The sequence below is a fragment of the Schistocerca serialis genome, chromosome 2, assembly GCF_023864345.2.
Source record: "Schistocerca serialis cubense isolate TAMUIC-IGC-003099 chromosome 2, iqSchSeri2.2, whole genome shotgun sequence".
Lineage (NCBI taxonomy): Eukaryota > Metazoa > Arthropoda > Insecta > Orthoptera > Acrididae > Schistocerca > Schistocerca serialis.
This window is the reverse complement of record NC_064639.1, coordinates 203,883,709-204,027,887: the sequence shown is the minus strand read 5'-3', so window position 1 is coordinate 204,027,887 and position 144,179 is coordinate 203,883,709. Positions and strand designations below refer to the sequence as shown.

The window sequence follows — 144,179 nt, the reverse complement described above, 5'->3', positions numbered from 1 at the left end:
GTGCGCCTAACGACCCATAGAAGGGATATATATATATATATATATATATATATATATATATATATATATATATATATATATATATATATATATACTCCTGGAAATGGAAAAAAGAACACATTGACACCGGTGTGTCAGACCCACCATACTTGCTCCGGACACTGCGAGAGGGCTGTACAAGCAATGATCACACGCACGGCACAGCGGACACACCAGGAACCGCGGTGTTGGCCGTCGAATGGCGCTAGCTGCGCAGCATTTGTGCACCGCCGCCGTCAGTGTCAGCCAGTTTGCCGTGGCATACGGAGCTCCATCGCAGTCTTTAACACTGGTAGCATGCCGCGACAGCGTGGACGTGAACCGTATGTGCAGTTGACGGACTTTGAGCGAGGGCGTATAGTGGGCATGCGGGAGGCCGGGTGGACGTACCGCCGAATTGCTCAACACGTGGGGCGTGAGGTCTCCACAGTACATCGATGTTGTTGCCAGTGGTCGGCGGAAGGTGCACGTGCCCGTCGACCTGGGATCGGACCGCAGCGACGCACGGCTGCACGCCAAGACCGTAGGATCCTACGCAGTGCCGTAGGGGACCCCACCGCCACTTCCCAGCAAATTAGGGACACTGTTGCTCCTGGGGTATCGGCGAGGACCATTCGCAACCGTCTCCATGAAGCTGGCCTTCGGTCCCGCACACCGTTAGGCCGTCTTCTGCTCACGCCCCAACATCGTGCAGCCCGCCTCCAGTGGTGTCGCGACAGGCGTGAATGGAGGGACGAATGGAGACGTGTCGTCTTCAGCGATGAGAGTCGCTTCTGCCTTGGTGCCAATGATGGTCGTATGCGTGTTTGGCGCCGTGCAGGTGAGCGCCGCAATCAGGACTGCATACGACCGAGGCACACAGGGCCAACACCCGGCTTCATGGTGTGGGGAGCAATCTCCTACACTGGCCGTACACCACTGGTGATCGTCGAGGGGACACTGAATAGTGCACGGTACATCCAAACCGTCATCGAACCCATCGTTCTACCATTCCTAGACCGGCAAGGGAACTTGCTGTTCCAACAGGACAATGCACGTCCGCATGTATCCCGTGCCACCCAACGTGCTCTAGAAGGTGTAAGTCAACTACCCTGGCCAGCAAGATCTCCGGATCTGTCCCCCATTGAGCATGTTTGGGACTGGATGAAGCGTCGTCTCACGCGGTCTGCACGTCCAGCACGAACGCTGGTCCAACTGAGGCGCCAGGTGGAAATGGCATGGCAAGCCGTTCCACAGGACTACATCCAGCATCTCTACGATCGTCTCCATGGGAGAATAGCAGCCTGCATTGCTACGAAAGGTGGATATACACTGTACTAGTGCCAACATTGTGCATGCTCTGTTGCCTGTGTCTATGTGCCTGTGGTTCTGTCAGTGTGATCATGTGATGTATCTGACCCCAGGAATGTGTCAATAAAGTTTTCCCTTCCTGGGACAATGAATTCACGGTGTTCTTATTTCAATTTCCAGGAGTGTATATATATATATGGAAATGCTGGAATTCAATATGGTATTGGCCCATCCTTAGCCCTGATGACAGCTTCCAATCTCGCAGGCATACGTTCAATCAGGAGCCGGAGGGATTCTTGGGGAACGGCACCCCATCCTTCACGGAGTGCTGAACTGAGGAGACGTTTCGATGTCGGTCGGTGAGGCCTGGCACGAAGACGGCGCTCCAAAATATCCCAAAGGTGTTCTATAGGATTCGAGTCAGGACTCTGTGCAGGCCAGTCCATTACAGGGATGTTATTGTCGTGTAACCCCTCCGCCACAAGTCGTGTATTATGAACAGGTACTCGATAGTGTTGAAAGATGCAAACGCCATTCCCGAATTGCTCTTCGACAGTGGGAAGCAAGAAGGTGCTTAAAACAACAATGTAGGCCTGTGCTGTGCCAGTGCCACGCAAAACAACAAGGGATGTAATTCCTCTCCATGAACTACACGACCACACCGTAACACCACCGCCTCCCCATTTTACTGTTGGCATCACACACGCTGGCAGATGACGTTCATTGGGCATTCACCATACCCCCACCCTGCCGTCGGATCGCCACATGTACCGCGATGCGTCACTCCACACAACGTTTTTCCACTGTTCAATCGTTAAATGTTCACGCTCCTTACACCAAGCGAGGCGTCGTTTGGCATTTACCGGCGTGATGTGTGGCTTATTAGCAGTCGCTCGACCACGAAATCCAAGTTTTCTCACCTCCCGCATAACCATAGTGCTCTCAGTGGACCCTGATGCAGTTTGGAATTCCTGTGTGATGGTCTGGATAGATGTCTGCTTATTACACGCTACGACCCTCTTCAAGTGTCGGCGGTCTCTGTCAGTCAACAGACGAGGTCGGCCTGTACGCTTTAGTACTGTACGTGTCCCTTCACGTTCCCACTTCACTATCACATCGGAAACAGTGGACCTATGGATGTTTAGGAGTGAGGAAATCTCGTGTACAGACGTATGATACAAGTGACACCCAATCACCTGACCATGTTCGAAGTTTGTGAGTTCCGCGGAGCGTCCCATTCTTCTCTCTCACGATGTCTAATGACTACTGAGGTCGCTGATATGGAGTACCGGGCAGTAGGTGGCAGCACAATGCACCTGATACGAAAAACGTATGTTCTTGGGGGTGTCCGGATACTTTTGTGTGTGTGTGTGTGTGTGTGTGTGTGTGTGTGTGATACAGAAAGAGAAAGAGAGAGAGCAACTACTCTGAATTCTGTTTTATATGTAATGTAAACAATATCACAATTTTAACAGAGAACGATATTAACCTGCAAAAAGAGATTTACATTCTAAACGAAATACACGAATACCATAATCCACTAAGAAAACTAAAACACTAGCTTTTATAGCAAGAGACTCAACATGAACTATCTGAAATGCGGTATTATATCGAGTATGACAACGATGTAGACATGACGTTGCAAAATCTGGAGACATGTGTGGAACAATAAACAAGTATTTTAGGAACGAGGCACCAAAATAACTGGAATGAGTTTTTATTAAGCACTGACCGCCCCCACACATCGCTCCGGCAGCGTGCCGCTGGTCATTTACAAGCGATAAAATAATATGTTCCAGGCAGTTGGATTTCTTAGGGCTGTGAGTAGAAAGATTAAGAAACAGCAATGTTATAAAGAAAGTAAACATTTTTAACGCAAGTAACAAAACTGAAGGTAGCAGAGAAAATTGAAAGAACATCTCGACATATTGAAATTGCCATACTCTACCTTCAAAATGCAAAACTTATATTCGAGTTTGACTGCATGACTTAAATAATTTTATGTTTAGTACGAGTATAGGCTGAAAGCCTATTTTCTGTATAGAATGCGGATTCTATGTGCACGCAGATAATGTTTATAAGATTTTTATTGAGCCAGGTTGACATTAAGAAGATAGTCCTAGCAATATAAAAATATTACCAGAATACTGCCAAACTCAAGACTGATCGTCATATACGTCAAACGACAGCATTTGATGAATCGCATCAGGAATCAGATATTTCTCTAGCCGACGTGTATGAAAGTAATCGATGTTTCCATGATGGTCTTTTAATTAATTTATATTAATTAAGATATGGTACGGTGTGCGAAACTGCAGCCTGAATCGAGGTATGACCTCTTTCCTCGACTGAGATAAAATGGTTCTACTACTTCAATGGGCTGTTTGTAAGAAGTGATTAAAATCAAGTGATGCAGTGTTTTTGTACCAGGTTTAATGGAGTTGGATGAGGGAAGCTATACCCCACAAAACCTTTTACCTCATTGTGAATTAATGGCGAATCTGATATCAATGAATGTTAGCAACGATGGACGCAATGTCTGCAGAGAAAATCAAAGGCGACAAATTGAATCAGATACTGGCAAATGACTGAATAAATAAATCTGAAATGATTGATACGAAAAAACAGTACATTTTAAGTAATCTCATATTGTTGTTAAAGTGTATGCGCTGGTACTTCATTAACAACTTTTAATGTGTGAAAATTTAGGTTAGAGAACCAAACAATTCTTAATAAGAAGCAATAGATATGGTATCCATTGACTGTTTTCTATCTGTCTTGCCAAGCTGAAACACAATTTCATATTGCTGACATAACAACTGAAACTATAGAATTTGGCCGGCCGGAGTGGCCGAGCGGTTCTAGGCGCTACAGTCTGGAACCGCGCGACCGCTACGGTCGCAGGTTCGAATCCTGCCTCGGGCATGGATGTTTGTGATGTCCCTAGGCTAGTTAGATTTAAGTAGTTCTAGGGGACTGATGACCTCAGAAGTTAAGTCCCATAGTGCTCAGAACCATTTGAACCATAGAATTTAATGTTTTTGTGGTGTTCTCCATTACTGTCAAGGAGACCTCAGCCGTACACAAAAGGCCATGCCTCTTGGGACGTGAAGACAAATAGCGCTGCTTTGCCACAAACAAGCAGCTCATCTCGCTCCATGGATACCAGCATGACTATGCTTACGGGTGGATTCATGCGAAATATGTCATCAGCCAGATAGCGGGCAATTCGAACCGCTGTGGAACTTCACTGTTTCACATGTGCGTTAAACGTAGCCATTAATTTGCTGTACCTTATTTGAATTGCGCTATCCGGTCTTTAATCGAACTTCGAGAAGAAAATTATACAGTCTACTCCGAAGAATACTTACGGCACGTGTTAAAGAACTTGGCTGTGGTCCTGGGCGACAAGAGGTTTCGGCAGACGTGAGAATTGGTGCCAAACCAAACAAAATCTGGTTGTTTGTCTGTTGTTCGCGCTCCTCGTCTTGGGATCCCTTTTCTCCTCTGTTCTTCAGGGGTACAGCAACATTAGGCGTCATCTGTTTTCTTCAGTTTTCGTGCACAATTCGAGAAGTTTGTCTGTAGTTTGGAACGGGGCAATTTTAGGTTGTCCCATAGGACCGTAAGCACGGTAATATAAGTACTGTAATACATAGATACGTTATGTAGGACTTATCCTCACAGATCATCCCATTAGTTGCTGCAACTACACCGCCAGACTCAACGAAAGGGCGATATAACCCCGTCCTGCCCCTTTCCCCCGCTGATATTTAAACAATGCGGCGGGCTCCAGAAATTTGTAATTAACGCTATAATGTCATGCTATCTCGTTCTTTTTCTTTTTTGTGGTCATTACCTTGAATTCACATTTTCACGTAATTTGGGTGCATAGGTCCTGAGAAATCAGTACCCAGAACAACCACGTCTGGCCGTAATAACGGCCTTGATACGCCTGGGCATTGAGTCAAACAGAGCTTGGAAGGCCTGTACAGGTACGGCTGCCCATGCAGCTTCAACACGATATCACAGTTCATCATGAGTAGTGACTGATGTATTGTGACGAGCCAGTTGCTCGGCCACTATTGACCAGACGTTTTCAATTGGTGTGAAATCTGGAGAATGTGCTGGCCAGGGCAGCAGTCGAACATTTTCTGTATCCAGAAAGGCACGTACACGACCTGCGACATGCGGTCGTGCATTATCCTGTAGGGTTTCGCAGGGATCGAATGAAGGGCAGAGCCACGGGTCGTAACACATGTGAAATGTAACGTCCACTGTTCAAAGTGCCGTCAATGCGAATAAGAGGTGACCGGGTGATACGCCATTATGGCGGTGACGAATACACACAATATGCGTTCACCGCGATGTCGCCAAACACGGATGCGACCATCATGATGCTGTAAATATAACCTCGACTCATCCGAAAGCATGACGATATGCCATTCGTGCACCCAGGTTCGTCGTTCAGTACACCATAGCAGGCGCTCCTGTCTGTGATGCAGCGTCAAGGATAACCGCAGCCATGGTCTCCGAAGTGATAGTCCATGCTGCTGCAAACGTTGTCGAACTGTTCGTGCAGATGGTTGTTGTCTTGCAAACTTCCCCATATGTTGACTCAGGGATCGAGACGTGGCTGTACGATCCGTTACAGCCATGCGGATAAGATGCTTGTCATCTCGACTGCTAGAGATACGAGGCCGTTGTGATCTAGCACGGCGTTCCGTATTACCCTCCTGAACCGACCAATTGCATATTCTGCTAACAATCATTGGATCTCGACCAACGACAGCAGCAATGTCGCGATACGATAAACCGCAATAGGCTACAATCCGACCTTTATCAAAGTCGGAAACGTGATGGTACGCATTTCTTCTCCTTACACGAGGCATCACAACGTTTCACCAGGCAAAGCCGGTCAACTGCTGTTTGTGTATGAGAAATCGGTTGGAAACTTTCCTCATGTCAGCACGTTGTAGGTGTCACCACCGCTGCCAACCTTGTGTGAATGCTCTGAAAAGCTAATCATTTGCATATCACAGCCTCTTCTTCCTGTCGGTTAAATTTCGAGTCTGTAGCACGTCATCTTCGTGGTGTAGCAGTTTTAATGGCAAGTAGTGTGTGTTACGATCTTGTATTTTTTTACCTCAGAGTACTGCAAAGGAAATGAAATTACTCTCGTCGCTCGACAAGTAACTTTCTGGGTCAGAGCTAGGACAAAGTTCTTCCGCTGCTAGCACCTAGTCGCGTAGCCTGTATGGCGTGGAGTTCTCAGGTTGCCGGCAGCGAGAAGTGGGCAGCTTTGCAGAATGGGAACTCGCGACAACGGCGGTGACTACGTGACCGCCTCGCCAACGAGGTGGGGCGTGTGTGGCACTGTGCCCAGCCTCGCCTGGCACTGCACGGTACGGGCCCACTGTCTGGGTCTGGCCCCCGGGTCTCATGTCCGGCATGCCTGCCGAGGACAAAAACTTGAAACTCCGCGCGGGTATCATCGCAAGACCTCCCAGATGGTGCTTCGTACGACTACTGCTGACTGTAGCAAAACTCAGAGAACTTTGCCGGCCACACGCTGCATGGTATTGTATACAGGGCGAGTTTCTGCAAGCAGTAAAGGAAACAAAAGAAAAATTCGGAGTATGTATTAAAATCCATGGAGAAGAAATAAAAACTTTGAGGTTCGCCGATAACATTGTAATTCTGTCAGAGACAGCAAAGGACTTGGAAGAGCAGTTGAACGGAATGGACAGTGTCTTGAAAGGAGGATATAAGATGAACACCAACAACAGCAAAACGAGGATAATGGAATGTAGTCGAATTAAGTCGGGTGATGCTGAGGGAATTAGATTAGGAAATGAGGCACTTAAAGTAGTAAAGGAGTTTTGCTATTTGGGGAGCAGAGTAACTGATGATGGTCGAAGTAGAGAGGATATAAAATGTAGACTGGCAATGACAAGGAAAGCGTTTCTGAAGAAGAGAAATTTGTTAACTTCGAGTATAGATTTAAGTGTCAGGAAGTCGTTTCTGAAAGTATTTGTATGGAGTGTAGCCATGTATGGGAGTGAAACATGGACGATAAATAGTTTGGACAAGAAGAGAATAGAAGCTTTCGAAATGTGGTGCTTCAGAAGAATGCTGAAGATTAGATGGGTAGATCACATAGCTAATGAGGAGGTATTGAATAGAATTGGGGAGAAGAGCAATTTGTGGCACAACTTGACAAGAAGAAGGGACCAGTTGGTAGGACATGTTCTGAGGCATCAGGGGATCACAAATTTAGCACTGGAGGGCAGCGTGGAGGGTAAAAATCGTAGAGGGAGAACAAGAGATGAGAATACACTAAGCACATTCATAAGGATGTAGGTTGCAGTAAGTACTGGGAGATGAAGAAACTTGCACAGGATAGAGTTGCATGGAGAGCTGCATCAAACCAGTCTCAGAACTGAAGACCACAATAACAGCAACAAACTCTAGGGATTGATTGGTGAGATACAGAACATTAAACGTCTAATGAACTTATGCCCGTAAATGCATTGTTTCCATGCTAGAGACCATTTATTCAGCCATATATTGTTACTGAAACAGGTCTAATATGCGCTGTATCATGCAGCCGCAGTTCCAGTATCCGTAGTTTCCTCCTAGAGGTGGTACTGTTCCTCATACGTCATGCCCTAGCGCCCTCTCCTGCCACAGTAATTGGTACTGTAGTGAAACTTCCTGGCAGATTAAAACTGTATGCCGGACCGACACTCGAACTCGGGACCTTTGCCTTTCGCGGGCAAGTGCTCTAGCAACTGAGCTACCCAAGCACGACTCACGCCCCGGCCTCACAGCTTTAATTCCGCCAGTACCTCGCCTCCTACCTTCCAAACTTCACAGAAGCTCTCCTGCGAACCTTGCAGAACTAGCACTCCTGGAAGAAAGGATATTGCAGAGACATGGCTTAGCCACAGCCTGGGGGATGTTTCTAGAATGTACATACAGTTTTAATATGCCACGAAGTTTCATATCAGCGCACACTCCGCTGTAGACTGAAAATTTCATTCTGGTACTGTTGTGTGAATTTCATTCTGGTACTGTTGTGTGCGATTCACTTCTGATGCTGACTCACCTTGTAGTGGGTGTGATACAGCGTTGTACACAATGGTTCCATATTTGAATCGAGAGCTAGCCCACATGGTGTTTTCTTACGAAAAGGCAAATAGCAACGGGCGGCGGGCAGTAAGGTCGTATCAGGAGACCCGTCCCCGCGACAACAACCACAGCGTTCAATGTTTGCAACAGTGTTTCGCCGTATGTCTGAGAAAGGGTCGTTTCAGGAACCAGGAAATCACGAAGGACGTACCCGAAATGTTCGGACACCAGACTTGGAGGAAAATGTTATGTCGAAGACCACCCCCGTGTCAATACCAGGCAGTTGGCCCGCCAGTACAGGGCAAGCCAGACAATCGTGTGGAATGTTCTGCACAACAACTGTTACTACTATTATCACTTACAGCATGTGCAGGGCTTATTAGCGACATACTTTCCAAAAATGGTTCAAATGGCTCTGAGCACTATGGGACTTAACATCTACGGTCATCAGTCCCCTAGAACTTGGAACTACTTAAACCTAACTAACCTAAGGACAGCACACAACACCCAGTCATCACGAGGCAGGGAAAATCCCTGACCCCGCCGGGAATAGAACCCGGGCGTCGGAAGCGAGAACGCTACCGCACGACCACGGACAGACTTTCCACATCGGCAGCAGTTCTGTCACTGGTTTCTTCGCCAGGAACCAACGATTCCGGGATTTGTGATTCAAATGGCTCTGAGCACTAAACATCTGAGGTCATCAGAACTGCTTAAACCTAACTAACCTAAGGACATCACACACATCCATGCCCGGGGCAGGATACGAACCGTAGCGGTTGCACGGTTCCAGACTGAAGCGCCTAGAACAGCTCGGCCACACCGGCCGGCGGGATTTGTGTCATCCATCCCGTTCACAGATGAGACCACCTTTACGCAGAGTGATATCTTCAGCTTTCATAACAGTCATATGTGGGATAGTATGCAGAACCCCCATAGTATGGTGACAGCGGATCATTGGCATCGATGCAGCCGAAATGTGTGGGCCGGGATAATAGACGACCGTATTTTGTGACTAGTCTCCCTCCCGCGTCACCCGAAAGGCCGGAACTACAGGCGTTTCTTGCGGGTAACCTTGCCTCTCCTGGTGGAAAAAGTGCCATTGACGATTCGAAGGGTTATGTGGCTGCTACATGATGGTGTTACGACCAATTTCGCCGTCAACGTCCGGACGCATCTCATTCGTGTCTTTCCTGGTCGATGGGTCGGACGAGTGCGTCCAGTTGCATGGCCTGCTCGTTCACTAGATATCAACCAGTGCGATTTCCGGTTTTGGCGATATCTCAAAAGTATCGCGTATGCAAAGCCCATTCGAGATGGGGAGACACAGGAGCAACGTATTCATGCTGCCTTTGACACTGTTCGGATGCACCCTGGCCGACGTGTACGTTCGAGACAAAACATACTACGGCGCGTACACGCATGAGTTGAGGCACATGGAAACCATTTTCAGCACATACTGTAACCGTGGCTGCATGGTACAGCGCATATTAGACTGCAGTCTCTGTAACAATGTATGATTGAATATATGGTATCTAGCATGCAAACCATGCAATTCCGGACTTAAGTTCATTAGACCTTTATTGTTCCTTATCCTCTCATCAATCAGTCCCTAGAGTTCGTACACTGTGGAAGAAATCACCCTGTATAACTGGGGCGCTAAGAACCATAAGGGCCTAAAGTACACCGTCATAGACTTTGAGATCGTAGCTTCTAACCAAGATGGTGACATTTCATCATGAAGCAGTTTTATGTATGTCTGTGGGCCTACATATTTACATGAACATTCGCGAAAGCCTGCCTCACCAGTTTCTACGATATTCGTTTCCATACGAGCCTAAAGCACAAAGCGTACTTTCGATACTTTGCGCTGCTCAGTTGTTATCAACGCTTGACTACATAGTTTAATGTGTACACTATTTACGTAATAGTACTACCTCGTAATCGGATGTATACCGGCAGTCCTATTTGAACCTCAAAATGGTTCAAATGGCTCTGAGCACTATGGGACTTAACACCTGAGGTCGTCAGTTCCCTAGAACTTAGAACTACTTAAACCTATCTAACCTAAGGACGTCACACACATCCATGCCCGAGGCAGGATTCGAACCTGCGACCGTAGCGGTCGCGCTGTTCCAGACTGACGCGCCTGGAACCTTAATGAAAATGACCAGGAAGTATTGGAATAGGTCATACTTCTGTATGTGGTGCATTTAATACCTGTTCTTTATTTACCGATCCTAGTTCAACTCCAGAATCAAGTTCGAAGACATTTTATTATGTAGCCTACCACTGTATATCGTTGGCGAAAATAGATCCGGTTAAAGTATTAATGAAAAATAGCTAACATTCATTGATCGATGCATATTACTATATGCACTGTCTGACAAATAACTTAAGCACCTAAAAGATATGGTCAGATGCCTATGAGCCGGCCGTTGTGGCCGAGCGGTTCTAGGCGCTTCATTCCGGAACCGCGCTGCTGCTACGGTCGCAAATTCGAATCCTGCCTCGGGGATGGATGTGTGTTATGCCTTTAGGTTATTTAGGTTTAAGTAGTTCTAAGTCTAGGGGACTACTGACTTCGGATGTTAAGTCCCATAGTGCTTAGAGCCATCAGATGTCTGTGTACCTTCGTGTACGTAAAGTTTTTGATAGGTAGAGCTGCCACCAGAGTGCATTAGGAATGTTCGTGTTTACTGTTGTTACCAGACCTGGTAGTGTGTACAACGAGCGTGAACAGTGTCAGATACTGCATGATCATACAAATATATACATTGATAAGCCAAAACATTATGACCTCTGCCCACCGCGACGTTGGATGCCATCTGGTGGCGTTGCGAGCACGTGACACGGTAACGAAAGTATGTAAGCGGAGCAGAAGTGGTCGGGGGATCACCTGAGATATGGGCTGCAAATGGAGAAATCCACTGAGATAAGCGACGTTGACAAAGAGGACGTTATTATTACGCGGAGCCTGTAAACGGGTATCTCGAAAACAGCGAAGCCGGTCGAATGTTCACGTGCTACTACCGTATTACCGGAAAGAGGTAGGAGGACAGAGAAACTAACACTAGGCGCTAATTGGTTAGACGTCCACGACTCTTCACAGGACAAGGGGTCCAGTGGCTTGTCTGCTTTGTAAAGTAGGATAGCCGATGATCTGTGGCGCCTCCGCCGAAAGAGCACAATGCTGGTGCACTCACAAGTGTTTCGGAGCACACCGTACGTCGTAAGTTGTCGATCATGGGAGCTCCGCAGGAGACAACACCTCCGTGTTAACATGTTGACCCAACGACACTGTCAGTTACGACTGCATTGGGCACGTGACAAACGAAAGTCAGTTCTTCGGGTGGTTCACATTTTTGCTACGCTTGGTCGATGGTCGTCCCCACAAACGCTATCATTGAGGCGAATGGCGGCTCGAAACGTGCAGCGTGCCACTATTCAGCCTGGTGGGAGCAGTATTATGATGATGTTATTGTTGTTGTTGCTGTTGTGGTCTTCAGTCCTGAGACTGGTTTGATGCAGCTCTCCATGATAATCTATCCTGTGCAAGCGTCTTCATCTCCCAGTACCTACTGAAACCTACGTCCTTCTGAATCTGCTTAGTGTACTCATCTCTTGGTCTCCCTCTATGATTTTTACCTTCCACGCTGCCCTCCAATACTAAATTGGTGATCCCTTGATGCCTCAGAATATGTCCTACCATCCGATCCCTTCTTCTAGTCAAGTTGTGCCACAAATTTCTCTTCTCCCCAATTCTGTTCAATAACTCCTCATTAGTTATGTGGTCTACACATATAATCTTCAGCATTCTTCTGTAGCACCACATTTCGAAAGCTTCAATTCTCTTCTTGTCTAAACTAATTATCGTCCATGTTTCACTTCCGTACATGGCTACACTCCATACAAATACTTTCAGAAACGACTTCCTGACACTTAAATCTATACTCGATGTTAACAAATTTCTCTTCTTCAGAAACGCTTTCGTTCCCATTGCCAGTCTACAATTTATATCCACTCTGCTTCGACCATCATCAGTTATTTTGATCCCCAAATAGCAAACTCCTTTACTACTTTAAGTGTCTCATTTCCTAATCTGATTCCCTCAGCATCACCCGACTTAATTCGACTACATTCCATTATCCTCGTTTTGCTTTTGTTGATGTTCATCTTACATCCTCCTTTCAAGACACTGTCCATTCCTTTCAGCTGCTCTTCCAGGTCCTCTGCTGTCTGTGACAGAATTACAATGTCATCGGCGAACCTCTAAGTTTTTATTTCTTCTCCATGGATTTTAATACCTACTCCGAATTTTTCTTTTGTTTCCTTTACTGCTTGCTCAATATACATACTGAATAACATTTGGGATAGGCTACAATCCTGTCTCGCTCCCTTCACAACCACTGCTTCCCTTTCATGTCCCTCGACTCTTATAGCTGCCATTGGTTTCTGTACCAATTGTAAATAGCCTTTCCCTTCTCTAAGTCTACAAATGCTAGAAACGTAGGTTTGTCTTTCTTTAATCTTTCTTCTAAGATAAATCGTAGGGTCTGTATTGCCTCACGAGTTCCGACATTTCTACGGAATCGAAACTGATCTTCCCCGAGGTCGGCTTCTACCAGTTTTTCCATTCGTCTGTAAAGAATTTGTTTTAGTATTTTGCAGCCGTGGCTTGTTAAACTGATAGTTCGGTAATTTTCACATATGTCAACACCTACTTTCTTTGGGATTGGAATTATTATATTCTTCTTGAAGTCTGAGGGTATTTCGCCTGTCTCATACATCTTGCTCACTAGACGGTAGAGTTTTGTCAGGGCTGGCTCTCCCGAGGTTATCAGTAGTTCTAATGGAATGTTGTCTACTCCCGGGGCCTTGTTTCGACTTAAGTCTTTCAGTGCTCTGTCAAACTCTTCACGTAGTATCCTATCTCCCATTTCATCTTCATCTACGTCCTCTTCCATTTCCATAATATTGTCCTCAAGAACATCGCCCTTGTATAGACCCTCTATATACTACTTCCACCTTTCTGCTTTCCCTTCTTTGCTTAGAACTCGGTTTCCATCTGAGCTCTTGATATTCATGCAAGTTATTTTCTTTTCTCCGAAGGTATCTCTAATTTTCCTGTAGGCAGTATCTATCTTATCCCTAGTGATATATGTCTCTACATCCGTACATTTGTCCTCTAGCCATCCCTGCTTAGCCATTTTGCGCTTCCTGCCAATCTCATTTTTGAGACGTTTGTATTCCTTTTTTGCCTGTTTCATTTACTTCATTTTTGTATTTTCTCCTTTCATCAATTAAATTCAGTACCTCTTCTGTTACCCAATGATTTCTACTAGCCCTCGTGTTTTTACCTACTTTATCCTCTGCTGCCTTCACTATTTCATCTCTCAAAGCTACTCATTCTTCTTCTACTGTATTTCTTTCCCCCATTCTTGTCAATCGTTCCCTAATGCTCTCCCTGAAACTCTCTACAACCTCTGGTTTTGTCAGTTTTTCCAGGTCCCATCTCCTTAAATTCCCACCTTTTTGAAGTTTCTTTAGTTTTAATCTACAGCTCATAACAATAGATTGTGGCCAGAGTCCATATCTGCCCCTGGAAATGTTTTACAATTTAAAACCTGGTTCCTAAATCTCTGTCTTACCATTATATAATCTATCTGAAATCTGTCAGTATCTCCAGGCTTCTTCCACGTATACAGCCTTCTTTTATGATTCTTGAACCAAGTGTTAGCTATGATTAAGTTATGCTCTGTGCAGAATTCTACCAGGCGGCTTCCTCTTTCATTCCTTACCCCCATTCCATATTCACGTACTACGTTTCCTTCTCTTCCTTTTCCTACTATCGAATTCCAGGCACCAATGACTATTAAATTGTTTTCTGACTGGCATATACTTGCAGGTCAATCAAGAAATATTAGTCAGTACTAACTTTAGCGTTTACCTGCTCAATGTGTTTGTTCCACTTCAGATTATCTTGAGGCCATAGAACCAGGAATTTGAATTCTGTGTTAGTTTCAGTTGGCTGCTTATCACCCGTTATACGTCATTGGGGTGAGTTTATGTTTTGTATGGTGCGCAAGTTCTTGGAGACAGTCTTTTTGCTGTTTATGGGTAGCCTGTTGTTTATAGCCCAGCTGCTGAGTTGTTCAGTAGCCAAGTTCACTACTTGTGTAACGTACAACATACACAGTTAAACAGTATTTTTTTGTTTAACACGTCCATACAAAATCAGATAAACTTTTAAATTTCCACTTAACTTTTTGCGATGGAAAGAGAAATAATTTGTAAATTACAGAATTAAAAAGTTCCATTACAAACAAAAAAAAAAAAAAAAAGAAAAATGGGCAATTGCGAATAGGACTCGCGTTCTGAGTGTTCTGCACAACTTAACATAGATAGTTCATTCATCCCTGGAATCGAGAATCTCGCAATTTTTGCCTGTTATCGATATCGTTACTGGCAAAATATCGATCCATGGAACTTCAAGATTTTTCAGAATGTTTTAATTTTAAGTTTTAAATTCAAATGCTTTGTTTAATTTCGCATTTGCTATTGCAATTCCTGAGAACAAGTGGTCATAACAGATGAACTGACAGACAGTCGGATAACGAAAGAATTTTTTTCGTGTGATACAATTAAAAATTAAAAATTTTCGGATTTTTTTCTTTTACGTGTACTCTGAAACCTTGGTTCTCGCCAGATTTCGTGATTCTAGGGCAACAGGAAGTACCCTACAGCATTTTATGAGTGAGTTTGTGATTATCAAAATATGTGACATAAATATCTGTTGATTGCAGTGAGTTGGATGCTTAAATCTTTTGCGCCACCAAGGGAGCGTAGACCACATTGTGACGTAAGTTTCAACTTGGTACGTCTGCCCACTCATTCAGTTTAACAGCCAACACATTTTTATGATTGATGCTTTCACTAAAAGTTTTTAAAGAGCTCAGAAATTAACTTAAACGGAAATGAAATGTTTCTTATTTTAATTTTTACAGCTGGAATAAGCTTTAAAAAAATTTTCCTTCTTTTACAGGAATTTCTATGTAGTGCTTATTTATAATACGACCATTGGATCTATATTTAATTTTATAGGAAAAGCAACTAATGCATGAGAGAGAGGGGGATTGGGGGAGGGGGATTGAAATTATATGTCGCTTGTGTTGAGTAATGTCGTCGAACCAGTTCTGCCTACAGCGGTGTCGCTAGGTCGGGACTGGATTAATTCAGCGCGTCCATGCGTAGAACGAGCTGTGTAACAGAGCGTAGTCACATGTCTCATTGTTTCCTGGGAGACGTTTCAATTGTATCTCTTACAGATCAGTGAATTGAATAGACCATTTGTTCTGCGGTAATTTAATCTAGAATCGCTCACGCCAGATGGAAAAGCATTTGGCGCAGCTGCTAGCGTTGCGTTACTCACAAACACCCGTTCAACAATAGTTTCATTTTTATCTCTCAATTGAAAACAACGAACAAGTGAGATCTTCAGAATATAGCGAGGGAAAGAAACATGTCACGTGATTACATTCGTTACTTCATATATGAGACATAAAACATTCTGAGAAATTTAAAGTTACGAGTGGTTTACTCTATTACAACGAATGTAAATGAATTTAATATTGTGTATTTCAAACATAAGCCGAAAGACGTTGGACTAATGAAATGAGTGAACAAAATAGATAGGTCTAAGAGGGAAGACGTGTAATTACCTTCGAAGCCCAACGTTACAAAGTGTAATGAAGTTACACATGCATTTACAGACTAAAGCGTTGAGCTAATTTAGAAATTCACAAACTGACAAGCAATTAATAATTCACAGGGCTTCATATAGACCTTTCGCTCTTTGTGTGTTGTATCCCACACCCTCCAATAAAACATCCGAGACGTTAGATGAAGTGTTAGAGTGATGCTTAGAACTCTTAATGAGAATCCTTGGAACAAAGAAGCTAAACGCTTTCCAGCCTAATTGCAAAGAGATTCTGCTGCATCAAATGAATTTCTCGTGGGAAAAACAATAGCAAAAGACGAGAGAGATTTGGGCGCGAACTGTGGCGTCATTGATGTATGTCTTCATGTTTACGCGGCGCAATGACTGCTCCATTAAATATCGGGTGCGCAGGCGCATAAATTCAGCTTCTGCTAATATTTGAGCTGTATATCGACCAGTCGTATTCAGAGTACAGCGCTATGAATGAAACCAAAGATGACCATAAGCAGTGCACCCGAAGACATACAATGATTTAAATTCATGGCTTCCCTGACATATATGGGAAGCCTTTCGTGAAAAACTGGACGGACCATCAGCAAGCACAAACTAAAAGTGATTTTTCGTACTCGACCGAAGACAGCAGCAGTCTTGGATTCCACTGAAAATGATCTGATGCCCCGCGAGGTTAGGTTTTACAACATCCACTGTGAATGTGGCCTTCCATACAACGGACAAACGATTTGTACTGTCCATGAAAGATGTACGGTAACGGCGCTCGTTCTCAACGTTTGTACCGGGAGAGATTTCCAGGAAGAAGGTATCCCAACAGGAAATCATCTGAAGCCGTTGATCGTCTTCGTAGGGAACAAGAGTAAAGCTTGATATTCGCGACCGGCGGAAGCCTAGAAAGACGACAACACTGCAACGGGAGGCGGCAGTTATTCATGCAGTTCACGACGACCCTAGTGTCAATACAAGACATGTAGCTGCAACACTAATAATAATGTCGTGTGACGAGGGCTTCCCGTCGGGCAGACCGCTCGCCTAGTGCAAGTCTTTCGATTTGGCGCCACTTCGGCGACTTGCGCGTCGATGGGGATGAAATGACGATGATTAGGACAACACAACACCCAGTCCCTGAGCCGAGAAAATCTCCGACCTGACCACTGAGCTACCGGGAGCGGACGCTGCAACACTGAATGTTGACCATATGAGTGTCTGGCGAGTGTTACGCGAGGACCATCTGTATCCATACCATTTACAGCGTGTGCAGGCAGTATCTGGAGCTGATTGTCCTGCACGGGTACTCTTCTGCGAAAGGTTTATTCAACAAAGCATCAACCCTAATTTTGGTGCGATGATGCTGTTCACAGATGAGGCATCGTTTCAACGAAATCAGATTGTAAATTTTTACAATCAGTGTGAATGGCCAGACTTCAATCCTCACGCAACTGTTGAATCAAGTCGTCAACAAAGATTTTCTGTCAATGTTTGGGCCGGCATTGTTGTCGCTGTTTTTTGGAGCCTCACTTTCTTCCATCCAGCTTCAACGGACAAAGTTATCATAATTTCGTAGAGAATTATCTGTTTGCAAATGTGCCTTTATCTGTGCGATAAAACATGTACTTCATGCACGATGGAGCACCTCCTCATTGTATTGTTATTGTCCATCGGCTTCTAAATAACAGATTCGGCGACAGATAGATAGGTAGAGATGGACCAATTGTCTGGTCTCCACGCGCTCTCCGGACCTAAACCCACTGGACTTTTACTTGTGGCGGCATTTGAAAGCTTTTGTGTATGGAACCCCAATACAAGAAGTTCAGAGTCTGCGCGCCCATATTATGGAAGGCTACGGAACCATACGCAATACTCCAGGGATACATCAGCGCATCCGAGATTAACTACGGCGGTGGGTTGATGTATTTATCAGTGCCCACGGAGAGCATGTTAAACATCTCCTATGAGAAAAAGGTGCATGTGGTATACGGTGCGTTCTGTTCTTGTGTCTTTCAGATGATTAATGAGTTATGAGATTAGTGTTTAACGTCCTGTCGACAACGAGGTCATTAGAGACGGAGCGCAAGCTCGGGTGAAGGAAGGATGGGGGAGGAAATCGGCCGTGCCCTTTCAAAGGAACCATCCCGGCATTTGCCTGAAACGATTTAGGGAAATCACGGAAAAACTAAATCACGATGGCCGGAGACGGGATTGAACCGTCGTCCTCCCGAATGCGAGTCCAGTGTGCTAACCACTGCGCCACCTCGCTCGGTAATTAATGAGTTAGAGGAAATGAGTTGTAACATGGAAACAAAGCGTTTCCAGACCCTTATCCTTGTAACATAATTTTTTTTGTGTACGTGTGAGAAATGTGTCCTGCAGTTTGTGCCGTGCATTTTTGATGCACTCTGAATTGTGAACCACGCAGAAACAAAATGGCGACAATTCTTTTAAATCCTTTATATATTATTAATGCGAACTTTGTGTGTGAGAATGTTTGTGACCCCTTCAAGCTGAAACAGCTGGATGGTTTCGGAAGAAACTTGGAATGGGATTACCTTAGACCCTGAATTAACAATTAGGCTACTTTTAAAAGTGTGTAGTACAACACGAAATGTGGAACCATAGTTACACTTACAACGAAGTATTCACTGTTGGACTTTTGAACTGTATCGAATTTGTGTAAATGCTTTTATTTTTTTATACAGTATGTCCTACATACACTGCTGGCCACCGTAAATGCAACACCAAGAAAGACAAGAGGTAGCACAACAAAATTTATTTTGTAGATAACATGTTGACCAAGTATCAAATGATTACGTTTACAGACGTCTGTGACATGTGGTTCCTGCCAGAATCAGTAGCCAGAGTAGCCGCCATTGTTGGAGATCACCGCTGCCACACGTCTCGGCATTGAGTCAAAGAGACGTTGGATGTGTTCCTGGGGTTACAGCAGCCCAAGCAGCTTCCACACGTTGCCAAAGATCATCTGGTGTGGCAGCTGGGGATGTAATCTGGGTCACTCGTTGAGCAACCATGGACCACATGTTTTCTATCGGCGAAAGATCCGGAGAGCGAGCCGGCCAGGGAAGCAATTCAATCTGGTTATTGACGAAGAACCTTTGGACAATGCGTGCCCCGTGTGGTCGCGCATTATCCTGTTGAAATTTGGCTGTGGCCGAGCCCTGAAGGTAAGGAAGGACAACTGGCTCCAGCACCTCGGATATGTAGCGCCGGCTGTTTAAAGTACCGGCAATGCGTACTAGAGGCGTGCGAGAGTAATATCCAATACCGCTCCATACCATAATACCCGGTGCAAGACCAGTGTGGCGGTGCATAATGCAGCTGTCCAGCATCCTCTCTCCACGGTGTCTCCACACTCGAATCCGACCATCGTGGTGCTGCAGACAGAAGCGTGCCTCGTCGTAAAGACAACGTCATTCCATTCTACCGTCCACATCCGTCTCTCATCACACCATTGGCAACGGAGACGTCTGTGGTTCTGCGTGAATGGTAGACGAAGCAATGGACGTCTTGCGGACAGACCACTCTGCTGTAAACGGCGTCGAATGGTACGCGCAGACACTGGATGATGCGTTACAGACGCAATGTGCTGTGCTATGGTTCGGGATGTCACTGAGCGATCCGTCACTGCCATGCGCACAATTTGCCTATCAGCACGTGCAGTGGTGCACCGAGGTGAATGCGATCGACCACGTCGGTCCGTCGTACCCTCCTGCATCCAACGGTCACATATCCGCATTACGGTTGTTTGGTTTCGTCCAACACGACTAGCGATTTCTCTGTATGATAATCCACAATCTCGGTAAGCCACTATCCTTCCTCTGTCGAACTCGGATACCTGATCAAAAGATGTTCGCTGTTGTCTACGAGGCATAACTGATCGTCTTGTGAAACAACCACAAGGTAAACACAGGTGCCGAACGTACACTCGTCGAAATCGCCAAGCCTTAAATGGCGCTATGAGGTGGCGCCACAGGCGCGCGTGATGTGCGTCTGCGCTGAAATTCTAATCAGTTGCATATCTCATCGCTGTAAACTCATGGTGTAAATTTCACTTGATTCGGATGCTTCCTTCAGGGTGTTGCATTTACGGTGGCCAGCAGTGTAATACCATTCAACGTAGTAAGTACAATGGTTAGACAATCCTCAAACTGCTTCATTCATACTTCCACACAAGCCCGTCGCATTTTAGCGATACCGAACGAGGTGGCGCAGGTTCAGCACACAGCACTCCCATTCGCGAGGACGACGGTTCAGACCCGCGTCCGGCCATCCTGATTTTGGTTTCCCGAGATTTCCCTAAATCGCCTCAGAAAAATGCCGGAATGGTTCATTTGAAAGAGCACAGTCGATTTCCTTCCCCATCCGTTCCTAACCTCGCTTTTCGGTCCCCTCTCCATTCCCCCCCCCCCCCCCCCCCACCCTCATTTTAGCGGGTGAGCGTCAGGGGCATCTTATAGCTTATGGGATGCTTGATGACTCACAACTACATGTCATTTACATGCTGTACGAAAGAGAGACGTCGTGTCTTTTCATGTAGAACATGGTGGGCTTTTAGTGATTTGATTATGATATGCGAGCAGACCGCGGGTAACAGGCGTACACGTGAGGGCAGATGACATTGCTACAAGTATAAATATCATAAAACTTGCGTTCCAACGTACTGTTTACTGCTTTCTTTTATTTCTTTGTCGAGTTAGTATGTTTGTTCCTCTGAAGCGGCTGGATGAACTCTGAAATGGAGATAGCCTACATCATGTATTGACACATGAGCTACCTTTTATTCCGCAAAAAATTCGATCTTCTCATGGGATGATCAACGTGATTCCCATGGGATGGGCAACGTGATTAAAATGTCATCCGCTAAAATTAACTATCAAATGAATGTGTTAAGTTTAGCGTAGAGATTAGTTCCCCCCCCCCCCCCCCCCCCTTACATAAATGAGTGAGCCGTGAGTGACATGTATTCATGTATTCTGTCGGATTCTCTCATCGTCACAATTCTTTTTATTATTATTTTTTTCTCACGGTTTGCAGGACCGCAAGTGGCTCGCACCTCGTTGGCTCCCACAAATGACTTTTTGTAGTTGCGTATATGCGTGGATAGTGAGTTTTGGCCTTAAAATTTCTTTATAAATAACTGTTTAACCGCGCTTAACACTGCGGGGCGCAGCTAGTAAAAACTAAAAATTGCAACATTGGATCACGAAAAACACTCAGAAATGCACTCACTGAGGGGATATAAAGTTATCACCATTTCCAGAACAGGCAAAAAATCAACAACTGTCTTTGCGAGAACCTAAAATCAGAATTTTACTACTGAAAATAATAGATTAGATTAGATTAGTTTTTCGTTCCATAGATCCATGCTGAGGAGATCCTCGTGGATGAGGAACAAGTCAATTTTTTTTATTTTTTAAATTTTTTTAAGCTGAAATAACAATACTAATAATATAAGTATATACAATATATCATTTTTTAGCTGAAATAACAATACTAATAGTATGAGTACATACAATACATCATTTGTTTCTATTAAAAAATTCGTCAATGGAATAGAAGGAGATGGCCACTAGTAAGTCTTTCAGGCTCCTTTTAAACTGATCTTTATTTGTAACTAAATTTTTTATGATTACTGGTAAATTATTGAAGATGAGTGTTCCTGAGTAGAGGACCCCTTTTTGAACTAAAGTAAGTGTTTTTAAGTCCTTGTGCAGATCATTTTTGTTCCTGGTATTGTATGTATGAACTGAGCTGTTTGTTGTAAAAAGAAATATATTATTTATGACAAACTTCATTAAGGAGTAAGTATACTGAGAGGCAGTAGTTAGTATACCCAGTTCTTTGAAGAGGTTTCTACAGGACGTCCGTGAATTTACTCCACAGATAATATATATTACACGCTTTTGGACTCAAAACTTTGGTTTGACTTGAAGAGTTACCCCAAAATATTATACCATATGACATTATGGAATGAAAGTAGGCAAAGAATGCAAACTTTTTCATTTTGATGTCGCCTAGCCGGCCGGAGTGGCCGTGCGGTTCTAGGCGCTGCAGTCTGGAACCGAGCGACCGCTACGGTCGCAGGTTCGAATCCTACCTCGGGCATGGATGTGTTTGATGTCCTTAGGTTAGTTAGGTTTAATTAGTTCTAAGTTCTAGGCGACTGATGACCTTAGAAGTTAAGTCGCATAGTGCTCAGAGCCATTTGAACCATTTGATGTCGCCACCGTCTGCTAACACTCGAATTGCAAATACAGATTTGTTAAGGCGTTTCTGCAGTTCTGTGGTGTGCTCCTCCCAACTGAATTTATTACAATATGATTCACAACCGACTACTTAGGAAATTAGGGAGTTTTCGTTTTAATGCATTCGTCGGCACTTTTTCCTGGCAAAACCCTATCGTAAAATTAATTTCCTCCTAGCTCCTTCTTAACAGAAGCCCACAGACCACGAACTTCCTTTTTCAATGTTTTCATATGAAATTCATAATTCTTTGCAACATGGATGTAGTGTTTAGAGACTGGCACGCCATGCGGTTCCTTACAGAAACAAACACTGGTGAAGCGAGGATAGCTCGTAAACAGCGGGAGGAACACAGGAGCAGAGAAACCTATCCGACCAACAGAATTACCCCACACAGCGCGGCGTCCGTCAACACATCGTAAACAGGCGGGCACCCAGCCTTCCAGGCAAACACGGTGGCGTAATGGAGTCTGCCGACGTGATGCCACTTCACCGAGAAACAGCTGAACATCGCGAGCAGTATGACAGTCGCCCAGTAAAAGCAATGCTCCTCGGCATTTCGGCCCAGACAATTTCCAAAGTGTTGAAAACTGGGAAAATTTTTCACAACGACGGAAAAAACATCGCAATACCGAGAAGCAGTTGCGTGACATATACGAAAGTTGATAGGCGTGTTCCTACATCTGAAAGATGACGTCTATTCAGGAATGCCTTTAAGGAGACTGAGCCGTGGTAAAAATTGCTGTTTTGAAGACCGAGCCGCAGCGCGTAGTATGAAGCAGTCGCCCTCCGTTTCTGGCGGTGGCGCCGCTGTGGAAATCGTAGCTTTGGTGTCTTCCTCTGGTGCGAAAGGGGAAAGGTTGCCTGTTCACGTGCATTTAAGGGGCGCTATGAGTTCGCCAGTCGGTCAGTCCGGGTCAATCTCTCATCCCCAGCTTGCTAGCCTGTCTCTCGTCCGCATTTGTTAGACAGTTAGTGTCCGTCTGTCGTTCGGAGCTGCCTCTGTCATGTTTGTCGGATTCGGTGTGTTAACGAATTTATTGCTTGGAGTGTAACGGCCTAATTCCTGAAATATGTTTTGATCTTGCCTGTCATCTTGAGAGGCGGTATCTGTGTACTGTAGAGCATGTTAACTTGTTTGGCCAACCTTGTATAATTTTATAGAAGATTGCATGTCATGGGCTTTTATTTAAATGGTCATTTTAGTATATAAAGTTGCCACCCTTCCACCGTAAGACTTTTCTTAGAAGTTAAAATCAGGCTGCACCTTGGGTGGCAAAGTTAATATTTTAATTTGGTGTTTTGTACCATTTCCATCCCTCCTATGGGGTGCATAGTTTGTGTGCCTGTGTGAATTGTTAAAACTTTTAGTTTAAAGTAATCTGGTGTGTTGCAGATTTGCACCAGTGTAGTCTTTCAGAGGTTGTTGTGCGCGGTCGTAACTACGGCCGTGTCAAAAGGAAGCGGCAAGGTTCTCAGCCCGGAAGCTCATACACTCAAAATTTTGTTTCTTTCTGCCTCTGAATAAATTGTAGCTTGATATTTAGAGAGTGCTTTCTGATTATAATTTTAAATCTGTGTCTTTAAAAAAAACGCTTTTAGGAATAACCCATTTGTTAAAAGCAATTTGATTTTGATTTCATTAGTTACTCCATGGCAACTACTTCCACGCTCACATAGTGTGATTAAATATGTTAATGTTCTTGATGAATGGGTAGTGAGTAAAGTAAATTCTTAAGAATATTTTTTTAATAAATCCACGGTTCATCACTGGTAGCAGAGCGTGGTTAGCGTTCTTGCTACTACTCTTCGAGTAACTGATGGAATTGTAGTTGTACGCCATTATTAATACCTCACTGAGTTCCAACGAGATCGTATAATAGGGTTGTGAGAAGCCGGATTTTCCTTCTGCGATACTGCAGAAAGACTTCACAGGAATGTAACCGCTGTGCGCTATTGCTCGCAGCAGTGATCACGAGAATGTACGGTCGCCTGAAGACCGGGCTCGAGACGGCCACGTGGAACTACTGAGAAGTAAGACCGTCATGTTCGGCGTATGGCTCTGTCGCATCGTACAGCATCTGCAGCAGCAATTTTAGGAGAAGTTGGCACCACAGTAATACACTGAACTGTCACAAATCGGTTACTTCAAGGACAGCGCCGAGCCAGATGGCCTGTCGCGTGCATTTCACTGACCCCAATCCACTTCAGTGGTGTCAGGCGAGAGCTCATTGGAGGGTAGGGTGGAGGTACGATGAAAGCTAGTTCTGCCTTGGTGCCAGTGACGGCCGTTTGTCGTTTAGAAGGAGGCCAGTTGAAGACCTGCTACCGCGTGCTAGACACATTGGACCTAGATATGGAGTTACGGTCTGTGGCGAGATTTCGTATTACAGCAGGAGCACTCTCGTGGTTATACCACGCACCCTGACTGCAAATCTGTACGTCAGTCTGATGATTCCAACTGTTCTGCTGCCAATCGTGAACAGCATTCCAGGGGGAATTTTCCAACACGATAACGCTCGCCCACATACCGCTTTTGTAACCTGTGGTGTGCGTAGTGTAAGACCTTCAGTACACACACCATCAGATTATTTGACTTGTCGCTCTAACGAAGTAGGCAAGTGTCAGCAATATGTCTCATGGTCTTATCGTGGTGTGTTTATCTTGTGCCGTTAGGTCAGACAATAGAAATCCCACTGGCACGCTTAGAGTAGCAGATTGACGGTGACCAACTTTAAACAGAACTTGATTAATTTTCACGCACATTTATTAAAATAATAACAAGCATAAAAATTACTTAACTTGGTTCTGGGTGCTATTTACAATTGACAATCTGAAGTTCCTTTGGTATTGGTACGTTAATCTTATTCTCACATATATCTCTGATACTTGACAAAAGTTTCTATACATTTATCTTCATGGCTATGTACAGGAATATGGTAATCTTATTAGGCGCAGACTGAAACTTGACTATAGACTGGTACAGGCAAATGAAGAACTCGTACAGACTGGTACAGACAAATGCAGACTGGTACAGACTGATGCAGACCAATGCAGACTGACTAATCGGAAGTCTGTACACTCGTTATAATACCTCGCGCATTCATGTATCACTGCGCGAGTGTGATCCGCGAGGAGAAAAGGTTCCACATTAGCACCAATCTCATTGGCTGCGTTACATATTAATACGCAGATCGGCGGAAGCAGAATTTGGTCCGTCTCTATGGCAGCGCCATCTCATAGTGTGGGACGAGTGCTGCGCCTGCGCTGTTGTGCTTAGCAGGGCGCGCTCTAGTGGGAAAGTTGTGTACGCGCTGACTACGCGGAACTATGTACACAACATAACCCAACACGCTGTACAGAGTGTCGACGTGTTGCCGTGGCCTGTTCGATCATCAGATCTGTCTGCAATCTAGCACATATGGCACATAATCAGACAACAACTCCAGCATCATCCACAAACATCATTAACCGTCCCTATATCGACCGACCAAGTACAACAGCCATGCAACACCATTCCACAAACTGACATCCGGCACCTGCCCAAAAAAAATGCATACGCGTTTGCATGTGTGGATTCAGTAGTCTGGTGGTTACACCGGTTACTAATGTGCCAGCATTTCACATTTGCTATGGCTTATCCCGCGCTTTCATTAACCTGGGATATTGCTAAGTAAGTCACTTAAATATGTTACCGCGACGAACATACTCGCGAAATTTCATTACTCTACGTTATTTATAGTGGAGCGACTTTTTTCAGTCAATGTACAATAAAACGTGGTTCAAAGCCCCTCCGCTGAACGAGACATTAGCATTTTGTTTGCTCCACCTGTCGGCAGCCTTGAATAAGTGCTTCTGATATTTAAGGCTATACACTATGTGATAAAAAGTACCCAGACACCTGGCTGAAAATGACTTACAAGTTCGTGGTGCCCTCCATCGATAATGTTGGAATTCAATATGGTGTTGGCCCACCCGTAGCCTCGATGACAGCTTCCACTCTCACAGACATACGTTCAATCAGGTGCTGAAGGGTTTCTTAAGGAATGGCAGCCCTTTCTTCACGGAGTGCTGCACTGAGGAGAGGTATCGATGTCGGTCGGTGAGACCTGGCACGAACTCAGCGTTCCAAAACATCCCAAAGGTGTTCTACAGGATTAAGGTCAGGACTCTGTGCTGGCCAGTCCATTACAGGGATGTTATTATCGTGTAACCACTCCGCCACCGGCCGTGCGTTATGAACAGGTGCTCGATCTTGCTGGAAGATGCAATTGCAATCCCCGAACTGCTCTTCAACAATGGGAAGCAAGAAGGTGCTTCAAACATCAATGTAGGTCTGTGTTGTGATATTTCGACGCAAAACAACAAGGGGTGCAAGCCCTATCCATGAAAAACACTTCCACACCATAACACCACCGCCTCCAAATTTTACTATTGGCATTACACACGCTGGCGGATGACGTTCACCTGACATTCGCCATACCCACAGCACACCATTGGATCACCACATTGTGTACTGTGATTTTTCACTCCACACAACGTTTTCCCACAGTTCAATCGTCCAATGTTTACGCTCCTTACACCAAGCAAGGCGTCGTTTGGCATTCACCAGGGTGTTATTTGGCTTATGAGCAGCCACTCGACCATGAAATCCAAATTTTTTCACCAACCGCCGAACTGTCATAGTACTTTCAATGGATCTTGATGCAGTCTGGAATTCATGTGTGATGGGTCTGGATAGATGTCTGCCTATTACACATTGCGACCCTCTTCAACTGTCGGCGGTCTCTGTCAGTCAACAGACGAGGTCGGCCTGTACATTTTTGGGCTGTAGTGTCCCTTCACGTTTCCACTTCACTATCACATCGGAAACAGTGGATGTAGGGATGTTTAGAAGTGTGGTAATCTGACGTATGACACAAGTATGACGTATGACAATCACCTAACCACGTTCGAAGTCCGTGAGTTCCGCGGATCACCCCATTCTGCTCTCTCACGATGTCTAATGGCTACTGAGGTCGCTGATATGGAGTACCCGGCAGTAGGTGGCAGCACAATGCACTTAATATGAAGAACATATGTTTCTGGGCGTGCCTGGATACTTTTGATCACATTGTGTATGTTGTCACGGGCAAAACTACAAAGAAAGTATTAGACCTAAGTCTCGTCAACGTAATGAGTGAATTAATACTGAGTGTAATTTAAATTAGTTGGTTTCCGGAAGGTGAAAATTCGCGTTTGGTACCGTCAGCAGGCACCCATCACAGCGCTCTTCTCTCTAGGGAGATAGGAAATCAAGTAAAAAAAATCTTAAACTTACGTGTAGTACAGAATTCTTACAGTGCCTCTAAGGCAGCGGACACAATGTCACCGACGTCTGCGTATTCCGGCGACGACGGACATCGGCCGAAGACCGACGAGCTTTCCTAATCCATACGTCAGTACGTGCACGATCTCAGTGCAACCAATCTCAACGACCGAAAGTTGTGACTTCGGACGACGGTCGGTAGAGTCGCATCGGTGTTCTTCGGTCGGACTGGGCGACGTCCCCACGGACAAAAAATGGATTTAGAGAGACTTGTGACTATAGGACAAGAAAGAAGAGTCTGTGGCATCCTGAGGATAAGAAATATCATAAACAGTGGTATACCTTGGAATATACGGTCTGAAACTTGGGCCACAGTAATATTTTTGAGGTCAGCAAAAATTCAGAACCATACTGGTAATACATGAAGTTGAAAATTCTGACTAACACGTATAAGACGTTTCTCTGATTTGCTCGAATGAGGAATAGCTTTTTCCTACATTGTGAAGTCACTTGCAAAATGTACTTCGAAGTTTCTGCTATAAAATTGATTTCATTCAACTCTCCAGCATTATTTGTTTGTTAACTGTGAATTATAATTTAACCATAAAAAATTAAACTAAACTCTTCCCGAACTGGCCATGAAGCCTCAGCGGTACCGACCGGCTGCCGTGTCATCCTCAGACCACAGGTGTCACTGGATGCGGATATGGAGGGGCATGTGGTCAGCACACCGCTCTCCCGGTCGTATATCAGTTTCTGAGACCGAAGCCGCTACTTCTCAATCAAGTAGCTCCTCAGTTTGCCTCACAAGGGCTGAGTGCAACGCGATATTTTAACCATAGGTAAATCAAAATTATTCGATAAGATTAAGTGACTGCATAAATTCAAAGATGCAGATGATTCGCGAGCAAACTCACTAAAAATTGTTGGACATAAATAAGAAAATACCGCGAGAAATGGGTGCTTCAACATAAAAGCAGATACTATCCAAGCCTGCAGGTTGCGCTGTTGCATTTGGCAACGATCGGCACCTGTCCAATGTCCTCAGTACGTTGCAGGTGACAGCCGTGATCAGAGCAGTGCTTTGTGTAGTTGTGAGTGGATTATGTCGGAGTTGAGTGAATTTGAATCTGGTTGGTCCAAATGGCTTTGAGCACTATGGGACTTAACATCTAAGGTCATCACTCCCCTAGAACTTAGAACTACTTAAACCTAACTAACCTATAAGGACATCACACACATCCATACCAGAGGCACGATTCGAACCTGCGACCGTAGGGGTCGCGCGGTTCCAGACTGAAGCGCCTAGAACCGCTCGGCCACACCGGCCAGCTTGAATCTGGTCAAACTGTTGGTTCTTGTCTGCTATCCGGTTTGGTGTTTCTAGAGGCACCGTATTGAAGATTTATACCGCATATACGGAAAGCGTAACAACATCATCCGCTAAGCCAATAGGCGGAAGAAATTGTGTGTTGAGTGATTGTGACGGACAGTCATTGAAAAGGGCTGTGACGAAAAATAACAGGACGACAGATGCAAAAGTCACTAAATGCCACACGAGTGAATCCTGTCAGCACCAAGCACCGCAAAGGAAGCTCCACAAGCAGAGTATTAGAGAGCGAGCTGGAATTCCAAATCCATTCATCAGTGATTCAAATGCCGGTAATAGGCCAACATTTCCGAAGCTGTAAGACCTTGGACTGTGCAGCGATGGAAGGAAGTCATCTGCTCGGATGAGTTTTGTTTCACATTGTTTCCAGCTTCAGGACGAGTTTACGTCCCTGGAGTAAAATATGACAGGGGTTTGGTGACGATGTGTGTAACCATATCGCGGTTCTAAACGGAGCCCATGGTTACTCTGCAAAGTTGCATCGCTGGCACGAGTTACGTGAAAATTTTGGCTGATAAGGTCCATCCAATGGTACAAAGTTTGTTCGCCAACGGTAAAGCTGTGTTCGTAGACGACAGGCCCCTGTTCACACAGCTGGCATTGTCCAGAACTGGTTTTGTGAACACGAGGATGAATTGTCGGATCTCCCTTGGCCACCATGGTCCCAAGGTCACAATGTTGTTCATCCTTAGTAGTTTACTTTGGAGAGAGGGGTGTTCGATCGCTATCCAGCTTCATCATCGTTACCTGAACTTGCCGCTATTTTGCAGGAAGACTGGTGTAAGATTCCCTTGAAAAACGTGGACTAGGACCTGTATTCATCCGTTCCGGGAGGACGAAAGCTGCCGGCCGCTGTGGCCGAGCAGTTCTAGGCGCTTCAGTTTGGAACCGCGCTGCTGCTACGGTCGCAGGTTCGAATCCTGCCTCGGGCATCGATGTGTGTGATGTCCTTAGGTTAGTTAGGTTTAAGTAGTTCTAAGTTCTAGGGGACTGATGACCTCAGATGTTAAGTCCCACAGTGGTTAGAGCTATTTGAACCTTTTGAATGACGACGGGTTTCCTTCATCGTATTAAGCTTGGTAATTTGTTTGCGTTTGATGTTTCCGTATTTTTCCCACGCTTGTACGTATATACACTACTGGCCATTAAAATTGCTACATAAAGAAGAAATGCAGGTGATAAACGGGTATTCATTGGACAAATATATATTACTAGAACTGACATGTGATTACATTTTCATGCAATTTTGGTGCATAGATCCTGAGAAATCAGTACCCAGAACAACCACCTCTGACCGTAATAACGGCCTTGATACGCCTGGTCATTGGGTCAAACAGAGCTTGGATGACGTATACAGGTACGGCTGCCCATGCAGCTTCAACATGATACCACAGTTCATCAAGAGTAGTGACTGGCGTATTGTGACGAGCCAGTTGCTCGGTCACCATTGACCAGACGTTTTCAGTTGGTGAGAAATCTGGAGAATGTGCTGGCCAGGGCAGCAGTCGAACATTTTCTGTATCCAGAAAGGCCCGTGCAGGACCTGCAACATGCGGTCGTGCATTATCCTCCTGAAATGTAGGGTTTCGCAGGGACCGAATGAAGGGTAGAGCCACGGGTCGTAAAACATCTCAAATGTAACGTCCACTATTCAGAGTGCCGTCAATGCGAACAAGACGTGACCGAGACGTTTAACGAATGGCACCCCATACCATCACGCCGGATGATACGCCAGTATAGCGATGACGAATACACGCTTCCAATGTGCGTTCACCGCGATGTCGCCAAACACGGATGTGACCATCATGATGCTGTAACCAGTACCTGGATTCATCCGAAAAAATGAAGTTTTGCCTTTCGTGCACCCAGGTTCGTCGTTGAGTACACCATCGCAGACGCTCCTGTCTGTGATGCAGCGTCAAGGGTAACCGCAGCCATGGTCTCCGAGCTTATAGTCCATGCTGCTGCAAACGTGTCGAGCTGTTCGTGCAGATGGTTGTCGTCTTGCAAACGTCCCCATCTGTTGACTCAGGGATCTAGACGTGGCTGCACGATCCGTTACAGCCATGCGGATAAGATGCCTGTCATCTCGACTGCTAGTGATGCGAGGCCGTTGGGATCCAGCACGGCGTTCCGTATTACCCTCTTGAACCCACCGATTCCACATTCTGCTAACAGTCACTGGATCTCGACCAACGCGAGCAGCAATGTCGCGATACGATAAACCGCAATCGCGATAAGCTACAATCCAACCTTTATCAAAGTCGAAAACGTGATGGTACGCATTCCTCCTCCTTACACGAGGCATCACAACAACGTTTTACCAGGCAACGCCGGCCAACTGCTGTTTGAGTATGAGAAATCGGTTGGAAACGTTCCTCATGTCAGCACATTGTAGGTGTCGCCACCGGCGCCAACCTTGTGTGAATGCTCTGAAAAGCTAGTCATTTGCATATCACAGCTCTTATTCCTGTCGGTTAAATTTCGCGTCTGTAGCACGTCATATTCGTGGTGTAGCAATTTTAATGGCCAGTAGTGTACATATTACTAAACGCCAAAAACGTTCCCACGATCACAGTTGCCTGCCCTGCGGCATCCACAAGCAACAAAAATTTCCTTTAAGTTTTTCTTGTAATTACTGACCGAATTTAAAATGCTTCCACATTGTACCAATTAAGAGGTAAGCCTATAATCATATGTTAAAGATTTAACACAATAAGTCAACTAAATGTACGTCTTAAGGCAGCCTAAGATGCAGCATGGAAATTATCCAGACTATATTAATCCAGTATTTGATAATGTACATCTACGTGATTACTCTGCTATTCACAATAAAGGGCCTTTCAGAGGGTTCAGTAAACCACCTTCAAGCTGTCTCTCTACCGTTCCGCTCTCGAACGGCGCGCGGGAAAAACGAGCACTTAAATTTCTCTGTGCGAGCCCTGATTCCTCTTATTATATCGTGGTGGTCATTTTTCCCTATGTAGGTGGGTGCCAACAGAATGTTTTCGCAATCGGAGGAGAAAACTGGTGATTGAAATGCCATGAGAAGATCCCGTCGCAACGAAAAACGCCTTTGTTTTAATGATTGTCACTCCAATTCACGTATCATGTCTGTGGCACTATCTCCCGTATTTCACGATAATACAATACGAGCTGCTCTTCTTTGTACTTTTACAATATCATCCGTCAGTCCCACCTAATGCGGATCCCACACCACACAGCAATACTCCAGAATACAGCGGACAAGCGTGGTGTAAGTAGAATGAGATTTACACTCTGCAGCGGCGTGTGCGCAGATATGAAACTTCCTGGAAGATTAAAACTGTGTGCCGGACCGAGATTCGAACTCGGGACCTTTGCCTTTCGCGAGTAAGTGCTCTACCATCTGAGATACCCAAGCACGTCTCACGCCCCATCCTTACAGCTCCACTTATGCCACAGCTTTACTCCGCCAGTACCTTGTCTCCTACCTTCCAAACTTTACAGAAGCTCTCCTGCGAACCTTGCAGAACTAGCACTCCTGAAAGAAAGGATATTGTGGAGACATGGCTTAGCCACAGCCTGGAGGATGTTTCCAGAATGAGATTTTCAAGTGTTCTAGAGCACTTGCCCGCGAAAGGCAAACGTCCCGAGTTCGAGTCTCGGTCCGACACACAGTTTTAATCTGCCAGGAAGTTTCGTGATGTAAGTAGTCTCTTTAGTACACCTGTTGCACCTTCTGTGCACTTCGCGACTTCCAGCAAACTTTAAAGGCAATTTCACATCTTTTATAAATATTTTTTGTTCATAGGCTTAACGTCAAATATTTAACACATTCACTCATTTTCAAAGTTAGAATTTGGCCGGCCGGGGTGGCCGAGCGGCTCTAGGCGCTACAGTCTGGAACCGCGCGACCGCTATGGTCGCAGGTTCGAATCCTGCCTCGGGCATGGATGTGTGTTTTCCTTAGGTTAGTTAGGTTTAAGTAAGTCTACGTTCTAGGGGACTGATGACCTCAGAAGTTAAGTCCCATAGTGCTCAGAGCCATCTGAACCATTGTGAATTTGAAGGTGTTTCATGCATGGGAGTTGGATTCTTTACAGAACTGTGGTTCAAATGGTTCTAAGCAATATGGGACTTAACATCTGAGGTCATCAGTTCCCTAGGCTTAGAATTACTTAAACTTACCTAACCTAAGGACATCCACGCCCGAGGCAGGATTTGAACCTGCGACCGTAGCAGCCGCGTGGTTCCGGACAGAAGCGCCTAGAACCGCTCGACCACAGCGGTCGGTCAGAACTGCGATTTAGAAGTAATTGGTTACTTGAAAATGTTTTATGGAACTGCAGCTAGCAATTCATATAATCAAGATGACAATCAAACCATTCAACAGCGGAAGAACTATGATTTCATACCAATAATCAACTTTTATTTTTATACGAGAGGCGTTCAATACATCTACAGCTGCATAGATAATCCCGCAAACCACCATAAGGTGCGTGGCGGAGAGTAAGCTGTACCACTACTTGCCATTTCCCCTCCTGTTCCACTCGCAAATAGAGCGAGGGAAGACGGCTGTCTGTACGCCTCCCTATGAGTCCTAATTCATCGTATTTTATCTTCGTAGTCCTTAAGCATGATGCGTCTCAACGGGAGCAGAATCGTTCGGTAGTCAGCTTGAAATGCCGGTTTGAGTTACCGAAGCATCTCCGTAACACTTAAGTTTTGTTCGAACCTACCGGTAACAAATCTAGAAGTAATGCAACTCATTCCTTCTCGGCCAGTTTCGGTTGAAAAAATGGGGAATTCGTTGTGGGACATCGTGGAATATTCCCGCTTCACCTCAATAGTTTCATGAAGTTCCGTTAGGTGTCGTCGCTATCCGTAGACTTCTAAGGGGCGTCTGTAACTGATGTGCATTCCAAGCAGAGAGCTGTCATTGAGTTTCTTTTTGTCGGAAAACCAGAGCACGGCAGATATTCATAGGCGCTTGCAGAACTTCTACGAAAAGATGGGAGAGAACAAAAGTACGATGAGTCGTTGGGCGAGGCGTCTGTCACCATAGCAACAACGTCGCATAAACCTGTCAGATCTCCTGCGCGCCGGCCGGCCGCATACAACTGACTCCTGCAATGTTGGAACGTGCGGACACACTCATTTGAGGTGATCGACGGACCGCAAACAAACACCTCACTGCTCAATTGGATGTCTCTGTTGGTAGTGCAGACACACTCAGCGAACCTGTTGGTGTATTCATAAGTGTGTGGAACCATGCAGGCGTACATGCCCTCCCTGTAAGATTGAGTAAGGCTGTCCTATTGAAAGGAGATTACACTGAAAAATAGGGTATTGTAGACAAAAGAGCGGCGAATAATATCATGTATTGGAATCCTGAATAAAACCAACATGCTTTCTTTTTTTTTTTTAAAAAAAAAGTGTTGCATTACTTATTGAACGCCACTCGCATTCTAATATTGCTCACCCATTCTTAGTTCGATAAAGAATTAATTCGCCTGTAACCCCTGCTGCAGGAAACATGAGGGAGCAACAAGATAACATACGGTACAGTTATGAGCAACTGAACTGATGTGTGTTGGAGCCACGGCGGACGGAGTAGTTCGTCGTGTCACATGACGTGTGTCAGACTTCCATTGACTGTCGAACTCAGTCTATCACATTATGGACAACTTAGAAGTTTTCATTGCGGTCCTAACGCACGGGACACTCCATCTCTGAGGTTGTGCAGACTCTAGGTTTTTCACGCAACACCGTGTCAAGGATGTATGGGTCTTAACACATACAGTTGCGACATCCATGCTCGTTTTTGTTACCCATTGCAACAGCAGCGTGCACCGGACAGCAAGCCGAAAAGCTGACTAAGGTGCCTCGTGAGTCCGGATCTCATCGTTAATCCCTGCTAGTCGATTCTTTATTAAAGAACCGAACTCCCATGTACAAAACGTCGTATCTCCCAAACTATGTGGGCAAGTGATACAATTTTGCAGGTACATTCAGTAGTGTTTGTGTACATTAATAGCATATTATCACATCATTCCATATTCAACCAATAACGATACGAAACACTGAAAACCGCATTCTTCTTGCTCCTGGAAGCCTTGAGACAGGCAACCTGCAACTAGGATTCATTTAGTAGTTTAGTAATATGGATGGTTTGTATGGCGGCCTCTACAAACGGGAGTGTCTATAACACAATAAACTGTGGAAACAGAAAAAAAAGAAGGAACCATACTGTCTGTTTGAGATGTCTAATACGAAACAATGGTAACGAATAATTATCGGCAGAAACTTATCAGGAACTTAAGTAAAAACAACGTTTTTATCAAAGGGAAACAGAACTTCAACTGAAATTGCCTGGCAAAGTAAAACTGATTGTCAGGCCAGGACTCGAACCTAGGACCTTTGCCTTTCGCTGGCAAGTGCTTTACCGAATGGGCTGTTCAGGAACGACTAACTATCCGCCCTCACAGCTTTACTTCCACCAGTACTCCACTACTACATTCCAAGCGGTGAGAGCGGATCGTGAGTAGTGCTTGGACAACTCAATCGGTAGAGCAGTTACCGGTGAAAGGCAAAGGTGCCACGTTCGAGTCCCGGCCCGTCTTACAGTTTTAATCTGTCAGGAAGTTTCAACTCAGCGCACACTCCGCTACAGAGCGAAAATCACTGTGAAAACTGCAACTGTTTGTTTGACTGCGAAACCAAACTATTTGATAGTGACCTGTATTAAAACAATGAAATCTGTGATGTTTTTCTGTCCATTGCTCAATACAAACTATGACTTTATGTTTAGTGTGTCATCTACAGTTAGTGACGTTCGCTATCGGTTCCACCTGACTTTTCAGAATATTATAACGTAAACATTGGTTACAATGGTTCCTTTGCACCAATAGTAATAAACAGATATTTTTGCAGTACTTCTTTCACTTCGAAATGGGATATTTTGTTTTCGTGTCACTGATTTATTACTGCGATCACGTTTCACAGCATATATCTGTAGCTGAGTTTCAGCTTTCTGCTCATGCTTTTTTTGTCCCCAGAAATTAATTTCTACAACTCTGAGTTGAAAGTTGGTACCGGTATATTTTCATTAAGATACTCAACTGTTACCTTACTGTACAGGGTGGTTCAAAAAGAATACCACAACTTTAGGAATTTAAAACTCTGCAACGACAAAAGGCAGAGCTAAGCACTATCTGTGGGCGAATTAAGGGAGCTATAAAGTTTCATTTAGTTGTACATTTGTTCGCTTGAGGCGCTGTTGACTAGGCGTCAGCGTCAGTTGATGCTAAGATGGCGACCGCTCAACAGAAAGCTTTTTGTGTTATTGAGTACGGCAGAAGTGAATCGACGACAGTTGTTCAGCGTGCATTTCGAACGAAGTATGGCGTTAAACCTCCTGATAGGTGGTGTATTAAACGTTGGTATAAACAGTTTACAGAGAATGGGTGTTTGTGCAAAGGGAAAAGTTCTGGACGGCCGAGAACGAGTGATAAAAATGTAGCACGCATCCAGCAAGCATTTGTTCGCAGCCCAGGAAAATCGACTCGCAGAGCTAGCAGAGAGCTGCAAATTCCACAATCAACTGTATGGAGAGTCCTACGAAAAAGGTTAGTTATGAAACCTGAACGTCAACTACCCGAGGCGATGGATGGCCGCCAGGCAGCCCGTGACAGAGCACTTCATCACTGGCCTCCAAGAAGCCCTGATCTTACCCCCTGCGATTTTTTCTTATGGGGGTATGTTAAGGATATGGTGTTTCGGCTACCTCTCCCAGCCACCATTGATGACTTGAAACGAGAAATAACAGCAGCTATCCAAACTGTTACGCCTGATATGCTACAGAGAGTGTGGAACGAGTTGGAGTATCGGGTTGATATTGCTCGAGTGTCTGGAGGGGGCCATATTGAACATCTCTGAACTTGTTTTTGAGTGAAAAAAACCTTTTTAAATACTCTTTGTAATGATGTATAACAGAAGGTTATATTATGTTTCTTTCATTTAATACACATTTTTAAAGTTGTGGTATTCTTTTTGAATCACCCTGTATTTGTTTCTTATGGATGTTGGTCAAATAATTTATCTGATGAGAATGGGTTGCATCCTCTTCGAAGACACAAAGGTCGCGCCAGAGGTTTCTGAGATTCTGTAATCTAGGAAACGATAGAAATAACAGGAACAAGAAAATCTAGTGAGCAGAGACAGGAGATTGTATTTCAGCTCCGCTTGAGATGACGTAATATCAGCAACGGGCTTAGTGTGTTCCTTGATACAGATGCCAGTAATGGGCAAGACTGGCGACCCCAGTAGTCACTCCCCCACCACCTCACCTCTAGGTCCCCCCCCCCCCCCCCCCCCGCCCCCACCAGCGAAGACCTTTTGCGCTCAGTGCGCATGCGCAACTCCAGGAAATTTAAGACACGACCTGGAACGGATAAACAGCATCCGTCTGGATCCAGACACATCGCCAGAAGACAGCAAGTAAGCAACTTTCGTAACGTCACTTCGGAACGAACCCAGTATTCGGCTGATTTCCCGTGAAGGATTCATCAGCGCGGTTCGCCGAGAAAAGCCAGCATTCGTATACAGGGTGAGGCATCTAAGACAGGCCACCCCATATATATCCAGGATGAATAAACCTATCGTGATGCAGTTTCGTCAACTGGCGCACAGTAAGGCGAATTTTCCAACGTTCGCGAGTAATTTTTATCGTTTACAGTCGCCGAATTACGACACTGACCTTTTTTTTCTAACGGAGCTATGTACTCTTTTCCTGTGGCATTTGAAAGAAGCTTCTAAGAGAACATCGACGTAGCATGTATACGACTTGATCAGATAGTATCAGGATAACAGCGCCGCAAACCACTGTCCCGCTGTCACGGGAAGAGGATCCCCAAACGTCTGCCCTATTATATCAAATGTAGAAAAACACGTAACTCAGGTATGGTTCCTGCGTTTATTATCACGGCTGTTATACCAAGTACTCAAAATGTCGACTTTCAGCATCTTTACACCTTATAAAGTGATTCCGGGGAAACAATGCTGCACGTCGAACTTAATTTGGAGTTAAGTCAGCAGGGGCCGGTGTTACACAAGGCATTTCATGCCTTCGGGAATCGTCGGTGTTTCCTGATGGAGGGACAGTGGTTCGTGACGTTGTTACCTGAATATTAATAGCTCAAGTCCCATACATGTTACGTAGCTGAAGTTCTCGCTTAAGCTTCTTTCAAATGCCGCAGAAGAAAGATTGTAGCACCATTAGGGAAAAAAATCAAATCAGTGTCGTAATTCTGCGACTATAAACGATAAAAATTACTTGAGAGCGTCAAGAAATTCGCCATGTTGTCAGCTATGCCTGGGCGGTAACCGCACCTCGTTGTACTTATCCATTCTGGATAGATTTGGAGTAGCCTATTTCCCGATCAAGTCCTTCCGTCCGTTTGTCCAAGCCACCCTGCATGTGATAAAATTTAAACTGATTTATTTGCCTGTAAACAAATGTGCTGATGTACAAGACGTCGTCAGTACATACGTCAGTATACAGGGTAAACCAAAATTCACGCACTTTGGCGCGAAAGTGTAGTAAATGGACGTCAAAGGAAGACAGCCTGGCAACAATGTAATCAAATGTCTGACAGGCATCTGCATTCAATACAACGCGGGCAGTTAGTTCAGTTGGTAGAACTTTGCGTCAGAATACTCGACTGCGACTTCGTGTCTGTTATTTTCTAATTTTGATCTGTCCAATAATGGTGTAGCATATACTGTTTCTTAAACGATCCATACCTTACAACAGTTTACTTAACGTTGAAAATAGCCGTCATTTGTCAGACACGTCAAAAATATTCATGGAGGGTAATTACCAGTAAAAATTAATTACCTGTCATGGGACAGAAATAACTACAAAATAAAATATATCAGTGTGGAGATGCTCAACATACATACCAAACTGAATAAGATGGACCAGTTGTAATATTTTCAATAGCGTATCAGTGACAGCATATCTTTTACCATAGCCTTATCTCTGCAGAGATATTAAATAACTGCACGTGTTTTAAGACCTGGTGTAATCGTTGTATGACGAGTAAGAAACTAAACACGATACCATGCAGTGTAAAAAACGTACACCTCGAGCCGGAATCGAAATCTCGAACTCGAGTATCCTAAAACAAAACCATACCCACTGTAATAACTGGACAGCACTGTTACACAGTGTTGAATTAAGGGACTTTTTGGGCATGTGATTACAGTGTTGAAAATTGTCTTTCTTCGACGTTGATCTTCTGCCGAAAATACGCATGGCGTGAAATTTTATTACAGTTTCGTACTGTTAGATGAAAGGATTTGCACTGTGGCATCCGAGGACAAGAATCTTGATTCAACTTCTCTCATGCGTAATCTTACAACCTCGGCTCTGCCACCGTTGTAAATTTATTTTAATGCACTTCTCTCGTCTCGTGTGATATATTGGTGAAAAATATTTTGCCAGTAAGTAAAAAAAAATATTTTGGCTATACTTTATCTAGTCGAATTGTTGTCCAGTCAGTTCCTTTTTCAGTTTGTCTCTCTGAGTATGCACATCAGACCCGATATCGTACATGTGAACATCATGTTTGGCATGCCTAAGTACTTAATGTAGGTATAGACTGGGAACTGTAAGTATTTCGTGGTCAACGAAATGCTGTCTGTAAGAAGTTACTTAAATCAAAAATACATAATGGTTTTCGTATTCCAGACGAAAGCTTCATTTGCCCCAGCAGAATTTCCTCACAGAAGTATTTCATAGTGCGTTTATGGAAAAATGGCATTGTACACCATAGGCATGGGCTATTTATCAACACATTCCTTCAGTGTCTCTAAGACATTTAGTACTCTTTCCTGCTGATTGCATTGCTTTTCTGTGTAGATGTTCCAGCATAATTTACTATCGAGGTGTATGTTTAACAATTTCATAGAGTGATTGAGTTCATTTTGTCCAGTATTTCCTATGGTTGGCCATACTAACATCAGTACCCATTTCTCAAAAACTATTTGTTCGAATCACATTTGAAGCGCGCACAGGTTATCATATCTTCTTCAATGTGTATAGGACAGTAGAATTTTTATCACAGTAGAAATTCACAGAAAAGTATGTGACCTAAAAAATTGGTATTAGGAAAGATATAAATATTTTTCATGCCTTTTACTTGATTGCCATAATTGTAGTAAATTTTAATGTAAGTGATATAATTAATTGATTTCGTACCAAGTTTCATTGACATAGGTGCATTATTTTCAGAGGAAAGTGTATTCAAAGCTAAAAATTTCATACTTTCGGGAAAATGCGTGTCAAGTTTATAATACGATCTGTTCAATCTACAGTCAAATCTAATACTCGTTCGCGTTTCTGTATCCTCCTACTTATGTTTGGAGATCCTCCTTTGAATTCTGGCAGTTTTTGTCATTTGTACGACTCTTTCTTGGCCTCCCTCACCCTCAGCTGGTCGACTGACAGCACATCTTTCATGTTCATCCCAGCTTCTATGTCCATATCACTGTAAATTTTCAGCCAGCTGACTGACCCATCATTGAAACACAACACTGCGCCCATCCATGACATCAATTTTTGCGGCCCACAAATACTGTTTTAGGCAAGTGTTCCCACACACAATAACTGAAAGTTTCGTTGGGATTTAGAATTCTCTCGTGGATGCATTTAGTAAGCAACGTTTTGCTAGCTAAGCTTCTACATACAGACTTATTCACCTGCCCCTACCTATGGGCTTTATGCAACCCACTGCATTGCATTCCATAGTCACGTGCAAAATTTTCATACTCCTTTGCTCATTACTCCGTCTTCAGGCCACGAGTGGCCTACCGGAACCATCCGACCGCCGTTGTCATCCTCGGGGGACGATGCGGGATAGGAGGGGCGTGGAGTCAGCACACCGCTCTCCCGGTCGTTATGATGGTATTCTTGACCAAAGCCGCTACTAATTGGTCGAATAGTTGGCATCACGAGGCTGAGTGCACCCCGAAAAATGGCAACAGCGCATGGCGGCCTGGATGGTCACCCATCCAAGTGCCGACCACGCCCGATAGCGCTTAACTTCGGTGATCTCACGGGAACCGGTGTATCCACTGCGGCAAGGCCGTTGCCTTTTCTCAATACACACAAACAATTAGACCCAGAGAAAAATGAACAGGAACTTTTGGGAGGAAATGTAATGCAGTTAATACGTTTTTGCTGCAGGCCATGGTTTTTGAGTTACTACAGGAAAACACGTCTGAAGGTCACTTTTGAACATTTTTTTTCTTACATAATTTGAAACTACAGTCTGTAACGAAAACGTTATCCAGTGCAAAATTTAACTACATTATATTTCCTACAAAAAGATCCTGTTCATTTTTTCCGTATGATTAATACTTTGCTCGTAGCGAGTGACAGATTATGAATATCAAGAGTGGTATTTGAAGGTGTTGCGGGCTCCACAAACCCCCAGTTAGGGGTAGCTGAATCACTCTGCTACTGACCCTGCTAGGAGATGGTAGTCTCTATATAATGACCCATGTTTATATTCTTCACCGATTACACTAGCTCTCTGACATTTCCACCATGACTCGGGGCGCTTTGGACGGAGAAAACGGCAGGACGTAAGTACTCTGGACATGCTTGTGTGTTAACCAGTTCACGTAACGGACGTCTTTCTTACCAAATACGCTGGCGATGCCACAGAGCAATAATTACGTGTCTTACACCCAATTCCCATGGACTGGGGGACCCATTTAAAGGTCATGTGTATGGATGGTTCCGTGTCTTGTGGAGTACATTTCCGTCATTATGGCGAAAGGAGGTGTTACACGCTACTAGCTAGATGTCTGACTCCTTCCGAATGTACGATGGATCGCATTGTATTCATCAAGAAAGTAAGAATACTCTTGAGCTGTTCATGAAATGGAAACTGAAAACAATTTAAAGAGGTCACAAAGTATCCATTACGCACAAGAATTTAATGCACGAAATCCGTGTTTATAAAAATAAAATTACACAACAGTCGTTGGTAACCATCAAATACTCGATCCAGTTTTCCATTTCTCGCTTAAAGGAGTGGTTCCTTTGGTTACGCTTCGCTTTGCGCGGCAGAGGCAAGTGATATAAAAATTGTTAAAATATAAGGAACTTACCTGCTTCTTATCCACCTTCAAAAGTTGGTGCCTTATAAATAAATAGTGTACTGTTGCTGTACAATACAGACACTGACATCATTAGAAACCCTGTCAACTCGTTGTGATTCCCTCTACCACTTGTTAATAGATTTGAACAGGCTACATCCAGGTTTATCGTCATCGCGTCAGCTTGCTCTGACGACCTCAGCTATAGAGACGGAGAACAACGCTCTGTAAATTTGCGTCCACATGATGCTTTTTATCTGCCCAACTTTGCGACTGCGTATACGTTTCCAACAGCGCATCTGTACATGCGTAATTTCCTGTAAATGGAAGCCGTAAGTAAAAGCCTTCGGTGGGAAGGAGACATCAGGCACTTGTAATCACTTGTTGCTCACGTGTGTGTTGTTTGCGCTGTGTTGCTTTTGCGTGTCGGCGAAAATAATGTCTACTGATTCTGAACAGTATACTCTGTGGTTTATTGAAGATTATTGGAAAAAGAACGTGTTGTGGAACTTGTCGTCAAATGATTATTTCAATAAAACTTCGAGGAACGAAATCATTAGCACAACTGAGAAGCGTAACATCTGAACAAAAGAAATGATTGAGTATTTTACGTGTAGCCCCTCAAAAAACAACTAGAAATTGAAATGTAGAACACTGATAACGCAAAAAAATACAAATTTGGAAACACAACATCTGTTCTCCAGGAATCTGGCGCATATGGCGTTTCCGAATATGACGAGCAGGATTATTACAGTTGTGTAAACAACTTTTTATACAATAAAATACAAATGGCGCACTGAAAATTAATTGACCTTCAAATAGCGACCAAGAACCTCCCTTAAGTAACTCTATTTCAGGGATAATCACTACGACGTTTTGTTATGAAATGCGAAACAAATTGTTCAAACTGGTATATAAGTCGCCTGTTACTAGCTATTGCCAGCCTTACCGCTGTAGTTTCCCATGCAGTTCACAGTTTGATATATTATTGACATTTCAAGTATCAGTGCTCGCAATGAAGTTATACCACAAGCCATTCAATGCTGAAGCTTTTTCTGAAAGAATTAGATGAACGAGAACATTTTACGATGTGATAATTTGGTTCATACGGCCGGTCAAAGGTAATTTTTATGCCCACTTGCACGTCATTCGGACATAAATGATAGCTTGCAACCAATGGAAAACATACTAACGACGGTGTAATTAAGCTTGAAATTTTCTGTGCGCATGTCGTTTGAATCGAGGCGAAATAGGACACGTACATATGCGAAGTTTTCCCTACACCGACAATATGCGTTGTCATCCATTTTTTATACGGCAGTTGTTCTTTTTACATGTCAATGTTTTCACAATGAAAAGGGACAAGAAGGGAGATGCGCTGCCCAAGAATGCAACAGAGACAAATACGAGAGTAATTTACTGTAATTAAACAAACAGCTGACTGAAGATAGCGTTGCACGGTGCAGACATCTGGTATGTCACTACTGCACGATTGTCAACCTTTGAGTCTATATAAATAATAATAATAATAATAATAATAATAATAATGTCCTTGCGAAAGTGGAGACTGATTAGGATCATCATCTATCAAGGAACACGGAAAGTGAAATTAATAAGATAAAGTAACGAATCAGAGCGAGCCGAGCACGAACACAATCAGTGTAATTCGATTCGTGGAAAAGAGCGCGAACTCATCTGTTTCCTCTAAGCTTCCCCGACAATTAACACTGCCCTCAAATTAACAGCGACAAACAGATCCGTGAGGTCTTTCCATAAGAATTAACTCTACAAAGTCCGCGATATCCTTGCGACGCTCAGAGAGAAATTTGTCTGACTTCTCTTAGCGTCTTAGATCTCCGTAACAAAGTGAAACGTTAAACGCTGAACGCAAAATGTTGACAGGAAACTGTTTGTTTTTATTTCTCGTCTTCTCTAAGCCCTACATGTTAATATGTAGCGGAAAAGTAATATGGTTGACCATACTACCACTAGATGAAAGACTCTTTAATTTATAATGTACATACAAGCTTCGACAACAATCTGATGCCTTCGCCCACTTTTTGCAATCTTTCGGAAGAAGAACTGTGAGTCTGCCGAGCTCATTCAAGATAGTTGAGCCTGTGATATTACATTTATATTCATGTCACGGTGAACACACTGGCTCTCCGGGTAGCATACACCTCAGGCTCAAATCGACAACTGAGTCTACTACCTGCTACTACCGCGCACTCACTTATTTCCATTTTGTATTTCAGGTGAAATTTATTGGCAAAGCTTATAATATACTGAAGAATGAAGTATTACACTTGTCCTACTTACCTAAATAACAGCCGTGATTGTACACAGAACAATAATTGTACAGTAGGAGAATATATGCGTTCGACGATATCGTGAATAATTATTCACCTTCACGTGCGCGTTAATATATTTAAAGACATCATACCTTGGCCAATGTTAATTCTGACTCTCTCTATATGAAAAATGCTTACGATAATGGCAATTTAGTAAAAACAATACGCAATGAAGACATTTCCAATAACTGCTTGTTACAGAAGCTATTTCTGTTGTTTTGGCACAGTAAACAAAAGTTCGCGATCAGAAACCGTGTTCGGCGAAGCATTATACTATTACGCTAAAAATCATTGGCAAATAAATAATACAAAATGAAATGGTTTTGTCAATACATGTCAAAGGGCACTTATTTCAAGACTTGGTCACAAATGCTGGTTTTGAAAGACGATAACTTCCTAACTTGTAGTGACATCTGACAAACCAAATTTTCGTAATAAAAAATAGTCCACGTGGAGTGACCTCCACAGACATGATGGTTTTAGTCGAAAAACGAGTAGTCAACAAGTGTGATGGTTCCTTGTAGATATCCTTGTACACAAATATCACAATGCTTAATTTAAGGGAAAGTGAATGCAACAGTCTTAACTTGGTATTACTCATATACACTAGAGAAAGGCGAAGTGGTGGGGGGTGGGGTATCTGACAAACTAATTTACAGTGAAACTGACCAAGCTCCACAATTTCATATTACTCTAACAGTAGCCACAAGTAGGGCCTCTATAACCGCTAGTGGAATTACAATTTTCTCAATAAACAGAGATTGGTTTTAGCAAGGACCAGGAATACTACAATTATGTGATCTATTGCCAAGATATACTACGATCTCTCGACAACTCTTTGAGCGACACCATGCTTCCACGGTACATATAATTTATTCCCAAGGATATGATGAAGCAAAAGCAATACCAACCTTACCCAGTAAAGCTTTTTAATCTGTCAAATGAACTGTATCACATATAGTACACCTTGCCATGTTGTTTTGCTCCCCCCAGCCAATACTGCAATTTCATACATCCCCTTATGTCTCCTAATGCAAGATTTTAAGCATGAAAGGCAGGCAAGTTTACTTGACAACAAAAATCAAAATGTGGTGCAAATCCAACGAGAATCACTTTTTAAGTGCAATTGAGCAACAGGTAGAAAAACTTTACTTGTGAAAGTGCCAAAGAGTTTTCCTAAAACAATTGAGGATGTATTTTAAACTAACATAAGTCCCATGAACAAAATTGAAACAAGAAAAACGAGATTATCTGGCACAAGAGAGAAATTGCCCATATGCTGTAACACTACTACAGTACCACTAAAACATGTGTTCATGGCTAGTTGTCAGAGAATCCACTTAGCTAAATATCTGTTCACAAATACATTTTTAAACAATTTTGGGGAGAAATGATTTTCTACCAAACTCAACATATTAAATGCCATATACTAAGCAGCTGATACAAACTGGTTTCTATCACTAACAACCAGGTGATGATCTCTGCAGATCTTTGATATCAACAGGATTAGTGGTAAGTTTCTTATTAAACTACTAAAAATTTTCAATTAATTTTGTAAAAAAACACTTTAAACATATATCTGAATCAGTTTTAAGTAAAAAAGAAAAAGAGACTGTCACACTACTGTAATGAAAGTTATTGCCACATAACAGGGCAAAAACTTATAAGGAACATCAAAAAAGAAACACTCACAAAAAGAACTAATGTTGAAGTTTCTTAGATGGAAGTACTAACAGGAACAAAATGAGCTTTGGCCTGCTGTGATGAGTTATAGGTTGAATGGTAAGCATACCAAAATAAATTTATAATACGAGTACTGTGACCTGATGGATCAATTTTTAGTGACTAAATAACATCGTAGACTAGGTCAGAATCTGTTTACAAGAAGTTGATGGAAGCTTGTCTGATGAGAATTTTCTGCCACATTTGTTTCTTGTTAGTGTGCAGTGTGACTGGAAAGCTATTTTTTAGGTCTGTGACATTTTGAAAATTCTTCCCCAGTGCCAAATTCCAAATCAAAAATATAACTTACCTCTCAGGTACAGGAAAAATAATGGCCTGCAGTTTGTGAGTAATGTTTATTCAGTTTACCATATACTTGCAAATACATTTTTTCACACAATTTAATCTCTTAAGGCATGCTGGAAGAAGACTGAAAGAGAAGCTAGCAAAAGACAAGCAGGTATCATGTAGTATGAGTGTAGAATAGCAAAACAAAGGGAAAGATGCTAAAACTGATGCCAAGTCTGATGTATTATCAATAAAATACTAAAACAGGAAATAGACTAAGAAAAGAGTAAGAAACATGACAGCTCCAATGTCAGTTCATTTACCACAGAAAGCATTCGTTATTGCAGATAATTTTGACAAAATATAGAAAACTACCAATTGCTTAATCTGATAATACTCCATGATAACACAGTTTAATTGGCTCTTCTTAAAGGACAATCTATTAAGGTTAAGAAAGAGCAGTTTCTTTAAGAAAACAGAAATGCCAGGTAGTAAGGAAATTTCCTAAAGGTTACAAATGAACACTAAAAAACTAAATGTATGTGAATCCCTTGCTACTGCTTCCTGTCATCACTGCTGCATGTGAATGTTGTTCTTGTAACAGTTTCATTACACATTTCTGGCAGGAAAATACTCAATCCCTGTGGATTGTCAAAGTTGTGAGAGCCATGCAAAACAATGAAAACAATTAAAAAGATTTATTAATATCATTTATGCAGGACAATGGAATGTTAGGGAAAGGCTAAATTAACTAAAATTAAATGGTTTCATTAACATTTATTTGGGTAGAAACATCAATACAAAACACAAGCAATTACAATGACTGGATATATGGTACAGTACAAAAAAACCAGCTGGTATAAAATACTCTACAAAACTCAGGAACATGCTTCATTGCTACTGACAAATAAAAATAATAACAACAATACAGTATGGTTTATTTATCTATGAGAAGCTCCACTGTAGTGAACAAAATTACAAATAAAAAGTCAGATATTCACTACCTGTATATAACAAGTGAAATTTGTTACTATTATCACTGATCAGTACATGCCTTTTTGCAAACTGTATCTACAAGGTATTTTGTGAATATCACATCAAATATTGTTATCGTTGCCACTATTTTTATTTTCTACCAAACTGCTAATTACGTAATATGAAATCTCACATATAAACACAAATATTCCAATTGGGAATACAGTCATACTATTGGTTCAAACACAACAAAGCAGAATTATTATGGCAAGTAAATAACATTATATGACATATGGGGGAAAAACTTCTTTGTGTGGAAGATACATCATAAGGAAGATCACTAAAGCAATGTACTTTAGACAGATATGCTACTGAATTAAAGCTGTAATATAGTCAGTAGAAAAGTGTTCACCTATGTAGTGTCAAGCACTAGAGAAAATGTGTGTATCCTGGGAAAATGTGCTTATTTTATATGAATAATTAACATTAATATTTGTGAACACACATTCCACATCATATGCAACCAAATATAATAAAATGAATGAGAAGAAGTTATGTATGCTAGGCTGTAGGGCTATAGGGTAACTGTTAATTCATGCACTCACAAGGTCTTCAGAATATTTATTAGCACACACTATATGGGAAACTACAATATTTCTTATAATGCATGGTTCAGGCAAAAGAAAGAAAAATTCTGTAAAAAATGTATTTGCAAGTACAGTACTAAAAGGTTTGGCTACTGTTAACTGCCAGCTGAGGGTAATGCTTAAGAAATAATCTAAAAGTTGAGTCTTTGATTAATTTAACAATTGCTCCCACTGTAAGATTTGAATCTGAAGTAGTGTCACAACTCTATCTAAATACTTGAGACATATCTCGTAAATGCATTAAAAACCAGACATTACGAATTATGGATTGAACAATCATGGGCACTGCCTGTAGGGGAAAAGTAACCATTAGAAATTAAAACTACAGAGCAGCCACAAGCCACATACAACTTCATCTTTATTTTGACAAATTTCATTTGACCAATGCGACCGTCTTCAGAAGTTAAGTAGCCGAGGGCCACTCTTTTCAAATATTGGGCTGTCTATATTTTATGTATGACGACAACACTATAGGCAGTTATTATTTGTAATGAGTGGCCCTCAGTTACGTAATTTCAGAAGACGCTCACACTCTTTGAGTAAAACTTGTCAAAATAAAGGAAAACTTACATGCAACTTGTGGATGCCTTGCAATTTTAATTATGGAGTGCATTTTCCGCGTGTGTTGTGTCTTCAACTACGTGCTATAAACCAAATCAATGTAGCCATTATAAAAAGTTGTGATTTGTCACATATCCAGGCTACCTTTGAAACATAACACTATGGCTGTTGGATGACAGTTAGAAAAAAGAAAATCTGCATAAGTGATTGTGTCATTGGTCATTAAAAAAATGATTCTGATAACTTTGAATTCACCAATACAGTGCAATAGTTTACAAAGATATTCAACACCCAAAAACAAGATTACTGTCCACGACACTATTCAGAACACAATTCAAATGTATTCTAAATATGGTCTACTCTGTTAAAACAAACAACTTACAAACAGCAGGGGCCACACATGACTCATTACTGGCCTGTCAAAGCAGTAACAAGAATCATACACTAGGAACTGCCTACAAGATATAAGTAGTGATGACATAAGTGCTCAATGTGCAATGATTAAAGGTGAACTTTCAACATGCACAAACTGACTCTAGAGTTGAAATGCACCTTGTTTGAAGAGTAGTGCACTGTCTAAGTAAGTGACAATTCTGGAATATTGTGAGGATGAAAGACCACCGACATTTAACCTTTGATTAAAGGTTTTTCAACTCCTGTCATACTATACTAGGAAGTGGACTGGTAAACACAATGAAAGGCAAAAATTAAAAATTATTCCTATCTTCTGAAAACTTCTAACAGATATATAAGAAAATGAGATAGGCCTAACTAAGAGTAGTGAACTGAAGATGAAACTTGTCTGAGGAGATACTATTTCAATAGAATGTCTGTGAATGAATTTTCAAGGAAGCTGATTACCCATGGCACTTGTTATGATATAATACTGATACCGCAAGCCTCACATTAATGAGACACTAAACAGATGGCAATGTATTTAAGAGAAGGCATAACGTATAATTACAGAGCTCTGAAAAATTGAGTCGCATATTTTACTGATGGGCAATAGAACATCACAAACTGCAGTGTCCAAAACAAGGTAGGTGTAACAGAGTCGGCAGCCCTGTTGACAGTAAGAATTGCTCACGAGTGTATGTCTACAAAAATTTCAGTTTTACCGTTAGAGATATTTGCTGCACATTTACATAATGAACAAGGCATTCGATGGATTTGTTAACACTTCAAATTTTTTCACGCGTCTTGCAGGCACCAACAACTTTGAAATTCCGTGTTTAACCCAGTTCACCCACGTTAAGACATACAGCAACTCACTAGAGCAGCTCCTCTGTACCTAATTCACAATTAATAGCTGCAATATCTCTTTCCAAATACTAAGTTTGTTGCACGACTGACACAAACACGATGTCAATCAGTGAACTTCATGCATCATTCAATTTTAGAACGTGAAGCTAGTCGTAGACCTCACGCATAGACTGATAACAACCGCGACTAAACCTAACGCTATTCTCAGCAAAACAAATCGTGTAGCTTCTGGTTCGTACAATTGGCATCCCATGGGTTTCAGGGACGCATGTTTATGAGTTCACGCTCTATTTAACTGATATGCAGTAACAATAACAAGCTACGCCTATAACAGTCATAAATTAACTTACTATGTGTAAATACTGAGGGAGAACTTGCGAGAAGTACTGAACAAACACCATGTGAAGCATTATAACAAACCTCTGTTTATGTTTTCATAGAACAAGTAGTTTACCGGCGTAGTCTAATAAAGGCAAAGAGATAATCACAAGTTTCTACTAATAGGCTAAGTGGTCAAAAGCACTGTCATAAACTTTGGAGGGGTGGCGGTGTCAGTTGGGTCTGACAACGGTGTTCGCGGCGTCCTTAACCTGTACTTCACATGGCTGTTGACTGTTTTAGACAAGAACCAAAGGTCATCAAATCAGGTAACAGCAAAACGAAACCTGTAATTTCTATGTACCATCTGAAACATTTAAAAACACTGGACGCAAAATCCCATATGGTGTAGTAACAGATGGTGATTCTACGTCAAACTGAAAGAGAGACGCTACAAGCCACTCCCTAGCTACGGTACTGCTGAAACTAGCCTATAAGCAAAAGACTCACAAACACCTAGCTCTAAGTAATTTGATCTTACCACCTTGTTTACGAACAGGCATTCTTGTCGAAACAAATAAGTCGTCTGCTGCCAGTATTCCCGTCAACTTGCACTTTAAATCACGTCTGGTGTGCCAACCTCAAAACAATGAAGTGAGAAGCACAACTATTGAAAAACTTTTCTTCATACGATTTTCAGAACTGTAATGACACACTTTCACTTTTAACAGCGTACTCCCGGTAGATAACGAATTGGCAAGGAAAACACCGCGACACTACGGAACATAAACATCCAAATTCACACAATATGGCGAGCCACGACTTACACAGCCGCGATACCAACTAGCAACTGACGTGATTGGTCAATGTACGCTCAGTGCGTCACAAAATGTCTACTCCTTGCAGAGATCATACTACTTAGTTGATCATAGACCTGCTTAACATGGCTGTGACCTTTATGAAGGGTATTCCAGGTACTTTGTTTTATAAGAGCATACACTGGAGACATTCACAGCGTGTAGATATATCTTTTCACAGTCTTAGAAATAACAAGCGCCTGCGTTGACGGCGTCTGCAAGAGAGAGTGTGTTTACGATGTTGTTATAGTTGATTGTTTGCAGATTCGGTAGTGATAATGTTCTTAACTGTCGAGTAATATATAGTGATATTTGATAGTTGGTTCTGTTGTGAAATGTTCAGATCAATTTGTCTTAATTACGTCACTTAAGAAAAGAAAAATAACCTGTGTTAGTAGCAGCGCCGATACAGTCAGCATCAGTGCTAGTAAGTTTTCATCCCTAGCCAAGATGTAAGATCACGTATCTCTGTATTTGTTTATTATATTGAGGCCATATACAATTATCTCTGAAAACCAGACACATTGTTTAACAGAATTCTTAGAGTTTGAATTTTTCATTTTGTCTTGTAAAATACATTTTTACAATAATTACGCAGAGTACCATAACACAAAGTCGTGTAAAGTATCATTTCACTTTCAGTTAATGCGATACATAAAACTCATTAATCACAGGATGAAAACGTGAGCCCTACAACTTCAGCTTGCTGTTTGTAGTCTGCGATTGTTGTGCTATATTATCGTATTGTTCGATATTTTTCAGTGTTACTAAGTCACTTACAGCATGTATTTCAAAAGGATCACCCTACTGAGTATATGGTAGATTCTGTAAACGATGAAATGTCATTGGTTTGGAACTTCTGTGGCTTGTGTCCTCATAATATTCTGCTAGAGAAGTTAAGTTTTTATGGAATAAGTAGTGCAGCATATGCCTCATTTAGTTCGAGAAACAGCATGCAGAAAGTTATCATAGCCTGCTTAAATAATTTAAATATTAATACAGACCCCATGTCATCTTCAATTTATCGTACAAATGATCCTCCTGGGGAGAAATTGCAGTGGGTACTTCATACAGTATGATTGTTGGCCCATTACTGTTCTTTTTTTATATTAATAATATACAATTCTATTTTGGGGAGGAGGCAGAAATATCCCTGTTTGCAGATGATACAAACAGTATTGTGAGGCCAGGCAACAAATCATTACCAGGGAAAACAATAAATGATGTTTTTGTAGAAGCCGCAGATTGATTTTTGTCAAATGGGCTACTTATGAAAATACCAGTTATGTAATGTGAAGAAGAAAACTCGCCTCCTGTTAATGCACTATACAAACAAAAGATAATAACAGGGTAGAAAGTTCAGTGTTCTTATATTGATGGAAAATTTAAAGTGAGAAGACCTATACTAGACATGCTAAAACCTTTAAGTTTGTCTCGTTTTGGCATAAGAATAATTACCAGCTTCATGGCATATAGAACTCAGTAAGTTGAGATATTTGGCATACCTTCATTTGCGAGTGTCATAAGGGACAATATTCTGCTATAACTCCACACGTAGACAAAAAATATTCATTGTAAAAAAGAAAGTAATTAGAATTACCTGTGGGTGTTCACACATGTACACATTATAGGCATCTCTTTAAGCAGCTGGAATGTTAACCACAGCTTCACATTACTTTTATTTTCTTACTGTATTTAACTTCTTTGTCAACAATCCATCTGAGTGTGAGAGTAGCAGGTATATTCACAAGTACAACTCTAGAAGGAAAAATGATCTGCATTACCCTTTAATAAACCAAATTTTGGCACGGAAAGGGATAAATGTTCAGCTATAAAACCATTTATCAATATGCACATGGAAAGAAAATGTCTTAAGGAATAACAGAAATATTTTCACAGGTTGATTAAAAATGTATCTCTTTACAAACATTTTTTCTGCCATAGGAGAATTCTTGAATAGAAATAGGTAGCCTAGTCATTTTTACAGGAAAAGCCATATATATAAAACATCAGTCATGATGATGATGATATTGTTTCACCACAGTGCTTGTAGTATTTTCATGCCAGGATATTGAACACCTTTTTCAATATTTTATAGTGTTTGTGAGAGGCACCTCACTAGTTTTGTTGTTTCTTGTGTTTTGAGACTGTATAATGTCACTTTAAACACTGTATTATCCAGGATTGAATAACAACAATATAGAAACAGTCTGCTGGGATGAGTGATGAGGGTACAGGATACAGCTGCTAGGGTCAGTGTTGGGAGGCTGTGCTCTGGCGGGGGGGGGGGGGGGGGGGGGGGGGGAGGAAGAGCAGAGGAGTACAAAAGAAGGAGAGAGGAGAAGCAGGGAAGGAAAAAGGTTTTGTAAGTGCACTGGTGAGATAGAAGACATGTAGTTCTAGAATGGTAGCAGAGAAGGCGTTGTGTGCAAGACAGGGACTGTGAAATTTTGTGCCAGGGGGGCTATGGGAACAAAGGACATTTTATAGGTAGATTTTCCACCTTAAAAAAAAAGAGCTGGTGCTGGAAAGAAAAATTGAAATGGCATGGGCTGTGAAGCAGTAATTAAAGTGAAGCATGTCATGTTGGGGAGCATGTTCAGCGACTGGGTGGTGCTGGTGTCTCTTGACCATTGTTTGCTGGTGGCCATTCATGCAGACAGACAGCTTGTTAGTTGCCACACCCACAGAGAAAGCAGCACAGTTGTTGCAGCTTGGTGGTAGATCACATGGCTGCTTCCACAGATGGCCCTGTCTTTGATGGGGTTAGATGATTTCTGTGAAAGGACTGGAGTAGGCAGTAATGAGAGGATATATGGGACAGTTAGCTATACTGCAGTGATATGAGGCAAGGGATTGGGAACAGGGTGGAGTAGGAACAGACAAGGATACTGCATAGGTTTGGTGGGTGGCGGAATACCACTATGGGAGGTGTGATGAGGATGGTAGGGAGGATATTCCTCTCCAGTATACTGTGTCCCCACAATACTAAATCGATGAGCCCTTGATACCTCAGAACATGTCCTACCATTGATCCCTTCTTCTAGCCAAGTTATGCAACAAATTCCTCTTCTCACCAATTCTGTTCAGTACCTCCACATTAGTTACATGATCTACCCATTTGATCTTCAGCATTCTTCAGTAGCACCACATTTTGAAGGCTTCTATTCTCTTTTCGTATGCACTATTTGTCGTCCATGTTTCACTTCCATAAGTAGCTACTCTCCATAAAAATAATTTCAGAAAATACTTCCTGAGACTTATATCTATTGTTGATGTTAACAAATTTCTCTTCTTCAGAAACGTATTCCTTGCTATCACCAGTCTATGTTTTATATCCTCTCTACTTTAACCATCATCTGTTATTTTGCTTCCTAAATAGCAGAACTCATTTACTAGTTTAAGTGTCTCATTTCCTAATCTTATTCCCTCAGCTTCCTAATCTTATTCCCTCAGCATCACCTGATTTACTTAGACTACATTCCATTATCCTTATTTTGCTTATCTTTTATACTTCTTTCAAGACATTGTCCATTCTATTCAGCTGCTTTTCCAAGTCCTTTGCTGTCTCTGACAGAATTACAATGTCATTGGCAAACCTCAAAGTTTTTATTTCTTCTCCATGGGTTTTAATTCATACTCCAAATTTTTCTTTTGTTTCCTTTACTTCTTGCTCAATATACAGATTGAATTACATCAGGGGTAGGCTACAGCCCTGTCTCAATCCCTTCTCAGCCACTGCTTCCATTTCGTACACTTCAACCCTTATAACTGTCATCTGGTTTCTGTACAAATTGTAAATAGCGTTTCCCTCCCTGTATTTTACCCATGCCACCTTTGGAATTGAAAAGAGATTATTCCAGTCTGTGTTGTCAAAAGTTTTTTGTAAGTTGACAAATGCTAGAAATGTAGGTTTGCCTTTCCTTAATGTATCTTCTAAGATAAGCGATGAGGTCAGTATTGCCTTGTGTGTTCCTACATTTCTATGGAATCCAAACTGATCTTCCCCAAGGTCAGCTTCTACAAGATTTCCCATTCGTCTGTAAAGAATTCGTGTTATTATTTTGCAACCATGACATATTAAACTGATAGTTTGGTAATTTTCTCACCTGTCAACACCTGCTTTCTTTGGGATTGGAATTATTATATTCTTCTTGACGTCAGAGGGTATTTCGCCTGTCTCGTACATCTTGCTCGTCAGATGGAAGAGTTTTGTCATGGCTGGCTCTCCCAGGGCTACCATATGTAACCTGCCCTCCTATATAAAAGACATCTAACTGTTTGCTCCATCGACTCTCCATAGTTGTCATTCCTTTTCCACCTGGAACCCTGCTCATCATTGTTGATGCCACATCAGTTTGCGCTAATAAACTTAAGCCTAAGCTGCTACTGAACACTACCTTTCCCAGCATCTGACGAGCCTGTCACCTGGTTTAAATTTTTTAATGGTATTTTCATGTTCTGCACTGAGGGTAAGGACACCCTAGCCACATTCCTTCAGAACCTCAACACTTTCTCCCCCATTTGCTTTACTTGGTCCTCCTTCAACTCAGCAATGTTGACCTCCATCTTAGGGATGGCTACACCAGTACCTATGTCCACATCAAACCTACCAACCACCAACAATACATCCACTTCAACAGCTGCCGCCCATTCCTTGACGAGAAGTCCCTTCCATTCACCCTAGCCAACTGTAGTCATCGCGTCTGTAGTGACAAGCAGTCTTCCTGCAAATGTACTAAGGGTCTCACGGAGGCATTTACAGACCGAAATTACCTTCCCAACCTTGTTCCAAAGCAGAACTCCTGCCTCGCCTCTCCAGTAACCTGCCACTTCGCACATATCCACTATCCGGCCACAAAGAAGCGCTCCTGTCTTGACTCAGTACCACCCAGTACTGAAGCAGCTGAACCACATTCTCCACCTGTGTTTCAACTACCTGTCATTGAGCCCTGAAATGAGGAATATCTTCCCAGCTCTCCTTCTCACCCCTCCCACAATAGTGTTTTGCCACCTGTCAGACTTACGCAATATCCTTGTCTGTCATTATTCCACCCCTGCTCCAGATCTCTTGCCTCATATCACTGCAGTAGACCTAGATGCAAGACCTGCCCCATACATCCTTCCACTACCATATACTCCAGTACTGCCACAGGGATCTCTTACCCCACCTGTTGAAGCAGTCATGTGATCTGCCAACTAAGCCGCTACCACTTAACCACTGTCTACATGTGCATGATAACTAACAAGCTGTTTGTCTACATGAATGGCCACCACCAAACCGTAGCTGAGAGACAGGAGGACTACCCAGTTTCCGAACACGCCACCCACTTTATTGACTGCTTCACAGCCTGTGCCATCTAAATTCCTTCTACCAACACCAGCTGTTTCTCAACTGCACATGTGGAAACTCTCCCTACAAAATATCCTTTGCTCCCATGACCTCCTGTGAGCTAAACCTTTGGTAGTCCCTGTCTTCTGCATACCCATCCCTTTCCATACTCCAGTACTACAGACATCTTTTCCCACTTATTACCATCCCCATCATGCCCCCCCTCCCCCCCCCCCCCCTCCCAACAGTGCACCTAGCAGCTCTATTGGTCCCCACCATGTCCATGCATGCTTCGACAGGCAGCTCTAGCTTCTTCTCCAATCCCTATCCTAATATTTGTCCTCCTTCTCACCTCAAGTGTCCTTTTACCTCACCACCAATCTTAGCTGATTGCTGCTTACATCAGGCACAATCACAGTTGGGCCTCAGTGCCCAGAGACAGAGTATGTAAGTTGTGCTTGCGTGTACATTTGCTTGTTTTTCACTTTGGAGAAGGACTTTGTGTAAAATCTTAAATATTTTAATAGTCTTTTTCATTGTGTCTGTCAGCAGCTCAACACCACCTCTATGTAGTGAATAGCAATCAATCATTTCAGTATTGTTTTTGGTCTTCGGTTTTATGAGATCCCACACCTCTGTTGCAGTACCCGTTAAAATACACTCCTGGAAATTGAAATAAGAACACCGTGAATTCATTGTCCCAGGAAGGGGAAACTTTATTGACACATTCCTGGGGTCAGATACATCACATGATCACACTGACAGAACCACAGGCACATAGACACAGGCAACAGAGCATGCACAATGTCGGCACTAGTACAGTGTATATCCACCTTTCGCAGCAATGCAGGCTGCTATTCTCCCATGGAGAAGATCGTAGAGATGCTGGATGTAGTCCTGTGGAACGGCTTGCCATGCCATTTCCACCTGGCGCCTCAGTTGGACCAGCGTTCGTGCTGGACGTGCAGACCGCGTGAGACGACGCTTCATCCAGTCCCAAACATGCTCAATGGGGGACAGATCCGGAGATCTTGCTGGCCAGGGTAGTTGACTTACACCTTCTAGAGCACGTTGGGTGGCACGGGATACATGCGGACGTGCATTGTCCTGTTGGAACAGCAAGTTCCCTTGCCGGTCTAGGAATGGTAGAACGATGGGTTCGATGACGGTTTGGATGTACCGTGCACTATTCAGTGTCCCCTCGACGATCACCAGTGGTGTACGGCCAGTGTAGGAGATCGCTCCCCACACCATGATGCCGGGTGTTGGCCCTGTGTGCCTCGGTCGTATGCAGTCCTGATTGTGGCGCTCACCTGCACGGCGCCAAACACGCATACGACCATCATTGGCACCAGGGCAGAAGCGACTCTCATCGCTGAAGACGACACGTCTCCATTCGTCCCTCCATTCACGCCTGTCGCGACACCACTGGAGGCGGGCTGCACGATGTTGGGGCGTGAGCGGAAGACGGCCTAACGGTGTGCGGGACCGTAGCCCAGCTTCATGGAGACGCTTGCGAATGGTCCTCGCCGATACCCCAGGAGCAACAGTGTCCCTAATTTGCTGGGAAGTGGCGGTACGGTCCCCTACGGCACTGCGTAGGATCCTACGGTCTTGGCGTGCATCCGTGCGTCGCTGCGGTCCGGTCCCAGGTCGACGGGCACGTGCACCTTCCGCCGACCACTGGCGACAACATCGATGTACTGTGGAGACCTCACGCCCCACGTGTTGAGCAATTCGGCGGTACGTCCACGCGGCATGCTACCAGTGTTAAAGACTGCGATGGAGCTCCGTATGCCACGGCAAACTGGCTGACACTGACGGCGGCGGTGCACAAATGCTGCGCAGCTAGCGCCATTCGACGGCCAACACCGCGGTTCCTGGTGTGTCCGCTGTGCCGTGCGTGTGATCATTGCTTGTACAGCCCTCTCGCAGTGTCCGGAGCAAGTATGGTGGGTCTGACACACCGGTGTCAATGTGTTCTTTTTTCCATTTCCAGGAGTGTATGTAGTAAAGGAGACATTAACAATTTCTACATGATTCTTTTGTCACATTTTCAAATAAAATCCTTTTTTCCCAAATGAATTTTAACAAAGTCCCTTTACAGATACCAGTAATGGAGAGACACCATGCTTTATGCTTTCATATTTTAATGTGTTAATATTTTTTGTTACTGTCAATAAAAATCAGTTTCAGGTGAACTTTGACATACAGTTACAATACAGGACAAAAAAATTATTTTCATGTTGCCTTTGTCTCCTTGTTCTATATTCATAATCAATTTATGTTCTCGAGTGGTAAGATATTCAGCAACTTCCCGTCTAACATAGAGCAAGAAATTGTAAACACCTACAAATTCAAAAGAAAATTAAAAATATATCTCATTAGCCATGTTTCATGCAAATTATCTGAATATGAAGACTCAGGAGTTCAAAAATTCTGTTGGCTGTATGGCAAGTAGCAGTGTGTGTTATATCACAGTATGTGGAGTAAATAGTACTCAGTATTTTCTCTCCACCCCTTGTGGATCTCCTACTGCCGTTACAGCATCCCACATACGTGTCACCATCGATTTCTGTCTTCCTATGGTTCCTGTTCATCTTCTATTTCACTTTTTCTTGTGGCCTTCTTTACCCTATATAATCCGGCAACCATTGACCTTCCTCTTCTCCGTCTTCCCTGAGAATGGTACATCAAGTTCTTATTTGACCATGTGCCATTCACTGTGTATATCCATACTAGGCGAGCTGCCATTCTTCTATTCTGTCTGTAATGTTTTCTTGGGACTCGAACATTTCTGTAATCATATTTCTTACTTGGTCTCACTGAAGTATTATACACAGTCTTGTGAGATAGTCCATTTCTACAGATTTTAGTTTGTTTCAATTTTTTCCAGTAAACTCCTAGCGCTCACATTCGTAAGTTGTTATAGGCTCTACAATACTTATGTAAAACATCCTCTTTAGTTTCCAACTTATTGTAGACCGTAACAGGAAGTTTAGCTTCTGGATTGCTGTTTCCCCATGGACTACTCATTGCTGTACCTCCCAGTTACCTGTTCCATATTCTGGTGAAATTTTTTACCTGGCTTGATGTGGTGGTCATCAGCTATTGTGTTTCCTACTCTTCCTCCACTTCATAACTGTTCATTATTTTCAAAATTTACTTTCGGTCCCCACTCATCAAATTGTCACGTAGAGGGAGGTGTAATTAGATGAATGACGAACACTAACTTCACTTAATGGAGGTTTATTCAGCACTTGCACATACAAGAGCACGGAGCGAACTGCCTACAGCCAGAACACATACGGTATATATACAGTTACAGAACTTTCCAGTACAATGATTCTTGACATTTGTGGATACTTGTAGAATGTACTCGAACCGAATATAGAAGTTAAAATTTTACAGTTCAGGTGAATTTTGTTGAACTCACGACCCTCCATGCAACAGTCTAGTGTCATAACCACTACACCATGGTGACTGGGCTACTGAGCTTCTTCTGCGACAATGTTGTTGTTGTGGTCTTCAGTCCACAGACTGATTTGATGCAGCTCTCCATGGTACTCTATCCTGTGCAAGCTTCTTCGTCTCCCAGTACTTACTGCAACCTACATCCTTCTGAATCTGTTCAGTGTATTCATCTCTTCGTCTCCCTTAATGATTTTTACCCTCCATGTTGCCCTCCAAAGCTAAATTGGTGATCCCTTGATGCCAAAGAATATGCACTACCAACGGATCCCTTCTTCTAGACAAGTTGTGCCACAAATTTCTCTTCTCTCCAATTCTATTCAATACCTCCTCATTAGTTATGTGATCTACCCATCTAATCTTGAGCATTCTTTTGTAGCACCACATTTCAAAAGCTTCTATTCTCTTCTTGTCTCAAGTATTTATCGTTCATGTTTCACTTCCATACATGGCTACTCTCCATACAAATACTTTCAGAAATGACTTCCTGACACTTAAATCTATACTTGATGTTAACAAATTTCTCTTCTTCAGAAACACTATCCTTGCCATTGCCAGTCTACATTTTATATCCACTCTACTTCTACTATCATAAGTTATTTTGCTCCCCAAATAGAAAAACTCCTTTACTACTTTAAGTGTCTCATTCCCTAATCTAATTCCCTTAGCATCACCCGATTCAATTCGACTACAGTCCATTATCCTCATTTTGCTTATGTTGATGTTCATCTTATACCCTCCTTTCAAGACACTGTCCATTCCGTTAAACTGCTCTTCCAAGTCCTTTGCTGTCTCTGACAGAATTACAATGTCATCGGCGAACCTCAAAGTTTTTATTTCTTCTCCATGGATTTTAATTCCTACTCCGAATGTTTCTTTTGTTTCCTTTACTGCTTGCTCAATATACAGATTGAATAGCATCGGGGATAGGCTACAACCCTGTCTCACTCCCTTCCCAACCACTGCTTCCCTTTCATGTCCCTTGACTCTTATAGCTGCCATTGGTTTCTGTACAAATTGTAAATAGCCTTTTGCTCCCTGTATTTTACCCCTGCCAGCTTCAGAATTTGGAAGAGAATATTCCAGTCAACTTTGTCAAAAGCTTTCTCTAAGTCTACAAATGCAAGAAACGTAGGTTTGTCTTTCCTTAATCTATTTTCTGAAACAAGCCATAGGGTCGTTATTGCCTCACGTGTTCCAACATTTCTACGGAATCCAAACTGATCTTCCCCGAGGTTGGCTTCTACCAGTTTTTCCATTCGCCTGTAAAGAATTCGTGTTAATATTTTGCAGCCGTGGCTTGTTAAACTGATAGTTCGGTAATTTTCTCATCTGTCAATACCTACTTTCTTTGGGATTGGAATTACTATATTCTTCTTGAAGTCTGAGGGTGTTTCGCCTGTCTCATACATCATGGTAGAGTTTTGTCAGGGCTGGCTCTCCCAAGGTTATCAGTAATTGTAATGGAATGTTGTCTACTCCCGGGGCCTTGTTTCGACTTATGTCTTTCAGTGCTCTGTCAAACTCTTCACGCAGTATCATATCTCCTATTTCATCTTCATCTACATTCTCTTCCATTTCTGTAATATTGTCCTCAAGAACATCGCCCTTGTATAGACCCTCCATATACCCCTTCCACATTTCTGCTTTCCCTTCTTTGGTTAGAAGTGGGTTTCCATCTGAGCTCTTGATATTCATGCAAGTGGTTCTCTTTTCTCCAAGGGTCTCTTTAATTTTCCTGTAGGCAGTATCCATCTTATTCCTAGTGATATGCACCTCTACATCCTTACATTTGTCCTCTGGCCATCCCTGCTTAGCCATTTTGCACTTACTGTCGATCTCATTTTTGAGACGTTTGTATTCCTTTTTGCCTGCTTCATTTACTGCATTTTTATATTTTCTCCTTTCATCAATTAAATTCAATATCGCTTCTGTTACCCAAGGATTTCTATTAGCCCTCGTCTTTTTACTTACTTGATCCTCTGCTACCTTCACTATTTCATCTCTCAAACCTATCCATTCTTCTTCTACTGTATTTCTTTCCCCCATTCTTGTCAATCATTCTCTACTGCTCTCCCTGAAGCTCTCTACAACCTCTGGTTCTTTCAGTTTACCCAGGTCCCATATCCTCAAATTCCCTCTGCCCCTGGAAATGTCTTACAATTTAAAACCTGGTTCCTGAATCTCAGTCTTACCATTATATAATCTATCTGAGACCTTCGAGTATCTCCAGGCTTCTTCCATGTATACAACCTCCTTTTATGATTCTTGAGCTAAGTGTTAACTATGATTAAGTTATGCTCTGTGCAAAATTCTACCAGGCAGCTTCCTCTTTCATTCCTTCCTCCCATTCCATATTCACCTACTACTTTTCCTTCTCTTCCTTTTCCTACTGTCGAGTTCCAGTCACCCATGACTATTAAATTTTCGTCTCCCTTCATTATCTGAATAATTTCTTTTATCTCATCATACATTTCATCAATCTCTTCGTCGTATGCGGAGCTAGTTGGCGTATAAATTTGTACTACTGTAGGTGTGGGCTTCGTATCTATCTTGGCGACAATAATCCGTGCGCTATGCTGTTTGTAGTAGCTTACCCGCATTCCTATTTTCCTATTCATTATCAAACCTACTCCTGAATTACCCATATTTGATTTCGTATTTATAACTCTGTATTCACCCGACCAGAAGTCTTGTTCCTCTTGCCACCGAACTTCACTAATTCCCACTATATCCAACTTTAACCCATCCATTTCCCTTTTTAAATTTTCTAACCTACGTGTCCGATTATGGGATCTGACATTCCGCACTCCGATCCATAGAATGCCAGTTTCCTTTCTCCTGATAACATTGTCCTCCTGAATAGTCCCTGCCCGGAGACCCGAGTGGGGGACTATTTTACCTCCAGAATATTTTACCCAAGAGGACGCCATCATCATTTAACCATACAGTAAAGCTGCATGCCCTCGGTAAAAATTACGGCTGTAGTTTCTCTTGCTTTCAGCCGTTCGCAGTACCAGCACAGCAAGGCCATTTTGCTTAGTGTTACAAGGCCAGATCAGTCAATCATCTGGACTGTTGCCCCTGCAACTACTGAAAAGGCTGCTGCCCCACTTCAGGAACCACACGTTTGTCTGGCCTCTCAACAGATACCCCTCTGTTGTGGTTGCACCTATGGTATAGCTATCTGTATCGCTGAGGCACGCAAGCCTCCCCACCAACGGCAAGGTCCATGGTTCATGGGCGACAATATTCTTGTTATAATTTTCTTGTCATAAAGCAAATATCATCCTCATTGCAAATAAATATCTAAAGTAAAGAAAACAACTGAATATATGAATTTTGCAGGTAGGCCTGAAACTCAATTACAGTAATATTAAGATAATTTTTAATTAACATTTTGATAAAAAACACCAATTACTTGTAGTATTATCCATTTTGAAGTGTGAGGTGCAACTTGCTATACTTTGATAGTAGAAATTAACAGTGAATCATAGAACTAGTTTATAAATATTTGCACTTATGCAATTGAAGACAGCATATAGATGCACATTAAAATAAATATACATATGAGTAAATATTACCTTGATTGCTTTTGTTAAACTGAACAAGGTTTTCAAAACTAAGCTTCCAGTGTGTCTCAAAAGGAACGTTAGCAATCAGTGTGTATTGAGGCATGTGTAACTGTTTCAAAACTGAAGATTGCTTACAAACAGTGGAGAGATGCATGTTGGCAATTACTTGGAGAGACAAAAAATCAAACAAAAGAACAAGGAGACAGACTTTAGTAGAAGATATGACTGTAATGAAAATGAAATAATTGTGGGCTGGACATGTAGCCAGGTGAATTGATGGTAGATGGGCCATAGAAATTTAATGGTTCATTCCAGTAGGTAAGAAAGGCAATGTTAACAACCTTGTGGCAGATAATACATGACAGGAAATATGTAAGGTGATTAATGCATGGAAAAGTGTACAGGGGGCCTGTATGGATTACAGGTAAATGATGATGATGGTGATAAGCTCCATGATCAGTTAACTTTGGTTCAACTGCTATAGAACAGAGAAAAACAAAGTTACCTATTTAAGTCACTGGTTGTGAAATAGTGAGATTGGAATTTGTGTCCAGGCATCCACAATTTTTTCCCCTATAATGTAAATGAGGCCAGACTGCGAGCAGCATCGCATGACAGGAGAAGTGGCGGGAGTAATGTGGGACGTGAGATGCTGCACTAACAATCAGCACGGCCTTGTAGCCATTTGCTGTGTGCAGCCGAGATGGTTGATACATTGTGGTTCATAAGTAGAGTGTACAGAGCGGTTTGGAAAGCAGCCAGTGAAACACAGGAGAGAGAAAAAAGCGGAAGGGACAGTGAGTATAGTAATACGTTAGGAAATAGTAACAGAGGAAAATGGCACTGGGTTACGGGATGGAAGAAAAGCCGTTAAGCAAAATCGAACAGTGGAAAATCCGGGATGGAATAATGACAGTGTTATGAAAAGGATAGTTGCTACTCACCATATAGCAGAGATGCTGAGTTGCAGTACAACAAAAAGCCTGTCAGCAAGGAAGCTTTCAGCCAAAAAAGGCCTTTCTCAGAAATACACAAAACACACACTCACACTCACTCACTCACTCACTCAAACACAGCTCGCACACACATGGCCACAGTCTCCAGCAACTATCCTTTTCATAATATTGTCATTCCATCCTGGGTGTTCCATTGTTTGGTTTTGCATAACAGCTTTTGTTCCATCCCATAACCCAGTACTCTTTTCCTTTGTTACTCAATGTCTGTCCTCCTTTCTCCTCTTTCCTGTGTTTCACTTGTCACCTACCAGACTGCAGTGCACACCTGTTATGAAAAATTAGGCAAAGAAGTACCAACACACCTAGGAAAGTTTACTTCAGTTAGTGACACAACAATTTGCAGCTTGTGCTGTGCGAATGACGTAGTTCTAGTGCTGAATAGTGCAAAATAATTCAAAAAATAACAAAGTAAGTGACAGGTGCCAGTGACTATATGATAAAAGAAACTGATAACGAACAACACAACTGTGCATAAATGTTTGGTCAGTGAAAGCCCATTACCAAAAAGATGTAATTTAATTAGTGGAGATACATTATAAATGAAAGATTATCTCATGCACATTCACTTAAGAAAGTGTGCTGTGGTTATAATCATAAAAAATAATTACATAAAGCAAGTAAAATTGAATGGCATTGGGACATACTCAAGAGGTTTTCACACGTAATTGGACAGGTCTTTTTCCTCACATACACTCACTCATTCTCTTGGCTTTGCAAAGAGTTAGTGTTGTTACTTAATAATATCTGTTCAGTGTACATTACTATGATGGTGAGTGTGTGTGTTTAGTGTCGTGTTAGTGTGTGTGTGGAGGGATTGGAATAGATTGGATTGGAAGAAAGCCAGTGCTGACACACAGCTCACTCCATTCAAAATAGCACCAAATGGACCGCCGAACAGAAAGCCTTGTGAATGAACAGGTGACCGTTCCTTCATCAGGTTCGATCAGGAATACGTGGGCAGGGTTTGCTATTTATTGGGAGCTCCAGTGTTAGTCATGTTATGGAGCCCTGTAGGAACATAGCATTCAGGGCTAGAAAGAAAGCCAGTGTGCACTCAGTAAATCTGCCGGGGGGCCTCCTCCGAGATGTGGAGGCCGTCTTGCCTGCAGCTGTTAAGCATACAGGGTGCAGTCGTCTGCAAATTGTGGCACACGTCGGCACCAGTGATGCCTGTCGCAAGGGTTTTCATTCCCAGAGTTGATCGGGGTCATTTAGTTTGGAGCCGAGTGGAGGGTCTCAACTAAAGGCTTCATCATCTCTGTGACAGTCTTGGCTGCAATTTCTGGACTTGCGTTATCAGGTGGGAATTTGTAGAACTCCTCTTGTTAGGTCAAGGGTGCACTACACAAAGGAAGCAGCTACTCGGGTAGCAGAGTACTTGTGGAGTGCACACGGGGTTTTTTTTTTTAGGCTAGACAGTAGTTTGAGGTGCTGTCATTGGCACTCACCAGTCGATATGTGTATAGGGAAATTGGACCATATTAAGAGTAAAGACATTTCAACTGTAAAAATTTTATCAGTAAAGTGCTGAAGTTCTAATCACAAGGTTCTCGAATTTACTTCCCTCAAGGATAGTTCTCAACCTCAAATTATTCTTGGGACTGAGTGCTGGCTAAAACCCAAAGTAAAACGCTCTGAGATATTTAGCAATTATTGGAGTGTTTATCGGAAAGACATATTAGACGTTGTAGGAGGGAAAGCATTCATTGCATTCGACGAAAATTATATCTTGACTGAGATTGAAATTGAGTGTGATAGTGAAGTTATCTGGTTGCACATAATAGGTTTAGGTGAAACCAAGTTAATTGTTGAATGTTTTTCGTGGCCACCCATCTTTGCTGTGACAGTTCTAGAGTCATTCAAAGGAAGTCTATGGTTAGTTCTGCATAAATACCCAGGTTGTACGATATAGTTGGTGGTGACTTTAACCTATCAGTATAGATTGCGATGTCTATGGATATATTGGAGGGGATACAGACAGACAGTCTTGTGAAGTACTTTCGAACATTTTTTCTGAAAACTGTCTTGAGTGGCTAGTTCGGCAGCCCACATGCAATGAAAGTATCTTGTAGCTTGTGGCTACAAACAGGCTGGACCTTTTGGTGTCATTATAGAGATGGGGATATGTGATCATGATGTCATCATAGTGACTATGGTTACAAAAGTTAATAAATCAATCAAAAGGGCGAGGAGAGTGTTTCTGCTAGAAAGATCAGGTAATCAGTTGTTAGTATCTCACTTAGACAATGAACTGCAATCATTTAATTCCAGAATGATGGATGTAGAGGAATTATGGGCAAAGTTCAAACAGACTGTAAATCATGCTCTGGATAATTATGTGCTCAGTAATGGATTCAAAGGCTGTTGTACTCTAAATTCAAAAGAGTACATGCAAATGATGAGAAGCAAAGATTAGTAGAGATTTGCTTGTCTGTGAAAAGATCAACATGTGAAGTTTACAACAGCTATCACCGTCATATCTCGGCTAAAGATCTGGCAGAGAACCTGAAAAAATTCTGATCCTATGTAAAATCACTAAGCAGATCCGAGGCTTTCATCCAGTCACTTGTTGACCAGTCTGATATAGCAGTAGAAGATAGCAAAAGGAAGGCTGAGGTTTTAAATTCGGTGTTTAAGAAAGCATTCATGCAGTAGAATTGTACAAACGTACCATTGTTTGACCAGCACTTGGCATTTCGTATGGGTGTTATAGTAATAAGCATCTGTGGCGTAGAGAAACAACTGAAAGAGGTGAAAACAAATAAGTTGCCAGGTCCAAATGGAACTCCAATTCGGTTTTACAAAGAGTGCACTGTGTCATAGGTCCCTTACTTAGTTTGCATTTATTGTGAATATCTCAACCAGGGCAAAGCACCAAGTGATTGGAAAAAAGTGTGGTGACTCTTAAATATAAGAATAGTAAAAGAATGGGCCCACAAAAATACAGCCCAATATCCTTAAGATTGGTTCGCTGTAGAATTATAAAGCATATTATGAGTTCAAATATAATAAATTTCCTAGAAATCAAAAAGCTTGTGTCCATGAATCAGCACGGCTTTAGAAAGCATTGCTCATGTGAAACCCAGCTTACTCTTTTCTCACATGACATACTCTGAACTATGGATGAAGGGCAACAGGCAGATTCAATGTTTCTAAATTTCTGAAAAGCATTCAACACAGTACCCCACTGCAGACTGTTGACGAAGGTAGTTGTGCACTTGGAATAGGCTCCCAGGTATATGACTAGCTTAAAGACACCTTAAGTAATAGAACTCAGTGTGTTGTCCTCTATGGCGAGTGTTCATCGGAGACAGGGGTAACATCAGGTGTGCCCCAGGGAAGTGTGATAGGACCATTGCTATTTTCTATATACATAAATGATTTAGCAGATAGGGTGAGCAGCAGTCTGGAGTTGTTTGCTGATGATGTACAGGTGTATGTGTACGTGTATGGTGTATGTTGTACATGGTGTACAGGAAGGTGTCAAAGATAAGTTACTGTAGTTTGATACAAAATGAATCTGGACAAAATTTCTGGTTTGTGTGATTAATGGCATTTGGCTCTTTATATAGAAACATGTAAGTTAATGCAGATGAGTAGGAAAAACAAACTTGTAATGTTCGGATACAGCATTAGTAGTGTCGTGCTTGACACAGTCACATTGTTTAAATATCTGGGCATAACGCTGTGAAGCGTTATGAAATAGAATGAACGTGTGAGGATTATGGAGGGAAGGAAAGTCATCAACTTTGGTTTCTTGGGAGAATTTTAGGAAAGTGTAGTTCATCTGTAAAGCAGACCATGTGTAGGAGACTAGTGCGACCTAATCGTGAATACTGCTCAAGCGTTTGGGATCCACACCAGGTCAGTTTGAAAGAAGACACCAAAGCAATTCGGAGGCGAGCTGCTAGATTTGTTAGCGGTATGTTCAAACAGCATCAAGTGTTACGGATATGCTTCGGGAGCTGAAGTGGTAATTCCTGGATGAAAGAAGACATTCATTTTGAAGAACACTACTGAGAAAGTTTAGAGAACCGACACTTGAATCTAACTGCAGAGTGATCTTAACGGCCGCCAAGATACATTTCGCACAGGGACCACGAAGATAACATACAAGAAATTATGCCTCATACAGAGGCATATATTCAGTTGATTTTCGCTCGCTCTATCTGCGTTTGGAACAGAAAAGGAAACAACTAGTTATGGTACAGGGTACCCTCTCCCATGCACTGTGTGGAGTATCTATGTGGATGTAGATGTAGAAGGCAACATACAGACATATGGATCACCATCAACTGTGTTATGTGCCCTCACAGTATGAGAGACTGCAGATAGGGTTGGATTTAACCAAGGGCATTAGTGCAAAGTCTGGTGATGAATAGCTTTATGCAACTATCGCTCTTCCCCTTACCAGCCATATGTTGGTAATGAAAATTTCTACTATGACCTTGTTTCGAAGCAGCTACTATCAAGTCAAGCAGCACCACACAATGTGTATTAATGAAATCTGCTATGAAAATCCAGATGGAATGTAACAATATAATGAAAAGGATAGAAGGATAGTTGCTACTCACCATATAGTGGAGATGCTGAGCCACAGATAGGCATAACAAAAGGCTTTCGGAAAGTGATCTTTAGGCCAACAAGGCCTTTGTTGAAATCAGACAAAACACACACACACACACACACACACACACACACACACACGTGCGACCATGGTCCTTGGCAGCTGAAGCCAGACTTTCAATGATGTTTGTGCTCATATGTGCCATTTATATTGGAAGAAAGCAACTTAACATTAAATTTTAATGTAATTTTTCAGGCTTTAAAGCTTTAAGTTATATTATGATCATACAATGTGTGTGTGAGTGTTGTCTAAATTCGAGAAAGCCATGTTGGCAAAAAGCTCACTTTCCCACAGTCGTTTTGTTGTGCATGTCTGCGATTCAGCATCTCTTCTATATGGTGAGTAGCAACTATTCTCTTCATTGTAATGTTATATCTACAATGGAAGTGGATATAGTGCAAGTAAGAAACATCCATGTACCTAACTGTGCCCTACCTACATTGCTGGAAGTTGGGAGACATTGGCTCATCAAGTGAAGTGTGCAAACCTTGGCAAAAGCTTAGAAAGTGGTAGATGCTCTACTATGTCATTTTCTTCACTGGGAAGGAATGATAAAGGAAGGTTAGTGTCACGCAACCACAACAATGTCTTTAAGAGAGTGAGTGCAAGCTTGAATTGGGCTATGATGGAGAAGAAATCTAATTACTTGTGTTAGTTTGCAATTTCATAAAGTGTCTGATTTCTTTACAGCAACGGCCTTACCGCAGTGGATACGCCTTTTCCCGTGAGATCACCGAAGTTAAGCATTGTCGGGCATGGTCGGCACTTGGATGGGTGACCATCCAGGCCGCCATGCGCTGTTGCCATTTTTCGGGATGTACTCAGCCTCGTGATGCCAATTGAGGAGCTACTCAACCTAATAGTAGCGGCTTTGGTCAAGAATACCATCATAACGTCCGGGAGAGCAGTGTGCTGACCCCACACTCCTCCTCTCCTCATCCTCTTTTTGAGGATGACACAGTGGTTGGATGTTCCCGATGGGCCACTTGTGGCCTGTAGACAGAGTGGTGGTCTGATTTCTTTGCTTTTCCAGTGCCGTCAGTTTTGACTCTGTATGAAATAATGTTCAGTACTGTATCATTGTTTGCCATATTTCTTTCATGCCATTGTGATACAATGTAGATTATTAGCCTACAATTTTATTTATAACTTTTGATGATATTTGTGCTCATATGCACCGCCTACATTGCAAGAGAGCAGCTTAATGACTAAATTTTAATGTAATTTTTCATGTTGTTCACTCTAAAGCTTTAAGTTACAGTATGGTTGTACATGAAAGTGTGAGTATTCAACTGGTTAATTAATTGCCTATTGCACCAAAATGTGCTTCATTCATCTGAAACACCCAGGTGGATTGTAAATCACCAGAAACTGGACAAGAAATGCGTAAAACCTGACGTGGTTCAAAGAAATAAAGTTTTTTCAGCCTTTGTGACTAGTTGCTGATGCTACTGTACAACTTCTATTCCAGTACAAGCATTTTGATATTATGACGTGGCTAAAATTCTTTTTGCATTAATAATAATCTAGTAGTTCTAGGGTTCTTAGGTCCCACCAAGGTTAATGTTTAGTCAGGAACAGTAGCACATCAACTACATCTGTACTGTATACAGAAAGTTCCTTGTAAGCCAGTCATTATTGCTGTTGGAAAAATATTTCACCAGTAACATCATAGTGCTCTCAACAGATTTGCAAAATTAACTAAAAATGGTGTCACCACAGATAACTGCAATTAATCCTTTCACTGTAACTTCATGGCAAATCAGTGGTCTTATTAATGAGGAAGTCATTTATATGCTGTACTCTGTACAAAAATTCTTCTTTAGTAGACTTGCAGTACTCACTCTGCCAATAATTTTTTTTTTTTTTTTTCAACTCTTCACTCTATTTTAGTGGATTCCTAGAATTTATAACTTGAATAAAATAACATTGTGACTGGCAAAAATGATGTTAGCTGAAAGTGATGCCAGTGTGGAGCCAGCCACGCATGCCCAGGCATTGCATGTATGTGCAAAACAGACAACACACTGTGCATGTGGCACTTGAGAAAGGACTGCAATTGACTTGCAACTGGCTCCTACCTCTTGACTGGCTGAAACATCAATCACAAGGTTATTTTAATCAAAGTATACTAGTCATTTCATTAAGCTGTAAGTGTTTTCTGTTTACCTGTTGCTGATGTTACCTGATCTTGAAAATGTTTTTGCCTTTATCATATATTTGACAAAATTAATGTCCACCTCCAAATATTTAAGAACATCTTAATGATGTGATTTCCAGAGACAAAAACAATATGAAAGACTGAGTATGGCAGTTCAGAAAAGAAGAGAACAAGATATACCACCAGGAGCAATAATTCTGTCAGAGGAGAATGTGTTGGAGTACCATTGGAAACTTGTGAAGCACTGGACTCCTACTGAAGACGTGTAAGAATAAAATAATTTCAATTATATTTTTACCTTTCCTCTGTGCGTTACGTTTATTCAGCTGCTTGTGAGATGATGATTTTTGCAAATCTCATGTAATAATCTTTCATATTTATTCACTCATCTTGTGGGCATGCATCTGGGACAGTATTATTCCTTGTTCCCATATTTTGGCTGATAATCATACAGCCAGTCTTCAAGGTGAGCTGATGACAGGTTTAGACATAATTCCCACCTAAGCAGTATGATATGCCATGTGGTACACAATGTGATTTACAATATGATGCAGAAGCAGTCCGTATTGGTGGAGTGCATACGAACATAGTTGAGGCAGTTTACCTAGTTCACATTGGGACAACAATGATAAAAAATCGATGCCCACAATTGTCATACCGTCCAGTACAACAGTGAGGGTTGCTCCACATAATAGTGTTGTACAACGCACAAAAAGTGGAGGGGGGCAGGGGGCAGAGTGCTAGTTGTTCCACATAGAATATTGTGCGATATGCAGAAAGTGGAGGGAAGGCCAAATTTTATCTGATGTGCATAAAAAGATGTCTATGTAAATGAAGCAAAGCTATATCTGTCTCTGTACTTAGTTTCCGAGTAAAGTGTTTTCTTTTTGTGTAAAAAATTAAAAACCATGCTATTTGATTTGCATGTGTTCTCTGCATTGCAGCTTTTCTCATTTGATTCTAAGGAAATTTTGTGGTAAAGAAATTAATTTATTTCACCTTATAGGCTCACAACACAAACTGACAAAGAACTGGTCTTCGTTTCACTGTTGCCCATAGTTATTGTGATACTTCACAATGAAGTAACCATCCGTGCAGATTTTGAAAAGTTTGCTATGAAAAACATAGTCACTGGCCAGTTTACATTTGGTGCACTTACATCATACACAGCTACACACAAAATGTAGCCAACATATCAAAATTGATTTTGAAGTTGGAAAAGAAGCCTTGTCTGTTTTCACTCTTGAATGAATGGATGATATATATTGGAGGTTGTCCATGATGAGGTTGGCAGCAATGCACCACAGGCAAGGCTATTGCTGGCTGTTGTGTGGAGCTGCCTTTTGTTTCTCTTTCTTGTATGCTGACAATACAATGTGAAGCATTCACTAGCATGTGTGCTTTCAAGCTGGAAAGACATCTGCACTTGTACATTTCACAGTTTCAGTGCTGCATGTAGTCAGCATGTCATTCACACAGGAGGAATGTTCAAAGATCGTCTTCATCATCCAGTTTGTTGAGAAAAGTCCTTGTCTACGGAATTACACAATGAAATCTTATTCTAGGGCAGATGTGATGACTAGCTTGATGTGGAGGAAGGTTGCAATGGAAATGGAAGAAACAGGTAAGAACTTCCTGTGCAGTCTGTGCCTTCATTTTCAACTCCTTGTTTTCCTTGTTGCAGTTTCTAATTCAGATAACAAACCTATGGTATGTGATTATAAAATGTTAATTGCATTCTAAAAGTGCATCATTTTAAACTACCATTGATGGTGCTACATGTCTGATGGACACACATGAATTATTTGAACAGTTTCATATTTCTCTCTCTCTCTCTCTCTCTCTCTCTCTATCTATCTATCTATCTATCACTTTGGGGGGGGGGGGGGGGGGAAAGACATGGTTTTGTATGCTGCAATACACTGCTGAAGGGTGTAGGAGTTTTTTTTAATGTACTGTACCTCAGTACAATGATATCACTGAAGTGAGACTGCACTCTGATGAGCAGATGGTCTGGCAGATTAGCATTGCTCCACTCAACAAGCGTTTGTCAAGCAGTAGTTATTTCACCCCTGTTGCTGGTAGCATTGGCAATAGGAGAGGATGTAAATTTGAATGTCCCATATTCTTATGATCTGATGTAGAAACACTGATTGTTGTGAGCTGAGGAAAGAATAATAAACCAGTGTGTACATTTTCTTCTTATTTATTATTAAAATATAAACATAAGTACAGTCCCATTAAAATAAGTTTATGCCTGGTAGTTTAAAAACATTGGACGGAGACAAGCAGTTTTCCTGTTTTGGATCACACACATCAGCAAGTTTACTACTCTACATGATGGTGCAGTGGTTAGTACACTGGACTCACATTCTGGAGGACGATGGCTCAAATCCGCTGAGCGCCATCCTGAATTAAGTTTTCCATGATTTTCCTAAATCGCTTCAGGCAAATGCTGGGATGGTTCCTTTGAGAGGCCATCCTTCGCTAAGCCAATGGGATCGATGACCCCAAATCACCTAACCTCTGCACAGCAACTCACTACAATATGAACAACTTCAGCACATTGTGCACCATCCATCAATGCAGATACGCTACACTTCACCAGTCAGTCCCTGTGAAAGGGTTATATAAATGCTAATGCCCTTTTTATAGCAATCCCATGTATTTTCATTGGACAGAAATTTCTCCTTCATATTTGAGAAAACTGTTACTTAGCTAATTCTGTAAGCAAACAGTTTAAGATCATGACGACAATTCCTCAAAGGCACTTTTACCAGGCACTGAAGGCACATTAGCATATCCCTGAAGAATGCTGAGACTTTTCATCAAGAAAGCAAATAAAGTTGTACAATACACAAGCAGCTTTTACTGTCACAACAGCACATTCCCCATTGCAGTCGGTTGGCTCCTCAAACACTCAAAATGTTGATGTTAATATGCTGAAAGTGCTTTCAACATTATTTTGATTTCCAGATAGCTGAGAATTGAAAATTCTTTTCACATCATTTTCTTTTCAAAAGTGGCTGCATTAGGTACAGAAGTAAAGGGAAATCCCCGTCACCAACAAAGTAGCATGAGAATAGCTCATTATTTCAATCTCCCGGCAGGCAAACAGGATCCAAAACATTCAGTTTACATTCCTTCCACTACAGATCAATCGAAGAGTGGTGGTATACTGCTCCATTGCCAACCCATCCGATATCTCACCAAAATCAGTCAGTATAAACATGCCATTTGCATCAGTGACAGCTATCAGCCCAATTGAAAATTAACCTTTGTGATTTATGTTTCGAGATCTCATGTTCTTAAAATACATTATATGTTTGTGTTTTCTGTCAATAGCTGTGACACAGTTGACAGATTCCACAGATTTTGATCTAGGACAGGTGTAAATAATGGTTGCAGATGAGTCCAGAAGCTTCACATGTTAGTTAAAGAATGTCACTGATGGTACCTGTGCTTTTGTAAAACTGAAGGGCTAGGTCTTGAAAGCTGCTTCTTGCAGCCAAGTAGATGTAGTAGTAGTTAATGAGAATTTGTGAGCTTGCGTTAGAAATTAAATATGGTAAAAACAAATACTGGAAAATATACATAACTTTTACGTCTTGTATGCATGCTAATGTATCTGTCTATAACATTGTCAGGTGTTTTGCAAGTCTAGAAACAGGTATAATCTTAGTCATTTTTAAACATATACCTGCTTTGTATTCATTTTATTTTACCTTCATTTTCAAAACAGATGTGCCAGGAGTTATGGAAAAACATCCACACTGTTTTTAGAAAGTTACTGAAGCTTCTGAAATATGTATCAGGAAAACTAAAGGAACCACTTTATTCAGCCCCCAACTCTCATTTCTTCGCCTGTATGCGAAGGGGTTTCTCACTTCTGGGAATATACCTTCACTTGTGGAAAAGATGATGGTGTAATAGCTTCAGGTGAAATGTTGTCTATCACAAACCCTCAGAAAGTGAAAAGATATGAAATGTTGGAAGAAGTATGTGATGTGGTTAAATGTGATGTGATAATACAATCACTTCCCTCAAAAAGAAAAACTGAAGCCAGTAAGAATGACGCTGAGGAAGAATTTGCCAGAATACTGGAAACGAAACAAATTACTAAAACGAAAACACATTGGGATGTGTTTTCAGTCTGTGCCCCCCCCCCCCCCCCCCCATTTTAGGATACTTTATCACAAGTGTAAAAGATACAGGGGTGGACAAAAGTATTCAGAAGCAGGTCACATGCATATCTCATGGTCAGTTGCGACTGATGCATACAAGGAATGTGTATCTGCGTAGGTGCCATAATGCAGGGAATATTTCAAAAGTCGTCGACTGTGCGAATGTCACCGTACCCCCTACCTGGAATGATTAGTTCTGCGCTACCATCACAGGTGTGTGTTTCACTCAGGACAAAAGTAATCAGACACCGCCCTGCTTGACAAGGAAACTGCAGTCTGAAGGCAAAACTAGGCGGCACCATGCAGTCAGTGTACGCAAAGCAGCTGTCTCGTACTACAGGAAAGCACAGATTTCGTAAAAAAAAAAGACCAATGTAGCGCCATGCTCCTTAAAGGTAGGGAAATGACAGTGGAAAACTGAAGGCTTATTGTGCAGCTGCATAGTGAGGGAAAATCATATGCAGAAATAGACAAGTCTTCAACCAAAGTCGATAAAGTATATTAAGTATCGTCCAGAAATGGAAAGAAAAAAAACTCTCGTCATTCGTCCACGGCAGGGGTGCCCTCAGAAACTAACGAACAGAGCAAGAGGAAGATAGTTCTAATGGTGAAAAACAACCTGCTGACAATAGCCCCTGCTATAGCAGTAGAACTGGCAGAAAGCGTTGGTACCGAAGTTAGCGTTAGAGCAGTGCACAGATGCCTGAACAGTGCTGGATAGAATGCCAGAGTGCCAAGGTGCAAACTGTTCGTAAGTAGGTGTAACGCAAAAAAGCAGATGGTTTTTGCAGAAGAATTTGTCGGCAAGGATGAAACCTTTTGGGACAAGATTCTGTGTCATTATGTGTGCAAATTTACTTTGAGCCACGTGGATGGCCGCAGTTTAGTGTGGCGTCAAGCAGACACGGAGTGGGGTCCCAAAAACATCAAGCATCCATCAAACACGGAGACGGCAGTGTGATGGTGTGGGGATGCATGTCTTCTGGAGGTATTGGTAAGCTTGTCTTTATTGAAAGCACCATGTACAGATTTGTCTGTCTCAAACAAAATGTGATGAAAAGTGCTGTGAAGCTGGACCTTGGAGGTGACTTTTATTTCCAAAAAGACAATGATCCTAAGCATGCGCTGGAATTTGTCAAACTGTGGGTCCTATACAATATGCCTTATCACGTCATTACCTCACCACATTCTCCAGCCCTCAGTCCCATCGCAAACATCTGGAATGAACTGAAAATGAGACTACACAAACAATATGTGAGCAGTTTGACACATTTGCATGCATTGATAGAAGAAGAAGAATGGGTAGATATTGGTTCAGATATAACGAAAAAGGTTGTTTACTCTACCCACAAGGACTGAGGGCTGTAATACAGAGAAAAAGACGCATTACCAAATCAGTGTCTGAATACTTTTGCTCATAGTATATTTCAATTTTTTTCTTTTTCTTTCATAAGGCGTGTTTTTTATTCTTATTCTGCATATGTTCAGACTGACATATGTATTACACATTTGTAAAAAATAAAGTATATGTTTTGAGTTAAAAACACATTTAAGGTTTACTTCCCTGATTACTCCCGGTGTCTGAATATTTTTTTCCGCCTCTGTATCTGAAAGCAAAATTCCTTTTACTCCTGTATGAGTGGTTGACCGAAGCTGAGAAGGACACCATGGGAGTTTCCATATCACTATGGGCTTCTTCCATTTCTTTAAACAGATGTCTACTCCTATGTAGAGCACACCTCTCACTGCCACACCATTGATGATACCGATCACACTTCAAATCCAGCAATGTACTGCTGAATACGCATCAAGCTGAGTCATGTACTATCTTGCAAAAATAGGACAGTTGTAGAAATACTATACTAGCTTTATTAACGTGTAACCATCATTTATTTATGTACCATGTTGAATAAAATACCTCAAAACACTTACACTAAATTACCGTATTGTAATGAGTAGCTTTGCAGCAGAAGAAATACTAAGTCAAACATTAGTGTCCTCTTTTGTCATATTAGTTGCTCCAAAAAGTGGAAACTATCTGGACTCATTCAGGAGAATTTGTGGGTTTTTGTTTGTGTTGAGAGCATTCACAAGAAACTACAGCCAAACTGTGCTTGATATTTATAACATTGTATGGCTGCAACAGTACTTACTTTTCTTTTTCGATTTTCTGAGTTTTAAGTAATGATGTTGCACTTGTTGTTGTTGTGGTCTTCAGTCCAGAGACTGGTTTGATGCAGCTGTCCATGCTACTCTATCCTGTGCAAGCTTATTCATCTCCCTGTACCTACTGCACCCTACATCCTTCTGAATCTGTTTAGTGTATTCATCTCTTGGTCTCCCTGTATGATTTTTACCCTCCACGCTGCCCTCCAATACTAAATTGGTGATCCCTTTGATGCCTCATAATATGTCCTACTAACTGATCCCTTCTTCTGGTCAAGTTGTGCCACAAATTTGCCTTCTCCCCAATTCTATTCAATACATCCTCATTAGTTATGTGATATACCCTTCTAATCTTCAGCATTCTTCTGTAGCACCACATTTCAAAAGCTTCTATTCTCTTTTTGTCTAAACTATTTATCGTCCACGTTTCGCTTCCATACATGGCTACACTCCATACAAATACTTTCAGAAACGACTTCCTGACACAAATCTATACTCAATGTTAACAAATTTCTCCTGTTCAGAAACGCTTTCCTTGCCATTGCCTGTCTACATTTTATGTCCTCTCTACTTCGACCATCATCAGTTATTTTGCTCCCCAAATAGCAAAACTCCTTTACTACTTTAAGCATGTCATTTCCTTATCTAATACCCTCAGCATCACGCGATTTAATTCGACTACATTCCAATATTCTCATTTTGCTTTTGTTGATGTTCATCTTATACCCTCCTTTCAAGACACTGTCCATTCCGTTCAGCTGCTCTTCCAAGTCCTTTGCTGTCTCTGACAGAATTACAATGTCATCGGCGAACCTCAAAGTTATTATTTCTTCTCCATGGATTTTAATTCCTACTCCAAATTTTTCTTTTGTTTCCTTTACTGCTTGCTCAATATACAGAGTGAATAACATCGGGGCTAGGCTACAATCCTGTCTCACTCCCTTCCCAATTACTGCTTCCCTGTCGTGCCCCTCGACCCTTATAACTGCCATCTGGTTTCTTTACAAATTGTAAATAGCCTTTCGCTCCCTGTATTTTACCCCTGCCAGCTTCAGAATTTGAATGAGAGTATTCCAGTCAACATTGTCAAAAGCTTTATGTAAGTGTACAAATGCTAGAAACGTAGGTTTGCCTTTCCTTAATCTATTTTCTAGCATAAGTTGTAGGGTCAGTATTGCCTCACGTGTTCCGTCATTTCTACAGAATCCAAACTTCCCCGAGGTCCGCTTCTACAAGGTTTTCCATTCATCTGTAAAGAATTCGTGTTAGTATTTTGCAGCCATGGCTTATTAAACTGATAGTTCGGTAATATTCACATCTGTCAATACCTACTTGCTTTGGGATTGGAATTATTATATTCTTCTTGAAGTCTGAGGGTATTTCGCCTGTCACACGTCTTGCTGACCAGATGGTAGAGTTTTGTCAGGGCTGGCTCTCCCAAAGTTATCAGTAGTTCTAATGGAATGTTGTCTACTTGCGGGGGCCTTGTGTCAACTTATGTCTTTCAGTGTTCTGTCAAACTCTTCATGCAGTATCATATCTCCCATTTCATCTTCGTGCTCTTCCATTTCCATAATACTGTCCTCAAGTACATCGCCCTTGTATAGACCCTCTGTATACTCCATCCACATTTCTGCTTTCCCTTCTTTCGTTAGAACTGGGTTTCCATCTGAGCTCTTGATATTGATGCAAGTGCTTCTCTTTTCTTCAAAGGTCTCTCTAATTTTCCTGTAGGCAGTATCTATCTTACCCCTAGTGATGTATGTCTCTACATCCTTACATTTGTCCTCTGGCCATCCCTGCTTAGCCATTTTGCACTTCCTGTCGATCTCATTTTTGAGACATTTGTATTCCTTTTTGCCTGTTTCATTTACTGTAATTTTGTATTTTCTCCTTTCATCAATTACATTCAGTATCTCTTCTGTTACCCAAGGATGTCTATTAGCCCTCGTCTTTTTACCTGCTTGATCCTCTGCTGCCTTCACTATTTCATCTCTCAAAGCTATCCATTCTTCTTCTACTGTATTTCTTTCCCCCATTCTTGTCATTCATTCTCTAATGCTCTCCCTGAAACTCTCTACAACCTCTGGTTCTGTCAGTTTACCCAGGTCCCATCTCCTTAAATTCCCACCTTTTTGCAATTTCTTCAGTTTTAATGTACAGTTCATAACCAATAGATTGTGGTCAGAGTCCACATCTGCCACTGGAAATGTCTTACAATTTAAAACCTGGTTCCTGAATCTCTGTCTTACCATTATATAATCTATCTGAAACCTTTCATTATCTCCAGGCTTCTTAAATATATACAACCGTCTTTTATGATTCTTGAACCAAGTGTTAGCTATGATTAAGTTATGCTCTTTGCAAAATTCTACCAGGCAGCTTCCTCTTTCATTCCTTTCTCCCGTTTCATATTCACCTACTGCGTTTCCTTCTCTTCCTTTTCCTACTATCGAATTACAGTCATCCATGACTATTAAATTTTCGTCTCCCTTCACCATCTGAATAATTTCTTTTATCTCATCATACATTTCACCAATATCTTCCTCATCTGCAGAGCTAGTCGGCATATAAACTTGTACTACTGTGGTAAATGTGGGCTTCGTATCTATCTTGGCCACAATATTGCATTCACTATGCTGTTTGTAGTAGCTTACCTGCATTCCTATTTTTTTATTCATTAGCAAACCTACTCCTGAATTACCCCTATTTGATTTTGTATTTATAACCTGACCAGAAGTCTTGTGCCTCCTGCCACCGAACTTCAGTAATTCCCACTATATCTAACTTTAACCTATCCATTTTCCTTTTTAAATTTTTTAACCTACCTGTCTGATTAAGGGATCTGACATTCCACACTCCAACTCGTAGAATGGCAGTTTTCTTTCTCCTGAAACAACGTTCTCCTGAGTAGTCACCGCCTGGAGATCCGAATGGGGGACTATTTTATCTCCGGAATATTTTACCCAAGAGGATGCCATCATCATTTAACCATACAGTAAAGCTTCATGCCCTCGGGAAAAATTGCAGCTGTAGTTTCCCCTTGCTTTCAGCCGTTGGCAGTACCAACACAGCAAGGCTATTTTGGTTAGTGTTACAAGGCCAGATTAGTCAATCATCTAGACTGTTGCCCCTGCAACTACTGAAAAGGCTGCTGCCCCTTTTCAGGAACCACACATTTGTCTGGCCTCTCAACAGATACCCCTCTGTTGTGGTTGCACCTACTGTACGGCTATATGTATCACTGAGACACGCAAGCCTCCCCACCAACGGCAAGGTCCATGGTTCATGAGTGGGTAAGTAATGATAAGCCACAATAATGCCCTCTTCAGAAGAGCTCATGATTGCAACTCAGACAGAAATGTGATTCGTGCTGTCTTGTTGCTTTTTGTGGAACATCAGCGGGAAGATGTGCATTGCATGGATAAGTGTTATGTCAAGCAACCATTAATGGAATGTGTTGTATTGCATATTGTATCAGCTCAGTGGGGATTGCATCTTAAAACCAATTGGCACAATACTGTGGAGTAAATGTGCGTGTGTGTTGGAGATGAGAAAAGTCTTTAAAATTGCTACATCTTCTGAAACTTTTAATTTCTAGTAAATGTTTATCAGATACTCATTTACATTCTGAAAAACAAGACTCTAAATTTAAAAAAAGAGGTAGTACAAAATGACAGCAAATCCAGATTAATATCCAATGCTAGACCAAGTCAAATGTCCACAGTAGCTGCAGAGGCTGAATGACCTTAGACTAGACTGACAGAGCTGTCAGACTAGACTAGAATGAGAGACTGGTTGGTGCAGTGACATTTAAGTCCGCTCTGTGGTGATGTTGGCTGTGTGGGCTGAGGAGGATGTGTCTCGGAACCAGCAGCTGGTTGGTGGTGCAGTCACATTGCTTACTGCCAACTTCGAGACATGGACTGGCACAGTATGGTATTGATAGTACACAATCTCACCATTTCTTCTGTCTTTGTACATCCTACCCTTTTACGTCTTGAACTTTAGGTCCGAAGGAATTTACTTTCAACTCAAAAGAGTTTGAGGTTTACTTGCAATTTTGTAAGTTATAACTAACTAAGGAAGGTACTTACAATCATGCTTAAGTTTCTCAGCTTCAGAATTTAATGGTAATGAATAATTCTTTTTGACTCTTCCCTCATGTTCACATGAGTAGAATTACATTTTTTACCTACTCATGTAGTCAGTGGGCAAGGGGAATTGTAGACTTCAGTTTATTGGACCATGTATTGAACACTAGTGTGAGCCATTCGTAAGTACATTCTGAGTGTTTGGGCCCACACCATGTCATGTTAAAGGGAAACATCAAAGAGGTAGGCTGTTAGCATGTGAGTATTGCAGGTATGCTTCGGTGAACTCAACTGGGAATCCGTGGAGGGAAGATGACACTACTTTTTTGGAACACTATTTATAAAATTTATAGAATTGTCATTTGAAACTGACTCCAGAGTGATTTTACTGCCACCAATATATATTTTGTATAAGGACTATGAAAATAAGATAAGAGAAATTAGGGCTAATGTTGATGTGCATAGACAGTCGTTTTCCCTTGCTCTGTGAATGGAACAGAATGGGAAGTGACCAGCAGTGGTACAAGGTAACTTCTGTCATGCACCATACAATGACCTGCAGAATGTGTATTTAGCTGTAGATGTATTTCACTTTCATAAGTAAATTATTGCGGATGGAAAAACAGTGCCATTATTTAGATCACCTAATTAAATCTAGTGACAGGTTCGAAAATGTCACCACCTGTCTGTAAATAATGTATGTTTTAATAGTGAGCATCCGGGTATTCAGCCAAGTTGTTTCCATTTTCTGCACAATATTTCAACAGCTTACCCATCCGTCATCTTCAGGTATTCCAGTTTTGCTATTATGTATACTCACTGCCTGGAATCCAACAAGATTGGCTGGAGTCCGGGCAGCAAGTACACTTAATATCAAAACTTGGAGCACCTGAAGAAGAGGGCTGGACTGGTTGTCAAAATACAAGGTGTCCCACTCAAACCTCCCTGATATCAAAGACCCAGGAAAAAAAACCACAGTAGATACAACAATGAAAAATGTACCACATTGTAGAGCATCTCTAAGAATTTATTTATTTATCATCAGTACACCTCTACATGTGAACCATTTGCAGCACGAAGAATATTGAGTCTATATTCAGTTTCTTGCCAAGTTCTTTTAACATTTCCTCTGTTATTGTTGCAATCGCATTAGTGATACAATGTCGCAGTGTATGAATATCATCCAGTTTGGTCGCATACACGTGGTCCTTCACGAATCCCCACATGAAGAAATCAAGCGGCGTAATGTCGGGTGAACATGGTGGACAAGCAATGGGTCCTCCACATCCGATCCAATGACTGGGAAATTTTCTCTCTAGGAACTTGCGAAGAGCTGTTGGCCAATGCGGCGGAGCTCCATTTTGTTGAAAAATGATGTTGGTTTGCAAGTCTTGTATCTGAGGATACACAAACTGCTCCAGCATGTCCAGACACACTGAACCAAAGAAGAATGGTCCAACAATCCTGTTGTTCATTTGCCCTCACCAGATGTTTAGTTTAGGTCTATCACGAACAAGTTCAATGACAACATGTGAGTTTTGCGAACCCCAAATCCGAACATTATGCCTATTAATTCTTCCTGATAGAATAAAGGTCGCTTCATCAGAGAATAAACATCTTTCCAGGAAGCTGACATCCATATCAATACGCTGCAGCATATCTGCAGGAAATTGTTGTCGGCATGGTTTGTCGTTCGGTGTCAGATGTTGCAGATTTTGCGCTTTGTAAGCACACATATGAAGACTCTGGTGAACTACAGGATGCAATGTTGATCAAAGTACACCAAGTTTCCTAGATGCTTGACGAATTGACTTAGGTTGGCTTTTGAGTAACATTTGTCTAATGTCCTCCTCTATCTCTTCTGAAACACTGTAACCTGCACCGCCAGAATGTTTCAGAACACTTCCTGTTGCCAGAAACTTCATTTGCCATTCCTGAATTGTTTTCACATCAGGTGGATCACATTCATACACACAATGGTAATTTCTTTGCCCAGTAATCGGTGATTTTGTTTCTGCAAACCACACTACTGCTTGTGCGCACTGCTGTGGAGTCACCATTTTCACTTCATGCTTCCATGCTGCACTCTGGCGATGATACTTGGCACTTCTGATGCGGGAGTATAAATTCTTTGAGATGCTCTACAATGTGGTGCATTTTTCATTGTTGTATCTACTGTGGTGTTTCTCTCCTGGGTCCTTGAAATCAGGGAGGTTTTGAGTGGGACACCCTGTAATGTGCATAAAATGGAAATAACAACCCGTCTGAACACTTGGAAATATCCTATTACTCAATCACACAAAGAAAACCTGAGAGATTTCAGTGCATATTTTCTCACTGTTTTGTGAACTTCATTTGAGAAGAAAATATGGAATTAACAAACCAATATCCTAGGCTAAACTAGTGAGAAAAATCACAGTGCAACTAGCTAACAGTGTGTGATTTGAACCTGTTTCTAAATGAATACAGTAAGTGTAGTACTTGTAGCCTTCGTTCATTCTGCCATAAACAAGTAACAGTAAGGAACTACTGGTGTAGTACAAAATGACTATCACATTGGGCATCATTGTTTTGCACCCAAGTCAAAAGAGTTATCAAGGAAAGCTGTGTTTCAGATTATTGAATTAATGAGATTGAGCAATAAAGGAAGGGAATCATGAAAGATTGCTAACAAAAGCAAGTGCATATAATACATGCAACTACTTTTGGTGTGCATGAAGAGAAATAAAATGTGTGAAATGGAGTGTTTCAAGAGGCACACGCTGAATATTCCAGTAAATAGAAACTTTTATCTATTTTCTGTGTATACTTTTAACCCTCGCGTGTGTGTGCCTATGTATAGAGTATGCCAACCACAAGTAACATTTTCTTGTACCATCCATTGTTGCTTTACTTCAGCTAACACAGTGCTAAGGTTTGCTGTCGTGTGTGAAAGTGAACTGCAGTACTATAAGATAAACAGTGAGCTAGGTGAGAAAAAAAATGTACAATCGGGGCAAGAAAATGACCCAGATTCCGAGCTAGTGGAAAATCCCAAAATGAGGCAGGTGTATACAAGATAAATAGCAATAAAATAAATGGTTGATTATGATCTGATGCAGTTGCGCTGTTTAATGCTTCAAGTGTGCAACTACTGTGGGGTAACACTTGCACATTACATCAGAGCGGTGTAGTGGATGTTTATTTTACTATTGTTTAGTTAAACAGTGATTTATCTCATGTAATGTATGTTTATTTTATCATTGTTTGATTAAACTTAGAATAAACTGTGATTTTGCTTGTACATGTTTACCTTGTGATTTTGCTTGTACATGTTTACCTTGTCTACCAACAGATATTTCATGAGAAGCCAGTAAAACATGTTTTGTTATCTTGCAATAATCTCTGCAGTGGAATAATGACTTAATTATGAGAACAAGCATTAAGTATATAAAAGACTTAAATATCTGAGTCACAGAAAGGCATAACAAAATGACTGTTGGAATGTTAGCTTTCAGTCAACAGGTCATTTGTCAAAAATAGACAAAATACACACATGCTCACATGAACACGACCTCAGTCTCTGGCAGATGGAACCAGTGCATGCTTTTTGTGTGTGTGTGTGTGGGGGGGAGGGGGGGGGATGATTTGTATATTTTTGACAAAGGCCTTGTTGGCCGAAAGCTGCAATTTTTTGTTGTGTTTCCTGCGACTCAGCATCTCCGCTATATGGTGAGTAGTGACTGTTATTCTCATCATATTGTTATGTTCCAGCCTGTATTTTCCATTGTTAGACTTAAATATCTGCTTGAGAAAACATAAGATACATAAATTTATCCACCTTTACTTCCAGTTGGCCATTTCGACATGGATTAACTATCCTTGGAGCAGCAGCTTCATTATCTGGTATTTATATGAATAGCTACTACAGGAAAAAGTTGTTTCTTGGGGATGCTGGAAGGTTTGCCACTTATCTGCCAGTTGCAGTTCTGCCTGGTATAATGAGCACTTTATTCCATCAGCAGGTAAGCTAATTTCCTTATATTATGTTGTTGTATATACAAGAGCATTCAGGTTATTCCAAATTGTGACAGTGTGAGCATTCAGGCTAATAATAGTGCGGTAAGATTTGTGCAGCAGCAATCATTATAAATGTTGTGAATACCACTCTTTCTTTAAGAATCTCAAGGCAGTAAGCCTTATTGCTGAATGTTCTTTTCTGTTTGTTTCCCCTGTACTTAGTTGTTCCTCTTTTCATTCTGAACTTAATCAATTTTAGGTGTCGTGGACTGATGTTATAAACTGTACATCTGTTTAAGATTTTTATACATTATTTTTGTGGGCCTATTATTGTTGTTTTTTGTAGTCAAAATTAAATTAATTTGTAAACTGACTGACCAAAGGGATCAGCAAAGTAATGAAAACATGTTGTTATTGAAAAGAATGTCTCTTTGAATTTGTACGAGGGCAGTTCAATAAGTAATGCAACACATTTTTTTTCTGAAATAGGGGTTGTTTTATTCAGCATTGAAATACACCAGGTTATTCCCCAATCTTTTAGCTACACAACACTATTTTTCAACGTAATCTCCATTCAATGCTACGGCCTTACGCCACCTTGAAATGAGGGCCTGTATGCCTGCATGGTACCATGCCACTGGTCGATGTCGGAGCCAACGTCGTACTGCATCAATAACTTCTTCATCATCCGCGTAGCGCCTCCCACGGATTGCGTCCTTCATTGGGCCAAACATATGGAAATCTGACGGTGCGAGATCAGGGCTGTAGGGTGCATGAGGAAGAACAGTCCACTGAAGTTTTGTGAGCTCCTCTCGGGTGTGAAGACTTGTGTGAGGTCTTGCGTTGTCATGAAGAAGGAGAAGTTCGTTCAGATTTTTGTGCCTACGAAAACGCTGAAGTCGTTTCTTCAATTTGTGAAGAGTAGCACAATACACTTCAGAGTTGATCGTTTGACCATGGGGAAGGACATCGAACAGAATAACCCCTTCAGCGTCCCAGAAGACTGTAACCATGACTTTACCGGCTGAGGGTATGGCTTTAAACTTTTTCTTGGTAGGGGAGTGGGTGTGGCGCCACTCCATTGATTGCCGTTTTGTTTCAGGTTCGAAGTGATGAACCCATGTTTCATCGCCTGTAACAATCTTTGACAAGAAATTGTCACCCTCAGCCACATGACGAGCAAGCAATTCCGCACAGATGGTTCTCCTTTGCTCTTTATGGTGTTCGGTTAGACAACGAGGGACCCAGCGGGAACAAACCTTTGAATATCCCAACTGGTGAACAATTGTGACAGCACTACCAACAGAAATGTCAAGTTGAGCACTGAGTTGTTTGATGGTGATCCGTCGATCATCTCAAACGAGTGTGTTCGCACGCTTCGCCATTGCAGGAGTCACAGCTGTGCACGGCCGGCTCGCACGCGGGAGGTCAGACAGTCTTGCTTGACCTTGCGGCGATGATGACACACGCTTTGCCCAACGACTCACCGTGCTTTTGTCCACTGCCAGATCGCCGTAGACATTCTGCAAGCGCCTATGAATATCTGAGATGCCCTGGTTTTCCGCCAAAAGAAACTCGATCACTGCCCGTTGTTTGCAACGCACATCCGTTACAGACGCCATTTTAACAGCTCCGTACAGCGCTGCCACCTGTCGGAAGTCAATGAAACTATACGAGACGAAGCGGGAATGTTTGAAAATATTCCACAAGAAATTTCCGGTTTTTTCAACCAAAATTGGCCGAGAAAAAAAATGTGTTGCATTACTTATTGAACTGCCCTCGTAACACACTTCATTTTTGTGCTGTAACTGTCAAATTTTTTTTTTTTTTTTTTTTTTTTTTTTTTTTTTTTTTTTTTTTTTTTTTTTTTTTTCTTCCTACTGTGGAACAAGTTGTTTTTCATTACTTAAGAGCATGTTATGCATATGATGAAACTAAGTGATATATCTTTTGATGTTTTCAACAAAATCAGTGTTTGTGCATGTTTATGTGGAGCAAATGCATTGAAGATAGGGAGAGTGAGCAAAAGTTCACAGGACACTGATTACATGCGCAACATATGTAAAGATGTCAGTGGTGAAGAATAATTGTGGTCAGATACTGATGTTGTTATCATAATTACTGATTCATAAAGAGGGTTGTTACAAAGAACCATAGAGCTAAACTAACGTGGTTGATACCAGAATGAAGAACCTTGGACAATGTGTTTGTGCAAATGCAGCTGAAAGCAAGTTACACAACCCACATGTTTGTGGCTGGGGGGGCAGTTCACAAATCACACTCACTGTGTTAGCACAAACCATAAAAAATTCTTGGTTGTGGCTCAAGATGTGAACTGTCTACATATTTAGCAAAATACTTCAAGTTGTCAAATTGATTTACACAAATGCAAAATATGATCTCTCAGGTTCTCTTGGTGTGAGTGATTAACAGTGTGCTTCTGGGTCTTCTGCTGAGTAGTTGTTTCCATTTTACACACAATATTTTGGTGGCCGACCCAGCTGTCTTCTTCAGGTGCTGCAAGTTTTGCTGTTGTATGTACTTGCTGCCTGTACCCCAACTAGACTGTGAACTGTTGTTGGTCTCACACTGCTATTTATAGCTTAGATTGATTCCTGATATCCTGTATGCCCTTTGGTGCCCTTTTGTTTTTCAGAACCTGCACTGATATTCCATGAAATGCTGTCAGGCTTTTCCAACTCTGGTGGATGTGATGGCCAGTGAGATTTTGATAAATTGGGTGCCAGACCCGAAGTGCTATTTAAATTGAAACTCCTTTCTCAGTTTATTAGGTTTGCTAACATCTTCATTTTGATAGACTCCATAGTTATGTCTGCAACTTATGGTCTAGTGGCTAGCATTGCTGTCTATGTATCACGGGGTCCCGGGTTCGATTCCCATCCGGGTTGGGGATTTTCTCTGCCCAGGGACTGGGTGTTTGCGTTGTTCTCATCATTTCATCACCACCACCACCACCGCCACCACTACCACCACCACCGTTCACGACAGTGAAAGATTGGCCTTTGTAAAAATTGGGACTTTGTACAGGCACTGATGACTGCGCAGGTCAGTGCCCCACAAACTGATCATCATCATTATCATCCATAGTTATGCCCCTAAAAAATATGGAATCTATTGTATTTCACTCCCTTCAATTAAGATAAAAAGTATTCTTTGTAAAATTAAAGATAATCTCTGAAAGGCAGTTGTGTATCACTTTCCATGCATATGTGGCATGGCTTACATGCAGGGAGACTATCAGAACAGTTGAGGAGAGATACAAGAAACATCAGTGATGTACCCAATAAAAACAGCAATTCCAAGCTGTCAACAGGAACAGTCTCAAATATTACCATGAAATGAAGTAGGTGGAAAAACACAAAGTTTCTGGAACAGCGGAACTAAGGAGTCTATCAAAATTAAGATGTAGAAAACCTAAGAAACAGGGACATTGATTTTGATTTAAATAACATTCTGGATCCGGCACTCAATTTACAAAAATCTCACAAGACACACATCCATCAGAGCTGGAAAATGTTGAGAGAATTTGTTTTTCATGGAATAGCAGTGCAGTCTGAAAAATAAAAGAGCATCAAAAGGTGTAGCAGGTGCTGGGAATCTTATCTCAGGTCTAAATAGTGATGTGAGACCAACAGTAGTTCACCGTCTAGTTGGAGTTCAGGCAGTGAGTACATGTAACAGCAAAACTAGCAGCATCTGAAGAAGACTGCTGGGTCAGCTGTCAAAATATTGTGCATAAAATGGAAACAACTCACAAGGGAACCTCCCCGTCACAGCCCCCTCAGATTTAGTTATAAGTTGGCACAGTGGATAGGCCTTGAAAAACTGAACACAGATCGATCGAGAAAACAAGAAGAAGTTGTGTGGAACTATGAAAAAATAAGCAAAATGTACAAACTGAGTAGTCCATGCGCAAGATAGGCAATATTAAGGACAATGTGAGCTCATGAGCGCCATGGTCCCGTGGTTAGCGCGACCAGCCGCAGAACAAGAGGTCCTCAGTTCAAGTCCTCCCTTGAGTGAATAATTTAACTTTTTATTTTCAGTTTATGTGACATACTCTTTATGTTTTCATCACTTTTTGGGAGTGATTATCACATCCACAAGAAAACCTAAATCGGGCAAGGTAGAAGAATCGTTTTACCCATTCGCCAAGTGTACTAGTTAGGTGGGTCGACAACATATTCCTGTCATGTGACGCACATGCTGTCACCAGTGTCGTATAGAATATATCAGACGTGTTTTCCTGTGGAGGAATCGGTTGACCTATAACCTTGCGATCAAATGTTTTCGGTTGCCATTGGAGAGGCACGTCCTTTCGTCAACTAATCGCACGGTTTTGCGGTGCGGTCGCAAAACACAGACACTAAACTTATTACAGTGAACAGAGACGTCAATGAACGAACGGACAGATCATAACTTTGCGAAAATAAAGAAAGTAAAATTTTCAGTCGAGGGAAGATTTGAACTAAAGACCTCTCGTTCCGCAGCTGCTCACGCTAACCACGGGACCACGGCGCCCCTGAGCTCACAAAGTCCTTAATATTGGCTATCTTGCGCATGGACTACTCAGTTTGTATATTTTGTTTATTTTTTCATAGTTCCACACAACTTCTTCCTGTTTTCTCGATTGATCTGTGTTCAGTTTTTCAAGGCCTATCCACTGTGCCAACTTATAACTAAATCTGAGGGGGGTGCGATGGGGATGTTCCCTTGTCAGCATAACACCTGAAAGCATCCTGTCAAACAAATGCAACTTATTCTGTAATTTTACATTTTACAAATGTCTGCTTGTGTCTGTGTATGTGTGGATGGATATGTGCGTGTGTATACCTGTCCTTTTTGCCCCCTAAGGTAAGTCTTTCTGCTCCCGGGATTGGAATGACTCCTTACCCTCTCCCTTAAAACCCACATCCTTTCGTCTTTCCCTCTCCTTCCCTCTTTCCTGATGAAGCAACTGTTTCTTGCGAAAGCTTGAATTTTGTGTGTATGTTTGTGTTTGTTTGTGTGTCTATCGACCTGCCAGCGCTTTTGTTTGGTAAGTCTCATCATCTTTGTTTTTAGATTTATTATGTAATTGGATAGATTAAAAAAACACAACATATTATGTTATTATGAGAGTTAAAGGGAGCTTAACTCATCTGCCATGGCTGTTTACTGATACAGTTTTGTTTACCTTTCTATGAGAATACGTAGAGTTGCCTCAGTTGTAGGCAGCTATGGCCTTATCAATGTTGCCACAGCCTTTGCTCATGTGGTTGAAAATGCAACTGTGTTGGCAGCTATTGGGATGTTATTTTGCCAACAGGGCTATAATGTTGCTTCTGAGCAGAAAGTTGATAGATCTGGTAATGAACTGCTGGCTCATCCACATTGATCCCCCCCCACACACAAAAAAAAAATATATATATATATATATGCTTGTGTCTGTATATGTGTGGATGTGTGTGTGTGTGTGTGTGTGTGTGTGTGTGTGTGTGTGTGTGTGTGCGCGCGAGTGTATACCCGTCCTTTTTTCCCCCTAAGGTAAGTCTTTCCGCAGACATATGTCTGCTTGTGTCTGTATGTGTGGATGGATATGTGTGTGTGTGCGAGTGTATACCTGTCCTTTTTTCCCCCTAAGGTAAGTCTTTCCGCAGACACATGTCTGCTTGTGTCTGTATGTGTGGATGGATATGTGTGTGTGTGCGAGTGTATACCTGTCCTTTTTTCCCCCTAAGGTAAGTCTTTCCGCTCCCGGGATTGGAATGACTCCTTACCCTGTCCCTTAAAACCCACTTCCTTTTGTCTTTCCCTCTCCTTCCCTCTTTCCTGATGAGGCAACAGTTTGTTGCGAAAGCTTGAATTTTGTGTGTATGTTTGTGTGTCTATCGACCTGCCAGCGCTTTCGTTCGGTAAGTCACCTCTACAAAATTGTGTTTTACGTTCTTTTGCAGTTTATTACGAATGATATTCTTTTGCAAAAGACAGCCTGTCCTTTGTGTGTGCAGACTAGGGCAGCAGCAATACAGAGTATTTGTGGTGCAATTTATCCTGCAATACTTGCTCCTGTGACAGGATTTATGGTGAGTTTTCATTTCAGGATTTGTTATTGTCCTTATAAAATTAATATTATGTCCTATGATGTCTGCAACATTTACATTTGGTTGGACGCAATCATTAGTGCATATTCTGCTGAAATACGAACAATGGAAGGAGTAAAAATAACTGTTCACTATATAATTGAAGCATTGAGCAGTCAGTGGGCATGTAAAAAAGATTGGAAAATAATCATAATTTTTAGTGATTTTTGTATTACGTACAGTAGGCTGTGATCCACGGCATGTTTCTGTGCCTCGTGTTACATCTGCTAATGCTGGAGATGTCATCAGAGGCTATAAAGACTAAGACAGCAGTTTCTAACTTAATGAACTCATCAATCTGGAGTGTTTATAAATATCCATGCAGCAGTCAGTTTGTGGCATCATCAGACTGATGCCTAAAATGGTGGACTCATTGTGATGTGTGTTATAGAGCTTGTATTGGGGAAGAGTTGGTGTTGTTCGCTTTATTTAACACTAAGGTCCACAGCTTGTTTAATTAAGTTTCTACGTTTTTGTTAAAGTTGTTTTTGTGGTTTTGAATTCCTGTGGCCGCTTCATTCATCCAAGCATGACTGGATCCTCCCTGTTACCAGTGCATTTCAGCTTATGCCAATTTATTCATGTTTCCCAGATGACAATTGCTCATATGTTCTGTAAGCTGGGTGTTAATGTTTCCTTTTGTAGCTCCTGTGTACATATCACCGCATGTTCAAAGGATTTAATGTATATGCTTCTGCTGCAGCAAGCTTAGGTCCTTTGCAATGGTAAAATATTTGTGCACCTTTCTTGTTTGTTTTAGCACTGTGTCAGTACCATGTCTCTTATTATTCTGTTGATGCAATCTGGGATTGTTTTTACAAATAGAAGGAAAGCTTGCTATTAGGAAGAAACATTAGGTTCATAAAATCCCTTGGACCATAGACCATTGTCGATGAAACAAAAATCAGTGACGACACAAAGACCAGTCATGGAAGCCTGCATCATATAATCACCATTTGGTTTCTGAAATCTAGCAGCAGCCATGTTTGCAGACTGAATTACAGGAATTGAGGTCCGCCTTATATGCAAAAAACTGTTCTTCCTGAATATGTTTCCAGCAACTTTGTTCCATCATCACTGGGTACATCATTCTGTAAAATGCCGACATACTTTAAGTAATAATTATTCTAACAAGATTAATCCTAAATATAGTTCATGCAGGAAACCCCCAACCACAACTGCTGTTATCCGTAACCAATCCATTGACACACTAACAATCAAGCTTTGGGTTTGTGCTCCACAAATTTTACAGGACATCAACAATCAGAACTACACACAGGAGATAAACACAATAAAAAGTAGCAGTAAGGAATGGTTATTATGCTCATGATACAGAAGCTAAGCCATAAAGTATTCAAACAGGAAATGAACATACCATATGCACACATCGCTCTGCACAGCAACTCAAACGAACCCAACCCAGGCAGCTACACATATGATGCAACAGTCCAAGAATCCACATACACAAAATAATGGCTCTTACTCATGTATAATGATAAAATAGTGTACAGAATTGTCAATATTGTAAAGAAACTGGGATTTCAAATATGTTACAGAACAGATGACATTATAACAAAGAAACTAGGAATATTGGCAACACCCACACATGAATTCTACATATCAGTCATATACTAGCTTACATTTAATTCCCGTCTCTCAGTGTAATTGGGGCATAAATACAGAAATTTTAAAACAAGATATTGAGAACACCTCAAAAGCTTCCATAGCATGTTTACTGACCACTCAAGGGCCCACAGCCACAATCCAAATAAAATAGATACTGGTTTAAGAGTATTATGTTGTAACGGTGACCGGAACAGTCGCGGGGTTGAAGTGATGGAAAACGTGGAGGGACCCGCAGAGCTGCCAACGAACAACAACACAACGGAGAGGACGGACACGGCCAACAAAGGATCTTATACACGACGACAACAACAAGAATGAGATAACATAGTCAAGAAAACCTAACTAGACAACCACATCCACTCGTAAACGAAACATGAAAGTGAATACGCTCTGAGGCAAGGCAATATGTCCAGAGACATACGCAATGTTAGACAGGCTGGCTGAGCGAGAGGCAGGTGCTTAAGTACTCTATCAGGGACGCCACTATTGGCCAATGCAACCACTTGTTCCACTTTGGCGCCCTCACGCTAAATACGAGCCGGGTGGAGCGCGCCAACACAGCTTATGGCACGATGGTGCAGAGACCTCTAGGGGTCTTCAACGTCCATGATGTCTGGTGGGGATTCAAATTCCAGAAATTAAAAGCCAGCTCATCTTGTACTAAAAACTTACAATAGAAGTGAACTCTGGAAAAACTCCAAACAAATCACTAGTAAAGTATTTATTTAGATGTCTGGGTTCAGTAAGATTATGTTATATGTTACCATCATTGTATAACGTACTAAAACTATTCATGTCTGCTTTGATCACTATCGTAGGTAACAAAAAGAGACTAAATGTCTCAGGGAAACATTTAATTATACTTTACTAGTGATCATGGCTGTTAGGAGTTTTTCCAGAGTTCATTATACTACAGATCACCCTACTCCGACAATGCCAGAAATATACAGGGTATTCAGAAATTTCCATTACATGCCTCTAGGAGTTGTCCGGGGAGTGCGTACTTAATATTGTGAGTAGGAACCCATGTCCAGAAATTTTCAGTTTCCATTCTATGACAGGTTCAATTAAGGTGTTTACCTCATCCACTTCTGCTTGAGGAATTGAATTAGGCATGACACTGTACAATTATTCGGCAACAATTCAAAAGGAAACATAATGAAACATCAATTTGTTCGTATTAACACATAAACGATGCATGTGTACATTATTCCAGAACAAAAGAGATCACAGCGTATACTGTACATACAGAACAGTACTGGTGCATTAAAACAACAGCTTGATGTAGTGACCACCAACATTGTATCTGTCCATGTTGTCCTCCTTTCTTTCTTTGTCCATTGCTTCCCTTCCTCTGTCTCTGCCCATTTCCCCATCCTCAGCCTCTGTCCTCCTCCTCCTCCTCCTCCTCCTCCTATCTCTGCCTGCCTCCTTCCCCCTCACTGTCTGTTCATCTCCTTCTCCTCCCTCCTCTCTTCATGATATCAAACTCAGCCCAACATGAGGCTGGTATTTCTTATGCCTACAGTCTTTCTTTCCAGATTGTAACTAATGTGTGTGCCAAATATAACTGCAACTTTTTCTAGAGTTTAAGATGAGGTTTTTACCCGTGACCTTGTCCACACATGCACATGTCTAATATATTTCACACATATAAAACATATTTCACCTGTATTTGTGTACATATTTCACCTTGTAATTTCATTTTCTTGCTGCTCAATGCTTATGACGTCATATCTACTGAACTATGTGCTGTTTAGTGATATAATTTTGCAGGTATATCCAGTGGAGTAAGTACATACTGACTGTGAAATGTGTCATGAATATAGTCAGTAGTAAAGAAGTAACAAATTAAAACATCATGCATGATGCTATAGTTCTTCACCCTTCTCAGTGTTTATGATGTCATGCCACCTGAACAAAGTGTTGTACAGTGATATAATGTTTCTGGTAAATTCCGTGGTATATGTGAATACTGTGTGTAAAATATGTCATGAATACTGTAAAGAAGTAATAAATTAAACTTCCATGCTTCATGTGACAGTTTTAGTGCATGAACAGAAAAAATGTAATGAACAGTAGTCCGTTCATCATTTTGTGGGGCTTGTCAGTGAGAAAACGTTTTGTATGGTTTTGAAGTAATGGGTATTCCCACATCCTGGGCTACACTGCTTTTTTTGCCCCTATCACACCTCTTTGATAGATTAGTGGTTTTTACCCACACAGTGATTCCTTCCAGACAGTAAGTGATATGTATACCAAGTTTATCTGAAATTGGTCCAGTGGTTTAGGAGGAGATGTAGAACACACATACATAGATACATTTTTGTAATTTCTGTGGATTTTTTCAGCAGTTTTTCTGCATCATTTGTTTGTGAGTTTCATTTTACTGTTTTTAGTGACCTATTTTATGTTGATGGGTAGTTTTTCCTGTTTGATTTTAGAGCTCATTCTTGTGTTGGTCTGTTTTAACAATATTTGTCTATTGCTTGTAAGGACACGCATGCTTGAGAGTTTAGTGTGCTAAAATAATAAGTATCATCATATTACTTTGTGTCCTTTACATATTTAACAATTGTTTTAACTGTCGTGTTTGTGCTTTGTAATTATTGGAACTTTGTCAATGTTTAGAAGCAAATATTGCCGAGAGAAATGTAGAAAACTGTGAAAGCTCTAATTTTCAACATCAATACTGTAGTGACATTTCCAGTTTATATACCAACATTTCTTTGCTACAGAATAAAATAATCTTGCCAGTGGTGGTCTCTAATGAATGCTTCATGTTTCAGCTTGCAATACGTTATTTTACGTATGATGTTCCAGCCATCAATAAAGAACCTATGTCTCTTCTCAATCTATGGAGAAAGTTGACTAAGCCAAAAGGGAATATTTTCTTTGGAATTGCTGTTTTACAAGCAGCCGTTGGTTCTGCAATTACATACTTCGAAGCAAAATCTTTTTATACTATACAAAGTAAACTTATTGAAGAAGAAGAGCTAGGAGAAGATGCTGCTAACCCTGGAATAACATAAAACTAAATTATACAATTTGTAGTGGTTGTTAATGTGTATTGCACAATAAATTTTTCTATTTATGAAAATATTGTCATATATTTCTTTTTAGCATTGTATGCTGGAATCTTTCCTGCTCCCAGGTATAGTACCGTGTTCCCCTAAATGTATATATCACCAATTTTAATTTTTTAGAGAGAGTTCTACAGGATGTTATTGAGCAAGGTGGCACAGTGATTAGCACACTGGACTCACATTCAGGAGGATGACAGTTCAGAGCCACATCCATCATCCTGGTTTAGGTTTTCTGTGATTTCCCTAAATTACTTCAGACAAATGCTGGGATGGTTCCTTTGAAATGGCACAGCAGACTTCTTTCCCCATTCTTCTCTAATCCGATGGGACCGATGACCTCACTGTTTGGCCCCCTCTCCCAAATCAACCAACTGACCAGGATGTTAAAATTGGTCCTGTTATTCCAAGTTAAAATTTTTAAGGGTTGATGTCAGTCAAAAGGCACTGGTTTGTTGCCACCCGTAGCTAACATCTAAATGTTTTTGTGCAGTTCAACTGTATGTTTGTTTAACTTGTAGGTCAAGGAACAGTAAAAGATTCTGCGTAACTTTGAAATACCATTCATAATCACACGTAGTTTACCACAGAAATGGAAAAGAAACTACATTCTGACTTCCAATGATCTTTTTTTTCCCTTGCTCTTAGTGCTACAGTCCTTGATGGGCCTCAGCCTGCTCTAGGACATCATTCCATTTGTCCCTGTTCAATGCCTTTTCTCTCCATTCTCTGACACCAGTAATGTTTAGCCCTTCTTGTATGTCCCATCTTGAAGATAGATGTCCACCTTGAAGATAGACTTTAACTATCCTGAGAAAATTTATTAACAGAGTTTCAAGAACTGGTTTTAAGTGATTACATGGGGAATATACTGCAATCCCCTACATATCACCCATGTAGGGATCGTTAAGATAAGATTGGAATAATTACTGCACACACAGCCACATTCAGTCAGTCATTCTTCCTGCACTCCGCACAGCCACATTCAGTCAGTCATTCTTACTGCGCTCCATGCGTGAATGGTACAGGAAGAAACCCTTATAACTGGTACATGGGATGTACCCTCTGCCAAGCACCTCAAGATGATTTGCAGAGTATAGCTGTAGATGTCATCCACCGTCTACCCCTGCTTCTTTATCCCACTGGGTTTTGTTTGTTTTGCATGTTCCATTCCAGAAGTATGGGTGATCCATTTCAGGAGGTTTACTTGAATGATCTTTATGATTTCAAGTTCTTTATATAGTTCAAAATTATATTGCCTATGCCACACACTACCTTCATTAGTTGCCCCATAGAATTCATTATACACCTTTTGTTTAACGCATCCTATTAGCTCTTTACACTATTGTGTCAGTGTCCAGGTTTCTGAGCCATATGTTAATACTGGACTTTATATAGTAGACAATTTGTTCCCCTGGATAGATTTCTGAACTTAAGTTGTGGGGCCAGCCCATTATAACACTTATTAGTTAGGTGGATGTGCCACTTTATTTCCATACTAATACCATTCTGTGATGTTACCAATGTTCCCAGATAGGCAAATTCACAAACAGATTCTATTTGCACTGGTCAATTTACAACACATTTATTTCTGTTCATATTATTCGCGTGCGGTTTTATAGATGTTCACTTCCAGTCCCATTTCTACTGCGGCTGCCACCAGTGTTGTATATGTTTCTTTAGCGCCAGTTCCAGTCTTGCATTAATATACACATCATCTGCACAGGCCAGAACCTGCACCAGTCTGTTGTATGTTGTGCCTGTTTGAACATTCCTTATTTCCTTATCTAGCGCTATGTTAAAAAGAATACATGAGAGTGCATCTCCTTGCTTCAATCCGTAGTTAATTTCAAAATTTGTTGTTAAATTTCCGTGCATCCTTACTTTACATACTACTTTTCCCATAGTCAAACCTATGCAGTGTATTGACCGTAGTGGTAAGCTGAGTTCATTCACGGCTTCAATAAGTTTCATTCTTTTTATGGTGTCATATGCTGCTTTAAAATCAACATGTGTATGATGTGTTTCTGTATTGTATTCCTTTGGTTTTTGTCCAATATATGCCTCAAGTGGATGTTTGCTCAAGAGTTGATTTGACAGATCTAAAGTCTGCCTGATATCCCCCAACTGCTTTTTTTGTAAGAGGTAGAAAGTAGGGTGGAGAATATTTTAAATGCAGTTTTCAGTAATGCAATTCCTGTAAAGTTTGTACATTCCATGATATTCCCTTTCTTATGTGTAGCACATATTACTCCCATATTTTAATCATCTGGGATGATTTTCTGCATCCATATATCTAAAATCAGGGTGTGTTAAAAAGAATACATGAGAGTGCATCCCCTTACCTCAGTCCGTAGTCAATTTCAAAACTTGGTAACGTAACTAGATGTTCTCCACCATACTTAGTAAGCTCATCTGGCAGGTTGCCATTTCCAGGTGACTTATTGTTGGTCGGCTTTTTAATTGCTAGATGAATCTCTTGCATCAATGGCATCCCATTTTCCTGTCCTTCAACCTGTTGGCTTTCAGTTAGTTTCTCTTCTGCTTCAGCCGGCCGAAGTGGCCGTGCGGTTCTGGGCGCTGCAGTCTGGAACCGTGAGGCCGCTACGGTCACAGGTTCGAATCCTGCCTCGGGCATGGATGTGTGTAATGTCCTTAGGTTAGTTAGGTTTGACTAGTTGTAAGTTCTAGGGGACTAATGACCTTAGAAGTTGAGTCCCATAGTGCTCAGAGCCATTTGAACCATTTCTTCTGCTTCATCTTCTCTGAGTACAATAATTCCTTAAAACACTCTGCCCAGTGATGTAACACTCATTATTATGATGCTATTAGTTCACCATTTTTCATTTACATTGTGTTTTTTTTAATCCCTTTCTAAGGTTATTGATCTGTCTGTAGAATTTCCTGCTTTCATTAACATTATTCAGTGATTCAGTATCCTGCAACTGCCTTTCAGCAAAGCTTCTCTTCTTTTCTTTCAGAATCTACTTTTCTGCACGTCCTTTTTTCTCTCTAGTTATCCACTAGCAGTATTGTTCTTCTGGCCTGCATCTTTTTGTATGCTTCATTCTTTTTTTCTTGGTGCTTCCTCACACTCTTCATCATACCATTAATTCCTTCTGGTCTATTGTTCCTCTGCAGCAGTCTATATTTCATTTCTGATTTTATTCCACTGCTTATTTATGTTCTGATTATAGTTCTGGAAGATACCTGGCAATCCATTTTACAAATTAATAACATGGTGTTCGGCTTTCTTTGGTTCCCTAAGTTCTGAGATGATATATCTTCCTGTAACTTTATGAGCTCAGTTGGTTGGTTGGTTTGTGGGAAGCAAGGACATTGATCCCATCGGATTAGGGAAGGATGGGGAAGGAAACTGGCCGTGCCATTTCAAAGGCACCATCCCAGCATTTGCCTGAGGCGATGTAGGGAAATCATGGAAAACCTAAATCAAGATGGCCAGGTGCAGATTTGAACCATCGTCCTCCCAAATGTGAGTCTAGTGTACTAACCATTGCCTCACCATGCTTGGTAACTTTGTATGCCTTCCAAATTCTACTGCTTATTTTTGCTATGAGTAGGTAATGATCTCAGTCCATATTAGCACCTCTGAAACTATGCAGTGCCGTACTTCAGAGACATGCCTGAATGAGTCATAGCATTGTTGTCTGGTGACATTCAGGTCATTTTATGTATATTCTTATGCTGGAACCATGTTCTGGCAATTGTCATCTTGACTGATGCTGGAGAATTTATTAGACAGAGACAATTGTTATTGCTCTCTCTATGGAGGATTTATTTACTAATGTTTGGGGAGAAGACCCGCCCCTCCCGTGCCTTACCATTTATATCTCCTATCACCATTTTCACGTCATCTTTTGCACACTGTATATAAGCTTGGTCCAGTTGTTCATTGAAAGCCTTATCTCCCTAAAACTCAATACATATCTCAGGCTCTGTACGTACAGAATTTTGTTTGTATGCCTTCATCCATCTGGCATGAAGTATATTGTTCAGAGGCTGTTGGCAATAGCCAAGCCAGATGTAAAATCTTTGCCTCCAGATTTGAGGCACCTACAGAAGGATAAAGAAATGGCTGTACCCATTTATATCTGTAACGGACCATTTCAAATTATATTTCATCTATATTTGCACCTACATGACTACTGTGCAGTTCACAAGTAGAGGCCTGGCAGAGGGTTCATTGAACCACTTACAAACTATTTCCCTGCCATTTCACTCTTGAACCACAAATGGGTAAATCAAACATCTTCTGGAGTTTCTCTAAACTTGGAAAGAAAGGTGTCACTCACAGATCATTGCAAAGTGCATATGACAAGCTGTGGCACCCTGCTACATGTAGGATAGATGTTTATCATATTTGGAAGTTTTTCACATTCATAACACTCTCTCTCTCTCTCTCTCTCTCTCTCTCTCTCTCTCTCTCTGTGTGTGTGTGTGTGTGTGTGTGTGTGTGTGTGTGTGTGTGTGTGTGTGTGTGTCGGCGCTCGCGTGCGTTTAGCTTTCCATCTGCACTAATCTGCGAGTGACACCTTTATTGTTATGTTTAGAGAAACTCTAGAAGTTTGTTCAACATGTAAACTTAACAGTCAGTCAGTGCTATTGTAAGTGCGCCTTTCAATAATTTGAGTAAACAAGATTTATTAAAATGTTGACCCAGCAAAATGCAGCAATCATATAATTGTGCAGGGTGTTACGTCAGAATCACATGTGGCATATAGATCTTTCAAAGCAAATTTCATTACATTTAATGAATAAAGGTCACCAGTTTCATGCAGTAAGAAGGAATAATATGCAATTCACGTTTATTGCTGATGTGATCAAGCAACTTCATGGTTCATAATCATTGACATACAGTCCAATAATCATTTGTGCCTGAGTTAGCCGCACCAGTCAGTTTGTCTAGCTAAAATTCCAAGTTCACAGATATTCAAGTATTATGGTTTCACACGACAGTATTTATGTTCTTCCTGTCCAAATCAAATACATGACTGCCTAATAAAAAAGATTTCTTATCATTAATACAGTTGCTTCCACACTTACATTATTGTGTCACTTTACTCTTCTTTAGTGAAAAAAACTGCATGCTCACAAAGTTTACCAAAAAAATGCATTCTGGAATACTCAAGACAATAAATGTTTAATGAAAGCTGTTTCCAGTTTAACATGTTCTGTATCACAGTGGCATTACGTCTATGACTTGTCCAAGCTCTTCAAAGTGACTCCACCATCAATCCATTATTGATGACCCACAACCATCTCAGCATTGGTGCAAAAGTGATAACACTCAGAATGTTCTAGAAGGTCAGTGATACTGCAGCTCTGGAAGTGAGCTGTTGTGCTTATTACTGGTAAGGGTGTCAGCGACAGTACCCATACATTGTGTGTGTTACAGATTGATTGTTGATATTGCATCCTCTTCTACTAATTTCAATATTGAGTGCTACCTCCGGACAAATCCCCATCTGGCCATTCGGAATTAGGCTTTCCCTGATTACCCTGAATCTCTCCAGGCAAATGCTGGGATGGTTCCTTTGAAAATGTCACACATCGTTACCTACCCAATCCTTTTGTAATCTGAGCTTGTACTTCATCTTTAATGATAGTGATGTCATGGAACATCAACCTCTTAATCTTCATTCCTTCCTGGAAGGACTTATAATTCTGCTATTTACATCATGAACATGTGAAAAGTCCACTGACATTTTGAGGAATGTTCTGACAGTTTAGCACAGGGATCCTGACTAGAAGTGTTCTTCAGCACATTAAGAAGCTTCCCAAATTCTACGGCCCTCACATGAGGAAAAATCTACCTCTCCACTAAGTGTTTACTGACAGAGAAATGCTTATCACCAAAAGCAGTTTCAAGGCAGGCTGCAGAAATGTCTGTAATCCTCTCAGTAACAATCCTTCTATGCAAGTTTATTAGCCCTTTGGAGGAATACACCCCATTTCCTATCTTTCTTTCATTTTTTCTTGTCATTGCCTGCTATAAAAGAGAAAAAAGCTCAAATTCCTTAATAACGGATAGGAACATAATTTATTGCACAATTTGCTCGTTAAGGCAATAATTTGAAGTGATGAAACTCAGAAAGATACTGATCTCTTAAACTGAAACTCTCACAAATAATCACTTTTAAATTGTGATAACAAATGTAAATCTTTCACTTTCGCAGATGGAATGCAGTGATTGCAATGCTGAACAGAGAATGAAATTTTTTTAATTACATGGGAGGGCAGTCAATAAAATTATGAGTCAGTCATTATTTGTGAGAGAAAACCTGAAAAAAGGGTTTCTGCAAGGATTACACCTAAAAGTATTATTCTGTACATTTGGCAATGAGTAATTATGGTCACTCTGAACACATATAAATGAAACAAAAGAATTCAGATGCTGTAGGATCAGTGTGTTTGTTTTGTTTTTATTGACAGTACAATGTCAGTTTCTGCTAACACATGTAAAAATTTTAGTGTCATTTTATTTTATACATGTTGTGAGAGGTTACAAGTCAGTTGGTATATTATCAAGTTTTTTTACTTTCTGGTGCTGTAGTGTGGTGTTACTGATGTGGTGCCATCATTTAAAATATGCTAAGTGCATGGTAGCTTCCCAGATATGATTAACTGGTTTGAAATGCCAAGAAAGTACAAACAAAGTAGTTGAAGATGATCCACAGACAGATTATCTTAAGTGAATGTGAACTTTGTTGTAAATTATGGCATGGAAAGCTATCATACAAAGGCATCTCCTGCAGACAAATGTGTTTTCTATTGCAAAAGACTCTTGTTGTCGGCAAAAGAGTTTGTTATGGTGCCATTTACACAGTTTTAAACAGTGTCACCATGTGCCTTTTGAAAGATCATCGGATGTTACAAAATTAGCTTATTCAGTAAGTGAGCTTCATCCAAACTTTTTTGTAAAGAACAGTTTTACTTTCTTAACGTCTCATAACCATGCAACAACCAGGCATTCCGCTTTATTTAGACAACCTGTTCTGAGAAATCACTGCAGAAATTATTCAGTATATACCGTTTTGTATATAGCTGATCCTGTACTTCGGACAATAGCAGTAATGGTTGGCCTCAAACTTCGTCACTGGTGGAAAAATCTAACACCTAATGAAAAGGATATTTTTTTTGAAGCTGTGAAGAGAAACATCGTCTCTGTTTTAATTAGTTTTGTTTTGTTGCATTCTGGATTTCTGATGCTTTATGCTTACTACCTTGAATTTGATCCAGTAACAAATAGGAGAAAGCTTGTAGTATTTTCAGATGACCAAATAAGTGAGATAGCAGCTTCAGAGCAAAGGAGAATTATTAAGAGACATGAAGTAAATATCTTACCCACAACCCATCAACTCCATCAAATCATTGGAAAGATAGTCACAAAAATTGTGGATTCAAATGATGAAATTCCTAATATTAGAAATAAAATGTGGTCTATTTATGTTGTTGATAGCCCAGAGATAAGAAATGCCTTTGTCTTACCAAATGGTGCAATATTCTTCTTCACAGGCTTGCTTACTGTAGCAAGCAATGATGATCAAACTAGTATTATATTGTCACATGAAATGGCTCATACTGTATTGTCACACATGGCAGAACAAATTAGTAATGTTCATTTTCATAATTTATTGTTTAATCTTGCTATTATTGTAATCTGGGCAACCATGCCAATCCTCTATGCATTTCCATGTCAATGGTTTGCAGAATATCTTGCAAAAATGTTTGTGGAACTCCCATTCAGTCGCAATCTTGAGCTAGAAGCTGATAAAGTTGGTCTCATCTTAGCTGCAAAAGCTTGTTTTGATGTCAGAGAGGCAAGTTTGCTGTGGTCCAAATTAAAATTGTTGGCTTCCCTTGAAGGAGGTTTAAGTACTGAGCCTGCTGAAATATTCTCTACTCATCCTAGTTATGAGACAAGGAAGAGGCATCTTGATAGTCAGATACCAGCAGCTCTTAAATTAAGAGAAAAATGTGATTGTCCTTGTTTGCCAGGAAATGATCCAAGGGAATTCATTAATATAATGCTCCATGATCTTGAGGAACTTCAGAGAAACCATAAATCAATTTATATTATATCAAAGATACTAGGTAATCAATCAAAATAAGAGAATTCTTAGTGGTGCATAAGTGGCAAATGGGTGATGGCTGTGGGCTTACACAGTTTCACAGAACAGAGATTCATGATAATGTTTCTCAGTTCAAACATTCAGGTAATAATCTTAGTCACATATTTTATGGATGATTATAAAGCTTGATAAAATGACTAATAAACATCTGCAAAAAGTATTTAATTCTTGTTTCACCTTTTTTCAAGTAATGTGTGATATCAGAACAATATGTGGTGTCTGAATATAGACTTATGATCTGTTTAAATGTAATTGGTGTTAAGATGGAAACAAATATTATTGTATATAAGATAGCTGTTGCTGCATTTTTAACTTTTAAACCAGAAGGGACAAACACAAAAGAGTTCTCTGTAATGCATGCTGTAGAAAACAGATAAAGTTTTTAATAATAGTTGTCTGTTGTATATGTATGTAATTAGTAATACAGTGTGAGATTGTATATTCATACTTTATTTATATATTTGTCAGTATAAACCTCTTTTTCAGCACATATATGATACACAAGGTATTGGACAGAAAACCATTGTATCTATTGGTTTTCCAAACATCAAAAATACATTATTTAAATTTTTATAACAAATTGGATCTATACAGTTAATAATTACAAATTTTTTAAAGTACTGTGTATTTATAACTTATTTCTGTAATTAAAAATACAAATTACATTTTTTCTTGCATAGGATACTGTGAGATTGAATAGTAGCAGTTTTTCAGAAGGAAGGCTGTCACAGACTTTCTAAAGCTCTGTAGTTCAGGAAGAGATTTTATATGTCTTGGTAATCTGTTGTATACTTTTGTTCTTGCATGATATACACCTTTTTGGCATCATGTGGTGTTACAACGACTAACATGTATGACACTGTCTGACCCGATACTGTAGTCAGGGACACTTTTGTTTTAAAGAAAAAGGTTTTCTTTTCTCAGTATACTTTTTTTGACATGCGTGACTACTTCCACTATATCAATGTAGGGAAGGAGTAAGATCTTTAGATCTTTGAAGAAAGGTTTGCATGGTTTTCTGCTGCTTACTTGTTTCATTATTCTTATAATTGCCTTTTGTTTCCTGAAAACTGTTATGGCCTGGTATACATTTCCTCAGAAAATGATACCATACTTCAGTAAATATTCATGAGCAAAGTATACAGCTCTAACTGTTTCTGCAGTGATATTGTTGCAAAGAATTCTTACTACCTAGCTAATTTTTGCTAGTTTTGAATCTAGGGATGTGATGTCAGTGCTCCGTTTAAGATTTTCCTGGATGTGAATCCAAAGAAATTTAGTTTCAGTGACAGCACTAACATTTTGGTTACCTGTACATATTACGGTTTGTGCCTCATTTTTATTTTGATCTGTGTGGAAATTCATGAGTGCTGTTTTTTGGGCATTAACTATTAACCTGTTTTGGTAAACCATTCAGAAACTTCTTTTGTAAAATCTTTTGCAGATGCAGTAATATTTTCTTCTTTATTTCATTCAACCAATTGACTGGTGGCATAACAGTACTGGTTCAGAATCCCTAACGCGTGATGGGAAATCATTAATATATATGAAAAAAAGAAACGGACCTAAAATAGAGCCCTGTGGAACACCATGACTTAGTCCACTTCCATGTACTTTCCACTGATTTCATACATTTCAAGCTTCCTCAGGATCACAGAATGATCAATCACATCAAAAACTTTTGTTAGGTCCAAGAATAAACCTGAGGTTTTTCTGTGGTTGTCTGCTGCATTTAAGACATGGTTTATCAGGTTGAAAATGGCTATTTCAGTTGATCAATGTGGTCTGAAGCCATGTTGACATCCAGAAACAATATTATTATTGTCAAAGAATGTAGTTAGTTGTGAAAGGAACACTTTTTCAATAACGTTCGAAAACCTTGACATTAGTGACACAGGCCTACGTTGTTGCCAATCACATTTTTATATAGGGGTATTACTTTTGCCATTTTTAGTTGCTATGGGAAGACACCAAATGATAAGGATGAATTGCATATGTCTAATAAAGGAGAGAGTATGTGTCTTGCTGTTATTTATGTAATGTAATCTGGAATATCATCAACACCAGTTGAATAACTACTCTTCAGCGAATTAATGGTATTTAGGAGCTGTGTTAGGCCTGTTGGACTGAGGAACATGGATATATTATTTATTTCTATACATGAAAGTTCTTTCAGTGTTGTATTAGGTGGATTATTAAATTTTTCCTTTACTGATTTTCTGGCAACAGTTGCTGAATAAGAATTGAAGCTGTTAGCAACTGCCCTAGGGTCAGTGACATTTGTGCCACCATGTGATATCACAGAATTTTTGTGTGTTGTCTTCTTCCCTGTAAGATCCTGCACAGCTTTCAACATGGACTTAGTTTTATTGGGTGACTTCATAATATATTTGTCATCTTCCTTTATTTTTGCGTCTTTTATGACATGTTTCAAAACTAGCTTATATTTTTTGAAATACCTAAGAAATTCTGGACCGCTGTCAGTTTTTGACTGCAGAAAAAGTTCCCACTTCCTTTTACAAGATACTCTAATGCCTGATGTAGTCCAGTTTTTGAATCTATCTGTGCTGCTTTCCTGTGTGGAAATGCCATGTCAAGGTCATGCTTGAAAATGTTTAAAACATTTTCCATCTTTTCATTGGTGATAGAGGTATCAAATACTTCTGTCCAAGATTGTTGGCTGGTTAGATACTGGTAGTATTCAATATTTTTCTGACTATTTTGTACATTGGCCGAAATGTGATCTAAAGGTGTGGTTAGTTATTGTGAAAGATTGTCACTATAGCCAGTTTCAAAGTTTTCTGATGTACACTTGTCCATGTTTACACGTTCCTGATCAAGGAGTATGACACTAGTTTTTGTTACATGTGTTGGAGAGCTAACAGTTGGATTGTCGGCTTTTATAACATTTAAGAACTTTTCTCTGTGAGAGCTATGGCTCAGAAAGTCAATATTAAAATATCCACACAGTGCCACTGTTTTCCCAGTTGTCTTGAGTTTGCCTAAAGCGAGGTCCAGTTTTTTGGAAAAAAAAAATTGCTTGTGTTGCTAACAGGAGGTTTGTACACAAATAAAGCAATAGTTTTTCAGACATTAACTCAATAGCTGAGATTTCAAAGTCTCTTTCACAACCTAATTTGCAAACAGAGGCTATACTCTTAAAATCTACATTTTCTTTTCTATATATACAAGTTCCCCCATGTTTTGATTTCATTCTACAAAAGGAGTTTGCAAAATTAAAATGGAATAATTTTAGGTACTGAAAATACTCATTTTGTAACCAGTGCTCACAAGAACATAAAACTGAAACACCTTTCCATTCACTGTTGAGGAGTATATTTATTTCATCAACTTTGTTTGTTAATGACTTTACATTCTGTTGTGGAATCTTCTGTGTGTATTTGCAATTTAATTCTACATTACATGTTTTTGTGATACAGTCTAATTCCCTAAAAAATGTCTTTCACCCTTTTTATAAGACTTCGCATCTTTCTTTAATGACCTAATTCTGCAAAGTACTTTGGACTGCCTCTGTACTATGCCTGTTATGACTCAAATTTTCTAAACGACAGATTTCTTCAGCCAAAAGTTGTTTCCCACTGTGATTTATGTGAAGGCCATGGCTGGTATGCATGGATCTGTCTAGCATGCTTACATTTATTAAGTTCACATACAGGAATTTTTTGCATACTTCATCTGTCTCTTTGTTTACTCTTTCTCTTAGTTTATTTACAAATGACCAAGGAGATAGGTCATATGTGTGTGGTCGCTTTAAGATGGCTACATTTGTGTTGCCAATTTTTGGGTAGCACACTTTCAAGAACAGTGATGAGTTCATTACCTGTATCTCTGGGAACATCAATTTCACCTGCACAAATTACGACACAGTCTTTTGAGTCAAGGTTTTCACACAATTTCACCATTGTTTTTGTCACTTCTGCAGTGTTTGCTCCTGGCTTGACAAAGGTCTGGACACTTGCATTAGATTGTGTATCTGCCACCTTTTCTGCTATCTGATGTCCATCATTATCGGCAAAAATTAAGACCTTGCATTCTTTTTTGAAAAGTTGACTAATTTTTTAACCACATTTCTTTGTTTATGATGGGACCCACGTGAAAAATTTACAATGCACAGCTGTTATAGTTTGTAATTATTATGTGGATCATATGTTTCTGGGTGACAATGTTTGCAGAATCATGTTTGTCATTATAGGTACTTGTTGCACTTACTTTTATATTTCCAAGTTTTGTGCTGGTTTCCACTGTCGTTCTTCCTTTGTTTATATCATTGGTAGCTGATATTTCTTTGAGGTTGAGTTGGTGTTTTTTTTGTTGTGTTTTACAACCAAGATTTTGCAGTTGTTTCACCGATAAGGCAACAGTCCTTTTAAGTTCATTGATTTCACTGTTTTTTGTAGTTAAAAATGAGACAAAAGTCATCGCAGTGTTTACATATGGATGTAACTGAATGTACATTTGCCACAGTTTTTTCACTAGATTTTGATCTTGTAACGATTTGGTTTGCATTTTTTGCCTTAACTTTGCAGCGGTAACATTTTCCATGATACTTTTTTTTGCACCTGGATTGGCAGAAATAGGACAAGGATAGGAAAGAAAATTAGCCATTTCCTTTTGGGTGATATGCTGTTGCCTGAAATGATTTAGCAAACTGCAGAAAATCTAAATTTGAATGGCCAGATGGGGATTTGTACCTCAGAAAATAATGCGTGTCCAGTGCATTAACCACTGCACTATCATGTTTGGTCTGATGTGGTTCCCTTGTCCTGTTTAACATGTATCAGCCAATACTGCATTCAGAGATATACAGGATGTTTCTTTAAGAGCGTGCAAAAATGTAACAGGACATAGAGAATGCTCCACCGAACAATTTTAGGTAGGTAGGGAACCTGGGGTCGGAGAAGCCAACTTAAGGAGATATGGAAGTAAACTTGTGTACCGTTTTGTCTAGCACTACTGCTTTCCAGCTTATTTACAACTAACATGTGAACAAGTTTACATGTACTGTGCTGTGTATTTATATGTACATTATTTATTTACTGCAAGGAAACAAGGACGACGAGCCTGATTACTAGGAAGTCATGATGCAGGTTTTGTTTTCTTTACTTGTTCATAAGGTGGCTCTATTGTACCTACATTGTCCCATGACAGAAAGTGCTATGAATCAACGGCAGACCCATTCATTATTCAGTTCTACTCTGAGGCATACAGTACAATATGATGGGAGCAGTACTGGTACAGTTTCGTAGAACTTTCTGATGTGCATCATGTGTGCGGGGAAGTATGTTGCAATGCTCTTGCTGCTGAAAGGCTGTATAGGGAACGATTTTCTAACAGGTATCATCTGTCGTGATGAGTTTTTATTTCTCTTGATCAACAAATACAGGAGGCTGGTTAATTGGTAAGAAGAAACTAGGGACATGGCAACATGAGGACCACTCACACACCCATTTTTGAACAGGAACGTGTTGCAGCAGACCACACTATAAGCACTCATCGTATTGCATGTGAAATGGGTGCTGCATGTACTATCGTGTAGTGAGGAATCTATAAACAACAGTTACATCCATATCACCCACAACTAGTCCATACAATGCTTGACTGACTTTGCACCAAGGGTCGCATTGGGTCAGTGGTTGCTCCAACACTGGACTGGTTGGCCAGATTTCCTCCAAATCGTATTGTTTACTGATGAGGCCTCATTTGGTAGTGATGATATTTCAAATAGCATGTGTGAGATGAGGAAAACCCTCATGCTGTAGTAGAGTTGCACCATCAAGTACATTTTGTTGTGAATATCTGGATCGGCACTGTTGGCGACAATCTCATTGGGCCATATCTTCTACCAGGGCGTCTGAATGGCCACTTGTACTTGAGGTAAGTGCAAAGATGTTCTGCCTGAGTTGTTGGAGAACTTACCCTAGGCTGTTCGTGAGAGGATGTGGATACAACATGATGGTGCACTGCCTCACTTCAATATGGATGTCCGCAACCATCTCAATGCTGTATTTCTTAGTCACTGCACTGGAAGGGGAGGTCCTGTTCCATAGCCTGTGATGTTACCTGACCTGATTCCTCTTGATTATTTCCTTTGGGGATATCTAAAGTCACTTTTTTATGAGATGCCATTGGCTATGGAAATGGAATTAGTTGCCAGAATTGTTGTTGCTTGTGATGTGATTCGAAACACACCAGGAATATGTGTCTGGGTGTGTAAGAATCTTGTTTACCAATGTCACTCTTGCATTAAGGTTGATGGCTGTCGTTTCAGCACATTTTGTTAGATACAGTACAAATGGTACGTTCATTGTGTCAATGATGGTATTTGCAGGTAACTGTAACTAACGTAAATAAAAAAAGTACACAGTAACGTGACTTTATTCCTAACATCTCCTCAAGCTGGCTTCTCCAACCCCACGTCCCTTAACTCAAATTTTTCTGTGGAGCAACGTCTACATCCTGTTAAATTTTTGCAAGCTCTTATGGAACATACTGTATTAATTCATAACCATACCATCTTTCTGTAAAGTGGGTAACTCATTGTGATTTCTTTAATGTAACAGAAGCATTTTGTAGCGACAATAAATTTTCATAGAAACAGAAATAACTGAACGATTGTGCAATGAAGTCTGACTGTTATCATTGGCCTATTCCTAAAAGTATTATATGTTGTCTCTTTCATAAAACAGTGGTTAGCTCATTGGACTTGCATTGAATAGGAGCAGTGTTCAAATCTCCATCCGGTCAGTCACCCTGATTTATGTTTCCCCCCGTTTCCATAATTTGCATAAGTCAATCCAAGGATAGTTCCTTGGAAAGTGATGGGTGATTTGTGCTCTGTGTCTAATGATTTCATCATATTGGGACATTAATGTCTAACATTCCTTCCTTCCACCTCAAAACAGATCTTTATCTTTGTAACCTGATATTCATATTATTCTTTGACTTTCTTGTGTGTAATGTCCAACAGTCAGAGAATAGCAGGAGTATAAAAGACCGAAAGCTGTATCCCAACAAGATCCTAGTCACTGAAGATGACAATTTCAGTTGGAAAACAATGGGACAAGATATTGGCTACAGTTTTCTTAAAAGAACCATCATAATGATTTACTACAATCCGTTTTTGGGGAAGTGCTGAAAACACAAAAAGTGGATGAAGATTTGAAGCACATCACTCCAAAAACAGTACCAGTTTCTTAATCAGTGTGCTACCTTATTCCATCAAATAGTAAAACAGAAATATTAGATACTGCAATGCCAAGTCAGCAATACAGTCCTCAAGAAAATTTCTTCAGAAAGCTGAACAAACTATGGTGTGTGTGTTTAATATGGATGACTGTGGACCTTATTCTTTAGATTACGTGACTCAGATATGCAGCCTTGTGTTTCTTGGAGAAACTAACAAAATTTTGTGGTATTTTAGACTTAGTTAAGTCTAGAATACAAAAGAGTCACATTACAGTTATTGGCTCGTGACAGTATGACTGATTTGTTTCATATTGAGAAAACTGTGAAGTATGAATGTAATGAGCAAAAAGAGATAGTGTGTGACTGGTTAATATTGTGACTTGATTAACAAGATTACAACATGAGGTTCTTTGAGGCACTCCATACACAACTCTCACAACCATTCTCTGAATAGTAAAGACTTTTTTTCTAGTGTGAAGTTGCCCTTGAAGATGACTCCAGAATACATCAGCAGATACAAATAGTCAAAATAAACAGATTTAGAGAAATCATTGTCTCAAATTTTGGAGATTATCCAGCCAGAATATGATATTGAGACAAGCCTTTTCAAGGTATGGAGGACGTGATGTTCCCAGTTAAGCCAATTATGTACATGGACCTAAAAATTTCAAACAGAATACCCTCGGTATTTGCTGGCTTGCATGTGCAATATTAATCTCTTGTGATCAGAATGGAAATGAATGAACAGGTTTTGCTGAGGTTTATTACTAGCTGTTGTGTGTGAATGTATTGTGAAGTGATTCATAACATATGTAAGTAATTTGTTCTTATTAAACTATAAGTTGGTGGGCGTTTCATAGTCTATCGCAGTGGCTGGATCATTTGCAAATATTGTGAAGTAGCTTGTTTTGTTGGAGGACCGAGGTAGATCATTGAAATATATAAGACATAACAGGACCAAGGGCATACCTCCATGTCATCTAACACGGTGTTCTGTAATCTGCTCTTTAAATGGGATTTTAGCCACTTTCCTAACTGTCCCGAATTCTGTAGTGACATGCTTTCTCTATGACTATCGTATGATCAACACAGACAGAAACCTTAGACAGGTCATAAAATATACCAACAGGCAATATCTTCTGGTCAATGCATTCCAAAATGTTATTTTTAAATAAAACTGTGGTTTCAATTGTAGAGATACCTGTTCCGAATCTACATTGGCTTTTGCTAATTGTGTCAAAGTTGTCAAGGTGCTTGACAGTTCTGGCATATATTAATTTTTCAAGGATTTAGGAATGTGACATCAAAAGGTTTTTTTTATTATTTTTTATTTTATTTTTTTAGGGCCTCCAAAATAGGACATTTCATTCTGTCAGTGAAGATATTTTGATGGTGGGAGATACTGAATACGTGAGCCAGGACTTCACTTAAATTATTATAGAATGCTTCTAGCAGTTTGTCTGAAATATTAGTGATTCTCTGAAGCATACTTATTGACAACTTCGAATACAATCTACATCTACCTCTGCACTTTGGATACACTCGTGACACGGAACTGACTAACTGTTTTACACACACATACACTCATTGTTGAGAGTCCTCTGTACAGTTTGATACTGTCAATATACAGTAAATGTACCACATTCCAACAAGCCTCATTACATTTGTATCACAAGCAAATTATATTTAACATCTCTCTAAATTTTACAAATTTATCCTTACTCAAAGCTCTGTGAAAAATGCCTGCTACATTGTTTTCTGAATCTACTTTAAGGTGTCTATAACTTCATTCATATAACATCCATTGAACACATAATGGTAGTTTACTTCAAAATGTATTGAATTTTTTGTTAAGTTGCCAGTTCTAGCATTATTGACTGCTCCTTAGTTTTCTTCATATACTTTAACAGGCTCTTCAGACTAAGCACCATAAATATTCAAAATATCCAGAATTAAAATACCTTCTCAGGCTTGCCGCCACATCATGTTGCGTAAATCCCACATTTTATTGATGCAACTGCTCAACATTGTCAGGTAGTGGTGGTTGGTGCTGTCACTGCTACAAGATGCGATGCATTCCATGCATTTGCTGTGGGCAATGATTGTGCTGCCAGATGCTCCTGCGGTTAAAAGCTGAATTAAATCTCAGCAGTGTGTTGTGTCAAGTCATGAATCAGAAGCTTTTGTTTTCCCTGTTTTGATGATGTAATGGCAGCCAGTGCTAGATTTCAGTTGGTGCTTAGTTGAAAACCTGCAACCCTGTTGATAAGATTGTCTGACTGATGATAATCATACAGCAGTGTCAAAATTTATCAGGCAAGTAGCAGGCAATATCCATGCACAGGAACACACTCACAGTTGGAGGAAAGTGACGCTCCTAGTGCCCTCTGCTGAGAGCCACAGAAATGCCTTCCATGCATGCGCTGTGGGCAAGAAAATGTGCTGCTTGACACTCCTGTGGTTAAAAGCTGGATTAAATCTCAGCATTGTGTTGCATTGAGTCATGAACTGGAATCATAATGTTTAGCTTTCACGGCTGGCATCTTCATTAATTAAAACTTCCGGGCTAAGAGGCTGTGAGCGAACAGTAGAAATTCTTCCTCCTGACATTTTGTTGCCAACTGCGGGCAACATATTCTGAGGTGAGTCAATGACTGACTGCTAAGCCGTGGAGGTCCCGTTTGTATAGAGCATATAGAGGGCGCCACCATGTGTGACATGTTGTCAACAGTAAAACTATGTCTGACTAACATCATTACTCTCAACCAAAGGTAATCGATTGTCACATTGTAGGTACAAAGTCAACCGCCATATCTCATCTAACTTTAGGCCTTCTTCTTTTCTGTTAAAATTGTTGTGGTGTTTGTAAATCTCTATGGCTTCTCTGTACATTCATGCATAATAATGTGATATAGTAGCTAGAACGCTTGTTTCACTGAAATTTATTTCATGATCACCTGTTCCACTATGGCCGATTTGTCACTGTGTTCCAAATGACAGTTCCTTTTGTGTTGGTTAGGCAGGTATTAACACTTCTTTCATTATCCCACTATAAACCTTCCCACAACTACAAGTAATTTTATACTCCTCAGGGGTTGCAAAATGGTGCTGTGCCGTCTTTCGCTGATCTTAAAATTTGCTAATCTTTTTGTTGTGTCTAAAGATTGTTTCAACTCAAAACTTGGCCAGAAATTATCAAAATATGGTCCGTAATATTGTGGATAAATGGAAGAAAAACTCTCTCACCCAATCGGTTTCGTTGTTGTTTCATGTTTTTGGCCACTTTTCTTCTGGGATGGAGTGCCTGATCTGTCTCATTATCAGTGTATCCATTTTTCTTAAAAGCTGTTTACAAATGATTCAGTTCCTCTTGCAAATAAACTGGCTCACAGATATTATTAGCCCTGTCCACCAATGTTTTAATGACACCTCTCTTCTGCTAGGGATGGTGGTTTGGATCCTTATGAGGTAACAATCGGCATGTGTATATTTCCTGTATCCCTTAAGACCTAACATCCTATTTGCCTGTTTAATTTCTGAAACATCCAAAAAATTAAGCTGTTCATTACTCTCTGTCTCCATAGTAAACTGTATGACTCTTTGTGATATGGAATCACAGTGAAAAGGAATTGGATGGTGTCGTGGTGCATTTAAATAGCATTAATCCAAAGATACAATTTACTATGGAGACAGAGAGTAATGGTTACCTTAATTTTGTGGATGTTACACTAATTAAATGGGCAGATTGGAGTTTATGTCATATGTATATAGGAAAGATACACATACTGATCATTAGCTCCATGAGGATTTGAAACATCATCCCAAGCAGAAGAGAAGTGTCATTAAAACATTGGTGGACAGGGCTAATAAAATCGGTGAGCCAGTTTATTTGCAAGAGGAACTAAATCATTTGCAAACAGCTTTTAAGAAAAATGGATTTGCTGATAATGAGATAGATTGAGCACTCCATCCCAGAAGAAAAGTGTCTACAAACATGTAACAACAACAATCATCGGCAGGAAAAGTTTTTCTTCCATTTATCCGCAGTATTACTAACCGTGCTGGAAAAGTTCTGGACAAGTTTCAAGTTGAAACAATCTTTAGACCCACCAAGAAGCTTAGCAAATGTTAAAGATTAGTGAAAGATGCAGGACACCCTGGGATGTGTAAAAGTCTGTGTAGTTGTGGGAAGGTTTATTTTGCAACAGTGAAAGAAGCATTAATACTCATCTAATCAAACACAAAAGGAACTGTCATTTGGGACACCTCGACAAATCGACTGTAGTGGAACAGGCTTTTGAAGACCATGATTGAAAAAAAAATTTAGTGCAGTGAGCATTCTAGCTAAGACATCACATTATAATGCACGTATGTACACAGAAGCCTTAGAGGTTTATCAACACCACAATAATTTTAACAGTAAAGAAGAAGGCCAAAAGTTAGATAAGATACAGTGGTCGACTCTGTACCAATGATGTGGTAATTGATTATCTTTGATCAAGAGTAATGATGTTAGTCAGAGATAGTTTTACTGTCAACAGCACATGATGAGTGGTCATGCCCTCTATGCGCTCTTCATAAACGGGACCTCCATGGCCTAGCAGCCAGTCATTGGCTCATCTCAGATGATGTTGCCCGCAGTTGGCAACAAAATATCAGGAGGCAGAATTTCTATTGTTTGACTACAGCCCCTTCCCCCAGAAGTTGTAATCCATGGATCAGAAGTTCTTGTTGTCCCTGTTTTGATTTAATGGCAGCCAGTCCTGAATTCCAGGGAGCACTTAATTGAAAACCTGCATCCCTGTTGATAATATCGTTCATCATATGGATATGTATGGCCTCCTTAACAACACAATACCAGAAAGGTGATGCTGGGGATAAAATTTCCACCTTTTCGTAAAACAAGCAATGCCCTGTGTCCAGGCGGTGCTCTACCACCACTCAATTTATCAGGTTGCCCCAGGCTTGTATGATGGTAGTGTACCATGCAACATTTTTGCACACTACAGCATATCTGCATAATATAAGATTTTCCATGTTGGCATGGGATCTTATACACACTGTGTTTGCTAAGGCAAAGGTCATCTTTGACTGAGCACAATAAAGTCCTCAATTTTGCTGTTGGCTGTAAAACACACTTGATGTCATGCCTTTTGAGGATTCTTTCTATTCTTGAAGACATGCCACCAAAATAGGACAAGAATGCCATTGAAATGGGTGCATCTGCGTCTTCATTTATATCCCTGCTTTGAATTTGCTTAGAATGGAATGCATGATTTATCTGTCCATCGGAATAGCCATTCTGTTGGAATACTATTTTTAGGTGTTGTAGCTTTCCAGGTGGACTGTCGGCATCTGAGACTACATGTGCTCTCGGCACCAAAGAGTGTAATATGCTACCACATTTTGCTGGATGATGACAACTTGTGGCGTGCAAACAGAGAATTGCCTGGACATGGGGCATCGCATGTTTTATCAAAAGACAGAAATTTTATTTGCTGTGTCTTCTTTCTGGGACTGTGTTGTTAAGAAGGCCATACATGCCTGTATCTGTACTGTTGACATCTCATCAACAGGGATGCAGGTTTTCAATTAAGTGCTGTCTGGAATCCAGCACTGGTTACCCGGAGAAAACAAGAACATATGATTCACGACTCGACACAGCGCACTGCTGAGATTTAATTCAGTTTTTAACCACAGGAGTGTCCGGCAGCACAGTCATTGCCCAAAGCTCATGTGTGGAAGGCCTTTCTATGGCTCCCAGCAGGGGGAAGCTGAAGCATGGCTCTTCTCCAACTGTGAGAGTCTTCCCGTGCATGTGTGTTGCCTGCTCCTGGCCTGATAAATTCTGACGCTGCTGTGTGATTATCCATCAGTCACATCTTGCAGCAGTGACATCAGCAACTGCCACCACTTTAAGATGTTGAGCAGTTGCATCAATGAAATATTGTGGGATTTACACAATACGATACAGTGGCAGACATGAGAAGTGTATTTGCAACAGGTCCATCGGGAAAGCCTGAAAAGGCAAATCTGGCACCTCTACGGGGAGGAGATCGCCAGTGACATACATCAGTTTCACAAGTCACATAATGAGAAAGGTAGACTGCTGTGCATTTTGGCGTTTATTGAGATGATGTGACAAGCATACTGTCCCAGTGTTTGCTAAATGTAAATATCATATTGACTCTGCACTTGCTGTTAGAATTAAACGATGGACAAGTGCAGCCCTAGTGAGTGAGATGGTGCGTTATACACGATGGGAACTGGACATGTATCATGAAATTACTATCATTGCATCTAAAGATCTTTTCTAAACTCTTAGCTGTATCCTGGGATTGGGTAGATAACACCACTGGGGCACTAGTTGACCGGTTGAAACAAGAAGTCAGGGTTCATCAAATGTCAAAGTCTACTCGTCTTGATCCCCAACAGCAAGAAGGGAATGCACCACATCAACGCACCATGTTTAATCTCATGAACAGAATCCTGGACGATGGAGCTGCTTCAGTGCTCCAGAAACATTTGGACTATGCACCAACACCATGTACAGCTCCAATCTGAGATGTCATTACTGTCATAGAACAGGCAACTTTGAAGCTTCCCAGTGATGTTGCAGAAGAGATTAGGGGAGGCCCCTGCCAAATTTTAACATGGGCCCCACCAAAAAAGTTTAATATCAGCTCAGCAGAAAGGAAGGCTCTGTGAGACTTAAGAGTGGACAAAGACCTTGTCATTTTACCTGCCGACAAGGGGAATACCGCCATCCTTTTCTCATGAGCTGAATACAACAGCAAGATGGAAGTGTTACTCAATGATCCGTCTTATAGCGAGCTGAGAGAGAATCTGACTAGCAATATCCAGAGAAGAACATTAGACCTTCTCAAGGAGAGTTATATTCCTTCTACAGTCATTAAGTGCCTACACCAACAGGCTGCAGTTCCTCCAACTGTATGACCTTCCAAAGATAAATAAGGATGGGCCTCCTTTCTGCCCAATAGTGACCAACATTGGAGCTCCTACCTATTTTTTGGCCAAATATCTTTACACTGTCGGGACCTCTCATAGGCAAGTATGACCACCATATCCAAAATTCAGAGAATTTCATAGGACACCTGAAGACGATTAAGCTACAACCATCGGATCTTTTGGTTAGCTTTGGCATTGTATCTTTATTTATGAAAGTACCTATGCAGGACTCATTGGAGCTTATCAGCATCCAGTCTGAGAAAGACAGTTTGACATTGTTTAAACATGTGCTTACCTCAACTTATTCTTATTCAGTGACCAGTACTGTAAACATGTGGACAGTGTCATCACGGGATGTCCTCTGTCTCACGTGGTGGCCAACTACTTTATGGAAGACTTTGAGGAAAAAGCACTGCAGTCAGCAAGTCTCAACCCTTCCTGCTTTTGGCAGTAGGTAGACAAAACATTTGTGGTATGGCCCCAAGGAATAGAGACATTACTTGTGTTTCTCTGGGATCTGAACTGAGTCCACCTGAATATACAGTTCACAATGGAAATGGAAAAATATGGCATTTTACCATTCTTGGATGTCATGGTCAGAAGAAAAGCCAATTGTGCACTGGTACGTAGCATCTATCATAAACCAACTCACATGGAGCTGTATTTGTAGGCCACAAGTTGTCATCACCCTGCACAATGCAGTAATGTATTATACTCTTTAGTTGCGTAGAGCACATGTGATTTTAGATGCTGACAGTCCACCTGTTGAGGTGCAACACCTAAGAATGGTATTCCAACAGAATGGCTATTCCGATAGACAAATATGTCATGCATTCCATTCTAAGCAAATTCAAAGGAGGGATGTAAATGAAGATGCAGAGGCACCCATTCCAGCAGGGTTCCTATCATGTTTTGGTGGCATGTCTTTAAGAATAGAATCAATACTCAAAAGGCACGACATCAACGTGTTTCTTGGCTACCAGCTAAATTGAGGAATTTATTTTGATCCACCAAAGAAAACATGGCATGAATAAGAACGCATGCCAATGTGGAAAATGTCATTCTGGACAGACATGCCGAACCGTCCAAATGTTGCATTGAACTCCATCATACTTGCCTGGATCAAACTGATAAATCACCAGCGGTAGAGCACTGCCTGGACACAGGGCATCACATATTTTATGAATGTATGGAAATTTTATCCCAACTGCCGTCTTTCTGGGACTGTGTTTTTAAAGAGGACATACATGTCTATACAGCATACAATCTTACCAACAGGGATGCTGGTTTTGAGTTAAGCAGTGCCTGGAATCCAGCACTGGCTGCTATTAAGTAAAATGCGTAACTCAATGCAATGCTGATGCTACATTCAGCTTTTAACCACAAGATCATCTGGCAGTACAGTCATGGCCCACAGCGCAAGCACAGAAGGTCTTTCTGCAGCTCCCAGCAGTGGGCACTAGCAGTACCACTTTCCTCCCATCCACACGCATTGCCTGCTCCAGCCTGATAAATTTCAATGTGATCATCATCAGTCACAGCTTGTGGCAGTGACAGCAGCAACTGCCACCACCTGAAGATGTCGAGCAGGTGCATCGATGAAATTTTGTGGGGTTACACAATACGATCCAGCGGCAAACCCAAGAAGTGTATTTGCAACAGATCCATCGAGAAAGCCTGAAAAGTCATATCCAGAATTAAATTAATCAAAGTGACGGTTTCTGACATTGTGGTGTATGCAGCAAAAGTAGAACATTTCTGCCCAATCCACATCTACAGAACAATCTAAGAGATCAGTATTTTCAGTCCTCCTGTTTGTTAACTTCAAACATATTGTCTGATACAAATATTTCAGTACCTGTGAAGCGTACTTGAATGGGTATCATTGTAACAATGTTGAAATCTACTCAACTATTTACACTGCAACTTATATCTTGTTGTGCTCCTGAGCTATTATATAGGAGATCGTGTATTAATTTCCTGTATTTAATATCATGACTTGCATCTTGTGCGGATTCTAATTTCAAATTAACTTCTTGGCGGGGCTGTTCAACATTGTTAAGGCTGGCATTTCTTAGCTAGAGATTCAGTATAACTTTCCTGACCAAGAGTCTTTACATTCTTTGCATAATTATAGAAAATATTTATTCCAAGATAATTCTTTACGTCACCGAAGCCTTTCATTTGAAACTACATGGATAACAGATTACTGCTGTCTTTTATTTTCCCTTCACTTTTACTACAAATTAGCAAAGCATCAACAAACACAATTATACAGATCACATAATTTGCAGTTATCAATATGTAGGCAATGATCATATTTATTTCTGTTAAAACCTTGGCCTTTTAAAAACTCATCGAAAAACAACTTCCCTTGAGAACTGTTATCCCAAATTGACATCCACCTGCTCCAATAACAGCTATACTGGGCTCAAAAGAACTAAGTTCCGCAAGGGCCCATGCTCTCTTTTTCTGGAGGAAATAAAAGATGAGTCACAAAAAAATAAAAAAATAAAGGTGAGGTACAGGCCACTATTACATTACCAGCAGGCTGCATGTGGCCTGTGAGCCATGGTCTGGTCATTCCTCCTGCAGGACTTTTTCTTAAATCCTGTAATGCTTAATTAACTTACAAACTCTATCTTTCCCATCCTCATGTTACATAAATTTTTTGGGAAAACTTTACCATTTAGGAATGCGGTCTGTACAACCATTTATTCTACAGTATGACAACAAAAGTTTCAATGCTGGTGTCATAGCAGCTGGAGAATAAATATTTTCCACAGTTTGTTTTTCCTTATAACTATTAATGCTTAGTATGTATTATCTGATTTTCTTGTAAAAACCCACTGTACATCAAATACATTTACATTCACTGGTTTAATTACTAGTTTCCAAGTTTTATTTAATTATTCAGTTTCCTTATCCACTGCTTGCTTCCAGACTTTGAACTTAGTACTATTCACCGCCTTGTCAAAGTTTTCTAGACTATGGGCAGTACAGAAGTTTACAATAAATCAAGTTACTCATAACATAACTTTTAAATATGTCAGGATTTCTACTTCCTGTAGTAGACTTTCTTGACTCAGATTCTTGTCCTTGTTTATTATTGCCTGAATGCCACTTGATAGCATTTTCTTCCATTTGCTCATTTACAAATTCATTGTCTGTGCTTTTGTGTTCAGAATCACTAAAATGTTCACTCCCTGTATGAGAGTACTTTAGAGCAATATACCTGAAGTTCTCTGTTACAATATTGACATGCCCAGCATTATAATTTTATTGTTAATCAATACTCTGTAGCCAGTTTCATTGTAGCCTTACCTAGTCTGCATTATAACTTTCTCAGTTGTTCTGGCACACATACAAAAATTCTATGTCCATACAACTTTAAATGTTTAACATTAGGTTTCCTCCCAACAATACCTCTTAATGAGTTTTCCTTTCTCTCTCTCTCTCTCTCTCTCTCTCTCTCTCTCTTTTCCCAGTCATCAGTCTACTGACTGGTTTGATGCGGCCCGCCACGAAATCCTTTTCTGTGCTAACCTCTTCATCTCAGAGTAGCACTTGCAACCTACGTCCTCAATTATTTGCTTGACGTATTCCAATCTCTGCCTTCCTCTACAGTTTTTGCCCTCTACAGCTCCCTCTAGTACCATGGAAGTCATTCCCTCATGTCTTAGCAGATGTCCTATCATCCTGTCCCTTCTCCTTATCAGTGTTTTCCACATATTCCTTTCCTCTCCGATTCTGCACAGAACCTCCTCATTCCTTACCTTATCAGTCCATCTAATTTTCAACATTCATCTGTCGCACCACATCTCAAATGCTTCAATTCTCTTCTGTTCTGCTTTTCCCACAGACCATATTTCACTACTATACAATGCTGTGCTCCAAACGTACATTCTCAGAAATTTCTTTCTCAAGTAAGGCCTATGTTTGATACTTCTCTTGGCCAGGAGTGCCCTTTTTGCCAGTACTTTTGATGTCCTCCTTGCCCTGTCCATCATTAGTTGTTTTGCTGCCTAGGTAGTAGAAATTCTTAACTTCATCTATTTCATGACCATCAATCCTGATGTTAAGTTTCTCGCTATTCTCGTTTCTGCTACATCTGATTACTTTTGTATTTCTTTGATTTACTCTCAGTCCATGTTCTGTACTCATTAGACTGTTCATTCCTTTCAGCAGATCCTGTAATTCTTCTTCACTTTCAGCAATGTCATCAGTGAATCATATCATTGATATTCTTTCATCTTGACTTTTAATTGCACTCCTGAATTCTTCTTTTATTTCCATCATTACTTCTTTGATGTACAAATTGAACGGTAGGGGCAAAAAACCACATCCCTGTCGTACACCCTTTTTAATCCGAGCACTTCGTTCTTGGTCATCCACTCTTATTATTTCCTCTTATCTCTTGTACATGGTCATGTACCACCACCTCTTGTAGTTCTTGAACAGAGTATTCGCTATTACTGGCTGAAATTTATTACAGAATTCGATTAGTCTTTCTCCTCGCTCATTCCTTGTCCCAAGCCCCTATTCTCCTGTAACCATTTCTTCCACTCTTTCCCCTATAACTACATTCTAGTCCCTGATGGCTATTAGATTTTCATCTCCCTTTACATACTGTATTACACTTTCAATACCTTCATATACCTTGTCTATCTCTTCAACTATCATTGTCAGTGTTGGTTTGCTGTCAATTCTGATACGAACAGCCCTATCACTGATCTGTTCACAGTAACACACTCTCTGCTCTCCCTTCCCATTCATAATGAATCCTAATCCAGTTATACAATTTTCGGTTGCTGTTGATGTTAACCTATACTCATCTGAACAGAAATCTTTGTCTTCTTTCCATTTCACTTCACTGACCACTACTATATCCAGAATGAGCCTTTGCATTTCCCTTTTCAGATTTTCTACCTTCCCTACTACATTCAAGTTTCTGACATTCCACACTCTGGCTCATAGAATGTTATCCCTTTGTTGGTTATTAAATCTTTTTCTGATGATCACCTCCCCCTTGGCAGTCCCCCCCTGCAGATCCGAATGGGGGAATAATCCGGAATCTTTTGCCAGTGGAGAGATCATTATGATACTTTTTCAATTACAGGCCACATCTCCTGTGAATACACGTTGTGTTTCTTCAATGCAGTAGTTTCTGATACCTTCTGCATCCTCATGCTATTGATCATTGCTGATTCTTCCATCTTTAGGGACAGTTTCCCACCCCAAGGACAAGAGAGTGCTCTGAACCTTTGTCCACTCCTCCACCCTTTTTGACAAGACCGTTAGCAGAATGAGGGTGACTTCTTATGCTGGAAGCCTGCGGCCGCCAATGCTGATTATTAATCGAAAATTAAGCAGTGGCGGGTTTTGAATCCGTAACTGAGGACGTTTTGATTACTAATCAAAATGCTACCCATAGACCTTTCAATAGTATTAGCTAAGAGTTTGACAGAGCACTGAAAGACCTGAGTCGAAACAAGGCCCCGGGAGTAGACAACATTCCATTGGAACTACTGACGGCCTTGGGAGAGCCAGTCGTGACAAAACTCTACCATCTGGTGAGCAAGATGTATGAAACAGGCGAAATACCCTCAGACTTCAAGAAGAATATAATAATTCCAATCCCAAAGAAAGCAGGTGTTGACAGATGTGAAAATTACCGAACAATCAGTTTAATAAGCCACAGCTGCAAAATACTAACACGAATTCTTTACAGACGAATGGAAAAACTAGCAGAAGCTGACCTCAGGGAAGATCAGTTTGGATTCCGTAGAAACACTGGAACACGTGAGGCAATACTCACCTTACGACTTATCTTAGAAGAAAGATTAAGGAAAGGCAAACCTACATTTCTAGCATTTGTAGACTTAGAGAAAGCATTTGACAATGTTGACTGGAATACTCTCTTTCAAATTCTAAAGGTGGCAGGGGTAAAATACAGGGAGCGAAAGGCTATTTACAATTTGTACAGAAACCGGATGGCAGTTATCAGAGTCGAGGGACATGAAAGGGAAGCAGTGGTTGGGAAGGGAGTAAGACAGGGTTGTAGCCTCTCTCCGATGTTATTCAATCTGTATATTGAGCAAGCAGTAAAGGAAACAAAAGAAAAATTTGGAGTAGGTATTAAAATTCATGGAGAAGAAATAAAAACTTTGAGGTTCGCCGATGACATTGTAATTCTGTCAGAGACAGCAAAGGACTTGGAAGAGCAGTTGAATGGAATGGACAGTGTCTTGAAAGGAGGATATAAGATGAACATCAACAAAAGCAAAACGAGGATAATGGAATGTAGTCGAATTAAGTCGGGTGATGCTGAGGGAATTAGATTAGGAAATGAGACACTTAAAGTAGTAAAGGAGTTTTGCTATTTGGGGAGCAAAATAACTGATGATGGTCGAAGTAGAGAGGATATAAAATGTAGACTGGCAATGGCAAGGAAAGCGTTTTTGAAGAAGAGAAATTTGTTAACATCGAGTATAGATTTAAGTGTCAGGAAGTCATTTCTGAAAGTATTTGTATGGAGTGTAGCCATGTATGGGAGTGAAACATGGACGATAAATAGTTTGGACAAGAAGAGAATAGAAGCTTTTGAAATGTGGTGCTACAGAAGAATGCTGAAGATTAGATGGGTAGATCACATGACTAATGAGGAAGTATTGAATAGGATTGGGGAGAAGAGAAGTTTGTGGCACAACTTGACCAGAAGAAGGGATCGGTTGATAGGACATGTTCTGAGGCATCAATGGATCATCAATTTAGTATTGGAGGGCAGTGTGGAGGGTAAAAATCATAGAGGGAGACCAAGAGATGAATACACTAAGCAGATTCAGAAGGATGTAGGTTGCAGTAGGTACTGGGAGATGAAGAGGCTTGCACAGGATAGAGTAGCATGGAGAGCTGCATCAAACCAGTCTCAGGACTGAAGACCACAACAACAACAACAACAACAACAACAAAGTTCTGTTTTTAAGGTATGCAGCTGCACAAACTACTTCTATCCAAAATCTCATGTCTGCTTCTGCTTCAGCTAACAGGCTTTGCAACATACCCATTAATCTCAGCAGTTCCATTTAATTTGCATGCATAGGGAGGATAGGACTTAAGATGATTTGCTTATAACTTCATAAATATCTGAATTTATATATCCTTTCCCATTGTCACATCTCAGTTTCTTAATAGATTTACCAGTTGAATTCTCAACGTCCTTAACATATTCCACAAAACAATCATAAAACTGATTTTTAGGTTTGATAGTGTAGCCTCTAGCTGCTTTACTATAATCATCAATAAAAGTGAGAATCTTTCCCAGTTCATACCGTGAGTTGAGCAAGGCCCATTTAAATCACTTTGAATAATCTCTAATGTTTCTTTTGCTTTGCTTCCATTGTTTTCAAATGATAAATTCTGCATTTTATTTTAAATACAAACTTTACACTTCATAAAAACTTATTCTGAATTTGTTGGCAATCTGTATGCTAACTGTTGTTTATACAACATATTCATATTGTTAAAATTTACATGTCCAAATATCTTATGCGATTTCTTCTTTACCTATATACTACCCTTACCACATACACTATTTACATTACTCTCTTTCTTATAAATGCTACTTGTTGTTTTATACAGCCTATCTCCTTTCAAAGTAATCACAAGTAAGGCATTGTCTTTACTAAAAACTTTTGAGATGTTGGCTACAGGTACAATTTTGTTTTCCTGTTACATTAGCAAAACTAATCAAATTTCTATCCATGTCTTTGACTTAAAATATATTTTTCATTTCATTTCGAATCATGTCGTGATAAACTAGAAAACAATTAATTATATACAATTCTGTAGATTGCAAAACTTTGTCATCTGCAATTTTTACATGCTCAGGCTCTTTTAAATTTATGCACTCAGAAAAACAGTACTCGTTATTGATAATATGATCTGTGCAACCACTATCCAGTGAGCAATCAAACTGTACATTCAGAAAAGTAGTCTTCATTATTAATAACATGATGCATGCAACAACTATCCAATGAGTAATCAAACTGTACTTCGTTATCTGACTCAACATAATCACATGCCATCGTAGGTTGTACCTCCATTACATAGCTGGTCAGTGCTGTTTCCATTTTGTTTAAAGAGTCAGGAGTCTACTGTGCACAGGAGGAGGGTTGCTGGGGCTGTTTGGAATGGACTGGGTGGTTTTTTAGGTTAGACTGCAGGGGGTAGTTAACCTTGTTTACCTGCTGCCCACTTTTGTATCCCTGTAAGTAGTAAAATTTTCTAACCATCCACCAGTTCCACAGTAATGGTCTATTATAAAGTGGGAAATTAACTTCACTTCATATATTTGTTAAAGCAGACTAACAGCAAGTTAAAGCAAATAATAGTAATTACTTACCAAATAGTTTTTGGTAAATTTTACAAAAACCTAAAAAAACGTTTTTAAATCTCCTGCCACCTACTACCCATTATGAAAGCTGTAATGCCCACTAGGGGGTGGCAGGGATCCAGTTGACCAACTTCACTTCATATATTTGTTAAACCAGACTAACAGCAAGTTAAAGCAAATAATAGTAATTACTTACCAAATAGTTTTTGGTAAATTTTACAAAAACCTAAAAAAAACGTTTTTAAATCTCCTGCCACCTACTACCCATTATGAAAGCTGTAATGCCCACTAGGGGGTGGCAGGGATCCAGTTGACTACCCCTGGGTTAGTGGATCCTGGGAAAGTACAGAAAGAGCTTCAGTCCCTGAGGGTGCAGGATGAATACAGAAAGAGGGTAGACATACCACTGAAGCTAAAATCATTGTAGGCACAGACAGCTGGCTAAAGTCAGAGATAAGCTCAGCCAAAACTTTCACAAAGGACCACACAGAATTCAGAAAGGATAGGTGAAATACAGTTGGTAGTCGTGTGTTTGTTGATTTTGGTTCCTGTGAGTTAGTATGTCTAATGGTTATACTTGACAACCTGAATAAATCAGTAACTGGTTCCTTTTACTGACCCCCACTGACTCATCTAATTGAGCTACTGAGTAGTATCTCAAATAGGTACCGTGCTTACACAGCTACAATTTGTAGTGACTTCAATCTACCCTCGACATGTTTGTGAAAATACATCTTCAAAGCTGGTGGCAGGTATAAAATGTCAGAAAGTGTACTAAATGCTTTCTCCAGAAATTATTTTGAGCAATTAGTTCAGGACCGAGCGAGGTGGCGCAGTGGTTAGACACTGGACTCGCATTCGGGAGGACGACGGTTCAATCCCGCGTCCGGCCTTCCTGATTTAGGTTTACCGTGATTTCCCTAAATCGCTCCAGGCAAATGCCAGGATGGTTCCTCTGAAAGGGCACGGCCGACTTCCTTCCCCATCCTCCCCTAATTCGATGAGACCGATGACCACGCTGTCTGGTCTCTTTCCCCAACCAACCAACCAACCAACCAATTAGTTCGGGAGCCTATACAAAGTGTAAATGGTTGTGAAAATATACTTGACCTCATAGCAACAAATAATCCTGACAAATATGGAGCATCATGATGGATACAGGGATTAGTGTCCGCAGGATCACCGTAGCAAGACTAACCAGAACAACATCCTAATTCACCTAAAGTAAGTGCAAAATATATCTATTTAAAAAATAGATAAAAAATTTGCTTGATACCTTACTAAGAGACAGTCTCCACTTCTTTCCAACTAAATAAGAATAATACAGGTGTAGACAAGATGTGACTTAAATTCAAGGAAATAGCACCTCCAGCAATTGAGAGATTTGTACCAAAGAAATTAATAAAAGATGGTACGGATCCCCCCTGGTGCACGAAACATATCAAAACACTGTTTCAGAGGCAACAAAAAAAGCTTGTGAAATTTAAAAGTATTGAAAATCTCCAGGATTGGTGATGTTTTACTTAGCAAACAAGATGCTTTTGACCTACTGATGGTTTTAATAGCTTCCACAGTGGAACTCTGTCTTGAGATCTGACAGAAAATCCAAAGAGATTCTGGTTGTATGTAAAGTACACCACCGCAATACTAATAGTAATATTACAGACAACGATGTCACTAAAGTGGTTTTATTACACTTAGTTTTCCAAAATCCCTTCAACAAAGAAGATGAAGTAAATATTCCAGAATACAAATCAAGAACAGCTGCCAACCTGAGTATCTTAGAGACATAGCAAACCAGCATAAATTGCTTGTGAAAGACAAGTCTTCCAGTCCAGGTAGTATACCAGTTAGCTTCCTTTCAGAATATGCTGATACAATAGCCCTATTCTTAGCAATCATGTACAACGACTTGCTTGATGAAAGGTCCATATCAAAAGACTAGAAAGTTGCATGGGTCACACCAGTACTTGAGAAAGATAAGAGTAATTCAATGATTTAAGGATCCATACTATTGATGTCAGTTTGCAGTAGGATTATAAACATATACTATGCTTGAACATTATGAATTACCTTGAAGAAATCCTATTGACACATAGCATGGATCCAGAAAATATTGTTCTTGTGAATCACACCTAGCTCTTTATTCATACAAAATAATGAGTGAGTGCTGTCGACAGGGGATCTCAAATTCATTCCATATTTCTAGATTTCTGGAAGGCTTTTGAAAGTGTTCCTCACGTGAGACTTCTAATCAAACTGTGGCTATGGAGTATCACTTCAGTTGTGTGACTGGATTTGTGATATCCTGTCAGAAAGGTCACAGTTTATAGCAACTGATGGAAAACAGTTAAACAGAAGTAATAACCTGTGTTTCCTAAGGAAGTGTTATAGGTTTTTGCTGTTCCTAATCTATATAAATGGTTCAGGATGCAATCTGAGCAGCCTTCTTAGATTTTTTGCAGATGATGCTGTCTTCATCATATAGTAAAGTCATCAGAAGTTCAAACCCAGAGCCGGTGGCCATTCTGGTGAGATCCTCTCCTGGAACTGCAGGTTATGTAGCAAGAGTAAGTTGATAGAGGAGCAGGAGCGTAAGATCTGTGCCCTTCAGGTGCAGTTGAAAAACGCACAGGAGGAGCTAGATAGAATGAGGAGGGAGAAGGGGGTTGGGGAATGGGAGCTGGCTGTTGGCAAGAGATCTGCTAGGAGAAGAAGATTTTCAGATAGTTTTACTATTGGTGTTTACAATATATATGACCAACTGTCAGAGTCTAGCTTGATAGTGAAGGATCTTGTGTGTAATATTGAAACAGTAACAAATAATGTAGTTCATGAAATAAGTTCATGGCTTATGGAAAATAATTTGATGCTAAATCACAGTAAGACTCAGTTTTTACAGTTTCTAACTCACAATTCAACAAGAACCGATATTTTGATCAGACAGAAAAGGCATATTATAAGTGAGACGGAACAGTTCAAGTTCCTAGGCGTTTGGATAGATAGTAAGCTGTTGTGGAAAGCCCATGTCCAGGATGTTGTTCAGAAGCTAAATGCTGCTTTATTTACCATTAGAACAGTATCTGAAATAAGTGACACTTCAACACGAAAAGCAGTCTACTTCGCATATTTTCATACGCTTATGTCGTATGGTATTATTTTTTGGGGTAATTCTTCTGATTCAAAAAGGGTATTTTTGGCTCAAAAACGGGCTGTTCGAGCTATATGTGGTGTAAGTTCGAGAACCTCTTGTCGACCCCTGTTCAAAAATCTGGGAATTCTGACATTGCCCTCACAGTATATATTTTCTTTAATGTCGTTTGTTGTTAGCAATATTAGCCTATTCCCAAGAGTTAGCAGCTTTCACTCAGTTAATACTAGGCAGAAATCAAATCTGCATGTAGAATGCACTTCCTTGACTCTTGTGCAGAAAGGAGTGCAGTATTCTGCCGCATCCATTTTCAATAAGCTACCACAAGAACTCAAAAATCTTAGCAGTAGCCCAAACTCTTTTAAGTCTAAACTGAAGAGTTTCCTCATGGATCTTGTGTGTAATATTGAAACAGTAACAAATAATGTAGTTCATGAAATAAGTTCATGGCTTATGGAAAATAATTTATTTCCTTCTATTCTGTCGAGGAGCTCCTGGAAGAGCTAAAAAATTAAGCAAATTCCAGTGTTAAATTGTTGATTTTCTTCATTTAAACTTACGACTTGTCACCTGAATATATTTTTTTATGTTTCATTTTGTCTGTTTCTAATATCGTGTTATAATTTCATGTATTGACTCGTTCCATGACCATGGAGACTTCTCCTTAATTTGGTCCCACGGAACAATAAATAAATAAATAAAACCAACTTCCAACATGGTTTAGACAAAATATCTGTATGGTGCAAAACGTGGCAATTGGCTCTGAATGAGAGAAAGTGAGAGGTCATCCACATGAGTTCAAAAATAAGTCCATTAAATTTTGGTTACATGATGAATCACACAAATTTAAAGGCTGTGAATTCAACTAAATATCTAGGACTTACAATTACAGAATTAAATTGAAATAGTCACTTAGATAATGTTGTTAGGAAGGCAAACCACATAATCATTGCTTTGCTTGCCTGTCCTCTGCTACAGTACTGCTGCTGGTATGTGATCTTTACCACGTAGGATTGACAGAAGACACAAAAAAGTTCAAAGGAGGACAGCCCATTTTGTATTATCACAAAATGGGAGAGAGAGTCAAGGATATTATAACTGATTTGGGGTGGTCATCATTAAAACAAAGGCATTTTTCATTGTGGCATGATCTTTTCATGAAATTTCAGTCACTTTCTTCTCTGGATGTGAAAATATTTTATTCTCGTCAACCTGCTTAGGGAGAAATTATCATTGTAATAAAGTAAGATCCCCAGGGGCTCATGGTTCTTTCATGAGTTTGGGTGGGGTGCACATGATGCCCCAAGGTATTGACAACCTTTCTTCCTTCCTGGGCTACATTCCTTCCCTTGGAACCCTCCCTTCTTGTCCTCACTCCTTCCCCTCTGCCCCTCCTTCCTCTCTCTTGGTGTCCTTGTTTACATCAGTCTGACTAGCCTCCTAGTTATGCTATTCCTTGCAGTTTAGTTCCTCTTGTTTTTTTTCTCTTTTCTTTTTTTTTTTTTTTTGCTGCCTTTCCTTTTTGGGACTTTTGTTCCTTATTTGGGGTTTGAGCTCACCTTCTAAATTTTGTCCTTAGTGTGAGCCAACTGGGGAGGATCACTTTACTTATTGTCTTTAGTGCGTGGTCTTACTGCCTCTTCCGTCTTTTCCTTGACACCATTGTCTTTTAATGCTATATAGCCAACACAGTAGCCAATTTGTGTGGTGGGACCATTCTCTACCCTTTTGGTTGAGCCCCCTGACAACACAGAGTTCACACTTCTGATACCTGAGGTGCTACCTCCCTGTTTATGCCTAGGAGTGGTCACTTGTCATTCTGGAGCATCGAACTCCCAGCAATGGCTACTATGCCAGACAGCCCTCGCCCAATGGAAAGTCTCTGGTCAAAGTGGATGCTATCAGGGCAGATTACTTTGTGTATGACAAGTATTAACCTCCAATATGTACCCATTCTTCTATGGCCACCTCTATAGTTGGGAATGGTTCCTTTAATGCTGCTTCTAATGAAACCTGCAGCCTTCCCTTCCCTGGCTACCCCCCTGGAAGGAAGGCTAGGCCTGCTGGCTTGAGATGAAACACTTTCTCTGTTACCTGGTCTCCACCAACACTGACAGGGACACTTTCAACACCACCAAGCCATTATTTTTCAATGGAAGCTATTGAAAACAAATTTGGAAAATTGGGAACTGAGTAAGAAGCAGTTGGGTTCACTGTGGATCAAAACTGATTCTGCCTCCCAATCTGTGGTCCTTTGTGCCTGTGACCATCATGTTGACATCCTGGTGTCCATTGTCCCTCATTAGTCTTTGTAAATGGGTCAGGGTGTCATTTTCCATAGGGACTTCATCCTTCAAACTGATGAGGAAATTGGGGCCAAATTGGAATGGTGGAGCATTCATTTTTTCAGTGTGTTCAGAAAGATCGTACAGACAATTTCGTCAGTATCAGCACCTTAATGCTGTCACCTGAGTTTTATACCTCCCTGGAAGATGGTCAGGGTTATGGTTTATCAGGATGATGTGAAGCTGTATGTCCCACCACCCATGAGTGTTATTTGGTATTTGTGTTTTGGGCACATGGCTTTCTACTGTAAGTGGACCCTCTGTGTAGTGAATTTGGATGCCCACTCCATGTGCTCTGCTGCCCATGTGCATTAATTGTTGCAACCATCACACTCCACACTCACCAGATTGCCCAGTTTATAAGAAGGAAAAGGAGAGAATCATCAGAAATATGAGCATTTTCAGCCGGCTGCGGTGGTCTCGCTGTTAAGGCACTCAGTCCGGAACCGCGCGACTGCTACGGTCGCAGGTTCGAATCCTGCCTCGGGCATGGATGTGTGTGATGTCCTTAGGTTAGTTAGGTTTAAGTAGTTCTAAGTTCTAGGGGACTGATGACCGCAGATGTTAAGTCCCATAGTGCTCAGAGCTGTTTGAGCATTTTCAAATTGTGTCTATGACATCCAGGTCTGCTTCTATTATGTCCTTTCCCCCTCCTACCTCCTATTTATCCCTCCCCCCTCCCCTATGGTTCCCACAGTTTCCCCTCTGGGTGTTGTGCCCCTCCCCCTATCCAGCCAGAGATAATGTTCCCTCCTTTGGCGTCTGCTGGTGATGAGCCTCTTTCTAGGACCCTTCACCCCTCAGCATCTCCCAGAAAGAGGCCTGCACCAACATGTTAGCCACAGGATGCACAGTCTGTGCACCACGAGGTTACCTGCTCTCTCTCAGTTCCAGACCTTACTGAAGCCTGCTCTCTCTTTGGACACTGCCTTCCTTAACATATGAAAGAGAAGAAGAAGAAACGTAAGTCCTGGGACAAGACCCTTCTGGTCCCCTTGGAGGTGCTGACTTCCCCCTCAAACCTGGGTCTGATTTCCTGTTTATCTATGTTATCCCATCCTAGTTGGTGATGGATGGCGACCTGGTGGCAGTACTGGCACCATCCCATTTGCCTCCCCTTTGGATTCCTGTTCCGTGCTTTTTCAATGGAATTGTATTGGATGCTATCATCATCTTCCAGAAATGCAAAACTTTATTTCCTTTTACTCCAAAGCTTGTGTCATTCTACAGGGATCTTATTTTATTCATGCTCACTCACCAGTCCTTTGTGGGTTCCATGCTTTCTGTCAGAAACAGTTCATCCTTTGAGGACTTCCAGTGGCATTTGCACTTTGGTCTGTAATGATGTTAGTACATGGATTCCCTTTCATACTACACTGGAAGTAGTTGCCATCTGGGTCCACTTGGACTCTATGGTCATGATTTGCAATCTCTATTTCGCTCCTGACAATCCATCTATGCCCAATGCCCTAACTGTCTTCATTCACAAGTCCCACCTCCCTTCCTCCTCCTTGGGGATTTTAATGCCCATCATGCCCTGTGGGTCAGTGCTTTTTTGTCTAGTCAGGGTCTCCTCACTGATCAGTTTCTTGTAGATCATGATCTGTGCCTTCTTAATGACAATTTCCCTAATGATTTTTGTGCTGCTTATGGCACTTTCTCTACCACTGATCTTTCACTCACTTCCCCTCCCCTCCGCCTTTCATTACACTGGTCACCGTATGAGGACACCTGTGATAGTAACCACTTCCCATTGATTCTCTCATTCCCTTCCCTGTGCTTTCCATCACTGATTGGCCTCTATATAACTCCCACATTGTGTTTGATCCCTCTTTGTCAGGTTGTATTGATAAAGTGATCTATGAAGTGTCCGATACGATTATTCGCACCACCAGCATTGCCATGCCCACTTGATTGTCCCCTTTCACCACCAGCTTTCCTGTGATGGAGCATGCCCATTGCCATCAATATCCATGATGGCCATCAAGCCTTACAATGCCCTAAGTGGCACCCATCCTCTGCCAGTCTTATTACCTTTATTCAAACAGGGAAAGTGTTGGGAATGCTTTGTCTCCTCCCTAGTGTCTTCTGTCTCTTTATCACAGGTGTGAATGCTATCATCACCTTCCACAAATGCAAAACTTTATTTCCTTTTACTCCAAAGCTTGTGTCATTCTACAGGGATCTTATTTTATTCATGCTCACTCACCAGTCCTTCCAAGGTTATCAATGGCTGTCTTCCATTCTGGTCCTTGCCTTTCCAGGTGGCTTTTGTATGGACCAAATGGTTCTCATGGAACACCGTGCAACCCATTTTGCGACAGCATTGGCATCAGTCACCTATATGGCTACCTTCCTCCTCCAGAAATGGTAGACTGGGCTGAAGCTTCCCACTTATGTATTACCCTTGTCATATGGAATCTGTGGGGCGGCAGCTGTCCTTTTTATTATTTTTTAAAACCAGCTTTGCCATTTTTACAAGATTGAAAACTATTCTTGCAGTCAGCCAGAAAGCGATGGAGAACATACTGACCATAATTTCCAGTCTGCAAGGCCACATTATTCTTCTGCTCACTGAAAGAAAATGTTCCTACTAGCCCTTTACTCACCAGGAACTATGACTATAAATAAAAGTTTTGAGTTCTAACTGATTAATATATTCAGTAAAAGTTCACACGCACAAACATAATAATATTCCTGATAATTATAGTAATATCCCGATCAAAAGCAGCATTACTAGCAGTTACGCGGTGACTTCTACTGTAAGTTCCTAGCAAAATTGTCTGTTGCCTGATTTCTAATCATCAAAGTTAATTGCTCACCACTTGCCATGGGGTTCTGTCAACATTATGCACAGCACACAAACAGTTATTTCCATGAAATCTAAGCAATCCAGGAAAGTGTATGGTCCTCGTGAGTTCACTTCCTGTTTTTACTGAAAATGTGCATTTGGCAGGTGCCTAGCTGTGATGTCATCTGAGGCAGACAGCCGTGCAACCCACTTTCTAGAGAACTCTTTTACTGATTCACAACATGGAGTAAACTTTTTACCACTCCAAAACTCTCTCAAAACATCATTTTGTTTGTTGTGTGATCAGTACTCATTAGGAAATGCAGTTTTAAATTCAGAAAGAGTTCTGCATTTAATCATTATGCCAGCTGACCATTGCAAAGCATCTCCTGAAAAAGACTTCTTATAAAAGAAATTTTCTCTCATTCTGATCTGCATTTGGCAAAACACTCTCAAAATCATTCCAGAACTTTAATGGGTGAAGTCGTTTGTCTGGATCAAAACCTCCAATGAAAGTGGTGTCAACTGAAGCAACATAGTGTACAGTAGTATTACAGGAGCTACCAGAGATTACTCTATTTTCTATGTTAGTAATAATAATATTTCATTCCTTTACTTGTAGTTCTACTGCTTCCACTCCGTCAGAAAATCTTTTATCAATATCTTTACATAATTTCACTCAGTCAGATTTTATTTTCTTAATGTACTTTTGACAAACATTTACTTTAGTAGTTACTTCTCCAAATCAATTAGAGAAAAGTTTCTGAGAACAACCCTTCCATACATTCATCCGCATCTTTGAAATCTTTGCGAATTTCACTAATTTCTGTTTTTAAAATACTATGTAATTTATTTAGGTGTCACCTTACTTTGAATTGCAGATCATGGCGGTTAGAATCAATTTTATAATTTAAGTCATTTAGTTTTGAAGTCATTTCAGCCTTTAGTTCTTTACTTCTTGATTCAGTCTTACTGTTCCGTTCTTTATGATGCGATTCAAGTTTAGAAAACAATAACTACACCAAATTTGGTGCCTCTAAATTGTCACTTGGCGTATCCACTGATTTTAAAGGAGTTTCTAGCATTCCCTGATGTGGCCTAGCATTCCCTGATGTGGCTGAATTTCAAATATATTGAACTCAGTTTCATTGTCTGATAACTCTATTAATCCTACTTTTTCCTTTTTGACCTCTACTTCAATTATCTCAGAAAATGGTTCTAACTGTGCAGTAACATTGAAATTTACTTCCAATTCCACTTTTGACAAATCACATTCTGATTTGGGATTTATTACTTTGACAAAACCATTCCCATGAATTTCAGTTTCTAATTCTTAGGATTCATCATCAGAGACTGGTTGCATCTTAACTTTCACATTATTCTTACAATTAGATTCAATTGTAGTAGCCTGTTAGAAGCAGTTAACAAATACTTTAAATGTTCTTGACTTAATTGCTTCGCCTCGATGAGCGATGATGACCTGGTGTACTAGCAAACATGATGTGATGCGTCGTGGCAAAATGCAAACAGCTGTGGCAGTGAGGATGGCAGTGAGTATCGCCTACTGCAGTAGTTCCAAGAGGGCTGTGCACTAGTGAGTGTGCACAGTAGCTCCCAGGTAGCTTGCAAGTCCATGCAGCTCCATGATGATGCACCATCATCTTGTAATCTCAGTGCCAGTGGTAGGCCTGGTCTAGTGTTGTCTTCTTTCCTCCTTCCATCATGATCAAGGTTACTGTGTTTAACAATCACAGATTAGTTACCACTCTCATGAGCAAATCTTAGTGCTGTTCTCACACTGGTTTCTGCATATTTCACTTCAGTATCCTGTTAGTGCCTACTGAGTTCCCTGTTTCGTACCAATCACTTTCACTATTCAGTTTCCTGGCCGATGCACCATAGGTGCTGCAGAGCATGGTGTTTTTTTTTTTAATTAGCTTTGCTGTTTTTACAAGATCCTGAAAATTTTTTTGTGGTCATCCAGAAAGTGATGGTGAACATACTGACCATAATTTCTAGTATGCAAGTCCACATTATTCTTGTGATCACTGAAAGAAAATGTTTCTGCTAGCTATTTACTCAGCAAGATCAGGAACTATGACTATAAATAAAAGTTTTGAGTTCTATCTGATTAATACATTCAGTTAAAGTTCACACTCATGAACATAATAATAATAACATCCCTATCAGAAACAGCACTACTAGCACTTCAGAGGTGACCTCTACTGTAAGTTCCAAGTACGATGGTCTATCACCTTAACTTCTAATCATCAAAGTCAATTGCTTGCCACAAAAGTGGAAAATAATCTCACCACTTGCCTTGCCAACATTACGGACAGCACACAAACAGTTACTTCCATTAAATCTAAGTGATCCAGGACAGTGTACAGTCCTCAGGAGTTCACTTCCTCCTTTTACTGAAAACATGGATTTGGTAGGTGCCTAGCTGTGACATCATCCAAGGCAAAGCATATGCCGGTGCTTGACTCATACGGACAGATTGATAGCTCTGTAAAAGTGTGTCCGTAACTGCCTCTCTGGGTGTATTTATACATGGGTACAGCAGACTGCCAAAAGGAACATCTCTGTCAACCACTCTAGGCAAAGTCAGCAGAATCTAACTGGCCACTTTCTCAGACACATATTATTTAATAACTCTGTTGTGTAACAATTTACAATCTTCAGACAATGGAAAATCCAGCATGGAATACCGGTATGGTTTCAGTTGCCTGAGACTGCAGCAGTGTGTGTGTGTGTGTGTGTGTGTGTGTGTGTGTGTTGCTGACGAAGGCCTTAATGGACAAAAGCTATAATTGTGAGAGTCTTTTTGTTGTGCCTATCTGCGACTCAACATCTCCGCTATATGATGAGAAGCAATTTTACAATCTTCATAATTTTTACATAAATAGAGCTAAGTTAGCTTTAGTTACTGAAAATGTTTCAGCTTGTCTGCATTCAAACTTTGCCAGCTAGAATTTTTAAAACAGAACCGACAGTAAACATGACTTCTGAACTACCTCTTTAAGAGCCCTTGTATTGACTGTCATTTACACTAAAATCTTGAAACTTGGTACAGATTTATTATTACCTCAATGTAATTAGGGGCTATAATTAGAACAATTACAACTTATACTTAACCTGACATGACTAGGGATGTTTTTGTTCCAAATTTGTTTTTTAGTAAATAACTTGAAAACTATTAGAGGTAGCTTAATGGAGTGACATAGTTAATGTCTTTATACCAAACAGGCTACATACAAATTTTCATCTTTCTGAGTCTAATGTTTAGTGCCTTTAATTTTTCGCAAAAATCCAGATTTTGATCAAAATATTGCATTGTTCAAGTTGAGATTTGTAATTCTGATTGTGACATAGATTTGCACATTCTAAACGATTTTTATCTTTCTAGCTGCATTATTTAGTGCCACTTTTTTTTCTTAAAAATAACATATTTAGCAAAACTTGTTCAAATGATTATTCTGAGATTTAACAGTTTCAACATTGATATACTGAAGCATACACCAACAAAGTTTCGAAAAGCTACTTCAATTCTTGATTCCTCTCTTAGATTATGGCAGAATACTTCATATGCTACACACATCCACATTATGATGACATAGCACTAGTAGCAGTAAACAATACAGCACTTGTTTTGCCACATCACCTCCTATTTATTTTTGTGGAAAAATTATTGTTGAACAAAATTAAGTATTAGGAACAAGTGATGTTACTGTAGTTGATGCCTTGTAATGAAATTGATTTTTGCAAAATTTTGCTCATTACTACAGTCACAAAAATTAACCATATATATGAAACAAAATTTTTGATCATTACAAAATTACTTTTGTGATTTAGATTTTTCAGTCTTTAGCTAGAAGGGAAATACACAAAACATTTTGCTTTTCAGTATTCATTCATTTAATCACAATTGTAGGCACCACTTTGAGCATCCATATGAACCACTTTCACTAAAACATTTAAGGTAGAATGTGGGAAGTCACTTTATGGCATTCTCTATTGTATTCTGTTACAAAAGGGAAAGGGGAGGATTCACTGTAGATTGTGTCCTTCTTGCCTCTTACTCCAATACAGCTTGAAGCCTCTATGTCCCTGAGAGACAGATAACATAGCCTAAACTTCTGTTCTCAACTTACATCAAGGGAGGAGAAAACACGTTCTATATCCTATTTTCCTTCTAGAATTTAAATAAATAATTGAGAAGTTGCTAGAAAGATTTTTTTTCCTTTTTTCTTCCTTAATGTTTATAAGCTGGAAAACTATTTTTAAGTTTCCCAAAATGATTATTGGCAGTATGTTACTTCACAGAATCATGACATTTTACTTCATTACTAAGGTTGAATTACAAACTTTGGAATTCTCTTTTTTATTCCGCGCAACTGCTACGCTCGCAGGTTCGAGTCCTGCCTCGGGCATGGATGTGTGTGATGTCCTTAGGTTAGTTAGGTTTAAGTAGTTCTAAGTTCTAGGGTACTGATGACCTTAGAGGTTAAGTCCCATAATGCTCAGAGCCATTTGAACCATTTTTTTTACTCATAGCTATTATGCTAGGAAAGTCAATGTAGATTTTTAAAATAGTCACATTTTGGACTAGTTTGCAATTTACTTTATTACGTTAGATGTTGTTTTACTTAGAAAATCAAGTACCCTCTGTAAGTTCTATCTTCATATGGCTCAATTATCATATGGATTAGTATGCTAGAGAAGTCATTTTGTATTATACTGACACTCTACAATCCGATTTTCTTAACACATTTGTTTACCTGTATTGTTGTCTGTATGCGTCATTATTTATGTGTTAAATGAACATTTGCTTTAAGTAAGATTAAGTGTTTCTCAACCTTTTTGTGAGATGTGAGGGAATTACCAATTTTCATCAGTTTTCCATGTATGTCAGTCTAGTTTTTCTTCTGTTTATCCCTATTTTCATTTATCCATATTTTTCACTGTTATTGGTATGTTGCTGTTTCTTTCTCCATTTTATCTTCATCACCCTACTGACCTCACTATTTACATAAATTTTTGCTGTGACCCTCACACCACTTCCACACATCTCCTTTAATTAATATCAAAACACTTTAGCTTGCCTCTAGTGGCACCATATTATTACTCTCCCTTACCTTTTGGCAACCTTACTCCCTAATGAAAATTATTAATTTATGTAGAGTTTATTGTTTCAGATTTTAGAAATTTTTCAGCTTCAATTACTTCATTTAATGCACTGTTGCTAATCCTTTCTGTTGATCTCATTTATCATTTATTTACTTTTGCCGTGATTCTTCTATCATTGGTGCTCAAAAGTTACTCACTGTTATTTTAACATTTAGAATTTACTAATTCAAACTACCTCTCATATTCTCTTGTAAGTCATCATTTGGATATTGTCATTTTTGGGAGTCATTCTTATTTAATAGGAAGACATTATATACTAACAGCATATGTACAACATGAAGAAGTATATTCCTTTTTTGCTATACATAGGACAGAAGAAGAGAATGAAAACTGAAAGGGAAATAAAGTTTCATCCATCTGGGGCCGCACAGCATGCCAAACTGTGTATCTGCCAGAGATTGGCAGACTCCCTACAGAATTTAGTATACGTAGGACAGAAGAGAAGAATGCAACTTGAAAGGGAAATAAAGTTTTGTTCAGCTGGGACCAGACAGTATGCCGAACTATGCATCGACCAAAGAGTGGCAGACTTCCTACAGACTCTACGTTTACATCTACATCTACGTGATTACTCTGCTATTCACAATTAAGTGCCTGGCAGAGGGCTCAGTGAACCACCTACAAGCTGTCTCTCTACCATTCCACTCTCAAATGGCACATGGGAAAATGAGCAATTAAATTTTTCTGTTTGAACCCTCATTTCTCTTATTTTATCGCGATTATCAGTTCTCCCTATGTAGGTGGGTGCCAACAGAATGTTTTTCCAATCAGAGGAGAAAATTGGTGACTGAAATTTCATGAGAAGATCCCATTGTAATGAAAAACACCTGTATTTTAATGATTGCCACTCCAATTCATGTGTCATGTCTGTGGCATTATCTCCCCTATTTCACAATAATACAAAACAAGCTGCCCTTCATTGTACTTTTTTGATGCCACCCATCTATCCTACATAATGCGGATCCCCCACTGCAGAGCAGTACTCCAGAATAGGGCAGACATGGAGAAGAAATAAAAACTTTGAAGTTTGCTGATGTCATTGCAATTCTGTCAGAGACAGCAAAGGACATGGATGAGCAGTTGAACAGAATGGACTGTGTATTGAAAGGAGAATATAAGATGAACATAAACAAAAGCAAAAGGACAGTAGTAGACTGTCATTAAATTAAATCAGGCAATGCTGAGGGAACTAGATCAGGAAATGAGGCACTAAAAGAAGTAGATGACTTTTGCTATGTGGGCAGCAAAATAACTGACAATGGTCAATGTAGAGAGGATATGAAATGCACACTGGATATAGCAAGGAAATCATTTCTGAAAAAGAGGAATTTGTTAACATCTAATATAAATTTAAGTCTTAGAAGGTCTTTTCTGAAGTATTTTCCTGGAGTGTAGCCTGGCAAGGAAGTGCAATGTGGACAATAACCAGTTCAGATAAGAAGAAAACAGAAGCTATTGAAATGTGGTGCTACATAAAAATGCTGAAGAATTGATGAGTATATCACATAACTAATGAGGAGGTACTGGTCAGAATTAGGGACAAAAGAAATTTATGGCACAGCTGGAATAAAAGAAGGGATTGATTGATTGGACACAATCCGAGACAGCAAGAAACCAGCAGTTTAATACTGGAGGGAACATTAGAGGGTAAAAATTGTAGAGGGAGACCAAGAGGTGAATACAGTGAGGAGGTTCAAATACATGTAGGTTGCAGTAACTATTTAAAGATGAAGAGACTTGCAGAGGATAGAGTAATATGGAGAGCTGCATCTAACCAGGCTTTGGAATGAAGACCACAGCAACAATATAGTAAAATAATGTATTAGGCATTGATGCAAACAAATTTTTGACATTATATTAAAACGTTTTAGGCATTTTATTGTTATTATTATAATCACAATCATAGCCATCTGGAGCATGTTAAAAGAGTGGGTGGCGGTAAGTTAGATTTTGAGGAAAGCCCAGCCTTCTTGCCGATGTCTCAGCCCCTTGTTCTTTGTTTTAGTCATCTTCTATGTAACAGACAGTGTGTCATAAATAATACATATGCACCACATATTATGTTGTGTTAGCCAGATATTCTGCTCTAATTGGCTGATATATCATCACAGCAATTTACTGTTCAAACCATAAGAAAAGTGTGTTGATATCCAGTAAAGACACTATTGATAACTCTGTTGGGCACCTTAAATCCATCATTGTCATCATCATTATAAAGAACAATATGCACACTGGAATAAAATTATTGTTGTGATTCTTGAAGTTTTCCCAGCAGATAGAATATTTCATTATCTTTCTGGTGTGTGTTTGGGATGCAGTTTCTCTTCCTCTGATATTGCAGCTGATACCCAAACAGCCATATTCAAGATGAGCTGGTGACTGAATTAAAATCACTTGATACAATGTTATACTGTAGAATAAATACTCTTTTGTCACAGATAAGGCAATTGTAGATAAAACTTTATGCGTCTAAGAGTAAAACATAATAAACGCTGAATAAACAAATCCATGGTGCTTACAAATTATTTGGTTTGTTATTAAAATTCATGCCATGTGTTCAAATGCCAGGTAGTGTAATCTCAGAACAATAATTCCTCTGGGCGAGCAGGTATGGAATGAGTGGTTCCCATGATCTGCTAAAACCATTTTGCTTCAGTAGGTTTTTGCTAATTGTATTTTCAGTTTCCTTGACCACTGAGTCCCAATATTATGAGACTGCAGTCAGTATCTGGAGTTTCCCATAATCCATGAAATTAACAGTGGAATACAAGTTCTGATGCACCCACATGTCACAGCCAGTGATCTGTTCACTGTGGGTGTACACCAGACTCAAACTCCTATAGGAATTGGCAAAATCCTGAGTAATGAGAATAATGGGCAAGGGGCGGTACATTCATAGAATGAGGATAAGTCGAGAATTTGGGCCTGACAGGAGGCGGGCTAGGGTAGTATGTGCAGTTGTGATGACTACTGTGTTTGTATGGTGCAGTGGTCAATGCATCTCCCTGAGTAAGCAGGAGACCTGAGTTCAAATACTGGTCTGGCACAAATTTTCAACTTTCCCCCCTAATTTAAATCAGTGCCATATTGCAGCCAATGTCTGTAATTCCTTTGTATCTTAAAATTATTGTTACTGTTTCTCCACTAGGAAAATGCAGATGTCTATATACTATCCAGGATGATGGCAAATGGAAATGCCATGTGGCTAGGGCCTCCC

At 40.6% G+C, this 144,179-nt stretch overlaps 2 protein-coding genes and 1 pseudogene across 3 annotated transcripts; 2 read left to right on the top strand and 1 right to left on the bottom strand.

The window, feature by feature from the left end:
* Nucleotides 1-41,172: 41,172 nt before the first annotated feature.
* Nucleotides 41,173-41,290, bottom strand: LOC126458806 (5S ribosomal RNA; annotated as a pseudogene).
* A 10,059-nt stretch (nucleotides 41,291-51,349) lies between these two features.
* Nucleotides 51,350-96,779, top strand: LOC126456946 (uncharacterized). Of its 2 annotated transcripts, none has more exons than XM_050092880.1 (5): nucleotides 51,350-51,402; nucleotides 71,587-71,732; nucleotides 85,744-85,915; nucleotides 91,868-91,996; nucleotides 96,469-96,779. In XM_050092880.1, the coding sequence occupies exons 2-5, from the start codon at nucleotides 71,614-71,616 to the stop codon at nucleotides 96,709-96,711; spliced, it is 663 nt and encodes a 220-aa protein (XP_049948837.1). In that variant the 5' UTR covers nucleotides 51,350-51,402; nucleotides 71,587-71,613; the 3' UTR covers nucleotides 96,712-96,779. The 2 variants fall into 2 exon arrangements, with proteins under 2 accessions (XP_049948837.1, XP_049948836.1); XM_050092879.1 differs by lacking the exon at nucleotides 51,350-51,402 and adding an exon at nucleotides 51,464-51,712.
* Nucleotides 96,780-103,856: 7,077 nt separating this feature from the next.
* On the top strand, nucleotides 103,857-104,894 carry LOC126455841 (metalloendopeptidase OMA1, mitochondrial-like). Its single transcript, XM_050091602.1, has one exon. It carries the CDS (start codon nucleotides 103,857-103,859, stop codon nucleotides 104,892-104,894), a length of 1,038 nt encoding a protein of 345 aa, XP_049947559.1.
* The last annotated feature ends 39,285 nt before the right edge of the window (nucleotides 104,895-144,179 follow it).

Excerpts from the sequence above, each read along its gene's own strand:
- LOC126456946 (XM_050092880.1), top strand. The coding sequence starts at position 71,614 with ATGGCAGTTCAGAAAAGAAGAGAACAAGATATACCACCAGGAGCAATA. Across the intron at positions 71,733-85,743 it reads TGGACTCCTACTGAAGACGT|TTGGCCATTTCGACATGGAT; the intron begins GTAAGAATAAAA and ends CTTTACTTCCAG. Across the intron at positions 91,997-96,468 it reads CTCCTGTGACAGGATTTATG|CTTGCAATACGTTATTTTAC; the intron begins GTGAGTTTTCAT and ends TTCATGTTTCAG.
- LOC126455841 (XM_050091602.1), top strand. The coding sequence starts at position 103,857 with ATGGTTGGCCTCAAACTTCGTCACTGGTGGAAAAATCTAACACCTAAT.